Source organism: Cervus elaphus, chromosome 15 (genome assembly GCF_910594005.1).
Source record: "Cervus elaphus chromosome 15, mCerEla1.1, whole genome shotgun sequence".
Taxonomy (NCBI): Eukaryota; Metazoa; Chordata; class Mammalia; order Artiodactyla; family Cervidae; genus Cervus; species Cervus elaphus.
Genome location: NC_057829.1, coordinates 52076978 through 52206349, shown reverse-complemented (window position 1 = coordinate 52206349; position 129372 = coordinate 52076978). Strand labels below are relative to the sequence as shown.

General features: G+C 39.5%; 1 protein-coding gene, 1 non-coding gene and 1 pseudogene across 5 annotated transcripts; all 3 read left to right on the top strand.

The window, feature by feature from the left end:
• The first annotated feature begins 8324 nt into the window (after window positions 1–8324).
• LOC122709331 (putative neutral ceramidase C) lies at window positions 8325–108665 on the top strand. 4 transcript variants are annotated; one of them, XM_043926618.1, is made up of 22 exons: window positions 8325–8432; window positions 32474–32592; window positions 35611–35742; window positions 39472–39671; window positions 41646–41795; window positions 47981–48157; window positions 48490–48617; window positions 49757–49834; window positions 65443–65563; window positions 67072–67197; window positions 68971–69057; window positions 70803–70907; window positions 71023–71104; window positions 73622–73737; window positions 74732–74826; window positions 76615–76654; window positions 77460–77555; window positions 80535–80630; window positions 82761–82907; window positions 87776–87835; window positions 90961–91049; window positions 93401–96981. In XM_043926618.1, the coding sequence occupies exons 3-22, from the start codon at window positions 35616–35618 to the stop codon at window positions 93591–93593; spliced, it is 2313 nt and encodes a 770-aa protein (XP_043782553.1). In that variant the 5' UTR covers window positions 8325–8432; window positions 32474–32592; window positions 35611–35615; the 3' UTR covers window positions 93594–96981. The 4 variants fall into 4 exon arrangements, 3 of the variants coding, with proteins under 3 accessions (XP_043782553.1, XP_043782554.1, XP_043782555.1); XR_006345478.1 differs by lacking the exon at window positions 8325–8432 and adding an exon at window positions 108653–108665 and having other exon boundaries at window positions 32326–32592; window positions 93401–93752; XM_043926619.1 differs by lacking the exon at window positions 8325–8432 and having other exon boundaries at window positions 32326–32592; window positions 35583–35742; window positions 93401–96982.
• LOC122709716 lies at window positions 10757–10860 on the top strand. Its single transcript, XR_006345688.1, has one exon. It is a non-coding gene; the product is annotated as a U6 spliceosomal RNA (small nuclear RNA).
• Window positions 25746–26947, top strand: LOC122709333 (annotated as a pseudogene).
• Window positions 108666–129372: the final 20707 nt, after the last annotated feature.

Here is a 129372-nt window from a genome sequence, read left to right as displayed (position 1 = left end):
TCATCTCTGAAATCATTGGCCTTTAGGGGTTTTGTCTGTTTCTGCCACACTTGATAATGTATTCATTACACACCTTAATGGCCGAGAGACTTTTGACCTCTGGCTGGTGTTTGGCTGTGACTGAGGCTCCTGACGGGGGTAAGAAGTGAGAAGACAGGAGTGTTTGCAGCATAAACTTCCTTTTTACAGCAGGCAATATTACAAACTGTTTCAATGACCCTTGCAGGCTCCCTACCAGAGGCGGGCAGATGAAGCTGCAGGCGGTTGCTAGCTCCGTTTCTCCACAGGCTCCAGGGATGAACATGTAAAAGCAAATGGCTTGAAAGGAATTGTGTCCAATTAGTGCTCCTGGCACATGTGTGCTTTGGAAGCATTGCTGGCCCTGGATTCTGGAGCGTGTTCCTGAGCTCGTGAGCTGACACTGGGTGATTCCACAGAGCTCATGTTCCTGTTCACTCAGCTTGCAGTGGACACTCAGAGCCCTGGGGCCAAGGGGCTGCCTAATGAGATTTCCCCTGGGGCTTCTGTTTCCTGAGCCCTGAGGGAAGCTGCTGCAGGAGGGAGAGGAATTGAAGCCAGGAATAGAGCTGGAAGGTCTTGTTCTTGTACAATCCTCTGCACCAATTGCACCCAACACACAGCAAAAGTTGTTGTTGGGGGTGTGGGGTGGTGATATGGTTCTTCGGGAGAGAAAATGTCAATGCATTCAGCACATATAACCTCTACATGCTATTAACATTCACACAAGTCTGAATTCAAACAAAGTCACCAAAATTAGATGGGAAGGTAGCAGAAATGTCACTTTAACACATGGCGAATATGGAGAACTGTGACAATTTGGCTTCCCGTAGATCTGCACTATCAAAACTGGCTTAATTTCTCAAGATGTTCAGAGCTTAATCACCAATTAAAATCAGTAACGACAATGAATTTGCTTGGACCCTAGGAAATCCATTTTCTTCTTGAGAATGAAAGGAGTCTGAATCCAGGTCTTTTTCATTTGACAAAAATGATGAGGAACGGATGGCAGTCTTCCTATTGCTGAAAGGAGGTCAGAGCGGGAAAGGCAGCCAAGCTCACTAGAAAGACCTGCTGGTTTCTGTTCTGATTTAGAGCGGCTTGTATCACATGCCCAGGACTGAAGGCATTTGCTGGTGGAAGTGGGGCTGAGGCCTCAGGGATGAGAGGCATTGGATGGTGGTCCCTGGAGGGCAAGGGGCCTTTGGGGACCAGAGAGCACAGTATTCTCTGTTCCCCAGTTCTCCCTTCCCTTGCAGTTTGGTTTCGATGTTGGAGAAAATCTAAGGTACAAAATACACACGGGCACACACACACATGTATATAAATTCAGCATTCATATCAGTGTATTTAAGACTCGAATAAATCTTCCCTTTAAAGAAATCTACTTAAATTTCATTAATATTTTCCAAATTTATCTGGCATTGAAATCCTTTTCATTATAAACTCATTCCTTGCTAATGTTTTATTATGGAAAAATGTAAGTGTACACTAAATTGAGAAGAATTTCACATGGAGAACCCCTGGAGGCACCACCTAGTTTCTACCATAATTTTTTTTAACTTGCTGTAACACATACCGATCCATTTGTCTATCTTTTTATCTGTCAGTTACTCTTATCTTTACAAATTCATTTGAAAGTCAGTTGCTGACATCAGTTTACTGCTGCCTAAATACTTTGGCATTCATTAATCAAAATTCAAAATTTGTTCAGTTTTTTTCAAGGTGAAATTTATAACTGAAGAAATACACAAATCTTAAGTGCATATTTACCAAGTTGACAAATGCATGGACCTATGTAACTCAAACACCTGTTGTGACCTTGGACATTAGTATCTCCCCAGAGAGCTCCATGCCTTACCAGTCAATCCTGGCCAGTCTTTCTCCCTCTCACTCCAGAGGCATGTATCCTTTTTTCCCACCATTGATTTTTTTTCCCTAGCATGTACTATGTTAGCAATCTGTGTCTCTCTTATTTCACTCTGCATAATATTTTTAGATTTATTCATGTTGTTATGTGTACTGATAATTTATTTTTTATTAGTATTTCATTGAATAAATATATCACAGTTTGTTTATCCACTCTTCTATAGATTGATACCTAGACTGTTTCCCAATTTTGGATGTTATAAATCAGGCAGGTCAGAACAGTCTTTTATATGTTTTCTGTGTGTGTACATATGTGCCTGTATGTATAGACATACCTCATTTTATTGCACTTTGCTTTATTGTGCTTCAGAGATACTGCATTTTTACAAATTGAAGGTTTGTGGCAACCCTGCATTGATCAAGTATTAGCACCATTTTTCCAACAGCTTTCGCTCACTTCATGCCTTTGTCTCACATTTTGGTAATTTTTGCAATATTTCAAACCCTCCACCAGAAAGGCTCAGATGATGGTTGATACTTTTTATCAAGAAAGTATTTTTAAATCAGGGCATATACATTTTTTAGACATAATACTATTATTGCACCCTTAATATAGTATATTGTGAGCATAACTTTTATAAGCATTGGGAGATTCATGTGACTTGTGTTATTGCAGTGGTCTGGAATTAAACCTGCAATACCTCTGAGGTATGCCCATGTGTATATATGTTTTCTTTTCACATAGGTAAATAGCCAGGTGTGGGATTGTTGGGTCAGGGTGTGTTTGATTCTGTAAAAAATTACCAGACCTATTATACTTCCAGGAAATTTTTCTTGCTCTTAAAAAGGGACCCAGCATTGAAAATACTCCCTTCACGTTGGCAAGGTTGAGTCTAGATATAATGCCTAGAAGTTCTGAGGGCATAACTGACTTAGTATCATTGAGGAACTGGGTCCTTAATGATTTTATTGATGCTGAAGTAACCAACTCTGGGGCTGCCTTCCTTGGACTTGTTATGTGGGTTAGCAATGTTCCTTATTAAGTCATTTTGAACCAGAGATACTTAAAAAAATTGAACAGAGTGCAACTATTTTCAGAAAATCTACCAAAGTATTCCAGACACACAGAAAAGTATACACAGATTAATTTTCACAAACTGAGCGTACCTAAGTAGCTGGCCGCCAGATGGAACAGCAGCATTACCTGTATCACGGTCCTTGAGGAAATAGGGCTGTATCACACACCATCAGAATTAGATGTGAAAAAATTAAATTGAAGGCCCCATGGAGTTTGCTGGTGAATTCTACCAAACATTTCAGGAAGAAGAAATTATATCAGTGCTCCACAAAGATGAAATTGACAGCCCCGTTAGAAACCCCTCGCTCCTCCAGCTCTCTACCTGCTTCTCTCTCCCCCAAACCTCCTCTTGCAGCCCCCCTACTGGCATAGGTTTCTCTTCTGTATTCTCTCTCCATATTCCTCTCCGTTTGTATGCTTCCTTCAGCAAGGCAAAAGCCTTATCGTTAGCTAAAATAGTAATCCCTGAAATTTTCCCCCGTGATGTCCTGGGTGCAGGGTGAGGGGAGCTGGGGAGAAGGCAAAACTGTGAGAAAGGGACCCAGCAAAGTGCTTGTTGTCGCCACTGAACAGTGAACGTAGGGCCAGAAAATGACTTGTGTCACTCACCAGCCATGTGACTTTGGTCGTGCCAGTACCTGAGCCTTGGGTGTTAGTTGTGAGTTGGGGAGATTAATAGCAGCTACTTCACAGGGGCTACTTTGAGGATTGAGGGTAAAGAACTTACGTGTATTTAGGGGGTGCAGTAGTAGGGTCATGTTCTGGGTTTTGTGGGCTAAATTCTTTCCAGCTTCTACCCTAAGCAGGAAGGGATTCTTACCAGGAAATGCTGTTGGCTAAAGCACTTTTGAAAGTCCCTTGGACTGCAAGGAGATCCAACCAGTTCATCCTAAAGGACATCAGTCCCGAGTGTTCATTGGAAGGACTGATGCTGAAGCTGAAACTCCAATACTTTGGCCACCTGATGCAAAGAACTGACTCATTTGAAATTACCCTGATGCTGGGAAAGATTGAAGGCGGGAGGAGAAGGGGACAACAAAGGATGAGATGGTTGGATGGCATCACTGACTCGATGGACATGAGTTTGGGTAAACTCTGGGAGTTGGTGATGGATAGGGAGGCCTGGCGTGCTGCAGTCCATGGGGTCGCAAAGAGTCAGACATGACTGAGCAACTGAACTGAACTGAACTGAAGATCCTGGTGTCACAGGAGCTGCCTACAGACTCAGGTGAGGCCATTTGCTGGGATTTGAGGATGGGGGTTAAGGCAGGACTTATGAAGCAAAGCATCTTCTTTTCCAGAAATGAACTACAAGAACAGCAATTAGAGTGTACTTTGAATAATTACATATAATCTCCGAATGAGATGGGGAAGGAAATGGCAACCCACTCCAGTATTCTTGCCTGGAAAATCCCATGGACGGAGGAGCCTGGTAGGCTACAGTCCATGGGGTTGCAAAGAGTCAGACACGACTGAGCAACTTCACTTCACTTCTGAATGAGAATTATCTACAAATGCTGTATTTAGCCTTTGATATAGAACACACCCACTCCTGCACTAATCTCAAGTGAAAAAAAATTATGTTTGGGGGAAATCACAGAAGACAATTAGTCAACTGTAAATGAGTAAGAATTTGGATGGAACAGAACAGATTCAATGGTTGAGGCTTCTCAGAGACTGACCTTTAAAGATACTTAAATTAATTGGATATTAAATTATACACCAGTTTGTCCCAAAGTTCATCCATTAGTGAATAGTTGATATGATTTTTCCCCATAACTATTTATCACTTGTACTATTAATTAATACCTTTCTTGCAATAAATTCCTTTAAAAATTGCTTTAGCCTGACTATATAATTTATATTCCTAATTCACATCAAAACCAATTCATAACTATCAAAAATGTCCACCTTGTACAACATAGAATCCTATTACCTTCTGGGACAGAGTTTTGCTCTCATTATCTTTGCAGATACTTGATCACTTCTGACCAATATCTACTGACCATTTTCATAAGGTCTTGAGCTAAAGAATCCCTCCAGAATTATTTTTACAGATACCTAGTGCCTGATTCTCTTCAACCAAACCTACTTCTTTCATATTCTTCCCAATCTCAGCAGAGGTCAACTCCATTCTACCAGTTCTACAAATCTGTGGAATCATTCTTGACTCCTGTTTTATCTGTCGTTTATGAATCCCAATAGGAGACCCTGCTGGCTCTGCCTTCAAAACACATCCATGTGATAACCACTTAACATTATGTCCTCTTCTAGCATTCTAGTCTAAGGCTCTTGCTTGGATATTGCAAAAGCCTCCAAATTAAAACCTGTACATTGTGTGTGCTTTCACATAGAATCCAGGTGATGGATACTAGAGTAAGCTTTCTAAAAGCCAGATTATGCAACTGCACTGCTCCAAAGTCTGTGATGACTTTCTAATCTGGAGCAATATCTCCAGGCTGCCTGATTCATGAATCACTAAATGAAACCCAGTAAGATCTTTACACTGTACTCAGTTGAATTTTGTCAATATTTCCAAGAGCTAGTGTTCTAGGAAACATGGATGCTGCATGACTTTTTGCAACCTGGCCTCAGAAGTCATGTGGCTTCACTTCTACAGTCTCTACTGTCAGACATAAGCAGTCACTGGCCCTCCAGACTCAAGGGAAGATGACATAGATCCCCACTTTTCTATGGATGGCATATCAAAGGATTTGCAACCATGTTTTCAAACTGCTTCAGCAAGGTATGATTCAGTTAAGTGGGGAGTAGTTGGGAAAGTGTTCTGGGTGAGGGTAAAAGTTTGAGCAGGGGTAGGATACGACAGGTCCATTTAGGAACTTAAAGAGGTGCTCACTTCAGCAGCACATATACTAAAATAGGAACGTAAAGAGAATCCATGTGTCCAGAGTGGGAGACTGACCAGGGAGAATATCAAAAATAAAGGAAAGGACTTGGACTGGGTGAGTTTGAATACCTGGTTAATGGGTCTAGTCTTTGTTCTGTAGACAAGTGGTCTTTAAACTGTTTTGCTTACATATCTCTCAAGGAATTTAGAAACATGCATTTTTAAGTTGGCATCCAATTTTTTCCCTTATATTTAAAAACACAGGCATTCCTCAGAGACATTGTGGGTTCAGTTTTAGGCCTCTTCAATAAAGCAAATACTGCAATATGCAGAGCCACATGAAATCTTTGGTTTCCTAGTGCACATAAAGTTCATGTTTATATAATACTGTAGTCTATTAACTGTGCAACATTATGTCTAAAATAACAATATGTATACCTTGATTAAAAGTAATTTATTGCTAAAAATTGCTAACCATCATCTGAACCTATAGAAAGTTGTGATCTTTTTGCAATAGTAACTTCAAAGACAACTCACTGATCACAAATCACCATGACAACTGATCATAACGAAAAAGTTTGAAATGTCGTGAGAATGACCAAAATGTGACACTGAGACAGTAAGTGAGCAAATGCTGTTGGAAAAAACGACTCCTTTAGACTTTCTCTTTTCACGGTCAATACAAATCTTCCATTTATGAAAACTGCAACATCTGCAAAGCACAATATAGTGAAGCAATAAAATGAAGTATGCCTGTCATTATGAAGGTTAGCAGCTCTCTCTATATGATCATTCAGGCTGATATAGGTTTTTCCCTTTCTTCTTTCCATAACCTCCAAGGTCACTAGCAGTATCTCCCTCCAAATCATTGCCTGGAGCCTGGAAGATCACACACAGGGAAAATTTTATAGGTAAAAAAATGGAATTGGTACATATCACTTCTGCTCACTTTCCATTGGTCAGACCTCCAGTTGCATGGTTATTCCTTATGGCAGGGAAGGTGAAGAAGAGAGGAACACAGATTCTGTAACAAAAACTGCTGAGTTCTTGCTACAGAACATAGGTTAAGCATTTGGCTCATTGGCTGGCAGACAGTAAGCATTTAACATAGTAGCTGCTCCTATTGCTACAATATCACCATTATTACACATTCAGTTTACAAGCTGTGTTCTATGCACAGATGGATTTGCACTACCTTTGCTGGAGCTTACAGGCCCCCAAGGTAGATGCAACTTTAGGCAAAGGAGGACCTAGAGCTTTGGAGCCCAATTAGTAGCTGATAAACCCAAGCTGGCAACTCTGCAACTACAGTCAAAGGGGAAGAAGAGGGAACTGTTGCACTAAGTCCCCACACAATTGCATGTCTATTTCCTGCCTGCCTGCAATGATTCATTTCCAAACAAATGCCCCTTCCTGTACACTCCTCCCTCCTCAACTTCCTCTCCATGTGAATCCTAGGCTAGACTCAGCTACAGCCTGAAGAAAAACAAGGACTTGACCTGGGCTGGGAGGAAGTTTTTGCCCCGGCAGCTGCTAACCCACCAATAACTGGAAAAGCAGTACGGGTTTTCTTTAGGAATTCTAACCTTCTGTCTCTGCCTTCTGTGTGTGACCTGGGTGGAATGAAATGGACTTCAAAGACTTAATCAAACATTAGAAATCTTTGCTTTGCTTCTTTTCCCTGCCTTCGATACCTGCTGATCTGGGCCCCAAGGGGTTAGAAGAATGAACAACATTTTCACTAGGGATCCTAGTAACCATGTGATGAAAAAAAAGACACTTGTGGGAAACTGCTGTTTGGTTTAGCCTGGGAATGACATCAGGGAAAATGTAAACACTGTCGTAGTAGATGTTTCTCCAAACTACCAAGGTGACTATGTGTAATCAAGTTTCTCTGGCCACAAGCTTTCTAGAAAAGAGGGAACATCTCCTTGCCCAAAGTGTTGGTTGCTCAGTCATGTCCGACTCTTTGCAGCCCCATGGACTCTAGATCACCAGGCTTTCCTGTCCATAGGATTTTCCAGGCAAGAATAGTGGAGTGGGTTGCCATTCCCTTCTCCAGGGGATCTTCCCGACCCAGGGATCGAACCCTAGGTCTCCAGCATTGCAGGTGGATGCTTTACCATCTGAGCCACCATGGAAGCCAAGCTGAAATCACGCATCTAACAAGGTCCTAACTTACATCTCTATGCTGATCTGTCCTGCAAAGTCTCCTCTAAGTGGTGTGTAGTGGGTGTGGTGGGGGGAAAATTTAGTATTTCCCAAATCAACTGGAAGGAGCAGTTCAGTGTGAGATAATGAATGATCCTTCCCGGACTATGCAGGATGCAAAAAGATGAGATGAGCTCCGGGTGTGACCTTTTTCAAGGATGGTGCAGGACTTCAGCCCATGAGCAGGCTCAGCTGGGGTGCGTCCTGCCCCGTGCGTGAGTCAGCATGTAAGTAGTTAAGTTGGTTGGCGAGCCTTGGCTTGCTGGGGTAGAGCATTCAGCCTCCAAGCATTAGCCTGCAGCCTGACTCAGAAGAGCAGGGGCCGGGGATTCAGAAGCATTCTGGCATTCAGGCTTGAGGGAGCAGTGACACGCGGTTCTGAACAGGCAGCTGCCGCAGTGGGTCTAGGTACGTACGTAGCTTTGCTTTGATTGATAGTGTTTTGTTTTCTCCCGTGAGAACAAAGCAGTGGTTGTTCATGTTTGCAAACAAGAACCCTTCACACTGAAAAGGAACAGCTGTTTATTAGCTGCTGTTTATAATGAAATAATAGAGGGACAAGGAAATAGATTCTTAATACTCATTATGTTTCTGATTGCAGTGGCCAAGTTTCTTTAATTTTTATCTGAATTCTGGTGCTGTGTGGTCAGGTCATTTGAATGTCACGGTAATAGTAGGATTGAAAAGGTATCATTTTGGCTATTCTTTCTGTGAATGATCATATCTACATTCAGAGATATGGATTGAGCTGGCAGAATTATTTGCTGAATGGATGAAGCCAAGTGTCAGAAATCCACTTTCCTACCTCATTTTGGAAAGCGAGGTTCATATTCTTAAGATTAAAACACAAACTTCTCCAAATTTACCAAATGCCTGAGTGAGAGCAGTCGCATTTGAATGTGGTCTTTATCTTTCTTACAGCTTGGCTTTCATCTCAGGTGTGTGTAGCATGACCTGAAATAATCTTTAGAATCTCAGTTCTTTTTTTAAATGAATCCCCTCATCTGAATCTCCTGGGCTTTCCCAACACTTTTAGTGACTTTCTCTATTCTATTGATTTTAGAACAACTCAGGTTTAGAATGGACTAGAACTACTCCAAAAACTTGGATTGGATGGAATTTCCAAGGATACAGGGACTTAAGTTTGTCTGCATCTCATTGCATCTCCATTCTCTCTGCAGCAACATCTATCAACTGACACTGATGACCTTTTTACCAATTAGTACCTGCAAGATTTAAAATGGCAGCAGAGGGGGTTACTTCTTGTTGAGTTTATTGTTTAGTCACTAAGTCATGTCTGACTCTTTTGAAAGCCATGGACTGTAGCCCACTAGGCTCCTCTGTCCGTGGGATTTCCCAGGCAAGAATACTGGAGTGGTTTGCTATTTCCTTCTCCAGGGGATCTTCCTGACCCAGAGATTGAACCTGCTTTGGCAGGAGGATTCTTTACCACTGAGCCTCCAGGAAAGCCCTTGTCAGGCTCAAACCCTACTTAACAAGTTCCTGCTTCTCAGCATAGTGATCAAAACTGGTCGTTTATCATCCTGGAATTGCCTAGAATGTTTCCTCCCCAGTGCCCACTGGAGTGGGTAGCCTTTCCCTTCTCCAGGGGATCTTCCCAACCCAGGGATCAAACCCAGGTCTCCCACATTGCAGGTGGAGTCTTTACCAACTGAGCGATGAGGGAAGCCCCCAAGTGCCCACAGCTTCTCATATATTCACATGAATTTCCAGCCCATGGGAGACTCCTTTTGGTAAACAAGTTTTTCTTTGAAAAATGCAAACAATACTTTAAGATTTAGGTAGGCTGTCTCAGTCCTTAATACCGTCATACAAATCAGTTTAGTGCCCCTTTAAAATCTCTTCCTGAAGTAAAGGCAGTTTTCCAGAATGAAGAAAAGGTGATGAGAATCAGGAATTTGAAGAGGGTTAGAGAGAGAAATCTAGATGGGTACTGCAGTAGTGGCCAGGGGGCCGGTTTGAGAATCCTGAGTCATGAAAGAGGGAAATTCGGGATGTGAGAGCAGGGTCTAGACGGCATCGTTCATAACGGTGCAGGTGAAGGTACCTGAAGATTTCAGGGGCTGCTGGGCATAGTTAGCATTGAAGGGGATTAACTCCCAGATTCTCAACTTCCATTTGAACTGCTTTCCAAGAACTTTTTTGCTGGAGGATCCATATGAGTTCTGCTTCGGAAAGTAAAGACAAACTTCTACTCATCTGGAGCCTCACTCTGGGCATACAGTCTCACTCTGGTTTCAAGACATATAGAAATCTCCTGGGCATCACCCCAGAGATGATTTCAGAGCACATTGTTCCAGAGAGGGAGCCTGGTAAGCACAAAGCAAGCAGAAACAGACCACATCTTGTTTCTCTAGGTTTCAAACTCGTGCCAAGTACTGTGTCTTGTCTCTCTCAGAGTTTCAATGAAAGAGTGAGAAGGTTATCACATAGATAAAGTGTATGTATGAATATGTCTATTGAAATAGAAACTGAAGTCTGATAGTTTCTAATAGTAATTCCGGTTTGGCAGCCCAATTTGATAAAAATGGGTTTGACTAAGGTCTGTGGATATTTTTTTTGTAAATCTAACATACAGATTCTTCTGCTTAAGGTTTTGGCCAAAATAAATTTGAAATGTGTGTACAGTATACAGAAATTTAGAAAATACAATCTTTCCAAGTATTTCAGCATGTAAGAGCTTTAGATGTCCACTTCTGAAACACACGAGAGTGTTTGCTTTAGCAACACATATACTAAAATTGGAATAATACAGAGATTAACATGGTCCCTGCACAAGGATGATACTTAAATTTGTGAAGCACTCCATAGTTTTATTTATTTTCAAGGAAGCAATGGAGAAACAGACATAGAGAACAGACTTATGGTCATGGGGAGAGGGGGGGAGAGGGTGAGATATATGGAGAGAGTAACATGGAAACTTACATTGCCATATGTAAAACAGATAGCCAACGGGAATTTGCTTTGTGTCTCAGGGAACTCAACAGGACCCTGTATCAACCTAGAGGGGTGGGATAAGGAGGGGGTTAAAGAGGGAAGGGACATGTGTATACCTATAGCTGATTCATGTCGAGGTTTGACAGAAAACAACAAAATTCTGTAAAGCAATTATCCTTCAATTAAAATATAAATTAATTTAAAAAAACACACAAGGAAGTAGAAAATTCTTTTAGGGGTTTCAGGAGCCAGAGCTTGCGAGGACCACTGGTCTGTATTATCCTTGAGGTGTGATATGCCTGCCTGAGAGCAAGTGCCTCTGCCCTCAGAGAGCCCCAGAGTCTACTCCTTGTTTTGTGCCTCCCGCATCTTTACTTCCACCCCCCACCCCAGCTTCAGGATCCTGCCATTTCCATCACTCAGCCCCCATATCACTTCCTCTATGAACTAGCTGATTGATTGATTTTGTATTTAGTAGTTGCCTGGTGATTTGAAGATAGAGTGTGAGTGGTAGAGCAAAATTTTCATCAGGTGAGGGTTGAAGAAGAGGAGGGTTTATAGGGCATGTTATTGATCACCTCTCCTGTGTCAGGGCGATGTGATGGCTGCAACTGGAATCCAAAGATGTGAATTCACATCCTGTATCTGCAGCTTACTAGCTCTTTGAACTTCCCTGAACCTCGATTTCATCATTTGTAAACTTAGGGTTCTGTGTGTGAAACTCTAGGATGGTACAAGTGATACAGGGAGGAACAGAATGGGACTCGAACACCAAATTGACATATGTTCATTAAATAGTAAGTTCCAGAATAGAAGAGTGTATCAAGTTTAAGAGGAAGAAATAAATTAAGCCCTTGACTCCATCTGTGGGATCACTGCTGGGATAATTAATGGCTTTTCAGCACTCTGCAGTTTTCACAGCAGTATCATACATTTCCTCCGTGTATGGCTACCACATCCTGGGAAGTAGGTTCTCGGCAGGAAGATGAGGAAAGGAATGCCCCCCACCCAGTCATCTCTGCCAAAAGGAAACAGTTGTACTATGATGGGATACCAGGAGACTGAGCCTCATTGGTTAAAGCAGAGATGTCAAGAGCCAGCTCCAAGATCAGTTCAGTCGCTCAGTCGTGTCTGACTCTTTGCGACCCCATGGACTGCAGCATGCCAGGCCTCCCTGTCCATTACCAACTCCCGGAGTTTACCCAAACTCAGGTCCATTGAGTCGGTGATACCATCCAACCATCTCATCCTCTGTCGTCCCCTTCTCCTCCTTCCCTCAATCTTTCCCAGCATCAGGGTCTTTACAAATGAGTCAGTTCTTCGCATCAGGTGGCTAAAGTATTGGAGTTTTGGCTTCAACATCAGTCCTTCCAATGAACACTCAGGACTGATGTCCTTTAGGATGAACTGGTTGGATCTCCCTACAGTCCAAGGGACTCTCAAGAGTCTCCTCCAACACCACAGTTCAAAAGCATCAATTCTTTGGCTCTCAGCTTTCTTTATAGTCCAACTCTCACATCCATACATGACCACTGGAAAAACCTTGCCTTGACTAGCTGGACCTTTGTTGGCAAAGTGATGTCTCTGCTTTTTAATATGCTGTCTAGGTTGGTCATAACTTTCCTTCCAAGGAGTAAGCATCTTTTAATTTCATGGCTGCAATCACCATCTGCAGTGATTTTGGAGCCCCCAAAAATAAAGTCAGCCACTGTTTCCACTATTTCCCCATCTATTTCCCATGAAGTGATGGGACCAGATGCCATGATCTTAGTTTTCTGAATGCTGAGCTTTAAGCCAACTTTTTCACTCTCCTCTTTCACTTTCATCAAGAGGGTCTTTAGTTCTTCTTCGCTTTCTGCCATAAGGGTGGTGTCATCTGAATATCTGAGGTTATTGATATTTCTCCTAGCAATCTTATTTCCAGCTTGTGCTTGCTCCAGTCCAGCACTTCTCATGATGTCCTCTGCATATAAGTTAAATAAGCAGGGTGACAATATACAGCCTTGATGTACTGCTTTCCCTATTTGGAACCAGTCTGTTGTTCCATGTCCAGTTTTAACCATTGCTTCCTGACCTGCATACAGGTTTATCAAGAGGCAGGTCATGTGGTCTGGTATTCCCATCTCTTTCAGAATTTTCCACAGTTTATTGTGATCCACACAGTCAAAGGCTTTGGCGTAGTCAATAAAGCAGAAATAGATGTTTTTCGGGAGCTCTTTTGCTTTTTCGGTGATCCAATGGATGTTGGCAATTTGATCTCTGGTTCCTCTGCCTTTTCTAAAACCAGCTTGAACATCTGGAATTTCATGATTCATGTATTGCTAAAGCCTGGCTTGGAGAATTTTGAGCATTACTTTACTAGTGTGTGAGATGAGTGCAATTGTGCGGTAGTTTGAGCATTCTTTGGGATTGCCTTTCTTTGGGATTGGGATGAAAACTGACCTTTTCCAGTCCTGTGGCTACTGCTGAGTTTTCCAAATTTGCTGCATATTGAGTGCAGCACTTTCACAGCATCATCTTTCAGGATTTGAAATAGTTCAACTGGAATTCCATTACCTCCACTAGCTTTGTTCATAGTGATGCTACCTAAGGCCCACTTGACTTCACATTCCACGATGTCTGGCTCTAGGTGAGTGTGAGCGATCACAGCATCGTGATTATCTGGGTCATTAAAATTTTTTTGTACAGTTCTTCTGTGTATTCTTGCCACCTCTTATTAATATCTTCTGCTTCTGTCAGGTCCATACCATTTCTGTCCTTTGTTGAGCCCATCTTTGCATGGAATGTTCCCTTGGTGTCTCTAATTTTCCTGAAGAGATCTCAAGTCTTTCCCATTCTGTTGTTTTCCTCTGTTTCTTTGCATTGATTGCTGAGGAAGGCTTTCTTATCTCTCCTGGCTATTCTTTGGAACTCTGCATTCAAATGGAAATATCTTTCCTTTTCTCCTTTGCTTTTTGCTTCTCTTCTTTTCACAGCTATTTGTAAGGCCTCCTCAGACGGCCATTTTGCTTTTTTGCATTTCTTTTCCATGGGGATGGTCTTGATCCCTGTCTCCTGTACAATGTCACAAACCTCTGTCCAAAGTTCATCAGGCATTCTGTCTATCAGATCTAGTCCCTTAAATCTACTTTGGGATAAGGGATTTGATTTAGGTCATATCTGAATGGTCTAGTGGTTTCCCCCACTTTCTTCAGTTTAAGTCATTTGGCAATAAGGAGTTCATGACCTGAGCCACAGTCAGCTCCCGGTCTTGTTTTTGCTGACTGTATAGAGCTTCTCCATCTTTGGCTGCAAAGAATAGAATCAATCTGATTTCAATGTTGACCATCTGGTGATGTCCATGTGTAGAGTCTTCTTTTGTGTTGTTGGAAGAGGATGTTTGCTATGACCAGTGTGTTATCTTGGCAGAACTCTATTAGCCTTGGCCCTGCTTCATTCTGTACTCCAAGGCCAAATTTGCCTGTTACTCCAGGTGTTTCTTGACTTCCTACTTTTGCATTCCAGTCCCCTATAATGAAAAGGACATCTTTTGGGGTGTTAGTTCTAGAAGGTCTTGTAGGTCTTCATAGAACCATTCACAACTTCAGCTTCTTCAGCATTACTGTTCAGGGCATAGACCTGGATTACTGTGATATTGAATGGTTTGCCTTGGAAATGAACAGAGATCATTCTGTTGTTTTTGAGATTGCATCCAAGTACTGCATTTTGGACTGTTTTGTTGACTATGATGACTACTCCATTTCTTCTGAGGGATTCCTGCCCACAGTAGTAGATATAATGGTCATCTGAATTAAATTCACCCATTCCAGTCCATCTTAGTTTGTTGATTCCTAGAATGTTGATGTTCACTCTGGCCATCTCCTGTTTGACCACTTCCAATTTGCCTTGATTCATGGACCTAACATTCCAGGTTCCTATGCAATATTGCTCTTTACAGCATCGAACCTTCCTTCTATCATGAGTCCCATCCACAACTGGGTGTGTTTTTTTGCCTTGGCTCTATCCCTTCATTCTTTCTGGAGTTATTTCTCCACTGATCTCCAGTAGCATATTGGGCACCTACTGATTTGGGGAGTTCATCTTTCAGTGTCCTATCTTTTTGCCTTTTCATACTGTTCATGGGTTCTCAAGGCAAGGATACTGAAGTGGTTTAACATTCCCTTCTCCAGTGGACCACATTCTGTCAGACGTTTCCACCATGACCCGTCCATCTTGGGTGGCCCCACATGACATGGCTTAGTTTCATTGAGTTAGACAAAGTTGTGGTCCATGTGATCAGATTGGCTAGCTGTCTGTGGTTGTGGTTTCGGTCTGTCTGCCCTCTGATGCCCTCTCTCAGTGCCTACTATCTTACTTGGGTTTCTCTTACCTTGGATGTGGGGTATCCCTTCACAGCTGCTCCAGCAAAGCGCAGCTACTGCTCCTTACCTTGGAAGTTGGGTAGCTCCTCTTGGCCACCGCCCCGACCTTGGACATGGGCTAGCTCCTCTCTGCCGCTCCTGCGCCATTGCAGACACTGCCCCTTCCAAATAGGCACCTTTCCAAAGCCCTTCTGCAGTGAGTTCTTTGCTAGTCTCTCCATTTCCCCATCAGAGAAGGAGGTGCCTGGTTCTCTGCTAAGAGCCAAGGCTAAGTCAACAATGGGTGAGAAAAATGGAGACCATGTCAAATATCAAATGCAAATACCCTGTTGAGAGGAATGGGAAGAACTAAGCTTACATGGACCATCTCTCAGGGCAGGCATCAGGGAAGGAGGAGTATCCCTGAAAAAATGGTCTTAGAAATTTTGGTATGGCCAGTTTTCCATTCCCAGGATCAAGACTCCAAATAAGGAGGACAACTACCCCATGTCACTGGACATGAATGTGTGAGGTCACCCTAAAGAGATGGATCTGTGCTCCCTGCGGTACAGGGTGCTTCTGGCTGTGACTCTCAGCTAATTTCCCACTCAGATGAGGGAATTTTCCCCAAACTTTTCCAAAGGTGTCCCCCAGGACAGCAGTGTTATCTGAGACTATACATGAGAAATGCCTCATTGGTGGCTTAAGAGGTGGTTTGTGTAGTGACAATGATGTATTGAAGAAAAAGTTGATTTTTGCTGACTGGAGCAAATTGTGCATAGATCTTCCTTTGGTTGCTTGAAATCAGCCATGGTAGGAGTAGTTTTTGTGTTGTGTGCTTTTTTAAAAAATTGAAGTATAGTTGATTTACAATGTGTTAGTTTCAGGTGTATAGCACAGTGATTCAGTTACACACACACACACACATTCTTCAGACTCTTTTTCCTCGTAGGTTATTAGTTTCCTATGTTATGCAGTAAATCCTTATTGGTTACCTATATTATATTATATTGTAGAGTGTATATATTAATCCCAAACTCCCAATTTATCCCCTGCCCTTTCTGCTTTGGTAACCAAAAATTTGTTCTGTGTCTGAATCTCATTCTGTTTTGAAAATAAGTTTATTTGTTTTTTAGATTTCACATATAAGCAACATCATGTGGTATTTATCGTTCTCATGTCTGGCTTACTTCACTTAGCATGATAATATTTAGGTCCATCCATGTTGCTACAAATGGCATTATTTCATTCTGTTTTATGGATGAATAATTGTCTGCCTAAATTCCTATATAGGAAAGACACCTCACAGGAGGTTAACTCTCTGACTAGTGTTTCCTTATGTCTTCTCAGAGTGGGGAGGCCTCTGAGAATTCCCTTTACAGAAGGCATTAATTCATTCACAGGTCTTAAAGTTCCTCCTCTACTCATGCCAAGTCAAGGGAAATTTTTGTTGTGGAAGATAGGAGATCTCCTCATGGGTTAGACTAAAGTATGAGAGGAATTGTTCATTAGTTCTTGGTAAAAGTTTCTATACCCAAAAAAGAGTAATTGTGAAGCAATCCTATTTAATAACTTTTAAGTGCACTTACCATGTGGTTCTCAATTAATCCTCACAGCAACCTTTAGAGATTATGACTATTTCTGTTTTACAGATGAGGGACTGGAAGCATAGAGAAGTAAGTGACTTCCTCTCGTTAGGGCAGTAGTGGGATTTGAACTTAAGAAATCGTGAGCCAAACCCGTATTCTAAACCACAGTTATTTATCTTCTCCATGCAAATTTGATGTGCATGCATGTTCAGTCATGTCCAACTCCTTGTGACCCCAAGGAAAGGGCTAAAACTCCAGCCTGTTTCCTCTGTATGTGAGACCCCACTTTTGTTGCATGAAAACCTATCTCAACCAGCAGCAGAACAGTAGATTTCATAATTTAATGGAGTCTCTCATGTATCTCATTAAGTGCGAACTTCAGACACAGAGCCAAGGTTGGAAGATGGAATGTGAAACATCAGGTTTCAGGTCCAGAGCAGAGGTTGGAAGATAGAACGTGAACATCAGGTTTCAGCTTACTCAGCTGTGGTCCATTAGGCAAAACAGAAGTCATTCCTCCCAGTGTTTCTTATGCAAAAGTAAAACAACACTCTTGTGCAACCATGTTTTCACCTTTCTTCCTTTTCTGGATTCTGCCAGAAATCTTGAACAAGGTTGTTATACTTTTAGGCGAAATTAAGTCTATTTCTCTCCCATATGCATTTTTTTTTCCAGTTTGCAAGAATCTTGGAAGAACTGCTATATCCATGAGATTTTTGTTTTGTGTTGTAGTCACAAACATTAACTTCAGGTTTCGCTCTAATGCTTTTAGACCTGCCTGAATAGCCAGTACTCAAATTGAATTCGTTTTAACAATTTGTTTTCCCACATCTCCTTGGGTTAGTGGCATCAAATTCTCTCAGTCTTAAAAAAATTAAAGTGATGTCTAGTTTCCCCCAGTCCTTCACCTCCCACATTGAAAAATTGTCAAATCCTGGTGACAAGCTTCACCAATCCTTCTCAAATGTATTCCTCTTTCCATGGTTCTGCTTACCTTGGTTCTGCTTCCCTCCCAAATGGGATTTCACCTTTCTTTTTAAATGGTTTTGTATCTCTAACCCCAGGTTCCAAAATGTTTTTTTAGCTTCCAAAATATTTTTCAGCATCCTTTTTTTTTCTTATTACCAACTCTTAAAAATTGAAGTATAATTCATTTATAATGTTGTCTTAATTTCTACTATACAGCAAAGTGATTTAGATAATATATACATTCTTTTTTAAAATATTTTTTCCATTATAGCTTATCATAGAATATTGAATATAGTTCTCTGTGCTATACAGTAGGACCTTGTTCATCCATTCTATACATAAAAGCTTACATCTCCTAACCCCAACCTCTCTTTACATCCCTTCCTTCTCTGACTAGTTTTATTGTTTTTCATTTTAATTTTTATTATTTTCTATGTCTGTGAGTGTATTTCAGAAAATAATTTTGAATCAAGGAAGCGATGGATTAAATCGGCGGTTACAACTTGTGGTTGACATGTGTTAAGTTTGTCACACATAGTGCTGACCTAAATAATGATAAAATATTTATTCAGAATTGTTTGCCTGCATTTGAAATCAAGAAATTAAGATAAACACTGATATCACTGGCTTTTTGGACATAAAGTTTATCATACTAAGTGAAGTCAGTGAAAGACAAATATCACATGATATCTCATATGTGGAATCTAAAAAAAATGATACAAATGAACTTATTAACGAAACAGAAACAAACTCACAGACATAGAAGACAAACTTATGATTACCTGAGGGGAAGAGAAGGGAGAGATAAATTAGAAGTTAGGGATTAACATACTCACTTCTATATATAAAATAGATAAACAACAAGGACCTGTTACAGCATAGTTTGCTATATACAATATCTTGTAATAAGCTATGATTAAAAAGAATCTGAGAAATATGTATATGTATGTATTTGCTTATGTATATGTATCATGGAATCACTTTGCCATACATCTGAAAGTAACACAACGTTATAGATCAATTTTACTTTACCTACTGACTTTTCATTAAAAAATGAGAAAATCTGTCAACACCAGGTTTTCATCCCCTTCAGTGAGCACCCACTTTCTGACTGAGACAGTCCTCACTGATCCCGTTTTCTCCTCAACACCCAGTGTTGCTATGATGCACCTATCTGGCAGATGTCTTTGAGTTTCAGTCAGCTAAAACACACCTCAATCCTTGGGAGAGTTTGCTGATAAACATGCCCACTTATTTACTTACACCTTCAATGTGCATATGATGTAGGCAGTCTCCTTCCTGGGCAAGATTTTAAGCATTGCTTAGCATCTCATTTTCTCCTCTACAAATTGGGTTTGTTTTTTCTCCCTGCAAAGACTTTTCAAGGATAATTTGGCTTATGACCTGCTTAAACTAGAGCAAGATGTTTTCTTTTGTTTCATAATTCAGTTTGATTATGGCAGGAATTGCGGTTTGGCTAGAGATGTCCTCTCCCAGCAGTGCTGGCAGGCCTGTCAGCAACATCATGCCAGTTTTCTGACTTTTTTTTCTCCCTTTAATGGTGCTGTTAAGGGCCTACATAAAACCTGCTCTTGGTGGCCTCTTTCAAGATATTCTGAGGTAGTTTTTCAGCAGTGTGAGGTGAGATTGGAAGCCCTTTTTCTTTTTTTTTTGTTGACTACTCATTCTATTTAAAAGGCTTATAGCTCAGTGGTTTGGTTTTTGAAAGAAACAGTTCCTCAGCCAATGCATAACTCCAGGTTTTAAAAAGAAACTCACTAAGGCTGATTGATGTTCAGCAAGAATGCATTGATGTAAACAGACCAGTTGTTTACCCTGGCATCTCTTTAAACTTGTCAGTGATCAGGCTGAACCTCAGTAATTAAATCTTTTGAATATACACACAATGGGAATTGACACACTGGAATAGAAAAAATACGAATTTTCCATCCTGTCTTTATCTGTGGACTCATTTTTTAGGCAATCGGTCGCACAACTTGGTCACATTGTGGTATCTGTCCTTTTAGGAAAACACCAATATCCTTATCAAATTCAGGATAACTTTGATCTCTTATGATGCATCCAAGGTTTAGCTCACCTGGGCATGAAGAGGCAGCTCAGTCTGTTTACTGATTAGAGAAATTAATAAGCAGGTAGAACCTGCTCTGTTCCATTAGACATGACTACACTAGTTGATGCCTCAATTTTTCTAAAAGTACCATATGATCTGATTATTGATGGGTTGGTTGGTTAGGAGCTTAACCAAGATGGAGTCAGGTGAGCACTGTCTGCCTCATGTTGCCAAGAAAAACAAACAAAAACTATTCTCAGTGGTGTTTTTCATTTGATGATGCCTAAGATTGGCTCTAGGTGAGTGATCACACCATTGTAATTATCTGAGTCGTTAAGATCTTTTTTGTGCAGTTCTTCTGTGTATTCTTGCGACCTCTTCTTAATATCTTCTGCTTCTGTTAGGTCCATACCATTTCTGTCCTTTATTGAACCCATCTTTGCATGAAATGTTCCCTTGGTATCTCTAATTTTCTTGACGAGATCTCTAGTCTTTCCCATTCTGTTGTTTTCCTCTGTTTCTTTGCATTGATTGCTGAGGAAGGCTTTCTTATCTCTCCTCGCTATTCTTTGGAACTCTGCATTCAAATGGAAATATCTTTCCTTTTCTCCTTTGCTTTTTGCTTCTCTTCACAGCTGTTTGTAAGGCCTCCTCAGACAACCATTTTGCCTTTTTGCATTTCTTTTCCATGGAGATGGTCTTGATCCCTATCTCCTATACAATGTCACAAATCTCTGTCTATAGTTCATCAGGCACTCTATCAGATCTAGTCCCTTAAATGTATTTCTCCCTTCCACTGTATATTCATAAAGGATTTGATTTAGGTCATACCTGAATGGTCTAGTGGTTTTCCCTACTTTCTTCAGTTTAAGTCTGAATTTGGCAATACGGAGTTCATGATCTGAGCCACAGTCAGCATGGTGTTGGAGAAGACTCTTGAGAGTCCCTTGCACTGCAAGGAGATCCAACCAGTCCATCCTAAAGGAGATCAGTCCTGGGTGTTCATTGGAAGGACTGATGCTGAAGCTGAAACTCCAATACTTTGGCCACCTCATGTGAAGAGTTGACTCATTGGAAAAGACCCTGATGCTGGGAGGGTTTGGGGGCAGGAGGAGAAGGGGATGACAGAGGATGAGATGGCTGGATGGCATCACCGACTCGATAGGCATGAGTTTGAGTAAACTCTGGGAGTTGGTGATGGACAGGGAGACCTGGCGTGCTGTGATTCATGGGGTCGCAAAGAGTCGGACACGATTGAGTGACTGAACTGAACTTAAGATTGGCTCAGTGGATAACAAATCCACCTGCAATACAGGAGACACAGGAGATGCTGGTTTGATCCCTGGCTCAGGAAGATCCCTTGGAGGAGGAGATGTAACCCATACCAGTATTCTTGCCTGGATAATACTATGGACAGAGAAGCCTGACAGGCTACAGTCCACGGGGCTGCAAAGAGTTGGACACAACTAAGCATGCAAGCATGTCCTTGTCCAAGAGTAGATTAGCAGGGTTGACACCATTTTTTTAACCTAGTTGAATTAGTTACTCAGTGTGACTTTTTCATACCCTGCATTCATCCTTTAAAAAAATTATCTTTGTATCACAAAAATAATACATGATCATTGCACAAAAATTAAATGTTTAAGTAAAATGCAGAAAATAAAAATTCTCCAAATCCCAACTTAATAAAACCTTGTAGCATTTGGAAATAGATTTGTTTGTTTTTGTCTCCATCTTCATTTTTGTTTTTTTTAATAACTTTAAAACATGGAGTTCTTTCTTTTAAACCCCAAACTTAAAAAAAAAAATCTTGGAGGAAAATGTTTTCAAATATGGTACACATTCTTCTGCTGACTTACAGACTGTTAAACAAAAAGGACTCAAGCTGTTTCTCTGATCACTGACTATTGTCATAGACTGAGTCATTTTTCGTTTGAGCCCTCTTTCAGCTATCACTTTTGCTACCTGTGTGCCTGCTTCTAGAAACAATCTGTGATTGGAAGACAAAGAATGGTTGATTAGAACTTTATGTAAATTAAAAATCATCAGGCCCTGCATGAGCTGAAGAGACTCTCCTATGGTATAAAATGCATGGATTTCCTTTCATAAGTTTCTGTGACCTGGGAGCCTTTTATATTTCTTCCCCATTTTAGCCATGTCTTAGAGTTGAGAGTACATGAAATATGATCTCTAAATCTGAGAAATTTTAATATATTTCAAAATGTAATGTTGAGCATCCTTTGATATACCCTTTCATCATTTGGATGTCTTTGGGGAAAAAACATCTATGTATTTCCCCTGCTTATTTTTAAATTGAATTGTTTGTTTTTTGTTGTTGAGTTGTATGAGTTCTTTATATTTTGGATATTAACTTCTTATCTAACATATGGTTTGCAAATATTTTCTCCTGTTCTGTAAGCTGTCTTCTCATTTTGTTGATTGTCTCATCTGCTGTTTGGAAGCTTTTCCATTTGCTGTAGTCCCACGTATTGATTTTTGTTTTTGTTGCTTGTGCTTTTTTTTTTTTGTCATATTGAAAAAAATTATTGCCAAGATCAATGATCTTCCCTATATTTCTTCTAGGAGTTTTATAGTTTCAGGTTTATGTGTAAACCTTTAATCTATTTTGAGTTAATTTGTGTGAGTATTGTGAGATAGGATTTCAATTTCAATTTTCTATATGTGGAAGTAAAACTATTTGATTCATGGCATTTATTGGACTGAAGGAGATTTTAAAAGAAGATTTATAATTTGGGTAAGGAGTCAGTGTCATTAGCTGATATTAATCAGGTGGCTGTATTAATCAAGATGGAGAGGGTCTTTGCCATGGTAAAATCTTTATTTGCTTAACACATAGGCATTTACTTCTTTATGCAAAGCACACTCCAGTCTGAGGACTCTGAGGTAGATTTCTTCCAAGTGGTGCCTCGGAGATCTTGTAACCTGGGGGATATGCAGTTACTGGGGTCACCACAGCAGGGAGATCATGGAGAACTCACACTTGCTCTCAAATGCCTCCACATTAATACTTCAATCCAGAGACGACACCTGTCAATGCCATCTCCAGTCCATTGACCAATGAAATGACTGCCAGAGGGCTGGAAAGTGTGAACTTCCTGTGTGTCTGCAGAGAAATGGAGAATCAGATATGGATGAGTATGAAGTCTCAATGACAGTGACTTTGGGCAAGTAACTTATCTATATGACATGGGGGTTAGACTAGATGATTTTAGAATCCTTACCTCTTCTCACAATTCCTGAGTCTAAATATTTGACCTCCTATTAGCCTTGGTTTTTTAAAAAATATTTCTTTATATATTTATTTGACTGTGTCGGGTGTTAATTGCGGCACTTGGGAACTTTTGTTTGGCCCATGGATTCTCTAGCTGTGGTGCATGGGCTTAGTTGCTCTGTGGCATGTGGGATCCTAGCTCCCCAACCAGGGATCGAACCCATATCCCCTGAATTGCAAAACAGATTCTCAACCGCTGAACCACCAGGGAAGACCCAGATCTGTGCTTTTGACTACTTTGTAGGAATTATTTGATTGTTACCTAAGGAGGTTGGTCTTCCCTGGTCACTCAATCGGTAAAGAATCTGCCTGCAGTGCAGGAGACCTGAGTTTGATCCCTGGGTTGGTAAAATCCCCTGGAGAAGGAAATGGCAAACTACACCAGTATCCTTGCCTAGAAAATCCCATGGACAGAGGAGCCTGGTGGGATGCAGTCGGGCACGACTGAGTGACTAACATTTTCACTTTCACTAAGGAGGTCGGATATGTTAATACTATTAATAGTAAAAGACTTTAATTGCATGGTGTAGCTGATGGTCAAGCTGGAGGGCTCTGAAGACAGATGATCTGATTTTGAATCCAGTTTCATCTCCTACTGGCAGTAGGACTCTTGGCTATAAGCTTATAACCATCCCAAATCGATGACAAACCCACAATGTTAAGTTCTCCTGCAGACATTTTATCACTCCAGGTAGAACACATGAGTAAGAACTTTTTCTTCTTTCCCCTGGGTCTTAAGTGGGTTATCCTTGGGGAAAAATCAGACAAATTGCAGCAAGAAAGAGCATGAGAATTGGTATGCATTTGCTCTATAGCATAGGGATGGCCTGCTTTCCTTCCCCTTTGCTTTTTGGCTGATCCAAGGCAGGGGTGGGGGTGGGGGGTGAGAGGAGGAATGGAATCCTCTGTGAATGGTTCAAGTACATTTGCCCCAGGCAGGGGGAGACAGTAGTTCTCACCAGGCAAGCTTCCTCCTCAGGCTGGTTCTGCTCAATACAAGAAAGACAGTGTACTTTAAAAAAAAAAAATTGATTATCTCTCTTTTTAAAAAATTATTTTTTTTAAAGTTATAAAGTTTTTTAAAAGTTATAAGCTTAGGTAGCCTCTGAGATAGCCAGACTCAAATGGTAGGGCCAATGAATTGAGAGGGTATCTGTCTGATACTCCCTCCACTGTGTGAGGTCAAGACCAAGCCTCAGTGTGAACCAGAAGCTGAGGAAGGGTTTTGATCCTGAGAGGCTGAGATTAGGGTAGGGAGGTCCCAGTGGAGGTAAGTGGATTCACCAAGAATCAAGGAGGTCAGCCTATGAAGTCAGAACCAGGCAGGAATCTCAAGCTTGCAGGAGTCAAAGGCAGGATTCGTTTTGGTTATGCTGGGTCTTCATGTTGGCTCATGGATTCTTTGTTGCTGTTTAGGTTTTCTCTAAAGGAGTGGAGGGCTGCTCTCTAGTTGCAGAGCATGGGTTCTAGAGGGCACAGGCTCAGTAGTTGTGGCACTTTTAGTTTCTGACCAGGGATCGAACCTATGTTCTCTGCATTGGCAGGGGATTCTTAACCCCTGGGTTTTGACAATGTGCTTTAGTGTCAAGCTCCCGTTGGCCCTAGAGAACATTGAGTCCCATTGGACTTTGATAAGCAAGTTGCTTTCTGTTTCTCTTGGTCCGTTTTCTTCCCCAAGTTTTATCAAAGGATTGTGTTGGGATTTTTCCTGGTGGTCCAGTGGTTAAGACTCTGCACTCCCAATGCAGGGGGCACAAGTTTAATCCCTAATTGGGAAACTAAGATCCCAGATGTGGTGAGGTGCAGCCAAAACCTCAAGAGCAACGAAAAGGACAGTGAGGTACTTTTCCCCACAAGTGCACAGTTCAGGTGGGAGATGCTATGCATCTGAGATTTATGTGGAAGGAAAAATTACATCAAAGATATTGTCCTTCATCCCTGAAACCATCATGATAAATGCAGCTGTAGCCCGCTTTCCTCCAATCAGCCTTCATAATCTTGTATGGCAAGCAGTTCAAATTTGTCACTGCCAAATGCAATAGATTCTTATGTGTGGTTTTGGAAAGGGACAAATCATCAGGAAAATTTCCAAATGCTCTGCCAAGTTATATAGCTCCACACTGTTTATCTAACAGTAGAGAAATAGGGAAGTTTGGCAATTCCAATTTTATCTAAATTTTAAAATCCTCTGGAAGTTTTGAAAATAGCAAAAAACTTCCTCCCCAAGGTTGAATATGTCAAACTCTAATAGGGAGATCTATAGAACCAAGCTTGAGGAACACACCAAGAAAACGACTGTGCTATAAGGTTTTAAAGGTACAGAACTTGCCACACTTGGGCATCCACATTCAATTTAATAACTCATTTGCATCATGTGGTAGAATTAACAAAGAACTTAAAAAAAAAATACCTGCTCTCCTCCTTCCTCCCTGCCTCCCTTTGCCAGTAGGACCCATCTCCCGCTGCCGCTGGGGCCCTGTGTCATTGCGTGCCGCGAGCACAATGCTCCCCAGAAAGGGAGGTGATGGAATTAAACCACCCCCAATCATTGGAAGATTTGGAACCTCCTTGAAAATTGGTATTGTTGGATTACCAAATGTTGGGAAATCTACCTTCTTCAATGTACTAACCAATAGTCAAGCTTCAGCAGAAAACTTCCCATTCTGCACTGTTGATCCAAATGAGAGCAGAGTATCTGTGCCTGATGAAAGATTTGGCTTTCTTTGCCAGTACCACAAACCAGCAAGCAAAATCCTGCTTTTCTAAATGTAGTGGATATTGCTGGCCTTGTAAAAAGAGCTCACAATGGGCAAGGCCTGGGAAATGCCTTTTTATCTCGTATTAGTGCCTGTGATGGAATCTTTCATTTAACACATGCTTTTGAAGATGATGATATCACACATGTTGAAGGAAGTGTAGATCCTGTTTGAGATATAGAAATAATACATGAAGAGCTTCAGCTTAAAGATGAGGAAATGATTGGGCCCATTATAGATAAATTAGAGAAAGTGGCTGTGAGAGGAGGAGATAAAAAACTAAAACCTGAATATGACATAATGTGCAAAGTCAAATCCTGGGTTATAGATCAAGAGAAACCTGTTCGATTCTATCATGATTGGAATGACAAAGAGATTGAAGTATTGAATAAACACTTATTTCTGACTTCAAAACCAATGGTCTACTTGGTTAATCTTTCCGAAAAAGACTACATTAGAAAGAAAAACAAATGGTTGATAAAAATGAAAGAGTGGGTACACAAGTATGACCCAGGTGCCTTGGTCATTCCTTTTACTGGGGCCTTGGAACTCAGGGTGCAAGAATTGAGTGCTGAGGAGAGACAGAAGTATCTGGAAGCGAACATGACACAAAGCGCTTTGCCAAAGATCATTAAGGCTGGGTTTGCAGCACTCCAACTAGAATACTTTTTCACTGTAGGCCCAGATGAAGTGCGTGCATGGACCATCAGGAAAGGGACAAAGGCTCCTCAAGCTGCAGGAAAGATTTACACAGATTTTGAAAAAGGACTCATTATGGCTGAAGTAATGAAATATGAAGATTTTAAAGAGGAAGGTTCTGAAAATGCAGTCAAGGCTGCTGGAAAGTACAGACAACAAGGCAGAAATTATATTGTTGAAGATAGAGATATTATCTTCTTCAAATTTAATACACCTCAGCAACCAAAGAAATAAATTTTAATTATTGCTCAGATAAAATGTACAACTTCCAAAAGGCATATACTTTTTCTTTTTAATTAAAATTTCTGAAAACTGAAAGGGGAGGTAAAGTTGGGGTGATGGGAATCTTCTACAAACAATTATTTTTATTTGTTTTAAAATTAAAATACTATGTACCTCCAATGAGATGCAAGTTCACTAAATGTGAACAGCTTTGCTTTTCACGTGATTAAGACCCTACTCCAAACTGTAGAAGCTTTCCAGGAACCATATTACTGTCATGATACTTCATTGATCTCCATCATATATGCCAAGACTGACACATTTGACAGTGAGGACAATGTGGCTTGCTCCTTTTTGAATCTACAGATAATGCATGTTTTACAGCACTTCAGATGTCTACACTCAATAACACATTTGACAAAACAAAACAAAACAAAAATACCTATATTAATCAGGTGATTTTTGTGTTAGTTTTTATTTTTCACACAAGGAAAATGAAACTTAGAAGGATAAAGATCACTGAGAAAAAAGCCTCAATCTTCAGATTCTGAATTACAATCTTTTCCATACCCCCAATGTTTCTGTTTATCTTTTGCCCTTGGTGTTGAAAGTAGGACTGGGGCAAATTTGTGAAGAGGAGCTCTGTAGACTTGGAATAGTTTGTCTACCCTTTGGTCTGAGAAAAGCAGGACTGTCAGTATTTCTGGGAACGTGTATGAATGCTAAGTTGCTTCTGACTAAGCTAAGTCATGTCTGACTCTTTTATGACCCCATGGACTGTAGCCTGCCAGGCTCCTGTGAGCATGGGATTTTCCAGGCAAGAATACCTAAGTGGGTTGCCATTTTCTTCTCTAGGGAATCTTCTCAACCCAGGGATCAAACCCACATCTCTTATGTCTCCTGCACTGGCAGCCAGGTTCTTTACCACTGGTGCCACCTGGGAAGCCTGGGAACATGCCTGGGAACATGGGTTTTGGAAATTCCTAGGGGAAGGAGAGCCACGGTGAGTCCTCTATCACATGCAGTCTTCCACCCAATATGGTCAGAGCTGGGACCTCCTTTATAGCAGGAACTTGGGCTCCCAACTGAAGGCAATAACATTCCTTAGTTGTATTTTCAGGTTTAACATATGACAGGTACCTAAGGAAATCAGTAAACATTCTCTCCAGTTTGGAACAGAAAGAACTCTGTTCTCTCTTCTATTCCTTGTAGTTTGAGGTAGAGATTTAGCTGCGACAAGTGAAAACATCAGTCAACTTATGATGGGACTGCTTTTGGGTTCAAAGGGATTTTTCAGCCCTTTGTAAAGCCCATAACGTGATAAGGTATCAGTATGTCAGCCCTGTGTACTTAAAATTATTTTCTTTGCCAGCATAATGAAAAGTTCATTGTGCCAAACTGCTCATCAATTTTAACTTTAAAAGTGTTCCCAGAGGTGGCTTGGCATACAGTGTCCAATGCACATATTCTCCATAGAGGTCCAATACTCATTCTTGTGAGATTTAGCTTGGATGAGTCCTTTACTGGAGATAACAGAGTCCCCTCCTGTTAGCTAAAGAAGAAAGGGCTTTATGAAGGGAGAGAGGTCACTTGCAGAGTCTTTGTGAAGGTTAAAGACAGAGAATTGAAACTGAGCTTCTAGGAACATCTTGCCTCCCCATCCCACTGCTCCCGCCACCACCAACTTAAACTGCAGAACTGATCTGGTTAGGGATGGGCTGTCTTGGTCATAGTTATGGAATAAGGATGCAGCTCAGAGTCATGCTGCCATGCCATAAACTAGTAAAACGGATGTCCCATGCCCTCTCTCCCCAAGTAGCTCAGTTCTGAATCCAGATCTCACAGGAGTGCCTCTGAAAGGCAAAACCTAAACTACATCTGGCATTTAAGGCAAATGAGGATCTAGCCTCTGCACACAGGTGGGCCTAGAAAGGGTGTGGAGTGAAGTTTGCCACAGTATCTGCTGCAGGGCTTTAAACTGCCTCTCTGCTGTCCTCCGGTATATTAAAGAGCACAGCTGACTTCCCCTCCACTGGTCCTCCCATCTGTCCTCTCTGTCTATTACCCATCCATTGATCTGAATTTTGCACTTTTGGTATTGTTTCCTTTTGAAAAAAAAAAAAAAACAACCTGATACTGAATGCATTTAAAAGATAAAGATTTCAAAAAATATATAATCGCAGCAGCATTATCTCACTAACATTCTAAATAATAATCCCTTAATATCACCAAATAGCTAGTCAGTTTTTTCCCAACTGTCTCATAATTTTGAAAAGCAGTTTGAATCAGTTTCTACGTAAACCACAATCTGGGTGTTATATGAAATAGTTCAGTTCAGTTCAGTCGCTCAGTCATGTCCAACTCTTTGCAACCCCATGAATCTCAGCATGCCAGGCCTCCCTGTCCATCACCAGCTCCCGGAGTTTACCCAAACTCATGTCCATTGAGTTGGTGATACCATCCAACCATCTCATCCTCTGTCGTCCCCTTTTCCTCCTGCCCTCAGTCTTTCCCAGCATCAGTGTCTTTTCAAATGAGTCAGCTCTTTGCATCAGGTGGCCAAAGTATTGGAGTTTCAGCTTCAATATCAGTCCTTCCAATGAACACCCAGGACTGATCTCCTTTAGGATGGACTGGTTGGATCTCCCTGCAGTCCAAGGGACTTTCAAGAGTCTTCTCCAACACCACAGTTCAAACGCATCAATTCTTCAGTGCTCAGCTTTCTTTATAGTCCAACTCTCATATCCATACATGACTACTGGAAAAACCAGAGCCTTGACTAGCTGGACCTTTGTTGGCAAAGTGATGTCTCTGCTTTTTAATATGCTGTCTAGGTAGGTAGCTCAGATGGTAAAGTGTCTGCCGACAATGTGGGAGAGCTGGGTTCGATCCCTGGTTGGAGAAGAACCCCTGGAGAAAGAAATGGCACCCCACTCCAGTATTCTTGCCTGGAAAATCCCATGGATGGAGAAACGTGGTAGGCTACAGCCCATGGGGTCACAAAGAATTGGACACAGGTGAGCGACTTCACTTTCACTTTCTAGGTTGGTCATAACTTTCCTTCTAAAAGTAAATTATTCTTCAATTATTCCAAGAATTAAAGAATGAAAAAGGATGTGACCATTAGCATGGAGCATATGAAATTAGCATGAAACCTTTTAAGGCCCCTACCCTGCAGGCATAAGTAAAATATTAAGAGAAATCATAGTGTTAATGACTATCGGTTAATGGTTTAGAAATTGGGCACTTGGGAAAGTCTCCCTCAGTGTCAGGATGTTAAGAGACTGAAGGCATGGTCAGCTTCATCATCTGCTAATGAGGAGTGAACACATGACTTATCTATCCCCAGAGGCTGCAATGTCAGGTCCAGGGTGGGAGTGCAATAGACAGCAAGAGTTTGATGAAAGGCAAGAGGTCCTGTCTGGGAATCTGGAGACTTGGATTCACATCCTAGAATAATTATTATTTAATCATGTTCACTTTTAACCATCCTTTCCTGTTCTGGAAGCCCTTTAACCTTTGTATGTTTCCTCATCTGTAGAATGGGTAGAACATAAGTGAGTGTCTTGGGGTGATGAATTGAAAAGGATAGCCATCCGTATCCTAGCAAACAGGATTTGTCTGGCCAGTCACAAGACAGAGTACTAACTACTATATGATCATGGCTGTGTGGCCATTCAGACAGAAATAAAATACATGTACAAAATATTCACAGTGATTACATTTTCCCCTCACCCGGAGATAGTCTTATTGCTGATTATTGAAGCCCAGTGTCTTGCTGGACCCCACAAATCCCCTTGGCCCAACATTTTTCCTTCACTGACTCTGTCACAGTGCTTGGAATCTCCTTGATTCTCACATCTTTAGTGTTCTGGCATGGGAGTTCAACTGTTGTCTGGGAGAAATGCTGTATTATGCCATGATTATCTTCTAAAACTCTGGTTAAAGTGATCTCATCTGACTCCATTGTGGATCATCTTGCTAGACTCAGTGGGAACGATCATGGCGTGGCTCCACATTATAGAGAGAAAGATGGCTGGAGAGGCCCCGAAGAGACCACATTTTAGATCAAAGGGCCAGTGTAGAGGGCCTCCCGCATAAGAGAGAAGGATGGGAAAAGGAAGTCTAAGGCCAAGTCACTAGTGGATATGTTGTTTCTGTTGTACCTTGATTGTATTTTGGAGAGCTAACCTTCCCTCTTTGGGTATGGCCTTGTTAAATATCCCCTCAGTGGAATGTGGGGATGGGGAGATATATATACAGGTATATGGACAGGTATATGATCTGAGCCAAGTCAGGCAGATGCTATCTTTTAGGTACTGAATCCAGAGTGGAGCAATCCAAAGACCTAACATAGTTGGCATGCATCCATCTGATGGTGATGCCCTGAAGAGATGATTCAACAGCTCCTGCCACATAGATCCTTAGAGCTTCCCTCTAGCCTTCCCGAGCCTTCATTTTCAACTTCTTTTGATGCCTTCTGGTAAATTTTTTTTTTTCTCTTTCCCCAGCTATCTTTAAGTTAGCTAGATTTGGTCTCAGAATTCTTGGTGTCAAGCAACAAACATAAATATGCATGAAAAGGGAAAACAAAATCTTATCTAATTCCATAGTTTAGCCTTTTCCCCTCTGTTGTAGCAAAGAGGTAGCTAAGACACATTTCTAAATGCCCTATCTGAAAGCACTTAAATCTAATGTTTCCATCAGAACTTTGGAGTTGGTCTCTCTTAAAACTCTGTGTAAAACTTAGCTGCCTATGTGGTCTTCAAATTGCTTCCTGAACAACATGGATTTACCAGGAAAGAAGGAGAATTTTGGTCTATTTCTTGTCTCTGTCTTTTGTGGGCCATTGATTAACTTCATGCTGTTATATAGGATACATTCTCTGAGATGAGGTAAGATAGTTTAGTTACAATAAAAGCTACATGACTTATTATAGAAAATGCCAAGAACCAGAAAGATGAAAAAAAATTCACCCATGATCTTCTCACCAGATAATTGCTTCTTAATATTTTTTTGCTGTACTTTTTAACAGTCTTTATGATCACATATAAGTATTATATATTTTATATATATTTTATATTTTGCAAAATATTGTGAATATTGTATATTTTACAAAAATGAGATCATAATGTTTTGAAAATTTAATGACATGAAAAAAATTAAATATCTTGAAATTGTTGTAAATGTTGCCTAGTGGGGCCCATAGCCCACACTAAGGTCCAGCATACATTATCATTCCCTCTTAATAAACTGGTTGAGTGACCAGGGGTAAATAAATAAAGCAGGTACTTTCTGTGTGTGTGTGATCCAGGTTAGAGCTCTTGCACAGACCTTGATGGGCTGGAAGAGTTGTGTTGAAATCTGAAATGACCTTCACCCTGGTAGGCCTTCTGCAGCTCAGATCCTCAGTATCAGGCTGTGCCAGGGGAGAATTCGCTAATAAGCCATTTGTTATCAATACACTAATCTCTTCCAAGTACCAAACCCACAAAACTGTGCTAATGAGAACTCTTAACTTGCTTGCACATGACTGTGAAGATCTTTCTTCAGTACGTTTCAGAAAGTGCTGAGAAGTCTCAACTGAGCAGCGTTCCAGGGGACGGAGGACAAGATTCTGGGCCACTATTTGCTTTACCAGGACACGCAAGTTCATCTGAGTGGTTGAGTCGGTAAGAATGCCTGCATTTTCTTGGAGGGAGGGATCTTGAATCATCTTGTCTCAGGGATCTTAATTACACCTGATTTTCTTAGCTTTGGAAACCCATTTTGCTAAAACACTACTTTTTACTGTTGCAGTCCTGAAAAATAGGGGACATCAGGGTGATATGGCAAGTGACATGCTACTGTATCATTACTGCCTTACCATTAACCTTGAAGGATTGTGCTAGAGTAAGTGGGAAGTATGTGAAAGTGTACAGTTCTTTATTTTAAAAAATTTATATATTTATTTACTTTTGTGGTGAGTGGGCTTTCTCAAGTTGCAGTGAGCGGGGCTACTCTATAGTTGCATTGCACTGGCTTCTCATTGCAGTAGCTTCTCTTCTTGCAGAGCACGGGCTCTAGGGGCATTTGGGCTCAGGAGTTGCAGCTCATGGACTCCAGACCACATGTGGCACATGCGCTTAGGTGCTCCATAGCATGTGTGATCTTCCTGGACCAGGGATCAAACTCATGTCCCCTGGCATTGGCAGGCAGATTTTTTACCACAGGACCACCATGGAAGTATAACAGTCCTTTAAAATATAATCACTGGTTCAACTTTCCAAGGCACATTTACCTTTTGAAGAGAGTATGAGGCATCTGCTTTCATGTTTAAATTCAGATTTTAATCATTTTTAAAGGATAGTGTGTTGAAAAAAAATGGTAATATTGGGTTGGCCAAAAAGTTCATTCAGGTCTATATGAACTTTTTGGCCAACCCAATATGTTGGTGGTAATTTTGGCAACTAAATAGAGTGGTGAAATACATGAGATATATCACTGTAATCCACGTAAGAAGTAAACTCTAATGCCAAGTGCCATTGTTGATTCGTGTAAAAGGTCAGTGGTGACAATTAGTTCAGTAGAGCAAAAGTAGCAAAAAAAATAAATCTGTATACACACATTCATATACATATTTCATATTATGTCTATTATACAGGCTTTTACCACATAGCCACATTTACACATGTGATCTGCATATACATGCTTTAAGGTTGAGGGGTCTAGCTGCCAGTCTGGACCACTTTTAATGGCCTTCTTTGTGCTATCTCAGCTAGCAGGAAGGCTCATAGCAACCAAAGCTTCAAGCAAGAACTAGGTTTACAAGGTCTGAAGTCTGCTACTGAAAACAACAGCAACTGACTAGCAAACTTCTTTGAGTTATCAAAATTTTAGATGCACATGTTAGATGTGCTTTCTGACTCAGGGCTGACAGTGAAAGTTGTTTTGCCCTAAATTTGAAGATGTCTCTACTGGTCGTGTAGTAAGACTGACCGCAGTGGTGATAAATGGTTGAGGAATGCCTACTAACAACTAACCAGGAAGTACAGGAAGATGTTTCAAGCTCTTCGTCCACTCCCAGTTCAGCACTACCTCTGAAGTGTTTGCTGTCAAACTGATTATTAACCTTTAGTCCATGGGTTGCAAAATAAAATGATGACAAAGACCATATAGATAAGGCTCACTGGGTACAGTGGCAGGTTGCAGAAGGGCTGCCCCATTGAAAGGGAACAGCGGCTACTAAGTTTTACAAGATTCTCGGCGCACAGGAATGCTGGCTCAGTGTTGCCATATATTATGGAATATTTTGAAAGGAAGCCTGAAATTTCCTATATTTGCAGGAAGCCTATAGTTGTAAATGTAGATTCTATTTTTACAGATAAATTGTCACCTCTATCTTTTATCTTGTTGACTAAGTCAAATTGAAATGAAAAATTGGGCCATAATAAACACAGCTGCTTGTTGCCAATTTACAGCTCTTGGGGGTAGCACCATAGTACTCAAGGCTTGGGACTCCGGTCCCACCTTACTATGCAAGCTTCCTTAAGGTTAAGAAAATAGACTCTGAAGTTCCCACCTTGGATTTGTGATTCTTGAATACTAGTCTCATATAAACTCTCTTAGGCCAGTGAGGAGCACAGAGCCTTTGGTATTTTAGAACCTAATTGATAAATGCTAACATTCTGAACACTTACTACATTCCATGTAACAAAGTATTACTGTCATCTCATTTTTATAAAAACTATACAATAGGTACTAAAATTATCATCGTCACATTCCTATTTACAGATAGGGAAACTGAGGCTCAGTGTCAGGCACAATTTCCCGGGGTCATCTAGTAAGTGGCAGATGTGAGATTTGAACTCTGACACCAGATCTCACAACCCAATTTGTAACCATATTATACTTTCTCCTGCTGCATTATGTGAATCTGTAGATTCTCTAGTCCCTCTGAGTTGTGATGAATTCCAGGCCTAAAATGTCTTCATGAATCAGTAAGGACATTTTCTGCTTTTGTTGCACACAATGGCATTATCTTTATCCTCATCCTTTGACTTGGGGTTTGCAAAATGTGTGGGATCCTTCCAATCACTGAAGAGAGAAATTTTACAAATGCCTGGCTTTAGATCAGAGATGCCAATCTCCTTTTCCATGTTGTTTTCTATTCAGGTAGAAATCAAAAGTTAGGACAGGAGTTTTAAAGGCCAGAGTTATGTGTTTCACCTTCTTGTGGACAAGTTATTTAACCATGGCCACAAAGTACGGCCCTAACCACAGCCAGCTTTCTCACAAGTACAAGCCATGTGGGTACATCAGTTATCCTTGTTGGCAGAAATGCTTCAGCCTAGACCAATATACAGAGAGCACCACTGCTGTGAATGAAAGCAGTATGATGTATCCTAGGAGTACATATAGGTTTTAGCTTTGTCGTCAATGCCAGATGATGGGTGGCAGCTTCCAGGATGAGCACTGTGCTGAAAAGTATTTGGAAAACCCATGTGAATTCATCAAAGAGTGCTGTAATTGATTGGTCATGGACCAATGGGGCCATGGGGCATGGGACGTTGACCTAGTGGCATTCCTGGTACAATCTGTTCTATGAAAGAGCTAAGATATCTTAGCCTTTGCAGCTTGAAACCTGTATATTTTGTTATTCTTTTACCTGTTTCTTTCACAGTTCTCCTTCTGACTCTGCTTTTCCTCAGAAAAAATGGCCAAACGCACCTTGTCTGGCTTTGAAATATTCCTGATTTTCCTCCTCGTGTTGATGACAGGGATCACGGTGGCTCTTCTCAGTCTGTTGTTTATCACCAGTGGGACCATTGAAAATCACACAGGTAAGTATCGTGAGTACTCTTGGATGCTATTCCTAGCTTGTAGGAAATTTCTTCATTATGGGGAATACCAAGGCAAGAAACAGTATCTGCTGATACTGCTGATAATAGGGCAGTTCACTGTGTACTTAAGCACCAAGGGATGGTCATCTAACCTTTTCATTAGTTGCTGTTTATGCATTGATAGCAATTTTTATCAAGTTTACCTTTGCCCCCAAATAGCCAGTGTGGTGTTCTGACATGCACTTATTTGTCTCACTTTTCCATTGATCTAAGTATAGCTTAGGGTTCTTCAAGGCCCAGGGACTCCTGAACCTCTTCTTTTTCTCTTTGCCTTCGTTCTGGCAACATCTTCTCCTGGGGGGCCAAAGGAGAAGGAAAGACCTGCTGAATGTCAATTAGTCTCTGAAACTTTAGAGAAGGGATCTTGAACTCAAATCCTATGAAGGTCAATCAAGTTCCATAAATGAGGGGAGGTGGCCCACGGTGGGGGGCAGGTGGCAGGTATTTCCGGTGAAGAGGGTCCGCAGGCCCTCCTGAGTGCCAACTGTTTGTTGTCATGTTGTCACATGGACTCAACTCTCCTGAGTTTTCAATGAAAGCTAGAAATTGGGGGAGGCAGTTTAGATACCTTCCAGTTTTTTTTAATGTTGGAAACTAATTTAGATTTGAAAACTATCTAGGCTCCATTTACAGGCAATACCAGGTCCATAGGTCTTTGATGGTGCCTCTTCTTTGATAGGTTATATACCTAATAAACCTGCCGAGATTTTCCTGCCAAGACAGTGCTTCTCAGCAGGAAAGCCATGACAAACAGACAGTGTGTTGAAAAGCAGAGACATTACTCTGCCAACAAAGGCCCTATGGTCAAGGCTCTGGTCTTCCCAATGGTCATGTATGGTTGTGAGAGCTGGACTGTAAAGAAGGCAGAGCGCCCAAGAATTGATGACTTTGAACTGTGGTGCTGGAGAAGACTCCTGAGGGTTCCTTGGGCAGCAAGGAGATCAAACCAGTCAATCTTAAGGGAAATTAACCCTAAATACTCATTGAAAGAACTGATGCAGAAGCTCCAGTATTTTGGTGGTTTGATGCACACAGACAACTTGTTGGAAAAGTTCCTGATGCTGGGAAGAGGGCATCAGAGGATGAGATGGCTGGATGGCATCACTGATGCAATGGACATGAACTTGGGCAAACTTTAGGAGATGGTGAGGGACAGGGAGGCCTCTTATGCTGTAGTCCATGGGTTGCAAAGAGTCAGACATGACTTGGTGACTGAACAACAATAACTAATAAACAGTACAAAAGACAGGTGGGGATTGAATGCTTTGACCAAAGTAAAGGGTGGGCTTTATTACCAAGAAGTTCGTCTCTATCATCTTCCTAGATTCCAGAGATTGAAATTGACATATAAACACCACTGTGTATAAAGTAGATAGCTAATGAGAACCTACTGTATAGCACAGGAAACTCTACTCAGCGCTCTGTGGTGACCTAAATAGGCAGGAAATCCAAAAAAGAAGGGGTATATGTATACATACAGCTGATTCACTTTGCTGTATAGTAGAAACTAACACAATGTTATAAAGCAAATGCATTCCAAAAAATGGGGGGCAGGGGGCGGAGAGAGGGCTGTCCTCAGCCAGTGGAGAAAGAGGCAGTGTTATTGAGCTCACTTTTCTCTTTTGTGGCCTCTTCTCTTTTCCAGCGTGTTCTCTACCTGTCTTCATATTTTGGATTCCCTGAAAACCCAGAGAAACAGAGATCCTCTTTTCTGGCAGTGGACAGAATGAGTTTTATTGCTAGAAATGAAAGAATCCATAGGACTTAACCTAGTTTTCTGTTGTAAAATCAGAGTATCTAGAGTCGGAGGCTCAGAGAGGTTATAGTGAAAATAGTGAAAATACTGACCACTGTTTTCATTTTGTGTACAGGTGTGTTTAGTTGCTCAGTCGTGTCTGACTCTTTGCGACCCCATGGACTCTAGCCCACCAGGCTTCTATGTCCATGGGATTCTCTAAGCAAGAATACTGGAGTGAGTTGTCATTTCCTTCTCCAAGGGATCTCCCAACCCAGGGATCAAACCCAAATCTGCACTGCAGGCAGATAAAATGAGAAATTTACATAGAATGCTTACCATAGTGGTTGGTGCGAAGCAATCCTTCCTTAAACAATAACTTCTATGATGAAAATAGTAAGCATTCTATGTAAATTTCTCACTTAATTCCTACAAAACTCCCATAAAGGTAGGTGCTAGCCTTAGTTCCATTTTAGACATCTGAAACTCCCAGATGGGAAATAAGCCCCTTGGCTATGTGATTAGATTTGGCGTTGGCCTGCAGCACGTTTCTATGTTGGTATCAGTGAGGCAGTAGTGAAGGTGCCTATTTCCTTCCTTGCAATACTTGATGTTTTGTAGAATACTTGGGCTTATGGGTGAGAAGGCATGGATTCTAACTGCGCTTAGAATGTGCATGAAAGAGCAGTTGATTCTGAGTTGGAGAATCTGATCAGGCACCTGATTCATCATATGCTTTCCATGGAAACTTGGTTAAATCATTTCTCCGGATTTCAGTTTCCTTATAAGTAAAATGGAGGTGATTGGATGATGTGATCTCTAAGCTTTCTTGAGTTCCAGAATTCTGGAACCCAGAAGTCTGCTGTTGATCTCTTGCCTAAGTACTTTCTGACCACTGATGCATGTAACACTGACATGTGTTGCTTTGGCCAACCCTGGCTGTTGTCTGGGATAGAAATAGACAAAATGAAATATATAAAATGTCTAAATGTGTAAATAAAACTGAAGCTATATGTCAGCCATTGTTCTAAATTTTGACTATGTATTAAGATATTAATTGTCAATAAACCCTAGTAAGTAGGAGATGATTCATGTTATGAGAAAGTTATGTTACTTTTATTCATAGATGAAAAAAGTTGGGGAAAAATAGGTTAAATCATTTATTCAGCTAGTAAAGGTAGAGTTAATTTTCAAACCCCAGTTGTTTCTGATATCTGCCCTTTTAGTCTCTATCCCATTTTGCCTCCCTTATATTAGGGTGTGTGTGTGATGTTAATATAGGGTATATATATTAGAGTGCATACCTGTATGGTGATATAAGAACAGTTAACATAAGGTGGGACTGTGTTAACAAATATCCAATAATCTAAGTTGCATTAAGAATAAAAGATCTAGGTTGCATTAAGAATAAAACATCTAGAGCAAGGTAGAGAGAGTTGGGGTTACATTCTGGAGATAAGGAGTTGAGCTGGATTTGGGTAGGATGGAAATGAACCACTCTAAAATGTAGTGGAGATTGACTGGTAAAACAGAGAGGAGTAAGGTCTCTGGATGGAGAGAATATTCGAACCCAGAGGCTGGGTTTAGTAGACTGTGGGCCAGGAACCTGGTGCCTGATTTGTTTGGCTGGAGTAGAAGTGCCAGGTGAGTGAATGAAGGGCTCCAGTTTAACAGGAAGAGCCGAGGGAGAAGTTGAAGGACATTTGTCAGAGACCTTTATTGTTAGGCTGAAACATTTCTGATCCATGAAAAAGATCCTCCTTGGGATAATGATACAAACCAAGTTCCTGAGATGTTTCTCACAGTGTATCTTGAATGTAAGAGAATATACAGAGATTCTTCCTTAAGAACCTGAATCTGTGTGTCCTAACTGAGGCCAAGTGCATGGGTTAAAATGTTGTTTCTTAAATATCTTATTTTGGTTTTTGATTCAGGTTCTCCATCCACCCAGGGCCCTCCAGCTACCCAGGGCTCTGCAGCCCCTCAAAACTCAATACCCCCCTGGGGCCCCACAACTACCCAGGCATCTCCAACACCCAGCACCCCAGAGCCTACCCTCTTTCAGAACTTCAGTGGCTACCATATTGGTGTGGGGCGAGCTGACTGCACAGGACAAGTATCAGATATCAATTTGGTAGGTAAATCATGGGATCCTTGAAGAGACTGTGAAACAAGTAATTTTATTATATAGTACCCTGCATTTACTCCTAATTGTTATGTCTTAATCTCCTCCATTTGTATTGACTTCACTGCTGTCTAACATTTTAAATATTGTACTATAAAGAAGAGGGAACTTTTACTTAACCACAACTCCCTTGTAAACTCAACTGGCCCCTTTTTTATGAATGAAAGTGGCAGAGTGGGCAAACTCTGATTCTACAGGGGACGGGCAGGTACCCCGAATGACTGAAGCAGGCCAATACAAGATAAATGTCTAGTGAGTCCTAAGTGTGGGGGGCAACAGAAAGTGGTGGGGACTGTGGTATAACTAGAAAGTATGAGTGGTTTTAGCTGATCATTGCCATGTAAGAGTGTGAAACTAGGGCTGCCTCACCTTATAGTTCTTTAAAGAGAAGCCAGGGCTTCCCTAGAGGCTCAGACAGATTAACAATCTGCCTGCAATGTGGGAGACTGGGGTTCGATCCCTGGGTTGGAAAGATACCCTGGAGAAGGGAATGGCTACCAACTCTAGTATTCTTGCCAGGAGAATTCCATGGACAGAGAAGCCTGGCGGGCTAGAGTCCATGGGGTCACAAAGAGTTGGACATGACTGAAAGACTGAGAGAGAGAGAGAGAGAGAGAGTGAAAGAGTTTCTGGATTGAAAATCTGAGGATTTAAATCTCTCTGTTGGAGAAGGCAATGGCACCCCACTCCAGTATTCTTGCCTGGAAAATCCCATGGACAGACGAGCCTGGTAGGCTGCAGTCCATGGGGTCGCTAAGAGTCGGACACGACTGAGCGACTTCACTTTCACTTTTTACCTTCATGCACTGGAGAAGGAAATGGCAACCCACTCCAGTGTTCTTGCCTGGAGAATCCCAGGGATGGGGAGCCTGGTGGGCTGCCGTCTTTGGGGTCGCACAGAGTCGGACATGACTGAAGCGACTTAGCAGTAGCAGCAGCAGTTGGAAAATGTAAGCAACTCTAGTTAAAACTGGAAATCTGGTATGGGCCAACACTGTGTTAGCCAAGTAAAACCCTTTTTGGGGCCAGGGGTGGCCTGTGGGCTGCTGGCATGCAACCTCCTGGTGGTGAAGTTAGACACACACTTCTAGCTACCCTTTCCTAGGGAATCAGAGCATGAGATTTCCTGATAGGATTTTTTTTCCCCTCCAACCAAATAATCTTTAGATTCTAGAAATTATTCCTTGTTGTCCGTTCTGAAAAGTGGCTCTGGAATGTAAACTTTAAATGAGCACTTGCATGAGGGATAAGGCAAGCTGTAGAGGGACCATGCTGAAGACCTGGGTGCAGCTTTTATGGGTACACTTTGTGATATAGTGAGAGAAGGGGTTTAAGATTGATGTATTTGGTGGGCTACAACATTGGGAGGGACAACATTGTAAAAGCCAGGGTGAGGTACCCTCAGTAAAGATAACTGTGTCCTAAAGAAACCATATTCTTTAGGAAAAAAAACAAAAAGCAAAAAACCACACACCAGACAACCAAAGTGAAGAGGACTTCAGTCTTCAGGGTATTCCTAGAAATGTAGGATGATAGTCAAGGAAGTATTTTCTTCTGTAGTATCTTACATAGGCTGGAGAAAAGATCCTGTTTCAAAGAACAGAAAAACCCTGAAAGGTCTCCAGCATTATAACACAATTCCCAAGTCACGCCAGCTCCTGCCTTGCCCATAGGCCAGCGAAAAGCTTCTTCCACCCCGGCCATTACTTTGCCTCTTTCTACACAGAATAGTAAAGACTTTTTGTGTGTATGTGATGTTGGCTTTACTCTTGAAAACACATGTCCTGTCTCACTCAGAGCCACAGTGTCATGTGGATTGCTTTTCTTTGCCTTTCCTAAGTAGTCTCTTGTGTGGTTGTGCCTGGCTTCTGGTAGCAGGGGAACGAGAAGTGAGGAGTGGTCTGATGCTCTCTTCCTCTTTAGATGGGCTACAGCAAAACCGGCCAGTATGCACGGGGCATCCTCACGAGGTTGTACAGTCGTGCGTTCATCATGGCAGAGCCGGATGGGTCCAATCGCGCAGTGTTCGTCAGCATCGACATAGGCATGGTATCCCAGCGACTCAGGCTGGAGGTAAGTGGTTGGGGTGAGAAAGAGTTGCGGTGGTTTAAAGGCAAAGCCTGCAGGTGAATGTAAATAAGGAACTAAGCTCTCCTGGGTTTTTCACCCGGTGAATTTCCACTACCCTCAGGGTTATAAGCTCTTGAAAATCCAGCTGATAATCAAGTGAGGAGGATGAGCCTCATTATTCCATTCTAAGTCAGCTTGGTCAGAACTTGCTTTCCATACTGCTGATGGCTTGTCATCATTATTAATGCCAATATATTTCACAAGCTTCTTATGTCCCAGGTTACTTTCCTGTACACTCTGCCATTTAATCTTCCTTGTTAGAAGTCTGAGAGTGCCAGTTAATTACTAACCCTTCCCTCAAGTTTTTAGACAATTGAAAATAGTTGCGAGGAATGAAAGAGAATTCAAATGCAACTCTGAGATGAAATTGGCCATAAATTGCTGAAGCTAGGTGAAAGGCACACTGTACTATTCTGATGTGTACATATTTGAAAATGTCCGTAATAAAATTTAGAAGATTACATTAACCCTCTTAATCTCTAAACTGTGTTGCAGAATATCGCAGGGCCTGTGATTTTCCCCCAATTTAGATCATGTTACCCCACTGTGGGAAAGATGAGCTCAGCAGCAAGGTACCTGGGAGTCCTGGGCAGGCAGCTTATAAAATGCAAGGGGTAGAAGAGGGAGAGAGAAATAGTGGTAGACAGAGGGACTTCCAAGTATGTCTCTCAGCCAATTTCTAGACCCTGATCCAATTATATTTTCTCCAGGGATCAGGACACAGAAAGAAAGTATACGCTCCATGTCTGCTCACATATTCACAAATGTGAGAAAGAGGAGAGTCTAGAACATCCAGAATGATGACCATCAAATGTCCACTATTGAGTGTCATGTTCTATCAACCTCACCAAATACTTGCTCCTCTTGTGTGAAAGGGCTGTGTGAAGTAGCCAGGAAGAGGCATGACGAGAGAGCTTAAAAGCATGTCTTCAGTGTCACCCACTTATGGGGAGTAGGAGGGGAGCCTCTCACATCTGTGGAAACATAAGGAGCAGAGGATGCAGTGCTTTTCCAAGCCCCGCACTTAACACAACTATGAGGTGGGTCTGTTGTCGTCCCCGATTTATAGATAAAGAGACTGAGTCTTAGAGAAGGTTGAGTAACTTTCCGAAGTTCACACAGTTAGCAAACGGTAGAGCTGAATTCTGAACACATATATATGTCTGGTACCAGAGCCTACATTCTTAAAAGTGAGGTCATTCTCTTATCTTGGAGAGCATTGACTTTTTGCAAGGCACTTTGTTGGTTACTTCAGGGGGCACACAGCTAAATGAATCATAAGCCTTGTTGATGAACTCACTACCTAGTCGGGGGATTAGAGGAATACACAAATAACTTTAATTTATTGGAATGAAGGACAATGGTACATTATAGATATCTATTCATGAGTAATAAATAGCTCCCCCCAAATAGGGACTTAATGGACATCTGTTGTTTTATCTCATCATTCTGTTGATGAGGAATTCAGAGCTGGCTTAGTTAGGTGGTTCTGAATTAGGGTAGTTGGCAGTCAAGGTGTTGGCAAAGGCTGCAGTCATCTGAAGATTCAGGTAGGCTAAAAGACCCACTTTCAGGATGATCCACTCTTGTGGCTACTGACAGTTTCCTCACTGTCCATATCCTCATGACAGAGCAACCGGTCTCCCTTATAGTGAGTAACTCAAAAGAGCAGTGGAAATGACACTTGAATGGGTAGAGTTTTATTTATTTAATATTTGTTGTTATTTATTTATTTGGCTGCACCGGGTCTTAGTTACAGCATTTGAGATCTAGTTTCCTGACCAGGAATCGAACCCAGTCCCCCTGCACTGGGAGCAAGGAGTCTTAGGCCCTGGGCCACCTGGAAAGTCCCTGAAAGAGTAGAATTGGTTGACTTGGGGGAGAGAGCTATCAAATCAAGGGGACAGCTTGATTTGTACATGTACAAATCATATACATAGAAACACAGGGAGAAATGTAAATGGAAATATGCCTGGAAGATATATTGGTCATAATTTGTAGGCCTCTGGAATTCTTGGTTGTTTATAATTCTGGGTGATGGAGATTCTTAGAAAACTTTTGCAAGGGAGCAGTGCAAACACAGTTCTGCTTTAGGATGATTAATCAGACGGTGATGTTTGAGGTGGGTTGAAATAGACCAGCGCTAGAGGTGAAGACACACATTGGGAGTGTCCTTAAATTAACATCCAGGCTCTACTGATGAGACTTCAGTTGGGAAAACAGTAATCACACCAGGCATTTCAAACAGGGGATAAGGTATGGGGAGATTTTACAAGGTGTTATTATGTCATCTGACAGATTGGGAAACTGATTTTCAGAGTACCAAGTAACTTGTCTAAAGGTATTCAGCTAGGAACCCTCAGAACTGGGATTCAAACACTGACATCTTCCTGCTGGAGAGTATGGTCATAGCCACAGCACTATACTGTTTTTCTGAGGAATCAAAAATGGTTCTGATTGGGAAATTGTGGGATCATTAAGTCAAAATAAGACTTCAAACTTCTGTGCTCTCCACACTCTACCTTTGGGGGTAGAGTATGGGGGGATAGGGATTTAATGTGTTGGGTTAGAGACCACTATCCAGTCAATTGGAGAAGGCAATGGCACCCCACTCCAGTACTCTTGCCTGGAAAATCCCATGGACGGAGGAGCCTGGTAGGCTGCAGTCCATGGGGTCGCTGAGTCGGACATGACTGAGTGACTTCACTTTCACTTTTCACTTTCATGCATTGGAGAAGGAAATGGCAACCCACTCCAGTGTTCTTGCCTGGAGAATCCCAGGGATGGCGGAGCCTGGTGGGCTGCTGTCTATGGGGTCACACAGAGTCGGACACGACTGAAGTGACTTAGCAGCAGCAGCATCCAGTCAACAGTGGGCACCATTTAACCATCTCTTCCAATTTTTACTTCCCCCTGCAATCTGAGACCCAGAGGAAAGACTTTGAAATGAACCCACTTACTTATCCCGTTAATTCAAGGGGACAGTGTGAAAAATAAATCTAACTAGACTAGTACCAGTAAGTTTATGATAACACCCGGTTTTAGTCAGGTTCTCAGTCTCACCTTTAAGAGTGATAACATTTGCAGCATGGAGAAAAGATTAAAGAAAATATCTCCAAGCAGTGACGCCGGACAGGAGAACACAGTGACTTTTCTAGCTCTTTCCATGTCACTTTTCCAAGAGTGTCAGCAATTGGAAATGGAATGGAAACTGAAGTCAGACAATTGAGCTATAGACATTAATATAACTTTATAGGTCTATATAAAAATACTCCTCCTTTCATGAAGTAGGAAACATGCTACTTATAATGGTTATTGGCAGGCATTTTTAATAGATGATGGAGTCTTGAATTTTTTTCTTTTTCCCAGAAGTCTCACATGTCTGACTTCATCTCAGAGACTAAAGCTTAGGATAAGATTTCTGTGAGCTGTTTATAGTCTTTTCGTTTTAAAATTCAAGATTCATGATTTCTATGTTTTTAAGAGCTTGATTTGTGCATAGAATGTACTTAATGTACTTAATTCTAAAAATCCTGTTACAGTTCATTAGAAATAAAAATGGGTGGGACATTAGAGTTTTAAAGTTGACTGACAGTTCTGTCTTTTCCACGACCTTCTTGCCTTGGTTACATAATTGTAAAAATATCAGCTTCTATTTTTAATAAAATTTTTATTTTATATTGTGGTATAGCCAGTTAACAATGTTGTGATAGCTTCAGATGTACAACAGAGCGACTCAACCATACATATATACTTATCCATTTTCTACTAAACTCTCCTCCCATCCAGGCTGCCACATGACACTGAACAGAGCTCCCTTTGCTTTGTAGTAGGTCTTTGCTGGTTACCATTTTAAGTATAGCAGTGTAGAACATCAGCTTTTTACTTTGCTTAAGCTTTCATGTTGTTCATTCATTGATGGTTTCCCCTTCTCCCTACAGACGTTTCTTCTTCATGAAGCAGTAATAGTTACTGTGTAAAACAATATGTAAGAGTGATGAAGAGTTGGACTGAAATCAGAATCAAACAGAAAGAATATGGAACCTTATTGGGATGGAGAATGTGGGCTTGTAATGTTGGTCTTTATTGTTGTTGTTAAGTCACTAAATTGCGTCCTACTCTTTGCGACCCCATGGACTGTCCATGGGGTTCTCCTGGCAAGAATACTGGAGGGGCTTGCCATTTCCTTCTCCAGGGAATCTCCAGATCAGGGATTAAAGCTGTGTCTCCTGCATTGGCACACAGTGCAGATTCTTTACCACTGAGCCACCAGGGAAGCCCAGTGTTGGTCTAATTCCTTTCTATTTCCTTTCCACATTTTCCTGGTATTGCTTACATGGATGTGGTAAATCTAGCAATCAGTATTTGGGACATGGAGAGGTTAAGGAGACCAGATGGTTTGTGATATCTCTTCCTGATTCAATGACCACATGACTAGAATGAGGGTGGTGGAGCTCTTTACCTAAAATAGAAGAAGTTAAATGGATGTGTTTATGTAGGTTCAGTAGGTAACACACCAGTTGCTGCTGCTTCTTTACGTACCCGTAGTGGGCTGGAGCTGGCTTGTCTCGTGAGGATTGACTGTCAAGTATTTAGAAACTTTGTGAACTGGTGGTTAAACTTTTGGTAGCTTGAAATTCACTATGGTGAGAGTATTTACATCATGGAAATTGGCAGATGATACAAATAAGGGTTTTCTTTTTTCTTTCAGAGAAACTGTTTATCAGCATACTACTGCCTATACCATACTCAAAATGGACAGCACTGCTAATTAAAAAAGGCACTCTTTTGGGTCTTCCCTCGTGGTCCAGTGGTTAAGATTCTGTGCTTCCATTGCAGGGGGCTTGGGTTTGATCCCTGGTCAGTGAACTAAGATCCTACATGCCCTATGACATGCCACCCCCACCCCAAAGGTACTCTTTTTTGCTAAGCCCAGATTTGGATTCAGAATCCTTCTCAGCACACTACTTCTGATAGCAGCCATGCACAAACAGGACTAAATGCATGAGATAAGCAGTATTTGCCAGCTCTGACATAAATGAGTTTTCACTATTGTCCCTGGTATTAGGTTATGGTATCTTACATCGAGGAAGGTGGCTTAAAGTAACAATAATTATGTATTATTGCTCAGATTTTGGTGAATGGCTGTGTTGGGTGAGTTTGACTTGTGTTAGAACCACAGCCACATATCATTACTTTTGTATCATGAGGTTTAACTCAAGATATTGGTTGTGACTGCAAGTGTTTGAAGCTGGTCTGAGGCTGAAGGGTCACCTTCTATGGTTGCTCACCAATGGCTAGCAAGTTAGTGATGACATGATGATTCCTTTCCCCATGCGCCTACCCACAGGGATGCTGGGGTGTTCTCAGGTCATAGCAGGCAGTCTTCCCCAGACCAATAAGTGTAAGTGTCTGCGTCTGGGAATACTGAGTTCTTCATTTTGGGAAATGAGACAGTGAAGAGGCTTTTCCCGTGTCTGTTCACTGCTCCCAGGGTGCTTGCCCCACCCAACTCCGGTATTGCATGACCATCTTGCTCTCTTTGGTTAAGCCTCTGATGAAAGGCAACCTCTGTGGAAAGATCTTTCCTCACCAATGCCTATCATGTTCTTTTTCCTTACCTAACAATATTTTTTCTTAGCATTTATCACTCTGTAATGTAATATTACATATTTATCTTTCCCTAACTAGAATAAAAACTTTTTCAGGGTAGGGACCTCGTATATCCCTAGTGCTTAGAACAGTGTCTGGACAATGAACTGGTGAGAGTACTAGGTCTACAGGTAGACTTGGATCTAGACTCCGACTCTGCTATTTGTTATATTACTGGGCAACTTATTTTACTTCTGGACACATCAATGTTCTTAGCTAAAAGATAAGATTAAAAATACCTACCTCTTGGTGGTGTTATAAAGATTTTTAAATGGCATGATGTAATACCTAGCATTGTGCTTGCACATGGGAAGAATCTATAAAATGTTAGCAATTGCAATTATGGTTGATGTCATTGTTACTGAGATGATAAACTCAAGCATAGAGTGAAAGGTCACTTAGCCAGAGCTTTTTCCTCAGGCTAAGCACCTGTGTTATTCCTCTTCTTAGTTCTGATTGTTCTTTTTTCCTTCAAGGTCCTGAGCAGGCTGCAGAATAAATACGGCTCCCTGTACAGAAGAGACAACGTTATTCTGAGTGGCACACATACACACTCGGGTCCAGCAGGATACTTCCAGTACACAACATTTGTAATTGCCAGTGAAGGATTTAGCAATCGAACTTTTGAGTACATGGTCACTGGCATTGTGCAGGTAGGCAAGGGAACTTCAAGGCCACTCTTGTTTAGCATTGCTTACAGCACCTTAGGAGATCTTATCTATGTATCTCTTATGATACAAAGAGTCCTTATGATACAAAGAGATCTTATGTATGTATCTCTTATGATACAAAGAGTCCCTATAGGATCTCGGATACCAGCTCAGAATGACACCAGCTCTGTGGCTCTCCAGCTTTCATCTCATAGCAGGGATAAGTTGGAGACAAAAGAAATTGTCCACAGTGCTCTTCTGTTTATACCAACTAGGTTCTTATGCCCACTAGGATTTCTAACTTTACAACCTTTTTTTTTTTTTTTAACCCATAGAGCATTGAGATAGCACACACAAATATGAAACCAGGCAAAATCTTTATCAATAAAGGGACTGTGGATGGTGCACAGATCAACCGAAGTCCTACTTCTTACCTTCGGAATCCACAGTCAGAGAGAGCAAGGTGAGGGGGCCAGTTATCGGAATGAAATGCATGTGCTTTCCCTAAGGAACTATCAACAAAATCTAAGAACAGGGTTGTTAGTTGATGGATATGGTGAGAGCCTGAAGGAGTATTAAGGCTGAAATAATTTAAAAGCTGTCTATAATCTAAGACAATCAGAAATAAAATGAGACTGTAGACGCATAGAAAAACCTATGTACACATCTTCCTACTTTGCTGGCTGTGGGAATTGGATGTGAATGTTTGAAGGACTCTAGGCTTTCAAATCAGGTGCAACTGTGGTCTTGTCTTAGCTTTATCACTTTGTAGTTGTGTGACCTTTATTGATTTACTTAAATCTTAATTTATTGGCTCTCAGCTTTTCATCTGTAAAATGCAAAAATATGCATAACATATATTTGTTCAATTAATGAATAGCTCTTTTTATTACATTATTCAGAAGAAATCATTTTAGTCCAGGGGAATGTAGCAAGATAGATAAGGTAAAAGAATAAAGAAATTGGCGTGAAGAGCAAGCCATAAAACTGACATACTTGAATGGGACAGCTTAAGAAAGGTCATTATTTAAAAAATTTTTTAATGTGATAAACTGGGTTTATGACAGAAGAGAAGTACTTGGCTACTATGGCAGAATAAAATAATATCTCACTTCAACCTGACATTTTTATTTGTTTACTTTTTTTTGGATAGATTTCAAAGGAGTTGATTTTTAGAAAATATACTCTGATTTCCCTCCAAAGGACATAAAAGAACCCTTCAAGTTGTAGGTCAGGCATGCTTTTGAGTTTGCACATTACCTGCTATTTTTAAGAGATTTCACTAAAACTTGATACAAGTAGAAATTTCAAAGACTAATCCTTTCCATAAGAAATAATATATGTTATATAATATTGCAGATATTATATAAAAACATACATTTCATCTCCAGTTATCTGACCTGTGCCCCTAACTTTGGTCACAGTTGCAAACATTTCTTTAGTTAAGAAATAAGATCCCGGATACAGTTTGTAGGATTACAAGTATCAGGGAACCTTACTTACTGAGAATCATTTTGTTTTTTGTGTCAGCTTCTGCTTTGTCACACACAATGGCCAGGCTCTAGCCTAGAACTCACTAAGTTTGTTTATTTTGATGACTAGGTATTCTTCAAATACAGACAAGGAAATGGTGCTCTTGAAAATGGTGGATTTGAATGGAGAAGAGCTGGGTCTTATCAGGTACTCTATTTATTTATTTTTTTAAATTCTGTTTGGATACATTTCTTTATATTACAGAGAGGGAAAAAAGAGACCAGAATAGTGTCAGCAGAGGCTAAGAATAAGCTGAGTGGTTGAGTTGGAGATAGGATCCAGCCATGGGCCCTCGGGTATGGTTCTCAGCATCCCGGGTCTAATAAAAGGATTATGTGGATAAGGGATCTGAGTGAAGGAGTTTAACACAGTGTCTGAGATAGGATGGACTCAGTAAATGCTAGTGGTTATTACTGTATCAAGATCTCATGTGGAGGTGATTATTACTTTATCAAGATATCATGTATTAGATAGAGGACAATGATCTCTTGGAAATGAGAAAACAGTCTGACCAACCAGGCAGGTGACTATGAGTTTGAGATTATTGACCTGTGTTTTTCTAAAAGGAATAAGTTAAGTCTAGTGCAGTACAATGCCAATTAGTGATGAAAGCAGAACCGAGACCACCTAATGGAAGCAGATGAGGTAAAATTACAACTTGGCAGAGATTTTAGGCCCCATTTTATATGTAAGAGAACACATGGATTTTGTTTTCTTTGAAAATAAGATATTTGTATTCCTATGTGATTTCGGTTGCTGTAACTGAACTGACTAAGGTGTTGCTTGGGTGGGTAACAGTCCGAGACACTTTGTCCAGTGGACTTCCAGATTGACGCACGAATGCCCTAAGGAAGTGGATGATAGCACATGGGTGTGAGAGTCAAATGGCTTGGGTTCGCTCTGGACTCTCATTCTTAATGGCTGTGTGACTTTGGTAAGTTTCTTAACTTCTCTGTGTCTATTTTCTTACTCTAAAATTGAGGGATAAAATGAGTCCTTAAATACTGATAATAACTTCATAAAGGAAGTAGAGATCTATCAGGGAGGGTTATAAAATAGCTATGAAAGTGAAATATCTGTGAAAGTTTCTGTGTGAGTAAAATTAAGTAACTTAAAAGTAATAAGAGGTGAAGAAAGACATGAAAGATTATGCTTAGTCAGTTCAGATACTAGAGTTGGTCCTAACTGCATGGAGAACACATGATGGCAAGGAGTTCACATTTCAGTCTTAGGTACAGGTTTTCAGATTTGAATTCAAGCCCAAGCCCTGTCTCTTACTAACCCTGTGTCCTGGGGAAAGTAATTTATCTGCTTATATGTCAACTATCCTGTTTGAAAATGAGAATAGTGATACCTCTTAGGATTATTTGAGGACTAAATGAGATAATGCATGCAAAACTCTAGTTCTGTGCCCAGCATAGAAAGAATTTAATAATTTTAGCTGAAAGGTAAGAAGTAAATAATACAGTACCTATTCTGAAAATTCCATTATTGGCATATTGGTATGCTTGAACTTCTTAGCATTGGAGTTAGTTCTTTGGAGTTAAAGTGAGGTTACTAAAAATTCCCTGATAAAATAAACATTATTATTATCGGTTGATGTAATAGAATTCATTCTTTGAGTACAGTTAATTCATCTATTGATTAGTTGCCACCCAGCATTTAACACAGTAGTCTTCATAAATGTCAGACATGCAATTATGTTCTTGAGGTATATTATTATGAATCAAACATAGACCCTATCTTCAAGAGTCTTACAGGCTAGTGGGATGGTTAGGGCTGGAGAAAGAGACAGAGACAGACAGACAAATAATCATAATGTAAATCAGATAGTTGTCAGTGCTATCACCTGGGACTGAGCTCTACCTGGGAGCTTAGTGGAAGGCTTCAAGGAGGAAATGACATTTGAACTGTACTTGAAGGAGCCATGGGATTTCTCAGGGGGCCATGAGAAAACTGCATTATGAGGCCAGAGTATGAGCTTAGGTCAGGGAGTGGGTGAGAGATGAATCTGGAAGGGTAAGCTACCTCTTGATTTTTGAGTACCTTCGTGGGGAATTTGGTTAGGAGATAGTCAGGGAGAACATGTATGTATGGCTAGTTAGATGAAAAATCCCCAAATTTGTAAGAAAAAGAAGATGCCTTTTCCCTTATAGTTTCTACCTAATTCTTGGCTGAATGACTGAGACCATTCATGATTCCCTTTTATTAGTTTCTGAGTCATTGAACAATGCCAAGAGAACTCTCAATGATATTTTTGGGGCCAGATGTTTCTTGCTTCCTTGCATATAACTATATAATATATCTGGAAGTCCCAGGGTCAACTGTCAAGGTTATAATGATGCTTTTCCATCTGCTGTGCTTAACAGCCTGCAATAACTTTCTATTGTTTCTGTAGCTGCCATATGTTATCCTTGATGTAATTGCCCCTGCAATTGCCTCTTGTTGCATAGGGATAATTGCTCTCTGAATACATTAAAAATGATCCAAAACATAAAGTCAAATCTGGGCCGCTAAGTAACTCAGCCACCATATGTAGGTACCTGCTGTGAGATAGAATCCCAAGGTATGAGGAGTTTGGCAGCACAGCATCTCAGATTTACAGAGTATTAAGTCACCAAGTTTAAATTTCAGCTGAGGCCTACAAAAGTGATGCAACCTGTCCAGTGTCATGGCCAAGACTATTCTCTTCACAATGAAAACCATGTTGAAGTTCATCATTTATTCTTTGCTACTTTCATTTTTATTTTCATTTCTTCACTTAACAAGTCTGAACCAGTCACTTACTATATGCCAGGCAGTGCTTTCCAGTCCTTGAAATGATTCCTTTCTAGTAAAAGGTCCTAATGTATGAAGTCAAATACCTGTGTCTGTGCTTCTTGAGCAAATCCTTTAAAATCTGAGCCTCCACTTTCACATTTCTCAAGTGTAGATGTACAATATGATCATATCCCTCCACATACAGATTGTTATGCATTCATTTTTTTTACTAAATATTGTAGAATACATGTGTCATGAACTGAACTAGTACCATAGAATACACTGATGAGAAAAAAATCAATGTCCTAGGTGTTGCTCCTTAAAGAACTTATAGTCTATTGGTGGAGACAAAGGTAATCAAACAGTCATACAAACCAATGTATAATTATAACTGCATTAAGTGCTAAAAAAGGAAGGTATGCAGAGTTATAAAGGGATTTGACCTGATCAGGGAAGTTGGGAAAGGCTTCCCTGATAGCTCAGTGGGTGAAGAATCCAGCTGCAATGCAGGAGATACAGGAGACACGGGTTCTATCCCTGGATCAGGAAGATCCCCTGGAAGAAGAAATGGCAACCCACTCCAATGTTCTTGCCTGAAAAATCCCAATGGACAGAGGAGCCTGGCAGGTTATAGTCCAAAGGGTTGCAAAGAGTCAGACATGACTGAGTACACATGCAGATGTCAGTTGTCCCCAAGGATAAGACAGTGAAACTGAAAACCAAGGCAGGGTGATAATTAACTGGCAAAATGTGGGGGTGGAGAAGAGCTTTTAACACAGAAAAATATGTGCAAAAGTCATGTAGCCTGTTTGAGTTGATAGAAGCTCTGTGTAGCTGAAGTACAGAGGACAGTGAGGTAGGGTGCTGCGAATTAAAAGTTAGAGGTAGAGGTTAGACACCATGATAAAGATTTGGGTCTTTATACAAAAAACTAGAAAATCACTGCAGTGTTTAAAGCTGGGGTTGGGAATTGGGGGCTCTTGAAGGGTTAGGAAGGGTAGTGACTTGAAGCATGAAAGAATCAAGTGCATGACATTATTTCATAAAGCATTAAGTCCCCTACAATTATAAGGCCAACACTTGCCTCGGTTGATCAATCTATAAGGAAAATATTTCTTTTTGCCTAGTACTACTGTTTGGTGCTGCAGTGGTAAAGAATCTACCTGCAATGCAAGAGACCCAGGTTCGATTCCTGGGTAGGGATCCCCTAGTGAAGGGAATGGCAACCCACTCCAGTATTCTTGTCTGGAGAATTCCATGGACAGAGGAGGCTGGTGGGCTACAGTCCATACGGTCTCTGAGTCTGACATGACTGAGTGACTTAACACTACTACTACCGCATGCAGACACAGTAAATGATTTTTCCCCAAACGTGGAGAACATGTTTGGAATGTTTTGAATTAAAATATAAGCTGTGTGGAAGTCAGAAATTCACTTTAGGAGGTTCTCGAAGGCATCTGAAAGGAGTCAAGCAGTAGAGATGATGATGAGTCCTGGGAGACCCTGAACGATGAATGGAGAAAACAAGACATATTTCAACAGACTCACAGACTTAGAGAACAAGCTTACGGTTACCAGTGGGGAAGGATAGGGAGAAGGGGTAGTTAGGGAGTTTGGGATGGACATGTACGCACTGCTATACTTAAAATGGATGACCAATAAGGACATGGAATACCAACAAGGACAGCACATGGAACTCTGCTCAGTATTACGTGGCAGCCTGGATGGGAGGGGAGTGTGGGGGAGAATGGATGCATGACACATGTACATATATGGCCGAGTCCCTTTGCTGTCCACCTAAACTATCACATTGTTCATCAGCTGTACTCCAATGTAAAATAAAAAGTTAAAGAAAACATGTTTCAAATGTCTGCACCAAACAGAAAGTCATAGGTTCGGGCACTTCACCTGAATGGCTGCTCCGGGTGGTGGACAGTCCCTCCCTATACAGTTGAGAAAGGGCAGGTGGCTCTGGGAGTGGCAGTTGGGAGCACTGACTCTTCTCCTCAAGGGTAGGACAGCAGGACAGCCTCTGTCTCACTGCTTTTCCCTTCTCCTAGCTCATTGCATTTGCCAAGTTTCCTTCCTCAAGTATGCAGGAGTGACATGGACCTCCTTTTCTTCTCATCTTTTTAGCCCTCTAGGAGTCAGGATGACATGAGCTATAAGAAAGGTCTGAGCAGGGTTTTGAATGATTTCTCTATTGCCTTCTGTTTTATGCATTGCAAATCCTTTTATTACTACAGAAGAGGGTGAGCCTTTCAAGGAACTTTTTAAAAAGATAGCAAGGGACAGTAATTTGCTCAACCTACTTGAAGAATTTTTGCACACACTTAGAAAAACCCAATTTATGAAATTAATTCATTTGAATGATACTTATAGAGCTCATTTTGGGGTGTGTGTGTAAATCTTCTCTATGATCTCTGCCTATGACTTTCTGGATTACTTGAGAATTATTTATTCTCTATGGTTTGCCATCCTCCCCGCTGCATTCTCCTTTCAGTGTGCTTAACCTCACACCAAGAGCAAATATGGAAATCTCAGTGACTGCCCTTCATCAGTCTTTCTTGACCTCTTATCTTTTCTCCATCTCATTGCATCATGTCTTTATAAATACATTCTCCATTAGCCTTCACTCTGGTTTTTGAAGACTCACTCTCTGTTTCTGCATCCTGAATTTCTCTTTCCTCTTCTATGTGGTTGTGAAGCCTGATGCTCTCTTCCTGCTCCAACTTTCCTATCAGCTTATCTGTACTGTTTCTTTCCAGTGAAGTAAGTATAGGCCTTGGTTGTATAGTGAGTCTGCTGTGTCTAGTCCATCCCCATGTAAAGTGAAGGTGCTTACTAAGAGCTTTCTGATGACAAAGGTGATGATAGTTGACTAACAGATTAATCATGCTTGTTAATGGAAAGGTCCCAAGTTTAGAAACCAGAACTATAAAAGCCAGTTGTCATAACTGGCAGAAGACATTGGACTTACTTCCCAAAGTCAACCATGGTTAATATTCAGGTACATTTTCTTCTGCCTATTTCCTTATGTAGAATGTATTATAAGAAATATGCACAATTAAAAGGTCATACTGTAAACATAGATGCTTTCTTAGTCTCATATGCTATGGGTATTAGAAACTTTAAAATATTGTGAAAAATCTTAACGATGTTATTTCCACGTATCTCAGTGTCTTTTGTTTTTTGTAGTGCTTCTCTTTATATCTTATAATTTTTGTCTAAGTTCAGTTGCTCAGTCGTGTCTGACTCTTTGTGACCCCATGGACAGCAGCATGCCAGGCCTCCCTATCCATTACCAACTGCTGGAGTTTACTTAAACTCATGTCCATTGAGTTGGTGATTCCATCCAACCATCTCATCCTCTGTTGTCCCCTTCGCCTCCTGCCTTCAGTCTTTCCCACCATCAGGGTCTTTTCCAATGAGTCAGCTCTTCACATCAGGTGGCCAAAGTATTGGAGTTTCAGCTTCAGCATCAGTCCTTCCAATGAATATTCAGGACTGATCTCCTTTAGGATGGACTAAAGGTTAGATCTCCTTGAAGTCCAAGGGACTCTCAAGAGTCTTCTCCAACACCATAGTTCAAAAGCATCGATTCTTGGCACTCAGCTTTCTTCACAGTCCAACTCTCACATCCATACGCTACTACTGGAAAAACCACAGCTTTCACTAGCCAGACCTTTGTTGGCAGTGAGGTCTCTGCTTTTTAATATGCGGTCTAGGTTGGTCATAGCTTTTCTCTCAAGGAGTAAGCGTCTTTTAATTTCATGGCTGCAGTCACCATCTGCAGTGATTTTGGAGCCCCAAAAAATAAAGTCTGTCACTGTTTCCCCATCTATTTTCCATGAAGTGATTGAAGTGTTGTGACCAGATGCTGTGATCTTAGTTTTCTGAATGTTGAGTTTTAAACCAACTTTTCACTCTCCTCTTTCACTTTCATCAAGAAGCTCGTTAGTTCCTCTTCGCTTTTTGCCATAAGGGTGGTGTCATCTGCATATCTGAAGTTATTGATATTTCTCCCGGCAATCTTGATTCCAGCTTGTTCTTCACCCAGCCCGGCATTTCACATGATAAACTCTGCATATAGGGTTTCCCTTGTGGCTCAGCTGGTAAAGAATCCATCTGCAATGTGGGAGACCTGGGTCTGATCCCTGAGTTGGGAGAGTCCTGTGGAGAAGGGAAAGGCTACCCACTCTAGTATTCTGGTCTGGAGAATTCCTTGAACTGTATAGTCCACAGGATTGCAAAGAGTCAGACACAACTGAGTGACTTTCACTTCATTTCACTTCACTCTGCATATAAGTTAAGTAAGCAGGGTGACAATACACAGCCTTGACTTACTCCTTTCCCAATTTTGAACCAGTCTGTTGTTTCATGTCCAGTTCTAACTGTTGCTGCTTGACCTGCCTACAGATTTCTCAGGAGGCAGATCAGGTGGTCTGGTATTCCCACATCTTGAAGAATTTTCCACAGTTTGTTGTGATCCACACAGTCAAAGGCTTTGGTGTAGTCAATAACACAGAAGTAGAAGATTTTCTGGAACTCTCTTGCTTTTTCGATGATCCAATAGATGTTAGCAATTTCCTCTGCCTTTTCTAAATACAGCTTGAATGTCAGGAAGTTCACGGTTCATGTACTGTTGAAGTCTGGCTTGGAGAATTTTGAACATTACTTTGCTAGCATTTGGGATGAGGGCAATTGTGAGGTAGTTTGAGCATTCTTTTGCATTGCCTTTCTTTGGGATTGGAAAGAAAACTGACCTTTTCCAGTCCTGTGGCCACTGATGAGTTTTCCAAATTTGCTGACATATTCAGTGTAGCACTTTCACAGCATCATCTTTTAGGATTTGAAATAGCTCAACTGGAATTCCATCACCTCCACTAGCTTTGTTCATAGTGATGCTTCCTAAGGCCCACTTGACTTCACATTCCAGGATGTCTGGCCCTAGGTTGGTGATTACACCATCATGATTATCTGGGTCATGAAGATCTTTTTTGTATAGTTCTTCTGTGTATTCTTGCCACCTCTTCTTAATATCTTCTGCTTCTGTTAGCTCCATACCATTTCTGTCCTTTATTGTGCCCATCTTTGCATGAAATGTTCCCTTGGTATCTCCAGTTTTCTTGAAGAGATCTCTAGACTTTCCCTTTCTATTGTTTTCCTCTATTTCTTTGCATCGATCGTGATCAGCAATCAATTCTTTGTCTCAAAATCTGTGTATTTTCATGTTCCTATAACTAACTCAGCTCTCTGTAGGTTAGAATTTGCCATATATATTTCTCTGTCATTTTCTTTCATTTTTTTTTTTGTTTGTACATTTAAAGGTGTCTGTTATGAATATCATACAGCTTTATATGTTTTTTTAACAATCTTCATCTTTTAATGAGTGAGTTAATTTTTTGTGAGTTGTGATTATTGTGCTCTTCACTTTGTGCTATTTAACTTACTTTTCAATGCTTTTTATTCTCTTTTTAGGATTGATAGAGATTTAAAAAAAAAACATATTTAAGTGGAATATTATAGTTTCCAAAGGCAGTGGAACAACAGCTCTTGTCTTACATATTCTATACAAAGTGACCTTGCCAGTTCCCATCAAAAATGGAAGTTTTTCCAGCCCTTGAAACTTGGCCAGCCCCGGGACCACTGTGGTCAATAAAAGATAAGAGAAGTGACACTGTGCCAGGGCTGTGATAGTTTTTTTTTTTTCTGTAGACTATTTTTTAGAGCAGTTTTAGGTTCACAGCAAAACTGAACAGAAAGTACAGAGATTTCCCATGTATACCTGCCCAGAAACACATGCACAGCCTCCCTCATTACTAACTCCCATCACCAGACTGGTACATTTGTTACCATCAGTGAACCTATACCGACATGTTGTTGTCACCCAGAGTCATAATTTACATTAGCATTCAAGCTTGGTGTTGTATTTTTAAAATCTCCACTTTCTTCATATATTTCCTAAAAGTTTCAATAATGAATCAAAATAAAACAAAATTTAAAATCATCTGGTAATCCTAGGACTCGGTGGTGGTGATTTAGTCACTGTCATGTCCAACTCTTGTGACCCCATGGATTGTAGCCCACCTGGCTCCTCTGTCCGTGGGATTTCCAGGCAAGAATACTGGGGTGGGTTGCCATTTCCTCCTCCAGGGGATCTTCCCAACCCAGAAATCAAACCTGGGTCTCCTGCACTGCAGGCAGATTCTTCACCACCTGAGCTATGAGGGAAATTCTAGGACTCAATAATTTCTAATGTTTTGTTATATATTGTTTCCTGTTTTTTTTCCTAATCATGTTTATATCTTTTTATTTTTAAAGAGAGATTTTACTTTTAAAGAGATTATTGTATATGGAATTTGATAACTTTCTCATTTAGAAATTCTTTATGAATTTATTTCAGTGCTACTTTGTATTTTTTAAATCACCATTTTTAAATTGTTGTATAGTATTTCATTATAATACAGGAGACATGGGTTCGATCCCTAGGTCGGGAAGATTCCCTGGAGAAGGAAATGGCAACTCACTCTAGTATTCTTGACTTGGAAAGCCCATGGACAGAGGAGCCTGGCAGGCTATTGTCCATGGTGTTCTACCATATGTATGGTCATATATCCAGTGAGTCACCAATCATTTGACATTTTAGTTTATAGTTTTTCTGTCATACACTGTTATAAGCATTTGTGAAGAAACCACTCCAGTATTCTTGCCTGGGAAATCCCATGGACAGAGGAGCCTGGCAGGCTACAGTCCATGGTATTGCAAAGAGTTGGCCATAGCTTAGCGACTAAAACAAAACAACAATCTGGTATATATTTGCCAATGATTTCCTAACAGTGGGGTTGCTGAGTCAAAAGGAAACATTTATTATTAAGGATTGTCTCATGAATTTCCACATGATCCTTTTGCTGGTTTACAGTGCTTCTACCCAAGCATGCATGGAGTATTGTTTCCAGTGCTCTTGCCAATCTTAGTATTTTCAGGCTTTACACATGTTAAGTGATAGACCCAAAAAAGCTGAATCATTTTTGTCTTCCTTTCAATTTCTTCAATTCCTGGGTAGTTAGGCTGAATTAAAATAAAGACTCTTATCAGCCACTTCTTGCTTTACTACTGTTGCTTGTTTAATCATACTATTTAGGTTGCAAGAATTTTGATTGCAGTAACTTAATGAACTTAATGGAATCCACCCAAACCAAATATCTCTCCATTAACATTATTGAGAGTTTTTTTTTTTTTTTTCCCCCATCCAGGACTTTTAAAGAAAACAAAATGAGGTGAGAATGGGCATCTCTTCTTTGGAGTAGAGATGGTCAATTCTCCGGGATACTGGCCACTGAGTTTACCTATAACTTCAGAAGCTGTTCTCTGGCTATGGCTCATTGTCTTTCTTTAATTTGAACAATCTGGTCTGTAATCATTGCATCTGCTTGTTTCAGATTCAAGCTGTCCTTTGCATAAAATTCTGGGCCTAATAGCCCTTCCAATATAGCACAATGAAACATTCTTTCCTTTCCTTTTCCCAACTGTCTGTAATGGGGTGGGGCAAGGAGGAACATAAGACAGATGAAAAAGACGTGTGTTGATTAGGTGTGTGTTTAGAGATGCATTAACTAATGCCAGGTGATGCAATAGACCTTGAAATTACAGTGGCTTAACACATGCAGATTTTAATGTGCATATTTGCCATTCATGCAAAACGTCATAAAATTTGGGTGGTCCTTCTGCACATATGTTACTATCCAGATTCACATGCTCCACCCTGCCAGTGGAATTGGGAAATAGAGGGCACACTGGTATTTTGTAAGCCCTCAAGTCCTTGTAATAAGAGGGAAGGGTTTCTTCATATAATTATTTAAAGCTTATATTATATGGGGTGATATACATGTGTTGAATACACACATGCACATGCATCATATATTTTAATATTGTATTTATCTTATTAACTATACATATACATACACATAGCTTTGTATAGTTTTTTCCTTTCTATTATCATCATTACTGCAGCAGCAGCAGTATCAAAATTAGCATAGCATCATCACAGTGATGGTTTATTCCATTCTTAGCATAGACCAGTCTATGTGCTAAACACTTCAGATATATTTGTTCTCTTAATTGTCAAATGCCATGTGGTAGATACTACCTATCATGTTACAGATATGAACATTGAGTTCAAATAGGTTAGGTATAATAACTTAAGTCCAACGCCAGAGCTCTAAGCCACTAAAATGTATGGTCTCTGTATTAGTTTCTTAGGGTTTCCATAATAAATCACTAGAGACCTGCTGGTTTAAAACAGCAGAAATTTGTTCTGTCACAGATCAAGAAGTGCCAGAAGTCTGAAGTCAGGGTCTTGGCAGTGTCAGGTTAGTTTATTTCTCTCCCTCAGTTCTTGTCTCATTGCTACAAAGATTTGGAACGGCGGGCTAAAGAGTTTAAAGCAACAGACAAATTACAGCTCAGGCAGACAGATCTTTTATTAAACAGACACTCCCAAGACATAGAAATTGTAAGGATCCCTCTTAACTTCCCCTTTTTATACTTCCCATCTCTTCCTCCTTTTGGTGGTGCCCTGTGCAAAATAGGGCTTGTATCTACCACCAAGAAGGAAAGGAAATGCAAATGGGCATATACTCAAGGCTGACTGACAGTTGCAACTTATATAACACCAGGCTTTGTTGTACATGTCTTCTCATAATTCAGTCTGTTATAATCAGACATATACATATGTAGAATATTTATGAATCCTTAATAGGCTCCCAGATGTCTAAGGTTACTTGAGGAAGTCCCTGAGGTTAGTCTGTATCCACTGTGTGCAGAGGGCACCTGTGCAGAAGTTGGAAAAGTCTCTGTGGTTATTTTTGTAGTGTATCTATGAGCCCTCCTGGATGCATCTGGGATGGGGTTTAGAGATCAACCTGCATCCTTTTTGTCTGGGACACTCCTGGTTTCTCGTGCCTAACTTCCTACCTAACAGTAAGGTTGGTTATTTCTGGAGGCTCTGAGGGAGAATCAGTTCCATGCCTTTCTCTTAGCTTCTGGTGACTGCTAGCAATCCTATCCTTGGCTTGTAGATATACCACTCCAGTTTGTGCCTCCATCTTCACATTTCCTACATCCCCATGTCTGGGTGTCTCTCTGTCTTGTTATGAGGGCACCAGTCATTGGACTTAAGACCCAACCAAAGATAGTATGATTTTACCTTATTTACATCTCTAAAAATTCTGTTTCCAAATAAGATCCCATTCTGAGGTTCTGCTGGGCATGAATTTTTGGGGTGACACTTTTGAGTCCAGATGATACCACCATTATGGCAGAAAGTGAAGAAGAACTAAAGAGCCTCTTGATGAAATTGTAAGAGGAGAGTGAAAAAGTTGGCTTAAAGCTCAACATTCAGAAAACTAAGATCATGTCATCTGGTCCCATCACTTCATGGCAAATAGATGAGGAAACAGTGGAAACAGTGGCTGACTTTATTTTTTGGGGGCTACAAGATCACTGCAGATGGTGATTGCAGCCATGAAATTAAAAGACACTTACTCCTTGGAAGGAAAGTTATGACCAACCTAGACAGCATATTAAAAAGCAGAGACATTACTTTGCCAACAAAGGTCCATCTAGTCAAGGCTCTGGTTTTTCCAGTAGTCATGTATGGATGTGAGAGTTGGACTATAAAGAAAGCTGAGCACTGAAGAATTGATGCTTTTGAACTGTGGTGTTGGAGGAGACTCTTGAGAGTCCCTTGGACTGCAAGGAGATCCAACAGTCCATCCTAAAGGAGATCAGTCCTGGGTGTTCATTGGAAGGACTGATGCTGAAGCTGAAACTCCAATACTTTGGCCACCTCATGAGAAGAGTTGACTCATTGGAAAAGACCCTAATGCTGGGAAAGATTGAGAGCAGGAGGAAAAGGGGACAACAGAGAATGAGATGGTTGGATGGCATCACCGACTCAATGGACATGGGTTTGGGTAGACTCTGGCAGTTGGTGATGGACAGGGAGGCCTGGCATGCTGCGGTTCATGGGGTCACAAAGAGTCAGACATGGCTGAGCGACTGAACTGAACAGTGTCCTATATTGTATTTGTCCAAAGATCTCCCATGTTGTTACACATTTTCATGAACACTGCCTTTGAATGGAGGTACAATATTCTCGTTCTCCTCTTTGGTGGACATTTAGGTTGGAGATGGCCATTCCTGGCATGTAGGACTTCCTGCAAAGCACATAAAGATGCTGCCTTCTCTGGGCTGATGGAGGTGTGCTTCCCTTGGGGAGCTGGGTGGGAACCAGATTTCAGCCTTCACTTACCCCTTTGCCAGTCACCTTTGTTCAGACCTTGGCTTCCGTGTGAAGAGGGCAGCTCAGATCTGAGAGAACAGAACCTGGGATGGGTTATTACTGTTTCAGAATGTTTAAATAGCTCAATTCTGTATTTGGCTTTTCTGTTTCACAACAGGAAATACACAATGTCTGAATTGAAAGAGACACTAGAAATACATCAGTTACACAGGAGGAGAGAATAATTATTCTGTATTAACCTGCAGTTTATTGATTCACTGTGTATATGTGAGTGTGTTCAATTGTGTCTGATTCTTCGTGACACTATGGACTATAGCCTGCCAGGCTTCATGGGATTTTCCAGGCAAGAATACTGGAGTGGGTTGCCAGTTCTTTCTCCAGGGTATCTTCCTGACACAAGGATCAAACCCCTGTCTCCTGAATCTCCTGCAATGGCAGGCAGATTCTTTACCATTGAGCATGATTGAAATTTATTTTTCAGAAGTTTTTTAGAAATTTGAACTAACTTTGCTACTAACAATGATTAGATCTCAAATCTCCTGACTTTCCTCAGTACTGGGATTGCATCATGATGAATCAAGTAGAGTCTTGCTCTAGCTGTGACATTTTAAAGTCATTGTTTCAAAATGTTTATTATCAAGGACATCGACATCTTTTTATGGCTGTATTCTCACTTCTTTTGAAACTACCTACACCTTTCTTCCTCTCTTTGGAACTTTATGTAGATGAATATTTTTTGACCAGATAAAATAAACAGTAAGTGTTTTTAAAATTAAAATGACCACTCTTCTGCATGTCTTTTTAAATGTTCATCTCTTACCAAAGGACTTTGTTTGCTTTAACAAGCCTGATATTTTTATAGCATATATTTTAAAGGGCAGAGGAGGAAAGATACAGCATCTTCCTATTCTGAAATGCAAATAACTTTTCTGATTACTATTTTTTTCAGTTTGGTAGAGAAAAGTTCAATCCATTTTCTAAGGCCTAAAGTAAATGAAAATAAATAATTCAAGTTTACAGTGTAATTAGTAGACCAAAAATTTTTGCTTTTTCTTTCTCCCCAGATATTATTGTGGTTCCTTGATGGCAGAGAACATACCTGACTCTAGTGTTGAGGTTTAACATAATGCCAACCACACACTACTAATGCATTCATCTTGATTGAATGAAAAGAGCAACTGGCCTCTCTCCTACCCCTCATCCTTTATACCCTGGTCACCCTGACTATCCAGTCTCTGAACACACTGCATCATTTCCTTCCTATCTCCATACCTTTGCTGCAGATGACTTTTCTCTAGTCATTCCCCTGCCAAGTTCCTACTCATCTTTTAAGACCCAGCTCAGATGTCACATTTTTCAAGGGTGAAGCATTTTTCAAGAGTGAGGTGATGCTTCATTCATCTCTATGTCCCCAGTGTCTGGCACAGAGCCAGAGTTAACTACATGTATATTGAATGAGCTATTGAATGCTCAGTTTTGTGCACCATATTACTTGGGTAAAAATATTAAAAAAGCTTTTTGTCATGAATCATGTCAATGTATGGCAAAACCCACTACAGTATTGTAAAGTAATTAGCCTCCAACTAATAAAAATAAATGGAAAAAAATAAGAATTCCATGGCTGCAGTTACCATCTGCAGTGATTTTGGAGCTCAAGGAAAAAAAAAAACAAACAAACAAAAAATAAATAAAAAAATAAAAAAGCTTTTTGTGAAGAAAAATCAAAAGATTTTTTAAAAATCCTAAATTAGCTTGAAAATTTATGAATTGGAATCTCTCTTTTCTTGAGTATTCCTGATAGTCTGCTTTACAGCCTTCTATCCTGTAAACAACTTTTTCACCTGTGTGGAGGTTTGATCCTATGAAAGCCACTGGACAAGGTGTCACAAGGCCCAAACTTTAACCTTGGTCCTCTGTGACAAGTAGGCCACCATATTGCTTCTTTGAGATACCTTGTCCCATGCAGGTAATAAAAACCTAACTCTCAGGGTTGCCATGAAGTTAAAATGAGCTAACAGATGTGAAATTAACTTGTAAATTCTATAGCTTTACAATTAAGGTATTACCATGCATAAGGGTATATTGAATTAGGCATAGCATCCTCTTTCATACCCCTGTGCATTTATTCTGCTGTTCTTTCCCCTGGAATGCCTTTAAGAATTAATTGCTAGTCATCTGTGGTCCCCAAACACTATATACTCCTTATTTATAGCATTTGTCACACTGTATCAAGGCCATTTGTTTATATCTTTGTCCTCTGCAAGATTCTAGAGTAAACTGTGATTGATTCAGTGCTTGGTACACTGCAGACTCTCGGTAAATGTCCATTGAATTGGATAGGATTGATTCAAATAATTATTATGTATGTACCTGCTTGAAGGACAGTCTATGTTGATACAATTCTGTAGGTATATTGTCTGGTAACTAACTAGTATTGGCTCTTGTTAAAAGCTTACAATGAAGATGACAGTAATGGAATATTTGTAATAATAATTTTGTATTGTTAATTTAAGTGATCAGACTTCTTGAGTATATTACTTGTGATTTAAGTTCTTTTGCAATGAAAGAATACCTATTGTCAAAAGCAATTTTTTTTCCCTGCTGGTGGAAACTTAAGCTCCCAGATATCATTTGTGACTCCATTTATTTGGTTCTCATCATTAACTTAGGTCTTCTTGCTCTTTTATAGCTGGTTTGCCATCCACCCAGTCAGCATGAAAAACACCAATCATCTTGTAAATAGTGACAACGTAGGCTATGCATCTTACCTTTTTGAACAAGAGAAGAACAAAGGTTATCTACCTGGAGAGGTGAGAATTTATGTCACTGAAAGCTTCATCTTAATCACTGAGGATCATTATTCATGCAGTGTTCAGAATAGCTGATTCAGATCTTCAGAGGAAAATGTCGTCATGGATATCACATACTGATGTGCTTGGATAGGAAGAATTCTCCATCCTCTATTATCAGGAAAGAAAAAATTTAAATGATTATTGACTTTGTGTCAAATACTATTTATATTGATGACTTCATAAAGTTTCAGTTATTTGGATTAGGAAAAACAAATTAAAGATTTTTGCAACATCTAATAGTTTTTGATCAACTTGGAGATATGAGAAACTGTTGATGTTTACTTTTGTTTTCAGAGATATAAAATTATTAAGCACCTTGTTAGTGTTGTAGGAATCCAAATGAGGACAGGGAATGAGTTCTTTTCCTGGTCCAGCCTTCCCTCTTAATTTCCTTTGAAAGACTTTGTTCTACTTTCCTGCAATATGGCCTAAGTCAGAGACAACCCTAATCCATTAGACTGGTATTTGAAATGCAGTGAGTGATGGGATCAGAGCTGGGGGGGTCCCGGAATCTAGTCCGTGTACTTTAGGAAGCTCGTCAGCTCTGTGTAGATTATGGACTGCTGATAGGTAAGTGGTGAGGAAGGACCCTGCTCTGCTTGACCACAGCATCCAAACCCGAAATGCAGGAGGATATATGGTGAGATGAGAACCCCAGGCCCTAGACTAGACTAAGTGTTCTGTTACTACAGTATTAGCCCTGTGAACATTTGGCTTGACTTTTTAGCTCCTTAATTGACAATGTTCTATTTGTTTTTTCATTTTAGCCTGTTTTTTTTTTAGGAAAAAGGAAGTAATTTCCCATTATTTTTTTTAGTCTAAGAAATGACACATAGTCGCCTATGCTTGATTATCTCTTTCCTTAAGTAAATTTAAGACACTTAAGGTAAAATGGTAGACCAGTTAGGTTGAGATTAAGGTCTTGCCCTACTGAAAAAAGATTATGCATAGTTATTTCTGGTTGAAGAGATAGAGAAAAGATATGTGGAGGGCAAGTCTGGATGGTGGATGCTATATTTAGGTTCAGTTGTACAACAGAAATATCCAGACTGACTGTTTACTTTTTAAGCCAATAAGCTATTTATTTTTAAAGGAAAAATGGCTCTCTGAGTTCCAGGTACAACACCAAACATGAGATTACGGGTCAGCATTTTATAACTTGTTGCACATCGTATTTCTTGTCAAAATGTTGCTGTTTGAGACACAAATTCTTAACTCTCTTACTTAAAATAGTTTCATTGATAATTGGAATATTATGAGTAATAATTTATATGTTGACTGGAATGTGAATCTTTACAGAAACAAAAATCTTTCTCAGAATATTGTACCTGAGAAATAGCCTCCTTTTATCCTATGCAAATGATTTTGAATAGTTCACCAGAGTGGGTTGAATGTCTGCCTTTTTAATGGAACTCGTTGCAGTAAATAAGAAAGCATACAAGGCAATTGGATGTTTCTTTTGGCAGGGACCGTATGTAGCAGCTTTTGCTTCATCAAATCTCGGAGATGTTTCCCCCAATGTTCTTGGCCCACATTGCACCAACACGGGAGAGTCTTGTGAAAACGCCAATAGCTCTTGTCCCATTGGCGGGGTAGGTAATGATGACATTAAATCTTTGTTTTTGCATCTCATGGACGTTTTATGTTTAAGTATTCACTGTTAATTTACAATTATGTTCTCCTCAAGTATACTCTGGCCTACTTACTGCTAGCATTTGCTCTTCTTAAGAGCACCCACTAAATTTTGATTGGGTAAAATTATAGTTTTCCATTTGATGCTTATATTTTTTTAATGGTAAGACAATTTAGTAAATGTCACAGAAAATATCCTTTCCTAAACTTGGACAGCTTGATACATTTTGCCTTGGCATTTCTGAAGTCACAGTTTAGTACAAAAACTGCCTGCCTGAGACATTTCTCTCTGATTATCACGTCTTTAGGGTTTTTCTAAAAATGTAACATCAAAATTCTTTTTCTTATAAATTACAAAACAAAAAAAAAGTGTTGCTGTAAAAACTTGAGACTTCCCTTGTAGCTCAGTTGGTAAAGAATCTGCCTGCAGTGTAGGAGATCCAGTTTCAATTTCTGGGTCAGGAAGATCTCCTGGAGAAGGAAATGGCAACCCACTCCAGGATTCTTGCCTAGAGAATCCCATGAACAGAGGAGCCTGGCAGGCTACAGTCCATGAGGTTGCAAGAGTTGGACATGACTTAGCAACTATACCAACACCACCACAAAAATTCAAACCACATGGAAATCTTATTAAAGAGCAGTAAAAAGTGAAAGTCCCTGCTTACCTTCCTTCCCTCCACCTGCTCCTTTTCCCCAAAATTACCACTATCACACCTCTTTCTACATGTGTGCATCCATGAACAACAATTTATAACTTATTTATTGAGGTTTTTTGTGTGTGTGTCCAGGATTTGGGTTTTCTACCTAATTTGTCTATAAAAATCTCTTTATCCCTCTAGATAGTTCTGTGTAGTAAGCTTTACAGTCAACAAGTGAGGCTGTACCATTGTTTATTTAACTGCTTCCCCTCATCTGCATTTAGATTTTTCACCTTTGACATGAGCAGCAGGTGCTAGCTTCTGGTTCTTATTCTTTGTGCTTATAGAATATTTCACCTGTGATATTGCTTTTATTAAACACTATGTTTGGGCTATTTATTTTATCCCAGTCAAGTCCATCCACCCAATGAGAAATATATTTTTAACAATTATACTTTTCTCTTATACTTTACTATTTTTATATAGAAAGTCTTCCTATTGTAAAGCAATGATACCCCAATTTTTTAAAAAGAAAAAAGAAAGTCTTCCTACACCAGAAACTAATACAACATTTTTAATCAATTATAATTCAATGAAAAAAAGTCTTTTTTACCCTTCATTTGCAAAATTTTTACACATTATTTATTCACATTAGAGTGGATGATTATTTGTTAAATTCCAAAATTCATACATGAAATGGTTAAATAAATTATGATATGTATTTGCAATAGAATATTATGCATCAATTTTATGTCTTATGTTAAAATAGAGGAATTCTAGCAATGTTCATGGCTCCAATTCCAGAATGATTTTGTTTTTCATAATCTGTAAATTGGGAGAACATCTGGAAAGAGAGGCTGGAATGTGGCCTCAAAAAAAATCTCTTTGCTGGGACTTCGCTAGTGGTCCAGTGGTTAAAACTCTGTTTCCTGTTCAGGGAACTTGGGTTCAGTCCCTGGCTGGTTGGGGAACAAAGGTCCGACAGGCCACACAGCCAAAAAGAAAGTCTGTTTGCTCAGATTCGCTTATCATTTTCCATCCTTTGAAAGAATCACTTTTTTCGCTAAGAACATATCTTGTGTCATTTTGTTCCAGCCTAGCATGTGTGTTGCTGAGGGCCCTGGGCAGGATATGTTTGAAAGTACACAAATCATAGGACGGATAATATATGACAAAGCAAAGGTAAGCTGTGGGCCCTGCTGCTTTTATCTTCATTCAAAACTATACTTTAAAATCCACTGACATTTTTCATTAGGAAGTTGGTCTTTGTAAGGAAGACAGCAAGAGCTCAACCTGCACCAAGGAGTCTGGAGGTATGAATGCTGTTTATTGTCAATCAGGAAGGTTGTTTCACATACCGCACAGGAGCCTCTCTCTGACTGCTTGTGACTGACTTCCTACAGGAAGTAAGTACATTTAAAAGCAAATAGTCAGGAAAACATTCTTTCAGCCAGAGTGCTTGCTTCAGGCAGTTAGATGATAGATTGTAGTTTTCAATTAATGTAGTATCAGATATGACCCAAATTCTCAGAAGTCTCTGGGGCCTTTGCCTGCCATGTCCCCTGACCATTTCCTATCTTTTCTTTGGGGACAAGGTAAAGCTGAGTGGCTTAATTCCCAGTTCTTGCAGTTTGCATTCAAATTAGTCCCTGGTCTTTTTTGATATGGCAGAGATCATCCATCTTATGTTTTCTTTTCTTTTTTAAAAGATCTTTTGATGAAGAGAGAATCTGGTTTCCAGAGAGCTTACTGCCAGTTACTTTACCCTCCTTCCTCTCCTCAATTTTACCTTCCTAGTTTGCTCACAGATTTTGTATCAGCTCCGATGAAGATGTTTCCAGTGGAAAAAGACAGAAGGATAGCTTTGAGCTCAACCATCTCTAATAAAGATAGTTAAATCTCTGCCTTTTTATAGCTTACCCATACCTTTAATGAGCATGCCCATCAGTGTGTGTGTGTGTGTGTGTGTGTCTGTGTATGTAAATATTGTGTCTCAAGGGTTCTAAACTGTTTCAGGAGCAATTAAGAAAGAACAAAAGCACCTTTAAAAACAGAAGACACCAGCCAGCCTAATTGCTGCAGTTTCTTTTTAATTACTGTGGTATCATCAGCAGATTGTTCTAAATTAACAGATTCTATTTAGGGTGTACACCTGTGACACAATTTGGCATCAGAAATTTTGTTACCATTCTGAGCCTAGAGACAGAGAGATCAGTCGCACATTCTCAGCGTGGCACAACTTTCCTCTTAATCAGGGAGGCAGTCCTACAGGACTTAAGAGACTCAACGGACAGCAACAACAATGAAATCAGGGGAGGTGGGCTGCAGCTGGTGTTTCTGACTTATCTCTTGAGTTCCCACATGGCAGTGGAAACTGGGATGGCAATAGAATGAAAATGAGTTAGATGTTGGGTAAGGACACTGGTACTGAAGCAGGGTTTGCCTCCTCCACTGTAGGATAGAGATGAATAAAAACAAACATTGCCAGGGACCTCCTTGGTGTTTCAATGCTTAAGACTTCACTTTCCAGTATTCTTGCCTGGAGAATCCCATGGACAGAGGAGCCTGGCGGGCTATATTACAGTCCATGGGGTTGCAGAGTTGAACACGACTGAGCAACTAAGGCTTTCACTCCTAACCTTAAAATTTCCTGACTATCTTTCCAGTGAGGTTGGAGCATCTTGTGCCTGCATTGCTGGAATTTCGTATTTGTAGGCAATAAACCCAGGTCCACAGTCTCAGGGCCTTCAGGTTTCTGGAAAGTCACTGTGGCTTTGGTGGAGAGTTGAAAATGCTCTGGCTAATCAGCCAGCACCAGAAAACTTGACTGAAAGATGCTTTTCCAAATTGGCACTTGTTGGGTAAAAGTGTATAGTATTCATTTTAGCTCGTTTGCTTTTCATGGTAAGGCTGTGTGGGTTTTCTAGGAACTGTATGAGTCCGCCTCCCAGGAGGTAACTGGGCCACTGGCTTCAGCTCATCAGTGGGTGAATATGACGGATGTCACCGTCTGGCTCAATTCAACACACACAGTAAGTGTCACCGAGTCATACTGATTATGTGCCGCAAGGAAAAATCTCTGGGCTGATCTTATCGTTGAAGTTCAACTTCTGTTTCTTTTGTTTGTTTTCATTTTTTTTCCTTTAGGCAAAAACATGTAAACCAGCCTTGGGCTACAGCTTTGCAGCTGGCACAATCGACGGATTTGGAACCCTCAATTTTACTCAGGGTGAGGTGCAGTCTGATCAGGTTTATGGTTCTGGATTCTGAACTTCAGGATTCTGTTCCCTAACAGGGTTTCACGTAGCCAATGCATTTACTATTTTAATTTTTAAAATTTAGGGATAGGTACGCTTTCCAGATTTGTACATGATTTCTCAGCTGTCGGTACCTTTCATCATTTAGCTTTCCACTGATTCAGATAGAAGCAGAGATTCTCTCTGCATTTCAACCTGTGGAGGAATAGTTTTAAATTGGGCAGGAATGGATTTGGAGTGGTGCAGAGTAGGAGTGTCATTTTAACACCCACAATATGAATTGGCCTCTCCATCTGGTTATTAGTGTCTCTTTCCTGGAATTCTTTATTGGAGCCCAAATTCCTCAGAACAGAAGACTTTAGGAGCATACAGTTTGTGATCCTGGGTCTTCTTCCTGTGTGTATTTCCATGAATTTATAACTGATTATTATAGATTTTATACTTTATCCTGATTATCAGTGTGATAACATGCATTGGAAAGTACACAAAGTTAAACAAATTGAAGAGTAGCAACAGCAGGCAATATTTTGGCTTATTTCATGTATATTTTGGAACCATTAGTTGAAAAACAAATACAGTTGTAACATGATAGAGTTGGCATCATCTTTCCTGGCAATATTTCATCTAGCTTGGTCTAATGTTCTAAAATAATTTTTGATAGCTTTATTGAGACATAATTCACAGAACATAAAATTCAATGGTTTTTAATGTATTCACAGATACATGCAACCATCACTGCTATCAATTTTAGAACATTGTCACCACCTCAAAGAGAAACCCTGTACAATCTAGCTATCACAGCCCAGTCCCCATCTCTTCCAGACCTAAGAAACCACTAAACTCTATCTCTGTATTTACCTCTTCTGGACATTTCATATAAATGGAATCATAAAAATATGTGGCTTTTTGTGTTGGCTTCTTTCACTTAACATCATGTTTTCAAGGTTCATCCATGTTGTAACATGGATTCTAAAATAATTTCATTGCTTTTTTTCTTTTTAAAAATTGTTTTATTGAGGTCAAGTTGATTTCAGTGTAGTGTTAATTTCTGCTGGACAGCAAAGTGATTGTTATACACAAATCTGTATATATGTAATGTGTGTGTGTGTATATATATATACACACACATTCTTTTTCATCTTCTTTTCCCTTGTGGTTTATTACAGGATATTCAATATAGTTTCCTATGTTATACAGCAGAATCTTGTTTTTTATCCATTCTCTATATAGTAGTTGCATCTGCTAATCCCAAACTCCCAATCCAGCCCTCCCCCTTGGCAGTCACGTCTGTTCTCTATATCTGTGAGTCTATTTTGTAGATAAGTTCATTTATGTCATATTGTGACTGAATAATATTTCACTGTATGGTTTTGTCAGATTTTATTTATGCATTTCTCAGCTGATGGACATTTGAGTAGTTCTGTTTTGGGCTGTTAGGAATAATGCTGTTATAAATATTCATGTCCAGGCTTTTGTGTGAGCATATGAGTTCATTTCTTTGGTACATGCCTGAAAGTGGAATTGCTGGATCACATGGTAAAATTCTATGTTTAATCATTTGAGGAACTACCAGAGTATTTTCAAATCATTGTACAATTTTATGTTCCCATCAGTTTCTCTCTGAAGATTCTAATTTTTTCACATCCTCACCAACACTTGTTTTTATCTTCCTTTTTTTGATTCTAGCTACTCCTGGGGTGTGGAGTGGTATCTCATTATGGTTTTGATTTGCGTTTTCCTGGGATATTGAGCATCTTTTGTTTTTTGGCCATTATTGTGTCTTTGTTGAAGAAATATCTCTTCATATATTTTTCTTATTTTTATTTTTTTAATTTTTCTTATTTTTAAGTTGGTCTATTTGTCTTTTTATTATTGAGCTAGAAGAGTTCTTTGAGAGTCCCATGTGTGCTCTGTAAGTAGGTCCAAATATGTTCATAGTAATTATATTTTCCTGATTATATATTCTATGTTCTTAGGTTTTGTAGTTAACATAGCTTTTTCCTAGATTATGGGTGTTAGGCTCGGTGGTTTTTAATTGCTCGTGTGTGTGTATACACATAATTAAGTGGAGATAAAGAGAGGGTCTTTAGAGACCACAAGTTAAACAACTGGTACTTCAAACTGGAGATATCTTTTATAGCTTTCAAAATAGGAGAAAGATAATTCAGCTCATTGACCTGCATTTAATTATATCATATTTTAAAAATTGGCAACATGGTTGAGGAAGAGCAGTAAAAACAAAACCTGAAAGATGTAGAACATAGACATTCTTTTACTCTATCAACCACACTGAGGATCTAATTAAATAATGGCTCCTACTTTACTATGTATAGGAAATTTTACCTCTTCTACTATGCACACTGTTTGAAATCATTGAACAGCAATCTTAATAAAATCTCTCAAAGTTCTAAAAGCATTGTACAACATTTGTCAAAATGATGGCATTTTTCAGAGGGTTGCAATCATATTAATCATAACATTCTTAATAGGGATGGTGGAAGGGAATTCATTTTGGGACACTCTTCGGGATCAGGTTCTGGGCAAGCCATCTGAAGAAATCAAAGAATGCCATAAACCAAAGCCAGTCCTTCTTCATACTGGAGAGGTAATGCATTTGGATTATCATGGTGAAATTAGTATATTGTTATTTTTAAATTTATGAATTATCAGATATGAATAGGTCCATGTTGAATAGTAGATCTGTGTATTATACAAATGTTCCCAAATCAAATTTTTAATATTAAAAATATGGATGCCATAAGTTTAACTCTAAAGAGGTAAGGGGTATGATTATCAAATGTACTGACTTAGGTGTTTACATCCATAGTAAATAACTGAAACAATTAGAACAGAGTAAAAGGAAGAATAAGATTAAGATTTATAAGCACAGAATTCCTCACAGAGAAAGACATCTCAGGTTATTTTTCACAACTCAGGCAACATTATTAACTAAAGCAATATTCTTTAAATACCCTTTGGAACATGGATTTTCATATTCATGCCAGTGTTTGTAATACCATGAATTTTTGATGTAGAAACAATTTTTAAATACAGTTTTTTGCTAACATTTACTTAGAAATTCTTCAAGAAGGAGAGGAAATGAAGGAATAGAAGGAAAGATTCTATGCTAATCTGAACATGGTAAAAGGATACACTCTCTTGGAGAAGAAAAGTAAGGCAAGACTTGGTAACAAGATTTAAAGTGCTAGTTAGAGTAAAAAAAGAAATAATTAAGTTATTCCAAATGGTGGTAATTCCTTATTTGTCTTGTATAGGGATAGTCACCATGGTAATATAGGAGAACCTTGGTTATCTGTTACACATTGTGATTCCATAAAGATAAAGCCACCAAAAACTTCATTGATGAGAAAATAATTCCAGGTTAATGGGACACTGTCATTTGAAAGTCACATATTAATACTAGACAGAATATTCAATACTGCATGACTTAGAAAAAAATCTGTGACTGTAGGATAAAACACCCCAAACAACTGGAAACATTTAATATCCATTAACAAAGGAAATTCTGTGAGCAGCATTGGTCTCTTGAGCAAAGAGACTAATATTCTTAACATAGTTTTCATGCTTTTGGTTCTCAGCTGTTAAAACCTCATCCCTGGCACCCAGATATTGTTGATGTTCAGATTGTTACTCTTGGGTTCTTGGCTATCACTGCCATCCCTGGGGAGTTCACGTAAGTTCCTCTTTTTTGTTTTGTGAGATTTTTATGATAGTTGTAGATGTGTTTCTGTTGGAATCACTTCTTATCATGGACAGATAACCCTGTACTGACTCTTTTGTATCCTACTGTGCTGTGTACGCCAACAGTGACAAATATTCCCAACCCTATTTTGGTGGGACCTCTGAAGAATAAACCTCTATATGCCTCTCACTAGTGGGTATCTTGAAGTAAACATAAAAATTTGAGAAGTTATCATTCCAGATTAAAATTATGCAGTGATTTATTATGTCAGCAGAAAGACTTTAAATACTATTAAAATATAAGAACATGAAACAATCAGTTTAGGTATTAGAAGCCTGGAAACATGTTTTAAATTTGCTCTTTATGCCATATTTCCTATCTTAGTAAGTAGCAATTTTGTATCTTTCCATTGCTCGGGGCCTAAATCTCAGTCATCCCTGAATTCTTTTTCAATTTTCCCTGCTTTAAATCCCTCAGCAAATTCTGTGTGTTCTCTTCAACACTTTCCATCATTCTGCCCCCACCCACCTCCTCCCCATTTGTCTAAGTCACCATTGCCTCTCCCCTGGATTACTGCAATAACCTTCTCACTTTCTTGCCTCTCCCGTACTCCTCTATAGTCTTTTCTCAACATTATAGCCAGAGGTATCCCTATAAAGCATAAGTAAAATCATGTCACTTATCATAACCTTTCAATAGCTTCCCAACTCTCCAGATAAACCTTCACACCCTTATAATATCTAGCAAGGCCCTCTGCGATGCTCTCTTCAGCAAACCATCTGATCTGATTTTGTACCACTCTGTACAAAATTGATTTGCCTCAATTACACCTGCTGCAGCCACCTTGGTTCCACTGTAATTCTCAGACTACCAAGCATGCTCCTGTTTTAGGGCTTTTGAATTTAAACAGCTCCTTCTACCTGCAACACTTACCCTCCATATATCTCCACGGCCAACTCTTGCATTCCTTCATTGCTCTGCTGAAAACTCTACCAGAGATGCCAGTCCTGCTTACAGTACGTAACATTGTTTTCACCCACCACTGCTACCATCTCCACAATGACCGCCACCATCCTCTTTCATCCTTATCCTACCTTATATTCTCCATTGCACTTATTGTCATCTCACTTTTTTATTTTCTATTGACCATCTTCTCTTCCAAGAATGTAAGCTCCATACTGTTGAGTCCTCAGCAATTTGAAGTGGATCTGTAAAGTTAATAGCTCAGTTGTGTCCCCATGTACTGTAATCCCCCAGGCTCCTCTGTCCATGGAATTCTCTAGGTAAGAATAATGGAGTGGGTATCCACTCCCATCTCCAGGGGATTTTCCTGATGCAGGGATTGAACCCAGGTCTCCTTCATTGCAGGTGGTTTCTTTACCATATGAGCTAAATAAATGAATGAAGCGTAAGTTCTCTGTAGGCAGGAATAGTACTCTCTACTTGCCTCAGCTCTTATTAACATAGAATGTAACCAATTGTCGACTCAGTGAATGAAAGACAATTGTGATCTTCTGCCAGTGATATTCACTTCTGTTTTCCTCCTTCAGCTTGTCTGGTTTTGGTTTAGGATTTATTTTGAAGATAGGGCAGTGTGGAAAAAAGCTCAATTAGAGCTTGTGTTGTTTCTACACACTTTACTATTGTGGGTGTTGTTTCTATACACTTTACTGCTGTGTAGCCAGGCTAACTTTTTAGCTTTCATTCCAAGTCTTTCTGTGTACCTTGCATACATTCTGAATAGGAAGCCACTTAGATAATTCTGTTTTCTTGACTCAGGACCATGTCTGGACGAAGACTTCGGCAGGCAGTTGGAGAAGTAAGTTACAAATGAAATAATATACCTATGCATTTTTATGTGGAAAAGAGAAGAAGAATTCCCTATCCTTATGATCTGATACCTTTTAAATTAATCTTTGCTAAGATGATAAGAGTTTTACACTGCTTGAAAGTAAAGGCTGGAGGTGAATATGAAATATTGATGGCATAAGAATAAACTTAAAAAATATAAAGGAAATATAGTAGGATTAAAATATTTTATTTGTATTTATGTACTAATAATTTAAAATTGATGAGTTTTATGGATTCAGTAGTAAATGACCCCAAGTACATTAATATCTTAAAGTCCTATATAAAAAAATCTAACACATGTTGAAAATTATGTGTTTTATCTATATTTGTGATTTTCTTTATTTCAGAAACTATTGTCAATGGTTCTAAAATGACATAATCAGCATTAATTAATTAACATAATCCATAATTATTTGGAGCTGGAAATAGCTACTGTGGTTAGCTAATAATGCTCCCTTTAGACTTTTTAGGAAATTGATAAAAAAAAATCTATATTTTTAGTAATAAGGTTCTGCATCAGCAAATACAATTATTAGGATGTTCATAGGTCCATGGACTTGCCCGACTGGAAGGCAGAGTTAAGCCTTTCAACTTTTCCCCAAGGACTCTCTGATTCTCCTGTATTCCTGGGAAATTTTGATCATTGGGAAATATATTAGGATAGATATCTTACAATAAAAATTCATATGGATAATTGTATGTTAAATATAACAAAAATTATAATACACTTTAAGATGAAAAGTAATTTTATTGCACTCTCCCTTTTGCCCTAGGAATTTGAAGCTTATGGGATGCTGAATATGACTGTTGTTATTTCAGGTCTATGTAATGTATATACACACTACATTACCACATATGAAGAATACCAGGTAAAGTAAAAGTTCTCATCATTTAAATGAATTATGTCCTGGTCAAGACAATTGCATCAAATGCAGGTTTTCTTTCTGGACTTCCTTAATCATGTTTTTTGAGAGATGATTTTGTTTTAGAGCAGGTAAGAGAAGGATAAGCCAGAGGTCATATTTGGGAGTTCTAGGTTGACCATTTCCAAGTTCAGTTGAGAATTCTAGTCTCATTGACTTCCACTTTCCCTGAAATAAATTTCTTGGTCAAGGGCACTGGTAATGAGCCTGGGTTATGGCATACAACATTTCTAACTTGATCCATAATGCTTTTGGTGCCTTAAGCTTCTGTAGAACCTGAGAAAATGCCCATAGGCAACCACTATCTAGTGAAAGCACTGGCTAAGCACCTTGCAAATGTGATTTTATGTAATCCTCTCAATTAGCCCTGACTGAAGTAGGGTATTGTTATAGCGTGATCCAAATTAAGAAACAGAGCCTCAAAAAATTAGGGAGGCTGCTGACTGGTGATGTTTTTATTTTGCTTGTTACAAATAGTACAAAAAGTAGCCTAAGTACTTTTAAACACCAGTAGCTAAAAACATGAAAACAGGGTAGAAGTCCATACTTACTAGTTTCTAATACATCTGGGGTATAACTTGGCAATTCATAGCATGGCACACAGGCTGCCTCTTGACAAATGCTCAGTAATTCCATCAGTGGAGTCTGCCCTGCTGCCCTCTTTTGACTTGACTGAAGGTCCCTGCCTTTGAGGAATTCCTGTTGAATAAAGGTTCTTAACTGCGATAAACTTAGATGAGAATAATAAGTTAGATGAGAATAATTCCATTTTTGCCTTTATCTGTAACTGTAATTTAGCATTGGAGTAGGAAATGGCAACCCACTCCAGTATTCTTGCCTGGAAAATTCCATGGACCAAGGAGCCTGATGGGTTATATAGTCCATGGTGTTGCAAAGAGTCAGACACGACTGAGCATGCTCATATGTTATTTAGCACTTCTTTCAATTGTGAATGTAGGCAACAAGTGACAGTAATATCAGTATTATGACTTTTGTCACCAATAGGAACCATGAATATTTTTATATCACACATAGTAACTGCATATATGGAAATATCTTTTATTCTCATTGAAAGTGAAAGTCACTCAGTTGTGTCTGACTCTGCAACACCATGGACTATACAGTTCATGGAATTCTCCTGGCCAGAATACTGGAGTGGGTAGTCATTCCCTTCTCCAGGGAATCTTCCCAACCCAAGGATCAAACCCAGGTCTCCTGCATTGCAGGTAGATTCTTTACCAGCTGAACCACCAGGGAAGTCTTTTATTCTCATTCCAATTTTAAAATCACAGTAATTATTAGATCTCCTACAAGATCCTGTTATTCAAGGGCATCACACAGAAACACGAACATTGCTCTGTCACAAAGCTAGTTTATTATTTGATTTCATTTAATGGGTTTTCTTTGTCTACCCATGTATTTTATTTTATGTGTTTAGAAACATTACTCTTAGAGGGGTCTATAGGCCTCAACAGTCTGCCAAAGCAGACCATGGAACAAATAGTTAGAAACCCCTACTAGCTTGTCTCCTGATTAGGGACATGCAAAAATTAGTATTAATTTATTAATTGATCTATTCACTCATTCATTCAGCAGATGTGTTTTGTGACAGATATTGTATTAGCCACTATCTGGGCATGACAATGGTTATGAATCTGCTCCTGCCCCCAAGCCCACTAGAATTTATGGGTCAGTAAAAGACATAAAAGACATAGAGGAAAGCAGATGACTCCATTTCTGTGAAAGAGATGTACAGGGTGTTATGAAAACGAAGAGAAAGAGCATCAATTTAGACTGGGTGTTTGACATTGTGGACTGGCAAATTTTCATGAAGATACAGTGTTTGTCGAAGTTCTTGAGAATGAGTAAGGACTGATTAAGCAAATATAATGAAAGCTAATGGAAGGTGTTCCATATTGAGGGCGTTACATATGCAAAGGTCCAGAGGGGCAGGCTTAGTATATTTAAGTGGCTGCACTTAGCTGAGTACCCTGGGATAAACATGAGGAGGGTAGTGAGGTGGGCTAAAGTGGGAGGCAGGGGTTAGTCAATGGAGAATCTTCTGTGGTGTGCCACAGAGCTCTGACTCAATAAGGAGGATTTTAGGGCACTGTAGCCAAATTCAAAGGAAGGAATGCTCTGATTTAGAAAGCTCACTAGGATGGCAGTGTAGAAAATGAATGGGAAGGGCAAGTGTGGAGGCAGAGAACGAACTGAAGAAGAAGCTATAGTTATGATCTGGGTGAGAGGTAAGGGTTTGACCAAGGTAAAAGCAGTAAAGAAAGAGGAAAATGAAAGAATTCAAGAGGATTTTAAGGAATGATGACTTGGAGATTTACGGGATGACTGCCAGATGATCCTGGCATAGGCTTCACTGAGATGAAGAATGTTGCAGGGAAAGCGGATATATTTGGAGGGATAAGTTCCATATTAGATTAGATGAATTGAAGGTTTCTGTGAATAACCAAATCTTTGGACCACAGGTGAAAGGAGATGTATTTGGTTTTATTTTGTATTTCTGTGATGGTTAAATGGGCTTCCCAGGTGGCTCAGTGGTAAACAATCTGTCTGCTGATGCAGGAGATGTGGGTTCAATCCCTGGGTCAGGAAGATCCCCTGGAGAAGGAAACGGAAACCCACTCCTGTATTCTTGCCTGGGAAATCCCAGGGACAGAGGAGCCTGGCAGGCTACATACAATCCATGGAGTTGCAAAAGAGTCAGACATGACTTAGCAAAGTTGATGGGAACCATTTACTTCAGCTGGTAAATGGAAATGCTCACCCTCCTTTGTCATAATTAGTTTTGAATGATGTCAGTTTGGATTATGCAAGATGTCCAATCATCACCTGTCACTAAAATGCAACACCTGCAAACGGATCGGACTCTGCAGAATGGTGAACAGCTCTGCTCTGCCTCTCCCGCAGGCTCAGCGGTACGAGGCAGCATCCACAATTTATGGACCACATACTCTGTCTGCCTACATCCAGCTTTTCAGAGTCCTTGCTAAGGCCATTGCTACGGTAATCAAAAATTGTATGTTTGTGTGTCTCAGGGATGGGGAGATGAAGAGGGAAGCAAAAAAGACCTTCACTTTGAGTGTTCAGTTCCTTTAAAAATCTTTATATTTAAAAATATTATAGCTGTGAGGTATCTCTAAAAATTGAAACTGATAAAATTAATTCAGAGTCAGTTAGTCATCTTTTGGTGGTGACCACTTTTTTCATATATATTATCTCATATTATTCTTGCAGTCATCATGTGAAGTATAGAGGTATCATTTTCCCCCATTTTTCAGATGAACAAATAGGTTCAGAGATGAGAAGTGATCAAGCTTACTATAAGTGGGAGTTGAACCAGTGCTCCCTAATCCTGGTCAGTTTCTCTCCATTTGCTTCATGAATTGAGTGGTTTATTAATTCTGACATGTCCATTTTCTGTATTAGAACATCTCTGAAATTGGGATGTATCTTCCAGTCAAAGGAATCTTACAATTATACATTAGCATGTTTTTACTTCCTTGGTGGTTCAAAAATAATAATAGTTATTATAATCAATAGAACCTTAGATTTGATAAAGTATAAGAGTTGTCTTCAAATGTACATATACATTGTATCTACCTAAAATATGTATACATAAAATATGTACACCTAAATGAGTTTATCTAAAGAAACAACACTCGTGTAAATCTTACCTCTGGTATATAGTTTATATACAAAGGTGCATTCTGGTGGCAGAAGACTAGTCAATATGCAGGATGATGACTTTAAAATAATAAATGATCCTTGTATAATACCACATAAGACCCAAAAGGCTATGAGGCAGGGATGGCATAGCCAAGACAATAAAGCCCTTTCAAAGAAAGAGCTTGGATATATCAAATTGAAACAAAACTGCTATTTCTGTAGGTCAAAACAGTGAAATATTGGAAATTTCATATGCCTCCACCTAATTAGCTATTGACTGTGTATTTGAAATCTCAGTAGAAGGAATCTACTTTAAGATATATGGGGTTGGCCAAAAAGTTCATTCAGGTTTTTTGTAACATCTTATGGAAAAACCTGAATAAACTTGTTAGTCAACCCAGTATCTTAATTACCTGATTATTGTTGTATCATAATATGCCTTTCAATTTTAGATCTGATACTTTCTTTTCAATTATTTTTAGTTTTTATCATAAAACCTGTACCTATTTGTAGAATATTCAGATTATAAAGATATGTATAAACCTACAAGCCATCTCTAGAGATAACCAGTTTAACTTTCATGCAATTACAGGTTTATAGTGCTTCCCATAGAAATAGAGGCATCACATTTTATAGTGATATTTAGGAAGTGTGATTCACTTCACAGAAATTTGTTTCACAATTTTATGGTTATGTGTCTAAGAATATCTATGTGATCTTGGGCAAAAATACCACCGAGTATCTGCAAACCTATTTTCCCATTTGCAAAATGGGAATGATAATGAGTAGATTATATGGCTGGTGTAAAGATTAAGTATATAGAGCAAGGATTAAAGTATATTAAATACATATGAAGGGCGATTTAAAATTTGAGATTAGAATTTTGATGACACTATTAAAGGTGACACATTTTATGGAAAACATAGACTAAACTGGGTATGTTATAGGCTGATCTTAACTTTTAAATTAAAACTATATTTGTTATATTCATTAATTAGCACAGAGAAGGATTTAGAAAATACTTGGTAGTGACTTTGGATAAGAGAGACTTAACACTTTTTAAACATTTTAAAGAATAATTACAATGTCATGTCACAGAGGCTGACCATGTGTTCCTATTCAGAGTCATACATGTAAAGAATGGTTGTCCCAGAGTCTAAACTCATGTAGCATGATTCCTAGCTTATACTCAGATTATACTGACGAGGGGAGTGAAAGTGTTTCCTGTGACCGAAATATTCTTCTGTCACAAAAGTTAAAATTATGGACATCTAGGCTCCTATTTCAGCAAAGTTCCCCTCATATTTTGTTACAGTTGTTAGCTCTTGGGAAGAGAGAGAAAGAGTGAAAGTGAATGTGTGTGTGTGTGCGTGTGTTCCAATGAAGACATTTTGAGGGGGGTGTGGTCAGGGGAAAGGGTCCCCACTCTACATTGTACACCCCTTAAGCAAATGCTCTCTGTTCTAGGGTACTGTAGCCAATCTGAGCAGTGGTCCAGAGCCTCCATTTTTTGAAGAACTGATGTCTCCGTTAATTCCAAATATTGTGGATAGAGTGCCTTTAGGCAGAACTTTTGGGGATATCCTGCTGCCAGCGAACTCTACATACAGAGTGGTAAGTCTTGCAAAGGGATCTTGGGATCCTCCTGAAGCCTATATTTGAAGATGGCGGCGGGGGGGGTGGGTGGAGATGTTATTTAAAAGTCACCACCTGCCTTGAATCATGCCACAGACCAGTTGTTAGCAATGATTTTGAAAATTGTTCTTATCTCTTCAGATAAGAATGAGAATGAGGAAGTATTTATTTTTTGGATGGCAATTTTGGAAAAATTGAATTTCTAAAATTCAAATTATTCTTTTTTTCTTTTAAAGAGATAGGCATGGAATCGTTCAGTGCAGCATAGAAAAGTGGTTTCTTAAGTCAAGGGTAGGAAAACACATAGAAATGAAGCAGGTTTTCTACTACTAGTACTTTATATAGATCTTGTGTCTTGTAACTTTGCTAAACCATTTATTAGTTTCAATAGATTTTTTTTTTGGGTGTGGATTCCTTAGAAATGCCTATGTATAGTATGTCATCTGTGAATAAAAGCAGGTTTACTTCTTTTTGAATTTCTTTTCTGGATACCTTTTATTTTTTTTCTTTATTGCATTGGCTAGAGTCTCCAAAGCAATGTTGAAAAGAAGTTGTAAGAATGGACATCTTTATCTTGTTTCTAATTTTAGGAGGAAAAGTATTCAGTTATTAGCTATAATGCTTTCATTAGAATTTCTGTAGATGCCCTTTATTAGGTTAAAAAATTCCCTTCTATGTCTAGTTTGTTGAAAGTTTTTATGAAGAAACGGTGTTGACTTTCTTCCAAATGCTTTTCTGTGTCTGCTGAGATGATCATGTGGCTTTTGTTTTTTTTTTATCTATTAATAGGGTATATTTTATTAATTGATTTTCAGATATTCAATAAATACCCTTTAGTCATGGTATACAATGCTTTTTACATGTTGTTAAATTTGGTTTAACAACATGTGGGCTTCCCTTGTAGCTCAGTTGGTAAAGAATCTGCCTGCAATGCAGGAGACCCAGGTTTGATCCCTGGGTTGGGAAGATCCCCTGGAGAAGGAAATGGCAACCCACTCCAGTTATCTTTGCCTGGAAAATCCCATGGACAGAGGGGCCTGGTGGGTTGTGGTCCATGGCGTCACGAAGAGTTGGGAACAACTGAGTGACTAACACTTCACGACTAACACTTCACAAATTTGGTTTGCTAATATCTTTCTAAAGAGTTTTGTACTCATATGAGGGGCGTTTGTAGTCTTCCTTTCATGTGTTGTCTTTGCTCTTGCTATCAGAGTAATACTGGTATCAAAGAAGGAGTAGGAAGTGTTTCCTCTCATATTATCTGAAAATGTATGCAAAAGATTAATATTATTTCTTCTTTAAATATTGGATCAGATTTACCAGCAAAGTCATTTAAATTTGGGTTTCTCTTTATGGCAAAATTTTAAATCAGTAATTCAATTTCTTTACTCGATTTAGGCATATTTAGATGTTCTATTTTTTCTTAAGTCAGTTGTATATCTTTCTAGCAGTTTAATTTGTCATTAAGAATTTTCCCATTTCATATAGTTGTTAATATGTTGGGGTAAACTCGTTCATAACATTCCCTTATAATTCTTTTAATTCCTGTAAGGTCAATAATGATGTCTCCTCTTTCTTCCTGGTTTTGCTGACTTGTGTTTTCAAAGAGCCATCTTTTAACTTCATTGATTTTATCTGTTGTTTTTCTATTTCATTGATTTTTGCTCTAGTGTTTAATTTCCTTTCTTCTGCCTGCTTTGATTTTATTTTGCACTTCTCATTTCTTAAGGTGGATGCTTAGGTTATTTTTATGTGTAGTGTCCTTTTATAAATTCCTCTGTTGTTTTTTTTACTATGTATATTTTTAGCTATTTTCCTGATATTAGGGACTTGAAAAGAACTGTTTCTGGTCTTAACCTTCCACTCTCAATATTTCTGACAGCAATTGTGTGGAGGTTTCCCCCACAGTAATTGTGTGGAGGTTCTCCTATTCCCTGTGGACACCAATTTGATGCCTTACAAATCAATTCTGATGTTATTTACTTGGAGTTAAGTGCTCAGTGGGCTTGCCTCATGGCTCAGATAGTAAAGAATCTGCCTGCACTGCAGGAGACCCAGGTTCAACTCCTGGGTTGGGAAGAGCCCCTGGAGAAGGGAATGGCTACCCCACTCCAGTATTCTTGCCTGGAGAATCCCATGGACAGAGGAGCTACAGTCCATGGGGTTGCAAAGAGTTGGACCCATCTGAGCTACTAACACTTTCACTTTTTTTTTTTTTCCATAAAGGCTCTGTTCCACAAGACAGCACCCTCCCTTCCCACTTCCTTACCCCCATACACACATATTTCAGACACCAATGGTAAATCCAAGTTGTCACCTATGCTTCTAATAGCCTGGTTATAAATTGAAGATTCTCTGGCTATAAATTGGAGATTCTCCTCCTCAGGTTTAATAACTTGCTAGAACAGCTCACAGAACTTTGGAAAATAGTCTACTTACTAGATCACCAGCTGATTATAAAAGGTTACAACTCAGGAAGAAGAGACGCGTAGAGCAAGGTATGGGGGAAGGGATGCAGAGCTTCTCCAGGCATTCCACCTTCCAGAATCTCTGCGCGTTCACCACCTGGAAGCTGTCTGAATCCCATGCTTCAGGGACTTTTGTGGAGGCTCCCTTACCTGGGCATGATTGACTAAATCATTGGCCATGTGTGGTTAACTCGCCCACTAGCTCTGTTCCCTCCCTGGAGATCAGGGAGTTGGAATTGAAAGTTCTAACCTTCTAGTCACATGGTTTGTTCCCCTGACAACTAACTCCCATTCTGAGGTTATGCAGAAGCCCCCAGACACCAGTCGTCTTATTTTCATCCAGAAAGACACTTTAGTAGAGATTTTACGGCCTTCTCCACTCTGGTTGAACTATCGTACCACAGAGGATGAGCACAACCCTGGTAAGAAAACCAAAAATTTGTACTGTGCTTATCTTAAGTTTAGTTGTTTTAATGAACAAACATTTCTCAGTTTGCAGTTATTTGAAGTGCCAAAATGGTTGTTTTTAGAGTTACATGTGATCCAGCAGTCCCACTTTGGGAGTATATCCAGAGGAAACTCTGATTTGAAAAGATATATGCATCCCAATGTTCATAGCAGCACTATTTACAATGGCTAAGGCATGGAAGCAACCTAAATGTCCTTCAGCAAATGAATGGTTAAGAAGATGTGGTGTATATAATATACAATAAATACTACTCAGCCATGAAAAAGAGTGAAATAATGCCATTTGTAACAGCATGGTTGTACCTAGAGATTATCATACAAAGTGAAATATGTCAGACAGAGAAACACAAATATGATATCACTTATACAGGGAATCTAAAATATGATACAAGCAAACTTACTTACAAAACAGAAACAGACTCATAGCAATAGAAAATAAACCTTTGGTTACCAAAAGGGAAAGGGATGGAGGAATAAATTAGGAATTTGTGATTAGCAGATACTAACTACTATGTAGAAAATAAACAATAAAGTTCCACTGTATAACACAGGGAACTATATTCAATATCTTTTAATAACCTATAATATCCTAAAATGAAAGTGAATATGAAAAAAATATATAATTGAATCACTGTACACCAGAAATGAACATAACATTGTAAACTGACTATATTTTAAAAAAATAAAATTTAAAAGTGGTTATTTTTGATAGTTTTGTCAATATACATAGTTGCTTTTTAGGGAAAGGACATACTGACTTCCTCATGCTGTCATGTGAGAAATGTCTGTTCTATACCACTACCGTTTGGATTGGTACATTATATCTGTAGTGGGGTTGTCTCTCATTGTTAAGATGAGTGTGAGTGAACAGGAATTGTGATGGTAGGAAAAAAATCAAGGACAAGAACATGTAAGGACTAGTAAAATTTGGCTAATCATGTGCAAATTTTATTTTTTAAGTGAGCCATTGTATGGTTTGCAGGGATGATTGCTCTATATAAAGAAGAGAGTGATTTTTGCAGAAAATTCTAACTGCTGTTGAAACATTTTGCTAGCCATTGGTGAGGCTGGCTGATTTGATAATCTCACTGGTGAAAATGAAGAAAATTAGAAAAAATAAATTGATGGTAGTTATTCAGGGGTGTTAACAGTAAATAATTGAACTGCACATCTCTGCTTAGATGGTCATCATTGATTATGAACCCATGGAATATTTTTCTTAAAACATGTTTTTAGTATGGGTCTAGGTCTTGGAGGATAGGTAGGAGTTTATAGTGCCCATCAAGAGACCTGGATCTCCTGCGTTGCAGGCAGGTTCTTTACCGGCTGAGCCACCGGGGAAGCCCCAAGACATACCACCTGTAGGGATATGGACTATAGAGGGCTTAAGGTGGAGCAGTGGGTGGGAACTTACCTGTAAAAGGTCTTGTATACCATGGTAAGTCATGTGAAGACTTATTTGTTAGTTTGTTATTTAAAAAATTTTTTTTGATGTATAAATGACATACAGTAAACTACATCTTTAAAGAGTATAGTTTGGTAAGTTTTTACTATTAAGGGCATCTACTTCTTGAGTAATCTTTAGTAATTTCTATATCTTGAGGGATTTTTCCATTTCATTTCATCTAAGTTATTTGAATTTGTAAATATATAGCTCTATATCTTCATCTACATCTGAATCTATCAAAAGCAAATTCATTGATCCAAAATTCTGAAGTAATTTACTGGGTCCAAATTTCTGTTCCCATTGTTACAAGGGTATTTTCTCTAATATTCTTAGAAGATTCAATTAAATACAATATAAACTCTACAGGTACCCAGACTCCTAGGAATGTTTCATCAATAATGGCCCAAATATGAGCATGGAAAAATACTACTATTAGAACTCATGAAATGAGTTTTTATTTTCAGGGAGAAGTTGTTGAAGTTACCTTTGTAGGTGCTAACCCGAAGAATTCAGCAGAAAACCGGGTAAGCATTAATGATTCTTTTTACGAATTTAAGTCCACTTCTTTAGCCTTTCACTTGCGTATCCCTCTGAAGATTAAAAAATAAAGATAGAATGTTCTAGCTTGCTTTTCATCGTATTTTATAGGTGTGAAAATTTTCAGGGGGAACAGTTAATGTAGAGTTGGGTCTAAAAAAATAGCCCCCAGGAGATATTTAATTGGCTCTACTTAGGACTACATATAGCACAAGGCATAGAGAACTGCGTTGTCTCTTGAGATGATGTAGATTTGAATACAATTCCCATTTACGAATTCCAATTTTAAAACTCTACTGAATTTGGTAAAATAATCCGAGAGCCAGTGTGAAGTGTATCTTTGGTTCCTTTTCACCCCCTTTGGCTCCTCTCCCCTTCTGCACTCCTGACTCTGGTCCTGCTTCCATCGCTGTAGAATGATCATGGATCCCTGAGTGGACATGCTAATGATTGGAGCCCTGGCCCACATGCTTTCCTTTTTCTTGCACTAGCCAGTTCCCTACTCTTTGCTACTGGCACTAATAGAGTGTTTATTTATTAATCTTGAAAAATGACAAAAGAAATACAGATTCCCTGTAAAAACAGACAGTACAGAAGTTCTTAAAATAAACTATGAAAGCACTTCTATTTTCATGAACATTTTTAGAGGCAATCACTGTTACCAGTTTCTTACCTATCATTTCATATCTTTTTGTCATATATCTGTATTTATGTATATAATAAAGTATATAATATATATGGATAAAATGAAGTAATTTTATTCCTCTGAAACTCCCTTGGAATGTTCTTGTAACTATACAAGCAACAATTAGATATGATCTATCTGTAAGGTTTCAAACAATAAAGAAATATATAGAGGAAAAAGAAAATGGGTCCATGAAAGTGATTTCAAGGTGAGATTTTTTTCCTGTGGCAGAGAATGCATTCACTCTATGAAAGAGTCATTCCTCCCAGAGCCCATTGTTGCCTATAATCCAAAATGCCTTTCTTTCAAGTGAGCCTTCCCATTTCTGTTTATTAAAATATGATGATTCCTTTGATAAAAGTTGTGACAATGTGACATTGTCAGATATAATATTTGGAAAGATTTTTCTACTGCTTGGATAGTCAACATGCACCTGTTTGAAATAATTTCTCTAGGCAGTCAAGTCTTGCCAGAATATTTACATGTTTACAACATTCTTTTCTTTTTTTTTTACAACATTATTTTCTAAAGATATTAAAGTGTTGGAGCAAGACTGCAGGATTAGCTGTCACCTGATATCCTTAGGGTGGAGAAATACTATCATCATCATTGCCTGGAGAAGCAGGGGACTAAACTACTTAAAGAACTGTGAGAACAGAATTAATTCCTAAGGCTGTTTTGGGACTTGGCATAAAACAATTTCTGGTACCCTTTAGTATTAGTGATCATCACATCCTTACCACTATGTATTGAATGCTTACCAGGTGCAGGTACTAGGCTAAAGGCTTTACATACATCATCACATGAATCTATTTAATCCTCCCTACTACTCAATGAGATACATTTTATTATCTTTGTTTTACAGATGAATAACGTGAGACTGAGAGAAATTAAGTAACTTGCATGAACTAATTGTGGATCTAGAAGAGATTAAGGTTGGGAGGCGAGGAGAGGATGGTCACAGAGTTTGCACATTTGGCATCCTAGCTTTGTTCTCTGATCTGCACTCGAGACCTATACACTGGGGCCCTTCCTGTTTCCTTCTCCACTGAAGGCCTTCCCAGTGTCACTTTGCCCTAAATGGCCATGAACAATTCTCTTTTCAAGTCACTGTGGTTATGGAAACTTTTTTTTAAATTGAATATTATCCATAGTTGAGTAATCAGTGCTTCCCTGGTAGCTCAGATGGTAAAGAATCTGCCTTTAATACAAAGACCCAGGTTCAATTCCTAGAGAAGAAAACGGCAACCCATTCCAGAATTCTTGCCTAGAGAATCCCCTGGATAGAAGAACCTGCTGGACTAGTCAGTGGGGTTGCAAAGGTAGACACAACTGAGCGAGTAGTTAAAGTTGAGTAATTAAAGAAGAATTTTAAAGAATCCCATGGTCCAGCTATAAATAAGTGATTGATTCAGCAAAGGTTTATTTGAACACCTGTAAATGACAAGGTTGTAATGGATAAAGGTGAATTAGACACAAGTCCTGGCTTCCCAGGTGGCTCAGTGGTAAACAATCTGTCTGTCAAGCAGGAGATATAACTTTGATCCCGGGGTTGGGAAAATCCCCTGGAGAAGGAAATGGCAACTCACTCCAGGATTCTTGCCTGGGAAATCCCATGGACAGAGGAGCCTGGCGGGCTACATGGAGTCACAAAAGAGCCGGCCATGACTTATCAACTAAACAATAACAACAACCTGACCTTAAAGGCCATGATCTAAAGATTTTTAAGGAAAATTGGAGATTCATGGCCTTTGTATGTTTTATTATTATATTATTTAAATATGTGCTTTATTTGAAGCTGAATTCTTGGTCTAAAACAAATTACTATGACCAATGTGGAAAATTTTATTTTCCATTGGGAAAACAATCTGCTTATGATGTGGTGTCTAGACATCCATTATGACAAAATATAAGGATTGCTTTTAGCTCCCCAGGAGTAAGAAGATATACATATGCTTTTCAATTCTTTTACTCAGACAGGTATATACTAATAACTCCTTTACCTGGAGATGTAAAGATGAGGAAATTTTCCCACTTTTCCCTCCTAAATCTGGGGGTGACTAGAGAAAGTCTTAGAATACAGATCAATGAACATGTCAGAAATGGTTTGCTGCCTTTTCTAAATCTTGTTTTATTTAGTCTCTTCTTTGCTCTAATTTCCAAAATTTACTGTCAGCTCTAAAATTGTTCTTCATTCAATTTTCTAAAGAGAAGTCATGGTTTTTAATAGACTGGGTGAGTTAACATTCTGAAGACATTGCATAGATTGTTAAGAGGAACACCTGAGGATTTGTATGAAATTCTAATACATATACTCATCAGGTCTTGGGAGGTTAGCAATGGTCAACAGGGGACTATGGGGTTTCTACAGTTAGATTTCTTCTGTGACTGTGCAGTGTCTGATCAGTTATATTAATTGCATTTCAGACCCATCAGACCTTCCTCACTGTGGAGAAATATGAGGCCACATCAGCTACATGGCAGATAATGCATAATGATGCCTCCTGGGAGACTCGGTGAGCATGTCTGTTGAATATTTTGTCTTTCAAGCCCTGAAAAGAGTTGGTTAGTAATGCAGAGAAGACAAATGGGAACACTGGCTCAGTGCATGATATTAATAATATCAAATTCCCAAAAAGCCTTCTGGCTTTATTTAGTTGATTTATTAGATTTCATCTTGATCTTATTTTTCTTTTTTTTTTTTTTCTCAGAGCTTTTGTGTGGCAGAAGTTTTATTACAGTGAAAAGGGACAGAGAACGCTTCTGACATAGACATCAGAAGCAGGCAGAGAGTGCCCCCTTGATCCTATTTTTCTACAAAACAATGTGCTGTGTGCATCTGTAAGATTAGGTGCTAATAAGGTTATGACTCTATGCTTACAAATATCTGTTGGTTTTGTTTTTTTCCATGGTCATAGACATAAACCCTAAAAGCTAATTAGTCTTCCTGCAAAGTGGTTACAAGGCCTGCTGGGTGAAGGTGTATGAGATTGCTCTGTGGAGCTTGATATTTCTCCTGAGATAATAATGACTCTATACTTACCATGTGTTGCATGTTTGTATGTAATCAATGGTTCTTCATTTGAATTACTAAAATACAATAAGCTTGAGTGTTTAATTCTTGCTGACCCAAGTAGAAAAGGAATATGCTTATAGAGTTTCCTCAGAGAAACTTTTCTCTGTGCTTTTTGTTATCAAATACCTGAGGTGGATAGATAATATGAAGATTTGAAAATATCTTTGGAAATGTTTCCATTCCTATGTACATAAATTTCACACCATGGAACAGTAGTATGGACATGAGCAAAATTTTTGGTCATTTTGGTCTAATTCAAATGACCTCAAATTAAGTGATTATTTGTATGTTAGTTTGATTTCCATGGTTAACTGAAAATAGAGATTTGACCTTATTGTGGCCTATTTGATAGCCTCCCAAAATTATGGGCGTAATGTTTTCTCAGATCTTTAAGACTCTAGGTAGTATTTAAACAAGTAATACATGCATATTTATTGTTAAAATATGGTTATACAGGTAACAAAAAAGGATAATTTAGTTTCAAAAGCCTGAAGTCAGAATAGCAGTTAACACCAAGGAAATGTAGTATTCAGCCTTGTTTGCAAGCAGCTATTTATAGAGAACTCGGGACCTGTCACTGAGGAACCATAGGATGCTGAGCACACCTTTTCTGCCCAGAGGGTTTATACTCTACATAACCAAGGGTATCAGTCAGTTTGCCCATTGTGCCACTCTGTATTTAGTAGCTGACCTCCCTACCATGATCTACAAGGAGCAACATGATGTGATTCCATCTGATTCTGTCATCTCAACCATTCTGCCCTGATCCTGCTCACATGCCTTCTGTCTCTTGGCTGCACTAAGTTTGCTTCTGCTTCAAACACTTTACATTCTCTGTTCCTTCTTTCTAGAATGTTCTTCTACTAGACATGTGTACATTCAGTGTAAAGGACATCTCCTTAAAGATACCTCTCTTACTTTCCTCATTTCACTTATCTTTTTAATTTTGCTTTTAAATTATTTATTCTTTTTGGCTGCGTTGGGTCTTCAATTGCTGCCCTCAGGCTTTCTCTAGTTGCAGCAAGCAAGATCTACTCTTCATTGCGGTGCATGGGCTTCTCCTTGCTGTGGCGTCTCTTGTTGTGGACAGCACAGGCTCTAGGGCACCTGGGCTCAGAAGTTGTGGTGCTCGGGCTTCGTTGCTCTGCGGCATGTGGGATCTTCCCCGACCAGGGATGGAAATTATATCTCTTGCCTTGGCAGGCGGATTCTTAACCACTTGACCACAAGGGAAGCCCCTCACTTTTCCCTTTTAAAATTATTTGTTGGTTTACTTTTTTTATTGCTTTTTTTTTACTATGCTTGTCCTAGTTAGACCATAAGCTCTGTGAAACTTTGGATCATGTCTGTCACGTTCACTACTGTATTCTCAGTACCTCTAGCATAGAGTCTGGCATATGAGCTCATGAAATGCGTATTTTGAATAAATGAATCTAGATGCAAAAAGTGTCAAGTTGAAGTAGAGGATAGCAATGGCTGAAGGGATGCTACAGCAGTTCTAAAGCAGGGGACATCCTTTGTTCTGAATATCAGGTAAGGCTATCCTAGGATGGATAGAATTTAGGTAGTTAGGTAGAACAAGTAAAGATATTTCTGCAAATGACTGTTTCTTGAAGATCTGCTCCTAGGAAGTATTTATCCCTGTTTTGTTCATTGCTATATTCTCAATATCTAGTAGAGTGCCCTTGCTTATTGTCAGTACGCTTTTAATATTCATTTATTGACTAATCGATCACTTTTTAATCACACATTTTTAAGAGTAAAATTGGGTTGTTTGTTTCCTACCAACAGTTTCTATTGGCACAAAGGATTACTGGGTCTTAGCAATGCAACGATACAGTGGCACATTCCAGATACTACCCAGCCTGGAACCTACAGAATAAGATACTTTGGACACAGTCGGAAGCAGGACTCACTCAAGCCCGCTGTCCTACTTTCATTTGAAAGCTCTCCTTCTGTTTTTGAAGTCATAACTACTTGGTGAAAAGTTGATAAAACATTTAAAGAGAAGCTGTACTCTGTATGATTTATATGACTGATTTCATGTGAATGTAATCTATTATGATGACTTCAATAATTGTCCTTTGGGGACAGATAGTTTACAGCTAATGGGACAGGTGTGTGTGTGTGTGTGTGTGTGTGTGTGAGAGAGAGAGAGAGAGAGAGAGAGAGAGATGTGTATCCTGTTTACCTTGCTATTGTAGCTTACTTTTACCTTATGGTTGCTGTCTAAAGCATAATTTCCCTTGGGGCCCTGTGGCTATTTTAAGAGACAGTTCCCCTCAATATGGAACCTCTGAGATGTTAGTGAGAGTGGTTGAAGATGTGTGAACAATGTTTAAACTATTTATTTATAGAAATTATGAAATGTTAGCACTTAAAAAGCTGAAAGAGGTTATCTAGTTGGATCCTTCATTTTATAGATGGGAAAATGAAGTTTTATGGATTTAAGATTAGCATAAGGCTAGGGCCTTTCCCTTCAGTCATTTAAAAAGTATTATATACACATTGACCATAAATGTATAAGCCCAGTTAGAGAAAGTTAGCATGCCAGTTTTTCCTATACTGAGGGGTAGCCTTTCCAAGCAGTCACCCTGGCCTTGATATGGCCGATCCAGAGTTGTTTTGGATATTCAAATCATTTCTGGAATTGCCTTTAGAGCCCAATTGTGGGAAAGTCAGACCTGTAATATTTTGGTCTTGCCTCTGTTTCCCTAAGTGCCCTTATCCCACTGAACTGAGTCTCATATTCTCATGACTTGTTCTCAGTGATTCTGGATTGTTTTCACTAATCAAATTCACTGCAAACCCACAAAGTTTTGCTGTTAGTGTAGATACTAAAATGAAAGTGATATGGGCTTGAAAAGAAGTCCTCAAAGAAGAGGCTCTGAATTCATTTATCTGTCATTATTCACTCACTCACTCACTCACTCACTCACTCACAGACCTGTTCAATCTTAGAATATTTATGAAGGCATATTCTCATACCCAGCACTGTACTAGTGTGGCTCTGACAATTAGATCATATTTAGGATGAATGTATAAGTGTCAAAAGGTCACTATTTCAAAGGAGGAAATATTCAATTCAATGTGTAAATTCTGGGGAGGCATTGAAAAATCAATAATCTTCAAGTCACATCTTGTGTATCACCTTTGCTGAGTATTCTAATTAGGGGGTAAACTGAGGCTCCAGGCAATTTGGAGAAACCTGTTTTGAAAGCTATTTTTGGATATTGTGAAATATCCAGTCTAATGTCCCAGAGAATAAACTATGACAATCTGACATTGGTTGCCTGAAAGTAGTAATTGCATTTAAAATTATCCAAGTTAGCTAGGAGCTCCCAGGTTGCAAAATAAATTTCTCAAAGCTGAGTCATGCTTTTGTATGGGTATAAATGCTTTAGCATTTTTTTGGAAAAATCAACTTTTCTTTAAAAAATAACTTTCAAGTTTGAAAATAATGATATCAATAATAATATTTACATCTATATACATAAGACTTTAACATGCTATTTTGTATTAGCGTGAACCTGGAATATTTTTTGATGAATCAGTGCTCTAGAGCAGGGGTCTGCAGCCTCCAGAATCTAATGCCTGATGATTTGAGGTAGAGCTGATATAATAATAATAGAAATAAAGTGCACAAGAGATGCAGTGCACTTGAGTCATCCTGAAAGCATCCCCTCTTCCTGGTCAATGGAAAAATTATCTTCCACAAAACCAGTCCCTGGTGCCAAAAAGGTTGGGGACTGCTGTTCTAGGGGCCGTTTCTGTGCAAGTTAATTGTGGAGAATTAACTAATTATGATTTCAATGGGTAGTGATCATTTTTCCTAATGATACCACACTATTTAGGATAAAAATTCAGAGACCTAAAAGAGTAGACACTTCTGAAAGTAGTTGACCTCAGAAAGACAAATTATGTTACAGCTGATGATAATGTTTTTTAAAGTATTTCTTATGACTCAGAGAGCTTTTTAATTATTTCCCACCACCTCCATGCCTCCCATTGAAACTTTTCTCAGCCAGCCTGGGATTCCCTGCTGTTTACTTGCAGCTACGCCAAAGCAGCCATTCTATTCTATTCCATCAGCAGCCTACTGATCCTTCTGCACCCCACCCTCTGACACCAGTGCTCTTGGCCACATGTAACACCCAGAAACCTGTTTTCTCGCTAGCTTCCATCTCTTCCAACTGAAGTTCCATTTCTGCAGTTTGTAAGTAAAAACAAAACAAGATCCCTACATCATAGATATTATAGTTATTCACTTGAACATGAAACACATAGATGCTGATCTGATCTGTCCACATAAAAACAGATCCAGTTGGTGTCTGGGGCTGTTGCTGGGAGTGGCTCATTGGAGCCAAAGCACATGGAGAAAATGAAAATTGGTGGAGAATGTATAAAGGATGATTGAGTGTGTGGGAGAATTCTTTTGAAGATTTTGTTTCTGATGTCAAAGTGTCTGTGTTTTATTTGTTGTACTCTGTCTACTCTGGTGTGTTAAGGATGCTATGACTTCTTTAAAAAGTACTGAATGATCCATCTATATTTTTAATCAGTATTATGTAAAATTGTCAGTATTCAATAGAATGTTTAATAAATTAATAATTGCACCTGGGACATTATTTTCTAATGAGAGGTGTAGACACTTGAACCATTTTTTCTTTTTAAGAGATGGAACAAATGGCGGTAGATTATATGTAAATCAGGTTGGAAAGTGATATTGCAGTAGGTTTCGTGGAAGAAGTGACATCTAAGCTAAGACCTAAAGAGTATTAGCTAGGAGGAAGGTAAAGGGGTGTGTGCGTGTGTGATGCACATAATTGCCTGTGTGTAAGAGTAGACTATTCCAAGTAGAGGGAATATCAAGTAGTTTATCAAGGCTGTAGTTAGATTGCAAGGGAGGAGTGGTCAGAAATGCAGCATTGAACTTTGCCCTCATAAAAGCAATTTGGTCTTAAATTTGTATTAGCATTTTTTCTCCATGAGACTTGTCACTTATAAATATGCCTGAATGTATTTCCCCTTTGCTATACTGGTAGAAGATGTATTTTAAAGCCAAGGAAACTGATTTTGGTTCTCAGTCTGCAGTGATATTAGATACCATCCATCTGTCTTCGTGGACTGTTCTTGGAATTGAATTTTAGAGACTCCTTTGCTTCTGTACATCTCATGTTTTCAAATCTTGAATACCTTTTGCTTTTACATACCTGCTAAGTTGTTAAGTGTAGCCAATAAAGACCACTCTCTCCCTTTGGATGGAGTTCCAGAGCTGTATCCTATATCTTATAAGTACTTATAAGTGCTGAAAAAACTGATCTACCCACATGAATTTCAAAGTACATTGGCATGCATAATTCCCAGTCTCTGTTTTTTTTTAAATTTCTGGCTGTATTTTAAGATAATAAGCAAATTAGAAGCTTGGGGTATTGGCTCAACACTAGTCAGAGAAGAATAGGCAACCTACCACCCCACTATTTGCCTGAGTCCATGATAGTACGTGATAATCAAATAATTCCTTGACTGCTTATTCTCAGATGGTTAAGTGAAGAGAAAATAAATTTCCACCTTATTTTCCACTGTTACATTTTGTTGTTAGAATAGTTGAGAGCAGTATTCTAACTGCTATACCATTTATAACCCCCAGGAGGACTGTAATTTAGACCCTTTCTTCTGCTGTAGATAGAACAAATACCAATATATTTATATAAAATCAGAAAGCAGATCTTTACTAGCTGACCTAAAGAAAACAGTATGGTGACCTCCTTCTATTTTTGGACTCTCTGCCTGTTATGGATTGAATTGTGTTCCCCGAAAAGGTATGCTGAGTCCTCAACCCAGAACCTCAGAATTTGGAAAAAGGATCGTTGCGGTTGGTAATTAGGTAAAGCAAGGTCATACTGGAGTAGAGTATGTCCCTAATCCAAAATGACTGGTACCTTTATACAAAGAATGCCATATAAAGAGATGTACACAGGAGACGGCCATGTGAACAAGAAGATGGAGACCACAGTGCTGGGTCTGTAAGCCAAGGAATGCCAAAGTTTGCCAGTAAACCATCAGAATCAAGGAAATAAGCACAGAACACATCTTCTCTCACAGTCTTTGGAACAAACCAACCCTGGTGACTTGCAGCCCCCAGAACCATGAGGCAATAAATACCTGTTGTTCAAACCTACCAGTGGTGGTATTTAGTTACAACTCTTCTAGGAAACAAATTCACTGGCCAGTGGATTAATTCCCACCCCTAAGGTACCTTGCCGAAAGAGACTTTTGTGAGGCTCCCAGTTTGGAGGACCTAGGAAACATGTCCTCTACTCTCCTGGATAATATGGTCACTTTTTGGCAACAGGTCTCATCTATTATATCACTGACTGCCAGTGACATCATCCATCACTATCACAGTCTATTAGTTTTCTGAAACTAATTTACATATAATAAAAAGCCAAATGAGTCAGCTATGATGCAGCTTTAACTAAAATTTTATGGAGAATAAACATTCTGTAATTTGGAAATTGATCTTTTATGGGTTGTGAGTAAGACTATGAATATCTACTATATTTATTTAGGAGATGACAGAATGAGGACACACACAATAATGCATGTTTATTCTCGGTTCTTGTTGAACTGAGTTGGTTTTTTCCCTTCCCAATTTATTATACAGCAAATAGGGGACATGTCACGGTAGGGTCCATATTTGTATTTACATGGAGGCAAAGCTAAAAGAGAGTCATGATATACTTCAAGAATTTGTGCCAATTTTAAATTAAGGCAGAATATGTTTGTATTCATGTTGTAGAAAATGATTGCAAAAAGTAGTGAGTTTTTTTCCCCTCTCAATGGGTGATTCAGTGCATGTTTAAATAAATGAATGGTTTCTATTTCAAGAAATGTTTTTATGAATAAGAATGCTTTCAAGACTATTGAAGAGAAATCTTTCTATTTTTGGAGGGCCTTTTATTTTCTCTGGATTAACCAAATAGCATCTCAGTGCCCATTTTTAGAATAAATTTATTGGGGTCCTGTGGGAAATGTGATGTTTGCTTCTGGTGGGGGCGTGAAGCCACACAGTGAAGTCCAAAAATCTCTTTCCAGAGAGATCATCTTTCCTATGCCTCCACCATGATTCCAAGGTTAAATGGTCATTGAACTTCTTGATCTTAAAAAAAATTTCTTATGGAGAATTTGAAACATGTAAACATGTAGAGAGAATAGTATAATAATACCTCATACATTCCATCATCCAGCTTCAGAAATTATAAACATTTGGCCTATCTCATTTCATCTCTCCCTTCACATTTTGTGGGGTGGGAGTGGGGGGAAGCTGCAGTGTTTCTCTTTTAAATATTTTATTATATATATTTTTTAAACAGATAAAAGTGTTATTCTATTACTTAACTGCAAGGTCACTCTTATATCTAACAAAGTAATCCCTTAATTTCACCTACTATTTAGTCCATGGTCAAATTTCCCTAATTGTTTAAAAAATGCCCTTTTACAGAAGTTTCTTTATTAAAGGGTCCAAATAAATTCAGTATATAGCATTTGGTTTATTTATCTCTTATGTTGCTCTTAATATGTAACATTTCTCCTCATGGTACCCCCTCTGCATGCTATTTGCTTAATAAAGAAACCATAGTGTTTATCTAATATAATTTCCCACATTCTGACCTTTTGGGCTCATGGTGTGTTTTAACTTTTTAAAAATTTTATCTATCCTTGCTGTTTCTTACAAATAAATCTAAAATGTTGTTTAGATTCAAGTTAATGTTTTTGTTTTCTTTTGGCAAGAATGCTTTGTTGTTAGGACTGTTTATTTTTTATTTCATAAAATAGGATATACATCGGAGAAGGCAATGGCAACCCACTCCAGTACTCTTGCCTGGGAAATCCCATGGACAGAGGAGCCTGGTGGGCTACACTCCATGGGGTCGCTAAGAGTCAGACACGACTGAGCGACTTCATTTTCACTTTTCACTTTCATACACTGAAGAAGGAAATAGCAACCCACTCCAGTGTTCTTGCCTGGAGAATCCCAGAGACGGGAGCCTGGTGGGCTGCCATCTATGGGGCCGCACAGAGTTGGACACAACTTATGTGACTTAACAGCAGCAGGATATACATAATATCTGGTTGTCCCACTTATTTTAGGATTGACATGACATTCAGTTGTCAACCTGATCCATCCATTATAAAGGTCCCTGTCAACCTTTGGTCTTTGATTTTCACAGCCATAGATGTGTTAATTAGATCCATTATTTCTTTAGGAATTACAAAGTAGTAATTTTATTTTTTACCTTTACTGAGGTATAATCAACAAAATTTTAATATATTAAAAGTGTATAAGGTACTTTTATATATGCATGTATTGTGAAAGAATTCTCACCACTGAGTTAATTAACACACCCATCACCTCAAATAGTTACCTTCTATTGTCTTTTTCTTTTTTGCTGAGAACATGTAATTTTTACTCTCTTTGTTGTTGTTTAGTTGCTAAGTCGTGTCTGACTCTTCGAGACCCCATGGACTGTAGCCCACTAGGCTCCTCTGTTCATGGGATTTACCAGGCAAGAATCCTGGAGTAGGTTGCCATTTCCTTCTCCAAGGGATCTTCCTGACCTAGTGATTGAACTTGCATTTCCTGCATTGGCAGGCAGATTCTTTACTACTGTGCCACCTGGGAAGCCCACTATGCTCTTAGCAAATTTCAACTATGCAATACAATGCTATTGACAGTTACCATGTTACATATTAGATCCTCAGACTTTATTCATCTTATGAGAATTCACCATTCTATTCTCTGTTCCTAGGTGCTCAATTTTTTATTTTCAGATTCCACATATAAGTGATATGTTTTTGTCTTTCAGTTGCTAAGTCATATCTAACTCTTCGCACCCCTATGGACTGAAGCATGCCAGGCTTCACTGTCTTCACAGAGTTTGCTCAAACTCATGTCCATTGAGTCAGTGATGGCATCCAGCCATCTCATCCTCTGTCACCCACTTCTCCTCCTGCCCTCAGTCTTTACTAGCATCAGGGTCTTTTCCAGTGAGTCAACTCTTTGCATCAGGTAGCCAGAGTATTTGAGCTTCAGCATTAGTCTTTCCAGTGAATGCACAGGGTTGATTTCCTTTAGGATTGACTGGTTGGATCTCCTTGCAGTCCGAGGGACTCTCAAGAGTCTTCTCCAGCACCACAGTTTAAAATCATCAATTCTTTGGCCCTCATCCGTCTTTATGGTCCAACTCTCTCATCCATACATGACAATACCCATGAAGGGGATATAAGTGAGACTGTTCAGTATTTTTTTCTCAGTCTGGCTTATTTCACTTAGGAAAATGCGTCCCCCCCAAGTTTATCCCGTTATGTTACAGATGTTAAAGCATACTTGTACCCCAGGAGTTAATCCCACTTGATCATATGGTATGACCCTTTTAATGTGCTTTTGAACTCAGTTTGCTAATATTTTGTTGAGAATATTTGCATCTATATTCATCAGAGTTATTGGCCTGTAATTTTCTTGTAGTGTCCTTTTTGCTTTGGTATCAAAGTAACACTGGCCTTATAATAGAGTTTGAGAGTGTTCCTTTCCTATTCGTAAGGCAGCATGTTATACATTCTCCTTTGCATCTTCCTTATTTCACTTAAAATATACCAAGAGATCATTCCATTTCACTATATCAATATTATTATTTTTATAGCTTTCCAATACCATAGTTTGTGCATATGTTATAATGTATTAATCAGTCCTCTGTTTTAAACATTTGGATTGTTTCTAGTCTTATGTTATTACAAATCAAGTATATTTTTGCCAGTATATCTTTGAGATAGATTCCTTGCTATGAGATTGCTAGATAAAAAGTGAATATATATGTGATTATTAATTGCTAAATTTTTCTTCACAGGGTTTTTATCATTTCATATTTTCTTCAATTTGAGTGAGAATGTCTGTCTTCCTAGAGCCATGCTAATGGTATATCCTGTCGTGTTTTCTAATTCTTGCTAACCAATTAGGTAAATGGTGGTATTTCAATGCTATTATTTTGGATTTCTCTTATTAAGACTGAGATCACATTTTCTTTATTTTCCCATTTATTATTCATATATTTTTTCATTTCAGTTAGTTGTGTGTCTATTTTTCTTATGCATTGTTTTATTAATTAAAATTTTAACTATTTTATTGACATAAATATTATATATAAGTTGTATTAATTTCAGGTGTACAATGTGTTGATTTGATACTTGTATGTATTATGAAATACTGTAAAATGATCACCACAGTAAGTCTAGTTAACATCTGTTATCATACATAGTTACACAACTTTTTTCTTATAATTAAAACTTTTAAGACCTGTTCTAGCAAGTCTTGAATATCCAATGGTATGTGTATATACATATGTTTGCATGCGTGCATGCATACTCAGTCAATTCTAGCTATTTGTGACCCCATGGACTATAGTCTGCTGGGCTCCTCCATGGATTGTCCAGGCAAAAATACTAGAGTGAGTTGCCATTTCCTCCTCCAGGGGATTTGCGTGAACCAGGGATTGAACCCACATCTCCTGCATTGGCAAGTGGATTCTTTACTGCTCAGCCATCTGGGAATTCCCATGTATATGTATATCACATTTTATTTATCCATTGATGGACACTTAGGTTGCTTCCATATCTTGGCTGTTATAAATAATGCTGCAATAAACATGAGGGTACAGATATATTTCCAAGTTAAAGTTTTCATTTTCTTTGGATAAATACACAGAAGTGGATTTTGCTGGATCGCAGGGTAGTTTTATTTTTAATTTTCAAAGATACTCTGTACTGTTTTCCATAGTGGCCCCATCTGTTAACATTCCCACCAATAGTACACATGGGTTCCCTTTATGTCCTTACCACACGTGTGGACTTTACTGCATATATTTTCTTCTAGGCTTTTGAAGTTTCAAGTCTGGTGCTCAAGTATTCAATCCATTTTAAATCTAGTTTTATTTTATAGTGTACAATAGGGGGCCAGTTTCATTCTTTTGCATGTCCAGTTTTCCCACGGCCATTTATCCAAGAGACTGTCCTTTCCCCCTTAGATATTTTTGGCTTCTTTGTTGTAAATGTATGCATTGTTTTATTTTTAGGCTCTGTGTTCTCTTCCATTGATCTATGTGTCTGTTTTCATGCCAATACTATACTGTTTGATTACTGTAACTTTGTATAGCTTGGAATCAGGAATATTTTTCTTAAGTTTTAGACAGTCTTTACATATTTGGTATATTGGCCCTTATCCAGCAATTTGATTAGTTTTTCCCCCCAGTTTGTTCCTTGTCTTTGACTTTGTTTATAGTAGTTTTTTTCCATGTTAACTTAAAGTTTTATTAGCTGTATATGACTAGTTATTTTTTTGTACCTGGATTTTAAGTAAAGAAAATTTTCTCTGCTTCTAAGCCTTAAAGGAATTTACCCATGTGATCTTCTAGTGCTTACCTGGCTTCATTATTTACATTTAGAAGTCTAATCCATTTGAATTTACCTTGGTGTATGGATCATACACCATTCTGTCTTTTCAAATGACTGTCCAACTGTCCTAATACTAACTCGTCTTATCTATTCTTCACTGATTTGAGATTCTGTCTTTATTAACTACTAAATCTTTAATGCACTTGGATATAAGGACTTGGACCTCTAGATATTTGTCAAAAGTTTAAATTCCAGTATATTGCTTCCTTGGCATCCATTTTGTGTGGTCATGTGTCTTGCAGGGGCCATCAACTGACACTACCCATTCTGTGCATGCTCTAGATAATTGTCCACAGAGTCATAAATAGATGTAAATTCCCGCTATGACTTTGTCAGTGGTCCTTATGGTATAGAACAATGCCCCTCATCTTCCAGGGCACTCACAATTTGTGCCCCTTAGATAAGACCTTGCAGAGCTCACTGAAACCCTGGTCTTTTGGGGTTTTAATGAACCCATCTGGCCTTACCTTTGGCATTCTTTTTTAATTTTTTTGGCCAAGTATCTTTCTTACATCTATGGAGTGATTATATGATTTTTCTGTTTAACTCTATTAATATATTCCATATTCATAGAGCTTCTAATATTGAGCACTTTTGCATTCCTGAAATAAAAATAATTTTGTAATGATGTACTTTTTAATATATTGTAGAATTATATCCTCAAAATATTTATGATTTCTGCAACAATATTTATAGATGAAATTGATCTCTTTTGTGTGTATGTTTTCAGTATTTTCCTGAAAATAGTAACAATGTTATACTGAATTTATATAAAGATTTTGAAAATCTGAAGCTGTTTTTCCCTTTTTGTACTTTAGACCATTTAAAATGTTTCAAGGATTACATAATAGTTTAATGTTTTATATAATGCTCTTGTGGAAACATAGGCCTGGTGGCTTTATTTTATTTTTAAAAATTTATGGGGAGCTCTTTGACATTATTACTTCTGTAGAGATTGGTCAATTTAAACTTTCAACTAATTTCCTAGGCAGTTATCAATTTTATCTAAGTTCTATTTATTTGATAGCATTGTACAAAACAGTCTCTCATGATATTTAAAAATTTCCCTTTGTTTTTCATGTGCTCTTTCTCATATTTGTACTTCTCTCTCTTATCTTGGCTTCCCTGGTAGCTCAGCTGGTAAAGAATCCACCTGCAATGCAGGAGACCTGGATTCTTTCCCTGGGTTGGGAAGATCCCCTGGAGAAGGGAACAGCTACCCACTCCAGTATTCTGGCCTAGAGAATTCCAGGGACTGTATAGTCCATGGAGTCACAAAGAGTTCAACACAACTGAGTGACTTTCACTTTCGTCCACTCTTATCATGTAATTGAATTTCCCCTTATCAAAGGCACCCTCCTTGATCACCCTATCTAACATAGCTCCCTCCCCCTCTCATGTCTGTATTATTTCCTTCCCAGCAATTGTCACCTTATGAAATTGACCTATGGAATTGTTTGTCTTGTTTACGGTTGTGGTCTCAGTACCTAGAACATGGCCTGATTAATAACTTTTCTGAAATGAATTAGAAAATGAAAGAGTGACTGCATCTTTTATGTGCTCAGAGATAGACACAAGTTTTAGAAGAGAAGAGTACTACAATTTCTGTCCTATTTTTGGTGCCTTTCTCCTCAGGCAGAAATTATATATCTCCTTAATCTGCTATAGAAGAGGATGATCAGTCTTTTGGTTAGGCCTTGATGTAACTTTGAAATTAAAGTTCTTTCCAAATACAAGGGTATTCACTGCAGATGGTGACTGCAGCCATGAAATAAAAAGATGCTTACTCCTTGGAAGAAAAGTTATGACCAACCTATATAGCATATTAAAAAGCACAGACATTACTTTGCCAACAAAGGTCCATCTAGTCAAGGCTATGGTTTCTCCAGTAGTCATGTATGGATGTGAGAGTTGGGCTATAAAGAATGCTGAGCACTGAAGAATTGATGCTTTTGAACTGTGGTGTTGGAGAAGACTCTTGAGAGTCCCTTGGACTGGGAGGAGATCAAACCAGTCAATCCCAAAGCAAATCAGTCCTGAATATTCACTGGAAGGACTGATGCTGAAGCTCCAATACTTTGGCCACATGATGCAAAGAAACGAATTCTTGGAAATGACCCTGATGCTGGGAAAGATTGAAGGCAGGAGGAGAAGGGGATGGCAGAGGATGAGATGGTTGGGTGGCATCACTGACTCGATGGACATGAGTTTGAGGAAGCTCTGGGAGTTGGTGATGGACAGGGAAGCCTGGTGTGTTGCAGTCCATGGGGTCGCAGAGTTGGACACGACTGAGGGACTGAACTGAAATGAACTGAACTGAAGCACATAGTCAGGGTGGTAAATGTTTCTACACAGATAATAGCAGACTGCTCAGGATGATCAGTTAGAGTGTAAGAACAATATGTGTCTTTAACTGGAGCCCAAACAACTGTGCACTCTGACCACATTGGCAGAGAGGTCAGCACAGCAGTGCACCTTGGCCCACAGTTTGAGGCTCACCACTGCCCTCAGTGGTTCTCAGTCCTGCGGTTCTCACCATTGCTTTGAGGTTCTCCACCTTTTCTGTACATCAGAAATACCCAAGGAATGCTTTCAAAATATACTGATGCCTTGAACCTACTGCTGACATTTTCCTTTTATTGCTGGGATAAGAGTCCCAAAGTCAGTGGGCTTTAAAATATCCTGAATAGGGGACTTTTTCCTGGTGGTCCATTGGCTAAGAGTCTGTGCTCCCAATGGAGGGGGCCTGGGTTTGATCTCTGGTCAGAGAACTAGATCCCACATGTCACAACTAAAGATCCTGTATGAAGACCCAGTGCAACCAAATAAATAAATTAAATAAATAAATCTTAAAATCTCCCAGGTGCTTTGAATGGGCAGCCAGAATTTAGACGCACTGTTAAAGGTGTTATGACTACATTGTAAGAAGAATAAGGGAGTGATGGACTCAAGGGAGTTTGTATCAATGGTAACAAGTGCTATCTTGCAATTTACCTTATTTACACTTCTTTCAGTATAATCCCATCTTTTAGTAATGGGGCACAATTTTAATTTTATCCTTGGAGTATGTCAGTTCTTTTCTGAAGCTATTTAGGGGATCTGGAACTCCCCCTAGAAGCTAGAGGAGTCCACTAATGAATTTCTGGTAGACCCTAGAAAACTCTGGAGAATTCAAGAGAGCACATATTGGCTGAGCTCCTAGGAACAAGGCATTGTACCAAGTGTGGAGATTAGGGAAAAAGCCATGTGAATATGATATTGGGGAGAAAGGCTATTGATTACAGTATAGTTTTTAATTTTGAAAAATTGCAAAATAACCCGTCTTTCAACGGAATAAATGGATTACTAAACTATGGTATTCCATACAAGGAGATGCTATAAAAAAGTTAACATGTGTGAACTAGGGTGGCCTGTCTCAAGGTAATTTATCAAAATATGAGGAAAAACATGGTAAGTTGCAGATCATATGTACTACATGTTAGTAGAATACCATTTAGATAGTTCTAAAATGTACCAAAGAACAGTATATACCATTTTTGGATATATACAACGTGATAAATGAGAAAAGATATGAGAAAAAAATTGGAATACTTCTGTGTGTAAGCTCCATGAAAGCGGAGGGTGTTGTTTCTTTTACTGATGTACTCTCATTCCTAGACCAGTGCCTGGCATTTAGTAGTGCTTGAAAAATTTTTGTTGACTAGAGCAGCGGGTAAAAGGGAGGGAAATGAAGTCGGGAATGAATTTACAAGGTCTTGAACTCTGGTACTTTTCTTTCTTAAAAAACATTAAGGAATAATAGCAAAACACAAGTATTTGATAGAGCTTAAAGGTGGGTACATGGGTGTCCACTATGTTATTCTTTTTATTTTTTTCTATATGCTTAAAATACTGCATTGATAATTTTGAAAACACCACAGATGCAGAACAGACAGGAATGAACATAATTGATGAGAATGGGGTGAGGGGGCTTCCCTGGTGGCCCAGTGGCTAAGAATTCACCTGCCTAGACAGAGGACACAGGTTCAGTCCCTGCTCCTGGAAGATACCACATGCCACGGATCAGCTAAGCCCATGAGCCACAACTACTGAGCCAGTGCTCTAGAGCCCTCAAGCCTCAACTACTGAAACGTGCATGCCTGGAGCCTGTCTGTGCTCAGTAGCAAGAGAAGCCACCGCAGTGAGAAGCCTGCGCACCGCAACTAGAGAGTAGCCCCTGCTGTCTGTAACTAGAGAAAGCTCGTGTGGCAGCAACAAAAATCCAGCACAGCCAAAAATAAATAAATAGATAAATCTTAAAAAAAAAAAAAAAAAAAGAATGGGGTGAAAAAAAGTGGGAGTTGAAAATGATTGAGATTTCAAATCTGGGTGGCTGCAGAATAGCAATGCCTCTAAGTTGCCATTGCTAAATGGAAACCAGGAAGGAAACAGAGGATGACAGCACCTCTTTTGGATGTATAATACTTAAAATTCAGGCTGCATTTCATCTAGAAATGCCCCCTGACCTCCTGGAAATGTTCATTCTGATACCATCAGTTTTGAGAAGAAAAGTATCAGGATGTCATTTAAGGGCTTCACACTCAGCTTTTCCTGATGTACTTTCAGAGCAACACAATTAGAAGTTGAAAACTGTGGGAAGTTCCTGAAAAGCAGTATTAATGAAGGGACCTGCCATTTGGCTCAAAATTAATACCTAATCACCTTAAGTGCCAAGGGATTAAAAGCCTTGGCATATGGAGGTGGTGAACTCTGGGGAAGGAACGACGAGAGGGCAGCAGAACAGGATTTTGTTGGATCAAGATAAAATTGGCCTGCCAGGCTGGTTGCACAAATACTACTAGGCCCCCACAGACAGCTTTTGGGCTTAACTTCTGCCTATTTTTGTCCACCTCGTTCTCTCCATGTGGGTAATTGGCTCATGTGAGAACAGAAACACCCCTAGTGTTTAAATTATCTAGCACTTAAATTATCTGGACTTGGTTCTCAGGACTTGTACTTAAATAGCCTGGCTTTTAGCAGGAGGAGATGTAGACTGGGTGGAATGAAAACTCTTCAGTGAGAGTCAAAAGGCCTGGATCCCTGTCCTGGTCCTGTCATAAACCAGCTGGTGAGTTTTGGATAAGTTTCTTTGTGTCTCACCAAGCATTTGGTCCTTGAAGTCTCTGAATTCTAAGGCTGATATTATAAGTAGATTTCATCTTTAGTGCTCTTGTAGACTGATAGTAGCTACTTGGAGAAGTGTACGGAAGAGAATTGAGAGGTGGTGTATGGGTCCGGTGGGAAATTGTGATGTCAGTGATTTGCACTGTCTAACGTGTGTGGGGACTACATTGTGTGAGCTTGTGTTCAGTCATGTTTGACTCTTTGTGACACCATGGACTGTCGCCCGCCAGACTCCTGTGTCCTTGGGATTCTCCAGGCAAGAATACTACTAGTGGCACCTCGGAAGCCCCAGGGTCTAGATTAGTGATCAAATAATGGTCATTGCCCTTCCTGATCTACAGAATTCTATAAATGAACCTTTTTAGGGAGAAGATGCGTGTGTGTGTGTGTGTGTGTGTGTGTGTAGTTTCCAGAAAGGGAAGAAGAACATTTCTTATCCAACTTCAACCTTCCCCTCCAGCAAAATACACTGCTGATAGATAATAGCCTCTCCTAGAGAGAGGAAGGGTGAATCTACATTTACTCTGTGTTAAATCTACAGTGCCATCTACTGAATCAGGTAGGAAATAATACAAAGACTGTAAAGCATTTTATAGTCAAAGGATGGGATGGCTGGATGGCATCCCCGGTGCAATTGACATGAACTTGGGCAAACTTAAGATGATGAGGGACAGGGAGACCTGGACTGCTGCAGTCCATGGGGTTGCAAAGAGTCAGACGTGACTGGGCAACTGAACAACAGAAAAGCATTGCAGATGACAATGAAAGGAAATCTACTTTTCATTTAAGACCATATATTTTAATCTCATTATTTAGCTGCAATTTCATTATAATATTTTGATATGAGAACACTTTTGAAAAACTCACAGCATTTTTAAATCCATGTAAACAATCATGAGTATGTTGTTGATACATGTTGAATCACCTGTTTCCTTTTTTTAGATTAGTTTTTTAAATCATAGAGTCAAAGATTAAAAACTCAAAACCCCAAAGTACATTTCTGATGTCCTTGTAACCACAGTAAGGTTTGTTTGAGTCTATTAGTTTTTACTCCAAATTAGTATTGGCAGATATGTTTATACTAGTGTCATGAAAACAGTTTCAAAAAAAAAAAAAGAAAGAAAACAGCTTCATGATCCAGTAAATTTGGGAACTACTGTATGCTCAACCCCCATCTCACAGATTCACAATGTACATTATAATCATAGAGGTTTTCAGACACTCTGAAGGCCAAAAATTTATTTAATTTGTCTAATTCAGTGCTTCCTAAAGTTTGTTGAACCATTTCAAATTTGAGGCTTCACTAATGACTCAGTGGTAAAGAATCCTCCTGCCAATGCAGGAGACTTGGGTTCAATCCCAGGTAGGGAAGATCCCCTGGAGAAGGAAAACGGCAACCCACTCCAATATTCTTGCCTGGGAAATCTCATGAACAGAGGAGCCTGGGAGGCTACAGTCCACAGGGTCACAAAAGAGTCTGACATGACTTAATAACTAGATGGCAACAATTTCAAATATTGGTCTTTCGTATGCCAGACACAGTGTTGGGTGCTTCACATATGTTAACTGATTTATGCTTCATTATAGTCATTTGATTCTGAATTGTTGAAATGGTTGAAACAACATTTGTGGAGCATATGATTAGAATGTGGCAGTGTTAGACTTAAAACCCAGGCCTGCCTGCTTCCTCAGAAGCTGCTGTTTCTAACTGTATCACGGGATCTCTCAACAAGGCCTTTCAGGTACCAAATAGCTGAGGACAGAATCTTCTGCTTGACAAGGGGATGGGAGTCACAAGAGCCCTGCTTTCAGTTGGCCTTTCCCTGGGGTAGAGACACTTTCAAAGTCTGCTTTTGTAGAAGCAGCTGATTCTCTTCTCCAGAAGGTAAGATATCATGGCCTGCTGAGCTAGCTGGTCTTTGCATGTTACTCCTCAGAACCTTCATCATCTACTTCCACAGCTGCCCTTGTTTTGGAGAATACCTGGAGAGAAACAGTGTCCCTACAGATTCTTAATTTGCATAAGATGTTTTGCCTCTAGTCTCTTTCCAGGTCTGTGCCAGGCACTGGTTTTGTTAGCCATGAAAGCAGAATTTATAGTCTAATTCTCTGAGATTCAGTTTTCAAAGTCACTTCTCTGAAGAGATCATAGCTTTTGTACCGTACTAGTAAAGAACAGCTATTAAAGAACAGATAACTTCAGAAGGTCACTTGTCAAGAAGTTATTTTTAGGGATACTATTTTGGGGACTTTCTGTAGGAAAGTTGGATGAGAGCAGGCCTTTAGGACAGAGGACAGGAAAAGATGGGCTCTTTAAAACCTGGCTGAATTTCTTGCTTTCTGTGTGATTCTCAGAGTCTCAGTTTCCTCAGGTGTTCTCGAAAGGAAGTGAATATACCTAGTACTCGAGGCTGAATTCAGTACCAAATGAGATCCTGAAGACCTGCATTCTCCCACTCCAAGTTGTTTTAAGTCTATAAAATCCAGCAAAGACAACAATATGGACAAACAATTGACAAGGTTTATTAATATGGTGAAGGAAACTTGCATGTCTGACCCATGATGTAGAAAATGTTTTGGATTCTCTCACCTCTTCAAATGTTAGATTAAAAGGAAAGTGAATTTCAACAGTTTGATCTGGAGAGAGGCAGCCAAGATGGTGAAATAGGAAGACCCTGAACTCGTCTCCTCCCATGGGTGCACCAAAATTACAACTATTTGCTGAGCAACCATCTATGAGAATGACCTGAAGACTAGCAGAAAAGATTTTTCCACAACTAGACACACAGAATGGAATCACAAGTAGGAGGGACAGAGGCACAGTGTAGTCAGGACACACTCCCCAGGGTTGTTGCTCCACAAACAGGAGGAGTATGACAATTGTAGAAGTCCTCCTCGAGGAATGAGGGGTCCAAGTCCCACATCAGACTCCACACCTTGGGAGTCCTGCATTGGGAAGACAAGTTCCCAGAATCTCTGGATTTGAAAGCCATCAGGACTTATGTTTGGGAGAGCCAGAGAGTTATAGGAAATAGACTCTATTCTTAGAGGGTACAAGCAAAATCTCACACTCTTGAAGTCCAGGTAGAGAGGTAGTAGATTGAAAGAAACCTGGATCAGACCCACTTGCTGATCCAGGAGGCAACAGGGACTGCCCCTGGGGACGGAGATGCTAGTGGCTGGCCTATTTGAGAGCTCATTTTACTATAGTAACATTGATTCTGGCAAGCAGTATTTTAGAACTCTCTCTAGACTATTAACCCTAGAAGTCCAGTCCTACCTTCCACAAGACTGACATCAGCTCCATGTTCCCCCCATGCCCGGGTCATACAGCCAACCATGCAGGAAAGCTACCTTTATCTCCAGCAGTCCTGCAGCCACTACACAAGCCTCAGCCTTAGAACCAACCAGACTGGAGGCCATCCTCGCCTAGCACACCCAGAACAGTCAGCCCACTACAACAGAAAGACACGTGCAGCCCACATAGAGGGCACACCTACAGAACACAGCTCTGGTGACCGTAGGGGACAGAGCCATTGAGCCACACAGGACATCTATATGAGGCCACTTGTCCAAAATTGGGAAACATAACCAACCTAACACAGAGACACAGAATTGGGCAAAATGAGGGCATAGGGAAATATATTTCTGATAGAGGAATGAGACATAATCTCAGACAAAGAACTAAAAAGTAGAGATATTCTATCCAATAAAGAGTTAAAGGTTACGATCGTAAAGATGCTCACTGACGCAGGAGAAAAATGGATGAACATTGAGAATGTCAACAAGGAGATGTTATAAAGAACCAAGCAAAGTAGAGGGTCCCCTGGTGCCTCAGATGGTAAAGAATCTACCTGCAATGTGGGAGACCCAGGTTCAGTCTCTGAGTTGGGATGATCCCCTGGAGAAGGGAAGGGGTACCCACTCCAGTGTTCTTGCCTGGAGAATTCCAAGCACAGAAGAGTCTGGCGGGCTTAAGTCCATGGGGTCGCAAAGAGTCACACATGATCGAGTGACTAACACTAAACAGAGCAGAAGAATATAATGACTGAAATAAAAAACACAGTAGAAGGAATCAACAATAGATTAGATGATAAAGAGGCATGAATCAGTGAACTGGAAGACAGAGTTGGGGAAATCATTCAAGCTGAAAAGAAAAAAAGAATTTTTAAAAATTAGTATAGTCTGAGACCTCTTGGACAACATCAAGTGTACTAACATTGGCGTTTTAGGAATCCCAGAAAGAGAAGATAGTAAGTGGTATTTCTTCTTATTTGAAGAAATAATAGCAGAAAGTTTCCCTAATCTGGGAAAAGAAATAGACATCCAGGTCCAGGAAATACAGACAGTCCCAAACAAGATGAAGCCAAAGAAGTCCACATCAAGACACATTATAATTTTAAAAATTAATTTATTTTAGTTGGAGTATAATTACTTTATAGTATTGTGATGGTTTTTGCCATACATCAACATAAATTGGCCATGGTATACTTGTATCCCCCCACATCCTGAAACTTCCGACCTCCCTCCTCACCCTGTCTCTCTAGGTTGTCCCAGAGCACCAGCTTTGGGTGCCCTGCTTTATGCATTGAATTTGCACTGGTCATCTATTTTATATTTGGTATGCTATTCTCTCAAATCATCCCACCCTCACTTTCTCCCAGAGTCCAAAAGTCTGCTCTTCACATCTGTGTCTCCTTTGCTGCCTTACATGTAAGATTGTCAGTACCATCTTTCTAAATTCTATATATATGTGATAATATTCAGTATTTGTCTTTCTCTTTCTGACTTACTTCACTCTGTATAAAATGGCAAAAGTTAGAGATAAACAGAGAATCTTAAAAGCAGCAAGAGGAAAGCAACTACTTATACACAAGGCCAGTCCCATAAGTCATGTGTGACTCTTTGCGACCCCGTGGACTTAAGTCCGCCAGACTCTTGCTGACTTTTCAGCAGAAACATTGCAGGCCAAAAGGGAGTGGCATGATATAATCAAAGTGATGAAATGAGAAAAACCTATAATCAAGAATACTTAGCAAGACTATCATTCAGAGACAAGATAAAGAGACAAGCAAAAGCTAAAAGAGTTCAGAACCACTAAACAAGCTTTACCAGAAATGCTAACATGAATTCTCTAAGTGGAAAAGAAAAGGCTACAACTAGAAATATGAAAATTACGAAAGGAAAAATTTCACTGGTAAAGCAAACATATACTGAAGATAGTGGATCAGCCACTTATGAAGATAGAAGGAAGTTAAAAAGACACAAGTAGAAAAATCATCTGTATCTATAAGTAGGTAAGGGATATACCAAACAAAAGTATGTAAAATATGTAATAGAAAATGTGGTGGAGGGAGCAGTTAAAATGCAGGGTAGCTAGAGTGCATATGAATTAGATCAGTTTAAAATAGTTATATGTAGGTTGCTACACATGGACCTCATGGTAACCACAAACCAAAAACCCATAATAGATACACAAATGAAAAAGAGAAAGGAATCCAAACATAACACTAAAGATAGTCATCAAATCATAAGGGAAAAGAGTAAGAGAAGAAGAAAGGAACAACCAAGAACAATAAAAACAACCAGAAAACAAGCAACAAAATGGCAATGTGTTTAAAACTCCAGAGATTCAAGGTCAAACCTGCCAGAGGTCTAGTTGCCTAAGATATCCAGGTGCCTGAGGTGAGAGAAAATTGACCCTCGTGGCTCAGCTCATCTGCAAAACTACTCTTGGTTCTGGGGAAATCATTTAAACATCACAACGTGCACTTGATGGGAAGGAGTTCAGTCTCTTAGGGGGTTGCTGTGCATCTTCTTCCTGGAGAGAGGAGAGCAGCTACAAGGGAGGGGTTAAGGAATGTCTCAGGGTGTGGGGGTCCTCAGCTTGGCTTCTAGCCTAGCTTCCTGCAGAACAACTCTTTGTCCTTGGAGGAGGGGAGTTGTAACACAAGATTTAATCTAACAGAGGGGTTGTGTTAGTTTGGAGTATATGAGAAGCAGCTGCCAGGTTTTGCCTTTACAAGAGCCCAGTAATAAACCCAGAGCTGATTCTTCATTTGCAGTTCTTATTAGTGAAAGATGGAGGCAGGATGATCAGAGAGAGAGATTTGAAGATGCTTTACCACTGATTTTTAAGATGGAGGAAAGGCCTTGAGCCAAAGAATGCTGGCAGCTTCTAGAAGCTGGAGAAGATAAGGAAACACATTTCCCCTTGGTTTCCGGAAGGAATACAGTCTTGCCAACACCTTGATTTTAGCTGGTGAGATCCATCTTGAACATCTGATTATACTGGTAAGATACTAAATTTGAGTTTGTTTTAAGCTATTAAATTATAGAAGCGCTAGGAAACCAAACTGATATCCTGAGTTTGGCCCTTCTCTAGGGATTTTTCCCAAAATGTTACATCTTATGTTTCAAAAATGCTTTTGAATCAGTTCTTTCTTTTTTAAAAAAATATGTATTTCGCTGTGCTGGGTCTTAGTTGTGGCTTGCAAACTCTTTGTAGCATGTGGGATCTAGTTCCCTGACCAAGGATGAACTCTGGGGCCCCCTGCCTTGGGAACATGGAGTGTTAGCCACTGGACCATCAGGAAGTCCTCAGTTAATTCTTTCTTATCCAGCCTCACAGTTTTGCCCCTGGGTCAAGCACACTCACAATCTAACCCCAGGGTCTCTGGAGGACCTGCTTGTACCTACTAGGTGATTCTTGCTATCCTTTCTGGGGATATAATTTCTTTTCTCTCTTATTGAGCCCAGCATGGTCCAAGCTGAATTATGCTGGATTTAACCCTATCTATCATCCTGGCAGTTAGGAGAGGAGGTGGGAGCATCACTTTGGGAGTTACCTGTTGGAGTAGGAAGGAGAAGCTTTGGTAGTATCTTCTCACACAGGAGAAGTACTAGTTCATATTATGGATGGGACCTCTGGAAACTCTTGGGGGAGGGTCTATGGCATGAAATCCTTGAGGGAATCTACCCAAATGTGTCCATCCCACATTTCTAGGGTCCCGTGTTTTCCCAATCAGAGCCCTGGCTTTAGCTTAACTGACATATTTTGGCTGAGTCTTGAAATGTGAGTAACTATAAATCCAAGGGCAGCAGTGTAAGAGTCAGACAAGTTATATACTGTGCACAGTGGACAATCAGTATTAATGAAATAAAGAGGAATAGAGTGGACACCCTCCGATACTTCTGAGAGTACTATGTGGACTCGAATAAAAGATGAGAACAGGTGCTAGAACCACCAGTGATGTTTTGTTTCTTACTGAAATATCTTTGGAGTTCTGCAACACTATTAACTTCTAAACACGCTCTTCAGCTGTGTTTGCTTTTCCCCTGCAAGAAATAAGCTACCAAAGAGGCCCTCTGCTTCTCTCAGTCAGCCAGCAACCACCACACCTGTTTCACATTACTCCTCTGTGGCGTACTAGAACAACTTGGTAACTAACTCCAGAGACTAATTCTCTTGTCTTTGTAGGAATTGTTCCCCAATAACTTTCAAATACCTGAGTCATTGTACAGCCAAGAGCATTACCTTCCTACAGAGCATTTTCCAGATCAGCCCCGGTGAAATCTTCAGCAGCTGGACTGCGCCCTGTGCCAGGGACTGTCTGCACTCTGCAGTCTCTTCAGCATGGAGTCATCCCTGACATTCGGGTAGTGAGTGAGCCAGTCCCGACACTTTGTAACACTGCCTGTTTTCTTGGACCACTTCTGGTATCACCTGGGTCATCCAGGAAGCAGATACCAAGATGAGATTAGACATCCAAGAGATTTATTTGGGAAAATACCCATTTAGGGAAGGGAACAGAAGCAGGTTAGAGAACCTGCAGGCTGTGGTGCAGACCTGGCGTTTGTAAGAGGAGAGAGGGAGGGAAGGAATGATGGCATAGAAAACTCCCCAGACCACAATGCAGTCCTGGGAAAGGCTTGGTTAGGCTGATAGGGAATCTCTGAGCAAAGTCTGATTGATAGAGGAGTCCTGTGCTGGGCGATGATGGCCCAGTTCTAATATCTCTGCTGTGCTCTTTGTCTAGGAGCAGCCTGGGGCAGGTGTAACCTTGTCATGAATGACCTGGTAGATCCAACCATGCTTCCTGATCTCTTAAAGAAGGTCTGAGTTGTGGCCTTCCATGGCCATGACAGTGCTCAGGGTTTGAAGTTTGTTTGTGCCATTTATTTGCTGTTTGGTTATTCATTTCTCTAAGCCCCAGTTATCACATCTAAAATCGTGAGGTTTATAGTAAACCTCACAGGCAAGCTGTGAGGCTTAAAGGGTTAATACATGTGAAATGCATAGAAGACAGATTTTCACATGGAATAATCAATGATAGTAGACAAAATAGGATTGGTGACTCTGGAACCTATTCTCCTCTTTGAGTCTACTTATTGCTCTTGTGAATATTGTAGGGTGTCCACTCTATTCTTCTTTAGTTATTTTACAAATACTAAAAGTATCCTAGGCACAGTTTAGAGTGTTGCTGACTCTTGTAGTACTATTTTAGGATTTGTGAAGCTCAGGGGTGAGTTCTATGGAATCCTCATAAGCTTGAACTGTGTGGCTACCACTCAGGGTCCCTTTCTGGTTCTTAGCTAGATTCTTTCCTCCTGTGGTGTTTATATGGTAGAGAAAAATCTCATTTGTACACATCAACATCTCAAGTAGTTTTCCTAGGAATTTGAAGTTTAAAGCTGTTCCTATATCCTCATACTGTGCAACATCAAAGTAGTTTCACCTACATTTTATTTCATTTCTTCTTTACTTGGCTGTCCAGGTCTTCAGTCTTTAGTTGCAGCATGTGAACTCTTCATTGCAGCATGCAAGATCTAGTTCCCTGACCAGGGATTGAACCTAGGCCCCATCCATTGGAAGTTCAGAGTCTTAGCCAGTGGGCCGCCAGGGAAATTCCATTCCTCAAATGTTTATTGAGTATAGTCAGTGGTCAGGCATGAAGATGAAATATTAGTAAGATGATTGAAATACTCAGAAACTGTAGTCTCCAGGTGAAGTTAGATAAAGACACTACTCTGAATTTAATGTGAAAAGCCCAATTAAAAGAAAAGCCATGAAAAAGACAAAAAGATACAGTGAAGTGATTCCCAGGAGACTTCAGGGAAAAGATGGCAGCAGGGACAAATCCAGAATCATATGTAGAGAATGTCAGGAGATTTTGTCTGACTGCAGTTCAAGCATCTCAGAAGACTTTATAGCAATATCACATTCTTCTTCATGTATTTCTTCCAAAGCCCTTTTGCAAATAGTAACTTAGAAACAGTGCTGGGGATACTGTGGCTTACAATGAGTATGCAAATTGACTCTGATAAGAGTTTAGGACCCTGTGTGTATATGTGTGTAATGTGATTTAGCAATACAAGTAATACATGCTTTCTGTGTGTGTTGGTGATACCTACAGTGGTTCCTTGAGCACCATTTTGGCTCTAAAGTATTAGCTAGTCAACCTGCTCTTGGGCTTCCTAGTGGCTCAGCAGTAAAGAATCTGCCTGCTAATGCAGGAGACTTGCGTTCAATCCCTGGGTCAGGAAGATCCCCTGGAGAAGGAAATAGCAACCCACTCCAGTATTCTTGCTGGGAAATCCCATGGACAGAGGAGCTTGGAGGGCTATAGTCCATGAGGTCGCAAAAGAGTCAGATACGACTTAGTGACTAACTACAACAGCAACCTGCTACCACTTTTGGAGAGGTGGAGCAAGACTCCCTAGTTAAATTTAACCGAAAATGAATAAGAGCGGTCTTACATCCAAAGCCAACATGGAGCAGCACTTGTGAAATTGTTACTCCAATAGATGAATAATAAAATCCCTGGAAAGAACCAAGTTTTGTGCTAGAAATACTCTTTTCATAGCTGTCTCAACACAGTGCAATCCTCCAATTAAACTATAAAGTAAAGCGGCCTGGGTGGGGCATTTCTTCCCATCAGAGGAAATTTTAGATAGACATTATTTTTTCCTTTTTGGCCATGCTGTAAGGGCTTGCAGGAAACCAGGGGTTGAACCTACAAGTCCTAACCACTGGTCCACTAGGGGAGTCCCTAGATATACATTTCTTTGGAGAAAGGAACACACGAGGACAGGACTCTGAGCAAAATTACTGAATTCATGTGGGATTATTTTCATTCTCCTGGATGACCAGATTTTTCTTGACTTAAATTAGAGGTGTTAAAAGATAGATTGAAGCATATTAAAAATTTTCAGAGTTTATTTGAGCAAAAATCAATTGGAATTGGGCAGCACCAGATTGGAAGTGGGCTCTCTGTCCATAGGAACCAAGAGAAAGACATATATAGAAAGTGCCAAAGCAAATTATTTGATCGACTACAACTTGGCTATGATCAGTTATCTATAGATTTCTATTTCATATCTAGACATTTACAGGCTTAGAGTTAGGTTTCCTTATGTAGGCCATCATAGCATTAGAGCCACCTCAGTCCAGTGGCCTCCTTGTTTAACAGAAATAAATTTTACTTCCAAAGATTTTCCTATTGGAAATTGTGAATTTGAGAGGTAGCAGTTTTCAGGAAAGAAACAGTTTTATGCTGATCATGATCTGGATTGCCTGTGGAACCTATCAGGTGTGTCTGAACAGTTTTCTTAAGTTCCACTAAGATCAGTTTAATTATCTACAAAATGGAAATAGCAAGTACCTCATAGAGTTGGAGAAGACTCTTGAGAGTCCCTTGGACTGCAAGGAGATCAAACCAGCCAATCCTAAAGGAAATCAACCCTGAGTATTCATTGGAAGGACTGATGCTGAAGCTCTAACTCTCTGGCCACCTGATGTGAAAAACCAACTCATTGGAAAAGACCCTGATACTGGGAAAAATTGAAGGGCAGGAGGAGAAGGGGACAACAGAGGATGAGATGGTTGGATGACATTCCCAACTCAATGGGTGTGAGTTTGTGCAAACTCTGGGGGATGGTGAAGGACAGGGAAGCCTGGCATGCTACAGTTCACGGGGTCATAGAGAGTAGGACATGACTTAGCTACTGAACAACAACAACACAGAGTGTTGTAATACGTAAATGAAATAGTTTAAATCAACTCATTTAGTAAATAATCTAAGTAAAGGAGATGCTCCAGAAGTGCTAGCTCTGTTCCATTTGATAACACACATGGCAAAATCTTGGCCAACTGGAAGCTAGCTTTCCAGAAAACTTCATTAAACATATCCTTTCATCTGCATTTCACAGAAGAAAAGCTGGTATATGGTGTAAATATTAAGTTTATAAACTTCAAACCCAACTTCATACATTCTAAACTTGTATAATTACCAAGAGAAAGAGAAAGGGAGAGAGGGAGAAAGAGAAAGAAAGGAAGAGAGGAAAAGAAAGAGAATTTTTGTTTACCATGGAATCTTTAGCATTTAGAATTACGTGGCACATTGTAGGCACTTGATAAATATCTGTTGAATGAATAAGGACCCAGAAAGCCTTAAAGAGCTTCTTTTTTGTTTTGTTTTTTTTTAACTCTTTACTTTGTATTGTTGTATAGCTGATTAATAATGTTGTGATAGTTTCATGTGAACTTGTGAAGAGACTCAGCCATACATATATATGTATCCAATCTCCCCAAGCCCCTCTCCAATCCAGGCTGCCATCATATCACATTGAGCAGAGTTCCATGTGTTATGCAATAGGTCCTTGTTTGTTATCCATTTTGAATACATCAGAATGTACATGACCATCCCAAACTCGCTAACTATCCCTTCCCCCCCCAGCAATCATAAGTTTGTTTTCTAAGAAAGAACATTCTTTATTAGGAGTTCAGTGATGCTGTAAGTCAGAAAAAGAAATACACTTATTTTACCAAGGTCTTCAGTGAAAAATGTTGCAAGGAAAATACTTACTGGAGATTTCCCTGAGTTTCTCTGAAATGTTCTGTTTAATCAGCAACTTATAAGTATTCAAAAATTCATTAATATTTATTTTTTGGTTACTATATGCAAAACAGCAAGATATAGAATCTTTTCTCAAGGAAATCAGATTCTAACAGGAAGATAGAGCATAGGAACAACTGAAACGTCAGGCCTCATTGAAAGAATGAACAAGCATGAACTAAAATTGAAGCTGTGATGCAGTAGAATAAGGAATTCCCTCATGGAGAGGCGCAGGGAGTTCTGTGAAGGGGAAATTTTACTGTATTTGAGTCAAACCCCAAAGTAGGAGTTAACTCATTACAAGTGACTAAACCGATAAAGAAGACTAGAAGGGAGATGGTTATGGGGGAAGAAATTCCAGGCATAAGACAAGACATGGCTGGTAAAGAATCAGAGAAAGCTTTTCCTGGGGATTTTGAAGGGATAGGTCCCAGAGAAGACACAATGTGAGAAAAGCAGAGAGGACAGGTGATCACTTTTACCAAGTTTGCTGCAGACTTTATGCTTGCATGCCCTTCAAAGTCACTTGGGAAATACAAAGAGTAAAATTCCTTATAAATTGCTTCTTGAATGTGACTCTGAGACTGAATTGAAAGAGACTAGATTTTATCTGGGAAAAATAGGCAAGGGGCATTAGAAAATAGTTCCTTATATGGGAATGGTGCCCCCATGTTTGTAGCCTAAACCAAAGACTAATGGCAGAAGAATTTCTGGCCAGACGATGGATGTCATCTGACTACTCCTGCAGACTGCTCTCAAGGGTTTAGAATGTGGCAAACTAAAGCCAGTCTTTGAGATAAGCTATTTAACTGCAGAGAAAATGTTCACTCTCATTATTTTGGATGTTAAATCTTTCTCAGTTGGATTACATATTTCCTTACTTGATTAAACATAGAACTCTAAGAATAATTTAATTGCTTTAATGACTCAGGGGTCATCATTATGGACATTAATTATTATGCCAGGTTGTACAGAGTGAGACCTTTGGAACTTAGAGTGTGTCAGACTTCTTGCCCCTGCATTCATGGTACTACCATCACATTCAAGTTTTTTAAAAATTATTATTAGTTCCTTTCTCTCCTTTCCGCTGCCAATGCTTGGTATGAAGTAAAAGTTCATTTCTAACCTTCCAGTGGTCAGAGTGGGAGCTTTTCTCTGATATAAAGCAAAGGGTCTTTGTATTTCAGGGGCCCTGGTGGAGGTAAAAGATGTTTCTGTTTAGTGAAGTTTATAATGGAAATATTAATTGGTGGGTCTTCTGTAAGACTTGAGTTTCAGCCTCAGCCTTTTCCCTAGTTGCTATTAACTGTTTGGCATCACCTAACCTTCCTCAGACTAATTTCTACATTTAAAATAGAAATTTGAAGACATATACTCTACAGTCCCCGAATGATGGATACAGCATGGATTCAGCAGTCAGACAGTATTTGCAATTTCTTTTTTCCTTTTTCCCCCTGTGTATTTTTTAAAATTAGTGGGTAATTGCTTTACAATGTCATGTTGGTTTCTGCCATCAACAATGTGAATAAGCCATAAGTATAAATGTATCCCCTCCCTCTTGAGCTTTCCTCCCACCCCCCCATCCCATCCCAGCCCTGTATTTACGATTTCTTCCATGCAAGCTTGACAAGTTACTTGGGCAAGTTAGCTCATCTCTATGCCTCCTTCTGTTTCCTTTTCCATTTTGGTGGATCAGAATACTGTTTTCACTGTGGAGTGTGGGTAGGCTAAATGGGGAAAGTTCTCACAGTGCCTACAACCCAGGGGAGAATACTTGTTAGTTCCAGTTCCCTTTCTTCCACTGGAATCTTTTCAGCAAAATTGAGTGCCTGAAAGATCAGAATTCCCCAAGCTATTGAAAGTCTCTAAGTGTCATTAGCCAAATAGGCCACTGGATGTCACACTTGATCTAAGCTACTGCACCTACCTTGTCCAGCGCACTCTGGCTCTGGACAGTCTTGGGCTTTTAGAGCCCAGGTGGACCTTAGTGATCTTTGAATCAGAGTTTGAGTTGGAGTCTGAAAACTGAAATTTGTTTTGCATGTGTTTTATTTTGTTAAGTTTTAATGGAACATAAATGCACTCAGGTAGAGTGCCCTGTTCTAATCTGTAGAGCCCTACTTGGGTCTTTTGTTCATGTGAATTACACACCTGGTTCCTCAAGGCAATGGGGTGTAGAGCACCAGATCTCATTTTACAGAGGAGGAGACTGACCACCCAGACATGGTTTGACTGAGATCATAGGTTGAATTGGTGGTAAATCAGGCCACTTGCCTCCCTGGTTGGTCCCTGATGTTCAGCCAGGTACCCTAATTCCATCCAGATTATGCACCTTTAGGAAATTTCCATTATACGAAAGCAGCTGAGAGGGCTCATTATCTGAAGCTCTCTCCTAAACTCTGTTCAACCACAAGCCTCAGAATATTTTGACTTTTACCACAGCACTAGATGGGCAGTTTTATCTCATGAATGTTTTATCTTATGAACTTGGTTGGGGGGTTGGGACTGTGTTTGGACATTGGAACATGTTTCCCAAAGCACTTAGCAGAGAGACATTAGGCTAACAATAAAGTCCACAACCTCTAACAGGAAATCAGTAAGACAAGCCAAGGGTCATGATTTATCCTGACTCTTATCAGAAAAAACATGCCAACAGAGTTCACTCTGAGTATTAATAAGTTATAATGTAACCATACACAACTACACAGGAGTTTAAATTTTCATAACTACCAGACAGACAATAAACACTAATATTGCTCACACTCTACCCACCACCTTTGGAAAAACCAGATCAGAGAGGATAATTATCTCTCAAATTTAGATTTCCCTGGTTGTGTTCTTTTTAGGATAGCAGAAGGTTCTTTCTGAGACAGGGTCAGCAGAATTGTAGGCTTGTAGGAGTTACCAAGATAAGAGTAAATCAGGCTCCCATTGAGAACATTTTACTGCCTAGGTCAGGGATCCCCAGCCTCTGAGATCTAGTGCCTGATGATCTGAGGTGGAGCTGATGTAATACTAACAGAAATAAAGTGCACAATAAATGTAATGTGCTTGAATCATCCTGACACCATCCTCCTGCCATCCCCTGGTCCATGGAAAAATTGTCTTCCACGAAACCAGTCCCCGGTGCCAAAAAGGTTGGGAACCGCTGGCTTAGGGCACTTGTTGGGATATTCTGCACAATTCGGGAAGGCTGTGGTCCCTTCCCCGGCAGCCAGGGGTGTGGAGAGTGAAGCAAGCCTGTCTCTTTAGTTGATAAGGATTTTGAAATTTCTAAAAGGAAGCTCGCTGGCAGTCTCTTTAAAGTCTAATTTGAAGAACTCTTCTGTCAGTGGTCAGAAATTGTATCGTAGTCTGTTAAAAGTGGAACAAATGTTAAAGAGAATGAAGTCTAACCGTTTTCTCATTGCACAACCAGAAACAGGGGTCCAGAGGAGACAGAGTCCCTGGCTTCCACAGCAATTTAGCTGAGCCAGTACTTTTTTCCTTTCTTTTTCCTTTTTTCAATACTTTCTTGTATCCATATCATCAGAATTCTCATCCCTTGATTTCTTGAGTTACCCTGATGCTTTTACTATTCCATACTCATTTTTAAATATTGAGATCTTATTGACATATAATAAACTATATAGAATAAAACTATACAATTTGGCAACTTACTCCAGTATTATCGCCTGGAGAATCCCATCGACAGAGAATAGTGGTGGGCTACAGTTCATAGGGTCACAAAGAGTCAGACATGACTGAGGACGCACGCATGACATATATATATATATATATATGTATATACTCACTAAGTTGTCATTGCTGTCTGGATGATGAACATATTCATCACACTTCGAAGTTTCTGACTGCTGCCTGGTAATCCATTCTTCCTTTTCTCCCCACCCCCCACCCCAGGCAAACACTGACATGCTTTCTCTCACTATGGAAGAGTGTGCTTACTCTAGAATTTTATATAGATGAATCTCTTTTGTCTGAGTTCTTTCACTTAGCATACTTACTTTGAGCTTCAGTCATGTTGTGGTGTGTATCAGTTGTTCATTCTATTTATTGCTGAGCAACATTCAGCTGCTGATGGACCTTTAGACTTTTTCCAGTTGTTGTTGCAAATGAAGCTTCCATGAATGTTCATGCACAGGTCTTTGTGTGTGCATGCTCAGTTGCTTCAATCCTGTCTGACTCTGTGAAACCCTATTGACTGTAGCCCGCCAGGCTCCTCTGTCCATGGGATTCTCCAGGCAAGAATACTGGAGTGGGTTACCATGCCCTACTCCAGGGAATCTTCCCGATCCAGGGATTGAACCCACATCTCTTAAGTCTCCTGCATTAGCAGGCAGGTTCCTTTGCCACTAGCGCCACCTGGGAAGCCCTGGTCTTTGCATGCATCTATACTTTTGACTGAGCCACTGAACTGAACTGATACTTTTGATTGGATCTAGACTTAGTAAAGGAAATGGCACCCCACTCCAGTATTCTTGCCTGGATAATCCCATGGGCAGAGGAGCCTGGTAGGCTGCAGTCCATGGGGTCGCTAAGGGTCGGACACGACTGAGCGACTTCACTTTCACTTTTCACTTTCATGCATTAGAGAAGGAAAAGGCAACCCACTCCAGTGTTCTTGCCTGGAGAATCCCAGGGACAGGGGAGCCTGGTGGGCTGCCATCTATGGGGTCACACAGAGTCGGACACGACTGAAGCGACTTAGCAGCAGCAGCAGACTTAGTAAAAGAATGGCTAGATAATAGAACAGGTATGTATTTAACTTTTTTAGATGAAGCTTAATTGAGTTATATTTGATCTATAACACACAGTACATATTTAAATTATACAATTTGATGTTTTGACACATTTATACACCTGTGAAAACATTACCATATTCATAATAGTAAACATATTCATCAGAAATATTTCCTCAGGATCCTTAACTATCACTCTGCCCTTCTCAGCCTCAAGCTCAGGCAACCACTGTTTTTTCTCAGTATAGATTAGCTTGTGTTTTCTAGAATTTTAGGAAATGTAGTCATACAGTATGAGTTATTTGATGTTTATTTTCTTTCACCCAGCATAGTTATTTTAGAATTCATCTATGCTGCAGAGTATCAATACTTCATTCCCTTTTCTTAAAGAGTAATATTCCATTATGTGGGTGTATTTTTGTTTATTATAGATAAAGCTGGTAGGAGCAGTCATGTATAAGCTAATACTCTGGCCACAACTCATTGGAAAAGACCCTGATGCTGGGAAAGATTGAAGGCAAAAGGAGAAGGGGCCACACAGGATGAGATGGTTACAGAGCATCACTGACTCATTTGATATGAATTTGAGCAAACTCTGAGAGACTGTGAAAGAGGAGCCTGGTGTACTGCAGTCCATGGGGTCACAGAGTCAGACATGACTTAGAGACTGAGAAACATAATTCTTAGATTTGTCTTGGGCTGGATCGTATAGTACGTGTACATTTAACTTTCTAAGGTGGAGTTTTCCAGAGTGACTGTATCATTTTACCTTCCAAACAGTAGTGTGTAAGAGTTCTGGTTCTTCCACATTCTTGCCAATGTTTGGTAGGTCGATCTCTTTAAGCTTTGGTTACTCTAATAAATGTATAGGGACATTTCCTATGGTGTTAATTTGCATTTCCCTTAGGACTGATAATGTTGAACATCTTTTTATGTATTTATTTGCCACTTCACTAAAGTGTCCAGCCACATCCTTTGCCCATTTTTTATTAGGCTGTTTGTTTTCTTAGTGTTAAGTTTTGAGAGTTCTTTACATAGACTGTGGTGTTGGAGAAGACTCTTGAGAGTCCCTTGGACTGCAAGGAGATCCAATCAGTCCATCCTAAAGGAAATCAGTCCTGAATATTCATTGGAAGGACTGAGGCTGAAGCTGAAACTCTAATACTTTGGTCACCTGATGCGAAGAACTGACTCATTTGAAAAGTCCCTGATGCTGGGAAAGATTAAAGGCTGGAGGAGAAGGGGACTATAGAGGATGAGATGGTTGGATGGCATCACTGACTCAATGGACATGAGTCTGAGTAAACTGCAGGAGTTGGTGATGGACAGGGAGGCCTGGCGTGCTGCAGTCCATGGGGTCGCAAAAAGTTGGACACGACTGAGCAACTGAACTTACAGTCTGAATACATGTCCTTTATAAGATACATGCTTTGCACAGATTTTCTCATTGTCTGTGTCTTGTTTCATTCTCTGTTGAATGCCAGAAGTTCTAAACTTTAATGAAGTTCAATTTATCAGTTTGTCTCTGTATAGACTATACTTTTGATATTATATCTAAATAATCTTTGTCTGAGGGTCACAAAATTTTTCTCTTATTTTTTTATTCTATAAGTTTTAGGTTTTAAATTTTATTCTATCATCCAATTTGAGTTACTAGTTATGTACAGTGTGAGGTAGGTGTCAAAATTTGCTGTTTTACATATAAATATCCAATTGTTCCATCACTATTTGTTGAAAAGAGTAGCCTTTTTTCACTGACTTGACTTTGAACTTCTGTCAAAAATCAGTTGTGTTTGTGTGTATATTTAAACTGTTTCACTCTGTTGATCTATTTCACTATTCTGATGTCAGTATCACAAGATCTGGGTTATTTTAGCTTTATAATAAATCTAGAAGTCAGGTAGTGTAAGACCTCAGGCTTCCTTGTTTTCAAAGTTGTGTTAGCATATTCTATTTGCATTCTATATAAATTTTGGAATCATCTTGTCAATATCTAAAATATCTTCTGGGATTTAGATTTTGATTTGGATTGCATTGAAACTATAGATCAGTTTGGGGAGAATTGACATTTTTAGCAACATTGAGTCTTCTGACCCATGAACATGGTATATCTATCTACTCATTTAGACTTTAACTTTTTTTACTTTGTTTAATCTCAGAAGTGTTCTATAGTTTTCATTGTATAGGCCTCATATCTTTTGTCAAATTTAAGTCTTTGTATTTCACATTTATTGATTATGTTGCAAACTGTATTTCTTTTAAATTTCAACTTTGGATTCTTTGTTGCTAGTACATAGAAATATAATTGATTTTTGTATTGATCTTATATCCTGCAAACTTGCTAACTAAATTATTAGTTCTAGTAGCTTTTTTTTAGAGTCCTTCAGATTTTCTGTATAGACTATCATGTCTCTGAATAAAGACAGTGTTACTTATTCCTTTTCAATCTAGATTTTTAAAATTTCCTTTTCTTATTGCACTGGCAAGAACCTCCAGCACACTGCTGAATAGGCGTGGTAGACTCGGACACCGACGTCTCTGCTGTTACAGCCTTCTTCCTTTGAGACGTCCCTGCCGAGGTTGGGGAGATGGGTGTCTGTTCAAGCCTGCCTGAACTTGCTCCGCAGTCATTCTTCTCTAAGACCTTATTACCGTCTGGTGGGTGCTGCTTGGATGCAGAAGCCAAATTCCCTATATTCTTGGCTTTTCAGATCTCACTGTTCTCTCTCTCCCCATCCCCGTCCTCTTTCTTCTCTATGATACTCTGTCTATACTATGAATCACTGTCTCCTACTCTTTCACTTCCTGTAAATTCTTTGAATTGATAAAGCTTTTGGAAAAACACAGCCAGATATCCTTGCATGGAATCTCCAATGTTTGGCCAGATATCTTTACTGAAGCAATGTAGACAGATGGACCTTCTGCGAAAGGGGACAATACAGTGAGAGCCGAAGTAAGTTAATGTCATCCCTTCTTTTCCTTTTTTTCTCTTTCCCTTTGTCTCTTTCTCTATACCTCCATCCCTTCCCCCTTTCTGCCTTCCTCCATCTTTCACTCTCTCCCTTTATCCATCCCTCCTTCCTTTCTTCTTTCTATTCAACCAGCAATTCTGAGCACCTCCTTAGCTCTAATCCTCTGCAGCAGTGGGCAAATGCTCCTGCATATGCACAACAGTAAAGTGATTCACAAATTCAAAAACTGAGTTGGGTTCTCTGATTTTGCTAACTCTCAGATAACAAGCATATTTACATTCACTCTAACTTGGTAACTTTTCACTGTTTTATTATTATCTATTGCTTCCCAACGAATTATCCTGGCGCTTGGCAACTTAGAAAAGACTTACAACCTCCTACGGAGCAGGGATCTAGATGCACTTTAGCTGGGTCCTCTGCTTCAGAATTGCTCATAATCTGCCATTAACCTTGTTAGCCTGGGCTACGGTTCTGTCAAGGCTCTGCTGGGGAAGAGTCTGCTTCTGGGTCCAGTCATGGTTCTTTGCCTGACTCAGTTCCTCACAGGCTGTTCTTGCCATATGGCCCTTTCCATAGCACTGCTCACAACACGGCAGCTGGCTTCACCAGAATGAGCAAATGAGATGATCTAGCAAGATGCCAGTGAATGGAAATCGTCATCTTTTATAACCTTATCTCAAAAGTGATATTCTATATTCTCTTCACTAGAAGTGAGCCACTTGGTCCACCTTGCACTCAAGGAGAAGAGATTATTTAATGGTGTAAATACCAGGAGGTGGGATCAGTGGGACCATCCCTACCATAACTATACTTTGAATGGGTGCCAATATCTCAAGAAACTGAGGTAAATTGGCAGTTTCCTTTTATTTGGTGAAGGGGAGAGAGCCAAGATTTATATGCATCTACCTTGTGTCAAGCCCAGTGCTGAATGATCTTATGCACCTTACTTATTTCACTCCCACATCTTTCCTGTGATGTATTTGTGGCAGATGTATTGAGGCTTTCCCTCAATATTCATTCTTCCATTCTTTCCTGTTATTGTTCATCGCTAAATCATGTCCAGCTCTTTGCAACCCCATGGACTGCAAAATGTCTAATGGTTGCCCAGGTGCAGACTACATTTCCCACTCATTTTCTGCAGCTAGGGGTGGCCATGGGCCTAAGTTCCAGTTGATGGGTTGGAAGCTGTAGTGTTGCGTGGCAGCTTCCAGTAAACCCCTTTTGGAACAGCTAATAGGTATCCTTTCCTCTTCTTTGTCCTTCCTCTGTCCTCCTATTTGGAATGCCTAAATGTCATCATTTTAGGTCATGAGATTGACACCATGCAGGTAAAACAACTAGAAGAGAAACCTTCTGTTTATGACATTGGGAAGCACAGTATCAGCATTGTATTGCCTTTTGGGACTTTAGGGGAGGGACAATAAATTGCTATCTTATTTAAACTGCTGTCAAAATGTGTGGTTTTGGTTTAGTGCAGGGGCGGC

Excerpts from the sequence above, each read along its gene's own strand:
- LOC122709331 (XM_043926619.1), top strand. The coding sequence starts at position 35,616 with ATGGCCAAACGCACCTTGTCTGGCTTTGAAATATTCCTGATTTTCCTC. Across the intron at positions 71,105-73,621 it reads AACCCTCAATTTTACTCAGG|GGATGGTGGAAGGGAATTCA; the intron begins GTGAGGTGCAGT and ends CATTCTTAATAG. Across the intron at positions 74,827-76,614 it reads GCCATCCCTGGGGAGTTCAC|GACCATGTCTGGACGAAGAC; the intron begins GTAAGTTCCTCT and ends TTCTTGACTCAG.